The sequence below is a fragment of the Engystomops pustulosus genome, chromosome 1 (assembly GCF_040894005.1).
Source record: "Engystomops pustulosus chromosome 1, aEngPut4.maternal, whole genome shotgun sequence".
NCBI classification, from domain to species: Eukaryota; Metazoa; Chordata; class Amphibia; order Anura; family Leptodactylidae; genus Engystomops; species Engystomops pustulosus.
Window position 1 is genome coordinate 79,734,164 of NC_092411.1, and position 138,182 is coordinate 79,872,345.

Here is a 138,182-nt window from a genome sequence, read left to right on the forward strand (position 1 = left end):
AGCAGTGACAGGGAGATCACTACACCTCCTCTATACACAGCAGTGACAGGGGGATCACTGCACCTCCTCTATACACAGCAGTGACAGGGAGATTACTACACCTCCTCTATACACAGCAGTGACAGGGGGAGCACTACACCTCCTCTATACACAGCAGTGACAGGGGGAGCAGTACATCTCCTCTATACACAGCAGTGACAGGGGGAGCACTACACCTCCTCTATACACAGCAGTGACAGGGAGATCACTACACCTCCTCTATACACAGCAGTGACAGGGGGATCACTACACCTCCTCTATACACAGCAGTGACAGGGGATCACTGCACCTCCTCTATACACAGCAGTGACAGGGGGAGCACTACACCTCCTCTATACACAGCAGTGACAGGGGGATCACTACACCTCCTCTATACACAGCAGTGACAGGGGGATCACTACACCTCCTCTATACACAGCAGTGACAGGGGGATCACTACACCTCCTCTATACACAGCAGTGACAGGGGGAGCACTACACCTCCTCTATACAAGGCAGTGACAGGGGGAGCACTACACCTCCTCTATACACAGCAGTGACAGGGAGATCACTACACCTCCTCTATACACAGCAGTGACAGGGGGATCACTACACCTCCTCTATACACAGCAGTGACAGGGGGAGCACTACACCTCCTCTATACACAGCAGTGACAGGGGGAGCACTACACCTCCTCTATACACAGCAGTGACGGGGGGATCACTACACTTCCTCTATACACAGCAGTGACAGGGGGAGCACTACACCTCCTCTATGCACAGCAGTGACAGGGGGAGCACTACACCTCCTCTATACACAGCAGTGACAGGGAGATCACTACACCTCCTCTATACACAGCAGTGACAGGGGGATCACTACACCTCCTCTATACACAGCAGTGACAGGGGGAGCACTACACCTCCTCTATACACAGCAGTGACAGGGGGAGCACTACATCTCCTCTATACACAGCAGTGACAGGGAGATCACTACACCTCCTCTATACACAGCAGTGACATGTGGATCACTACACCTCCTCTATACACAGCAGTGACAGGGGGAGCACTACAGCTCCTCTATACACAGCAGTGACAGGGGGATCACTACACCTCCTCTATACACAGCAGTGACAGGGGGATCACTACACCTCCTCTATACACAGCAGTGACAGGGGGAGCACTACACCTCCTCTATACACAGCAGTGACAGGGGGAGCACTACATCTCCTCTATACACAGCAGTGACAGGGAGATCACTACACCTCCTCTATACACAGCAGTGACAGGGGGAGCACTACACCTCCTCTATACACAGCAGTGACAGGGGGAGCACTACATCTCCTCTATACACAGCAGTGACAGGGAGATCACTACACCTCCTCTATACACAGCAGTGACAGGGAGATCACTACACCTCCTCTATACACAGCAGTGACAGGGTGATCACTACACCTCCTCTATACACAGCAGTGACAGGGGGAGCACTACACCTCCTCTATACACAGCAGTGACAGGGGGAGCACTACACCTCCTCTATACACAGCAGTGACAGGGGGATCACTACACCTCCTCTATACACAGCAGTGTCGGGGGGAGCACTACACCTCCTCTATACACAGCAGTGACAGGGGGATCACTACACCTCCTCTATACACGGCAGTGACAGGGGGAGCACTACACCTCATCTATACACAGCAGTGACAGGGGGAGCACTACACCTCCTCTATACACAGCAGTGACAGGGGGAGCACTACACCTCCTCTATACAAAGCAGTGACAGGGGGAGCACTACATCTCCTCTATACACAGCAGTGACAGGGGGAGCACTACACCTCCTCTATACACAGCAGTGACAGGGGGAGCACTACAGCTCCTCTATACACAGCAGTGACAGGGGGATCACTACACCTCCTCTATACACAGCAGTGACAGGGGGATCACTACACCTCCTCTATACACAGCAGTGACAGGGGGAGCACTACACCTCCTCTATACACAGCAGTGACAGGGGGAGCACTACATCTCCTCTATACACAGCAGTGACAGGGAGATCACTACACCTCCTCTATACACAGCAGTGACAGGGGGATCACTACACCTCCTCTATACACAGCAGTGACAGGGGGAGCACTACACCTCCTCTATACACAGCAGTGACAGGGGGAGCACTACATCTCCTCTATACACAGCAGTGACAGGGAGATCACTACACCTCCTCTATACACAGCAGTGACAGGGAGATCACTACACCTCCTCTATACACAGCAGTGACAGGGTGATCACTACACCTCCTCTATACACAGCAGTGACAGGGGGAGCACTACACCTCCTCTATACACAGCAGTGACAGGGGGAGCACTACACCTCCTCTATGCACAGCAGTGACAGGGGATCACTACACCTCCTCTATACACAGCAGTGACAGGGGGATCACTACACCTCCTCTATACACAGCAGTGTCGGGGGGAGCACTACACCTCCTCTATACACAGCAGTGACAGGGGGATCACTACACCTCCTCTATACACGGCAGTGACAGGGGGAGCACTACACCTCATCTATACACAGCAGTGACAGGGGGAGCACTACACCTCCTCTATACACAGCAGTGACAGGGGGAGCACTACACCTCCTCTATACACAGCAGTGACAGGGGGAGCACTACACCTCATCTATACACAGCAGTGACAGGGGGAGCACTACACCTCCTCTATACACAGCAGTGACAGGGGGAGCACTACACCTCCTCTATACACAGCAGTGACAGGGGGAGCACTACACCTCCTCTATACAAGGCAGTGACAAGGGGAGCACTACACCTCCTCTATACACAGCAGTGACATGGGGAGCACTACACCTCCTCTATACACAGCAGTGACAGGGGGATCACTACACCTCCTCTATACACAGCAGTGACAGGGGGATCACTACACCTCCTCTATACACAGCAGTGACGGGGGGATCACTACACCTCCTCTATACACAGCAGTGACAGGGGGAGCACTACACCTCCTCTATACACAGCAGTGACAGGGGGATCACTACACCTCCTCTATACACAGCAGTGACAGGGGGAGCACTACACCTCCTCTATACACAGCAGTGACAGGGGGAGCACTGCACCTCCTCTATACACAGCAGTGACAGGGGGATCATTACATCTCCTCTATACACAGCAGTGACAGGGGGAGCACTGCACCTCCTCTATACACAGCAGTCACAGGGGGATCACTACACCTCCTCTATACACAGCAGTGACAGGCCGATCACTACACCTCCTCTATACACAGCAGTGACAGGGAGATCACTACACCTCCTCTATACACAGCAGTGACGGGGATCACTACACCTCCTCTATACACGGCAGTGACAGGGGGAGCACTACACCTCCTCTATACACAGCAGTGACAGGGGGAGCACTACACCTCCTCTATACACAGCAGTGACGGGGATCACTACACCTCCTCTATACACGGCAGTGACAGGGGGATCACTACACCTCCTCTATACACAGCAGTGACGGGGATCACTACACCTCCTCTATACACGGCAGTGACAGGGGGATCACTACACCTCCTCTATACACAGCAGTGACAGGGGGATCACTACACCTCCTCTATACACAGCAGTGACAGGGGGATCACTACACCTCCTCTATACACAGCAGTGACAGGGGGAGCACTACACCTCCTCTATACACAGCAGTGACAGGGGGATCACTACACCTCCTCTATACACAGCAGTGACGGGGATCACTACACCTCCTCTATACACGGCAGTGACAGGGGGAGCACTACACCTCCTCTATACACAGCAGTGACAGGGGGATCACTACACCTCCTCTATACACAGCAGTGACAGGGGGAGCACTACACCTCCTCTATACACAGCAGTGACAGGGGGATCACTACACCTCCTCTATACACTGCAGTGACAGGGGGAGCACTACACCTCCTCTATACACAGCAGTGACAGGGGGAGCACTACACCTCCTCTATACACAGCAGTGACAGGGGGAGCACTACACCTCCTCTATACACAGCAGGGACAGGGGGATCACTACACCTCCTCTATACACAGCAGTGACAGGGGGATCACTACACCTCCTCTATACACAGCAGTGACAGGGGGAGCACTGCACCTCCTCTATACACAGCAGTGACAGGGGGAGCACTACAGCTCCTCTATACACAGCAGTGACAGGGAGATCACTACACCTCCTCTATACACAGCAGTGACAGGGGGATCACTGCACCTCCTCTATACACAGCAGTGACAGGGAGATTACTACACCTCCTCTATACACAGCAGTGACAGGGGGAGCACTACACCTCCTCTATACACAGCAGTGACAGGGGGAGCAGTACATCTCCTCTATACACAGCAGTGACAGGGGGAGCACTACACCTCCTCTATACACAGCAGTGACAGGGAGATCACTACACCTCCTCTATACACAGCAGTGACAGGGGGATCACTACACCTCCTCTATACACAGCAGTGACAGGGGGAGCACTACACCTCCTCTATGCACAGCAGTGACAGGGGGAGCACTACACCTCCTCTATACACAGCAGTGACAGGGAGATCACTACACCTCCTCTATACACAGCAGTGACAGGGGGATCACTACACCTCCTCTATACACAGCAGTGACAGGGGGAGCACTACACCTCCTCTATACACAGCAGTGACAGGGGGAGCACTACACCTCCTCTATACACAGCAGTGACAGGGGGAGCACTACACCTCCTCTATACACAGCAGTGACAGGGGGAGCACTACATCTCCTCTATACACAGCAGTGACAGGGAGATCACTACACCTCCTCTATACACAGCAGTGACATGTGGATCACTACACCTCCTCTATACACAGCAGTGACAGGGGGAGCACTACACCTCTTCTATACACAGCAGTGACAGGGGGATCACTACACCTCCTCTATACACAGCAGTGACAGGGGGAGCACTACACCTCCTCTATACACAGCAGTGACAGGGTGATCACTACACCTCCTCTATACACAGCAGTGACAGGGGGAGCACTACACCTCCTCTATACACAGCAGTGACAGGGGGAGCACTACACCTCCTCTATACAAAGCAGTGACAGGGGGAGCACTACATCTCCTCTATACACAGCAGTGACAGGGGGAGCACTACACCTCCTCTATACACAGCAGTGACAGGGGGAGCACTACAGCTCCTCTATACACAGCAGTGACAGGGGGATCACTACACCTCCTCTATACACAGCAGTGACAGGGGGATCACTACACCTCCTCTATACACAGCAGTGACAGGGGGAGCACTACACCTCCTCTATACACAGCAGTGACAGGGGGAGCACTACATCTCCTCTATACACAGCAGTGACAGGGAGATCACTACACCTCCTCTATACACAGCAGTGACAGGGGGATCACTACACCTCCTCTATACACAGCAGTGACAGGGGGAGCACTACACCTCCTCTATACACAGCAGTGACAGGGGGAGCACTACATCTCCTCTATACACAGCAGTGACAGGGAGATCACTACACCTCCTCTATACACAGCAGTGACAGGGAGATCACTACACCTCCTCTATACACAGCAGTGACAGGGTGATCACTACACCTCCTCTATACACAGCAGTGACAGGGGGAGCACTACACCTCCTCTATACACAGCAGTGACAGGGGGAGCACTACACCTCCTCTATACACAGCAGTGACAGGGGGATCACTACACCTCCTCTATACACAGCAGTGTCGGGGGGAGCACTACACCTCCTCTATACACAGCAGTGACAGGGGGATCACTACACCTCCTCTATACACGGCAGTGACAGGGGGAGCACTACACCTCATCTATACACAGCAGTGACAGGGGGAGCACTACACCTCCTCTATACACAGCAGTGACAGGGGGAGCACTACAGCTCCTCTATACACAGCAGTGACAGGGGGATCACTACACCTCCTCTATACACAGCAGTGACAGGGGGATCACTACACCTCCTCTATACACAGCAGTGACAGGGGGAGCACTACACCTCCTCTATACACAGCAGTGACAGGGGGAGCACTACATCTCCTCTATACACAGCAGTGACAGGGAGATCACTACACCTCCTCTATACACAGCAGTGACAGGGGGATCACTACACCTCCTCTATACACAGCAGTGACAGGGGGAGCACTACACCTCCTCTATACACAGCAGTGACAGGGGGAGCACTACATCTCCTCTATACACAGCAGTGACAGGGAGATCACTACACCTCCTCTATACACAGCAGTGACAGGGGGAGCACTACACCTCCTCTATACACAGCAGTGACAGGGTGATCACTACACCTCCTCTATACACAGCAGTGACAGGGGGAGCACTACACCTCCTCTATACACAGCAGTGACAGGGGGAGCACTACACCTCCTCTATACACAGCAGTGACAGGGGGATCACTACACCTCCTCTATACACAGCAGTGTCGGGGGGAGCACTACACCTCCTCTATACACAGCAGTGACAGGGGGATCACTACACCTCCTCTATACACGGCAGTGACAGGGGGAGCACTACACCTCATCTATACACAGCAGTGACAGGGGGAGCACTACACCTCCTCTATACACAGCAGTGACAGGGGGAGCACTACACCTCCTCTATACACAGCAGTGACAGGGGGAGCACTACACCTCATCTATACACAGCAGTGACAGGGGGAGCACTACACCTCCTCTATACACAGCAGTGACAGGGGGAGCACTACACCTCCTCTATACACAGCAGTGACAGGGGGAGCACTACACCTCCTCTATACACGGCAGTGACAAGGGGAGCACTACACCTCCTCTATACACAGCAGTGACATGGGGAGCACTACACCTCCTCTATACACAGCAGTGACAGGGGGATCACTACACCTCCTCTATACACAGCAGTGACAGGGGGATCACTACACCTCCTCTATACACAGCAGTGACAGGGGGAGCACTACACCTCCTCTATACACAGCAGTGACAGGGGGATCACTACACCTCCTCTATACACAGCAGTGACAGGGGGAGCACTACACCTCCTCTATACACAGCAGTGACAGGGGGAGCACTGCACCTCCTCTATACACAGCAGTGACAGGGGGATCATTACATCTCCTCTATACACAGCAGTGACAGGGGGAGCACTGCACCTCCTCTATACACAGCAGTCACAGGGGGATCACTACACCTCCTCTATACACAGCAGTGACAGGCCGATCACTACACCTCCTATATACACAGCAGTGACGGGGATCACTACACCTCCTCTATACACGGCAGTGACAGGGGGAGCACTACACCTCCTCTATACATAGCAGTGACAGGGGGATCACTACACCTCCTCTATACACAGCAGTGACGGGGATCACTACACCTCCTCTATACACGGCAGTGACAGGGGGATCACTACACCTCCTCTATACACAGCAGTGACAGGGGGATCACTACACCTCCTCTATACACAGCAGTGACAGGGGGATCACTACACCTCCTCTATACACAGCAGTGACGGGGATCACTACACCTCCTCTATACACGGCAGTGACAGGGGGAGCACTACACCTCCTCTATACACAGCAGTGACAGGGGGATCACTACACCTCCTCTATACACAGCAGTGACAGGGGGAGCACTACACCTCCTCTATACACAGCAGTGACAGGGGGATCACTACACCTCCTCTATACACTGCAGTGACAGGGGGAGCACTACACCTCCTCTATACACAGCAGTGACAGGGGGAGCACTACACCTCCTCTATACACAGCAGTGACAGGGGGAGCACTACACCTCCTCTATACACAGCAGGGACAGGGGGAGCACTACACCTCCTCTATACACAGCAGTGACAGGGGGATCACTACACCTCCTCTATACACAGCAGTGACAGGGGGATCACTACACCTCCTCTATACACAGCAGTGACAGGGGGAGCACTACACCTCCTCTATACACGGCAGTGACAGGGGGAGCACTACACCTCCTCTATACACGGCAGTGACAGGGGGAGCACTACACCTCCTCTATACACGGCAGTGACAGGGGGATCACTACACCTCCTCTATACACAGCAGTGACAGGGGGATCACTACATCTCCTCTATACACAGCAGTGACAGGGGGAGCACTACACCTCCTCTATACACAGCAGTGACATGGGGAGCACTACACCTCCTCTATACACAGCAGTGACAGGGGGATCACTACACCTCCTCTATACACAGCAGTGACAGGGGGATCACTACACCTCCTCTATACACAGCAGTGACGGGGGGATCACTACACCTCCTCTATACACAGCAGTGACAGGGGGAGCACTACACCTCCTCTATACACAGCAGTGACAGGGGGATCACTACACCTCCTCTATACACAGCAGTGACAGGGGGAGCACTACACCTCCTCTATACACAGCAGTGACAGGGGGAGCACTGCACCTCCTCTATACACAGCAGTGACAGGGGGATCATTACATCTCCTCTATACACAGCAGTGACAGGGGGAGCACTGCACCTCCTCTATACACAGCAGTCACAGGGGGATCACTACACCTCCTCTATACACAGCAGTGACAGGCCGATCACTACACCTCCTCTATACACAGCAGTGACAGGGGGAGCACTACACCTCCTCTATACACAGCAGTGACAGGGGGATCACTACACCTCCTCTATACACAGCAGTGAGAGGGGGAGCACTACACCTCCTCTATACACAGCAGTGACAGGGGGAGCACTACACCTCCTCTATACACAGCAGTGACAGGGGGAGCACTACACCTCCTCTATACACAGCAGGGACAGGGGGAGCACTACACCTCCTCTATACACAGCAGTGACAGGGGGATCACTACACCTCCTCTATACACAGCAGTGACAGGGGGATCACTACACCTCCTCTATACACAGCAGTGACAGGGGGAGCACTACACCTCCTCTATACACGGCAGTGACAGGGGGAGCACTACACCTCCTCTATACACGGCAGTGACAGGGGGATCACTACACCTCCTCTATACACGGCAGTGACAGGGGGAGCACTACACCTCCTCTATACACAGCAGTGACAGGGGGAGCACTACACCTCCTCTATACACAGCAGTGACAGGGGGAGCACTACACCTCCTCTATACACAGCAGTGACAGGGGGATCACTACACCTCCTCTATACACAGCAGTGACAGGGGGAGCACTACACCTCCTCTATACACAGCAGTGACAGGGTGAGCACTACATCTCCTCTATACACAGCAGTGACAGGGAGATCACTACACCTCCTCTATACACAGCAGTGACAGGGGGAGCACTACACCTCCTCTATACACAGCAGTGACAGGGGGAGCACTACACCTCCTCTATACACAGCAGTGATGGGGGGAGCACTACACCTCCTCTATACACAGCAGTGACAGGGGGATCACTACACCTCCTCTATACACAGCAGTGACAGGGGGAGCACTGCACCTCCTCTATACATAGGAGTGACAGGGGGATCACTACACCTCCTCTATACACAGCAGTGACAGGAGATCACTACACCTCCTCTATACACACCAGTGACAGGGGGAGCACTACACCTCCTCTATACACAGCAGTGACAGGGGGAGCACTACACCTCCTCTATACACAGCAGTGACAGGGGGATCACTACACCTCCTCTATACACAGCAGTGACAGGGGGAGCACTGCACCTCCTCTATACACAGCAGTGACAGGGGGATCACTACACCTCCTCTATACACAGCAGTGACAGGGGGATCACTACACTTCCTCTATACACATCAGTGACAGGGGGATCACTACACCTCCTCTATACACAGCAGTGACAGGGGGAGCACTACACCTCCTCTATACACAGCAGTGACAGGGGGATCACTACACCTCCTCTATACACAGCAGTGACAGGGGGAGCACTGCACCTCCTCTATACATAGGAGTGACAGGGGGATCACTACACCTCCTCTATACACAGCAGTGACAGGAGATCACTACACCTCCTCTATACACACCAGTGACAGGGGGAGCACTACACCTCCTCTATACACAGCAGTGACAGGGGGAGCACTACACCTCCTCTATACACAGCAGTGACAGGGGGATCACTACACCTCCTCTATACACAGCAGTGACAGGGGGAGCACTGCACCTCCTCTATACACAGCAGTGACAGGGGGATCACTACACCTCCTCTATACACAGCAGTGACAGGGGGATCACTACACTTCCTCTATACACATCAGTGACAGGGGGATCACTACACCTCCTCTATACACAGCAGTGACAGGGGGAGCACTACACCTCCTCTATACACAGCAGTGACAGGGGGATCACTACACCTTCTCTATACACAGCAGTGACAGGGGGATCACTACACCTCCTCTAAACACAGCAGGAAACAGTAAGCCCCGCCTTTATGCCTCGATCACATGACCTCTAGTAACACGTGACCAGTGACATCACATTTACTTCTCTTAACTTCAGTGTAGCGTGGAGATGCCATGGCTGACACCTGGAGGGTGAGTGTGGTGTATGTCCTGTGAAGGACACATCACGGATGCTGGTGATATGTGTCTTGCTAATATGTTGGGAGTCCTGAATGTAGATGGGGACAGATCTGTAAGGACACAGAGGGGGTGAATGAGTTGGGTTACTATTGTAGGGACCATTGAGAATTGTGACTGCTGGTGCTGCCTCTCATTCAGCTCTGTGGGACTGTGCTCATAGAAAGCTGCAGCCCCCTATAACATGCATGTGTAGGGCCATGTACCAAGTTTTATTGTAATTCCTTATCCACAAAGTAGGGGATTACAATGTGTTCAGATAACAGTCCTAATGTTCTCATGTAGGTTAAGCAGCCTATCACTCTGGGACTGCTGGAAATACTCAGGTGCTGTGCTCTGCAATTTCCCGCACACTTGCAGTATAGAATGGCAGGACATGTGCTTAGCTTGCTGCTCCATCAATGGTGAGAAAGGGACCTCTGTTGTCACGGTCAGTCAAAGCATTTGTATTCCCGATGAACAAGTTGTTATTCCCTGTCTTTTGAAAAGGGCATAACAATATAAATTACAACCCGCTATGCTGCCAGATCTTCTTAAATAATTATAATAATTCTGTTCTTCATATAGCTCCATAATATTCTGCAGCACTTTCCAGATCAACTGGTCTGTAAACAAATAAAATGACATTACAGAGTAATAACCTGCCCAGATAGGAATGAGAGCTTATAATTCTACATGAGTGTAGGGTTTGCCTTCAAGCATGTTCCTCCTTACCCGGACATATTGCCACATTGGGTGTCATATGGCCGCTCGGCAGCCAATATGGCTATATGTCCATGTCGGGAGGAACGTGCCCGAATGCTGAACCCAAATCTACTCTTTGGGTCTGCACATCTCTTCTTATTGTCTTTTTACACATGAGGTGAAGGTACTCGTTTAATAGTCCACAGACCACAGGTTCTTTATAATGGATAAAATAAATGCCATGAGAGGCCTCGTAAATGTCTGTACAAATGTCTTATAATTCTTGTTCAGGCAACCCTACTCCTCAAATTGTCTGATGCGGTTAAATTTGCATGGAACTGTTCTCTTGCTACCAGGCTACAAGCTACATCCTCTTCCTGTCTCTTCACTGCTGCAGTTTGTAGCCCAATGAAAGGTCATGTGACCAGAGCTCAGTTATTTGGTATGAGCTGCTGATGCTTCAGTCACATGACCTTTCACAGTGGCCGTGCCCATGGCAGTGTGCACTCCTGCACACAATGCCATTGGTAGGATTTTGCTGTCAGTGTGGCAGCCCAATCCTGTACTGTGACAGGGACCAATATTATCAGTCCCCTGTCACAGCAGCGTCTGTATAGAGTGCTCATGCTGATGTAAATAGTATCTTAAAGGGGTTGGCCACTATATGACCAAAATTTCAAGTTATTGTAATAAGGCCCCTAGTGCCATAAATAATGTTATGCTTACCATCATACTGTAGGTTCTGAAACCCACTGAAGTATAGATCTCAGCTTTTCATAATCTGTGCTCTGTCCGTAAAATGGCATCTGCAGGGGAGTCACATGACACTATTGTCTGGGACTGTGCGTGTTCATGATGAGCAGTGAGCGCTTCTGCCCCTGTGGTGAATATATGGAGAGGAGGACATGCCAGCATTTACAGCCGTATGTAGTGAATCTGCAGTAACATGCAGTCAGTGTAGATGCCAGCATGTCCTATCCACCACAGTCTGAATACAGAGAATTGTCCTCTCCATATACGGCTGGGTTTCTGCAAAGCCATAAGTGCTCGTTGTTTAATATAGCAACTACAGATGACTCCACAGAAGACGCCATTTATGTACGGAGCACAGATTATGAAATGCTGAGCGCTATATTTCAGTGGGATTCAAAACCTATGATGGTAAGCATAAAATTATTATTTATGGCACTGGGACATTAGGGGGCCTTATTACAATAACTTGGGACTTATTTTGAAATTTTGCTTATAAACTGGCTAAACCCTTTAATGTGATAGATAGTGATGTAAATAAAAATAATTATTTAAAAAAGTATCAGTATGAGTAAAACAACACTATAGGAGTGAGGGCCCTGCTCGTAAGACCTTACAATCTATGAGTCAATAGGGCTGAACACAGGAGCTTTTATAATGGTCCAGCCATTCTTTATAAGGGACCAAAATAAAAATAATTTAATAAATAAAGCCGCTGCTTGAGCCAGTCATCTGCCGTCATCTTATATACAGATTCCGAGATGAATAGGACTGTAGAGAAGCCTGTAAATTGGTATATAGTGTTTTCAGGATAACAGATGGAAAGATTACACAGGGTCGGTTAGTGGAAAGGGAGTTGAAGTTTCATGCAGTTTACTGAATGTGATAGGCCTGTCTGAACAGATGAGTAATAAGAGCAGTTTGAATCTTTGGTAGTTGATTATTAGTCTGGTAGTTGTAGGTAAAGCATTCCAGAGTATCGGTGCAGCTCTGGAGAAGTCCTGGAGATGTGATTGCAAGGTTTGAATCCTAGATGAATATAATCTAAGATCACTGGCATGAAGAGCATGAGTTGGGAGATAGACTGAGGAGAGAGAGAGCTTTGTGGATCAGGGTGATATGCAAAATAATATTCTGAAAGAAACGGTCAACCTGTGTAGTGACTGGTACAGACTGGAGTCCTCCGTGTAGCGTCAGGTCTGGAAGACAAATCTGGCTGCTGCACTAAGAATGAACTGTAGAGGAGAGAGTTCAGTTAGCGGAAGACCGATTAGTACAGAGTTGTGGCATACGTCCAGCGTGATGCAGAGGAGGATAGGTGACCCCCTCTCCATAGAAATGCACGGTGTTCTGGCCTATAGGACATGTCCTATTTTTTTCCCCGTGTACAGAGCGGTATGATGGCACAAGTGTGGGGCACCGTATTGCTCCGTAAGGCCATTGCCATCCTTGAGGTACATATGTATGGTCGTGTGAATGCGGCCTTACAGTAGTCTAGACGAGAGTGAATTAGAGCGACAAATAACAGTTTAGAGGTTTCAGTTGTTGTAAGAAAAGGGCAGATTCTGGAAATTTGTGAGGTGCATGCGGCAAGAGCGAGCACGTGATTAAATATATTGTGCAAAGGAGAGGTCAGCACAACCCCAAGACAGCGGGCCTGCTGCATCGGGTTATGGTGATACCACAGACAGAAATTAACTGGTCAGGCCTGGATGGGTCAGTAAATGACAGAGATAAAAGAAGTGACAGCAAGAATAAAAAATCCATTCGTACTGGAGGTGGACTTGGTGCACTTTGCTGTATTATTTAACCAGAAGCTTGCTACAGCCTGGACAAATTGCATGGGCTTTGTTAGTTAAAGATCTCTTACAAACCAGTACACCTCTGTACCAAGTCCAGTTACAATTCCAAATGTTTATCTATTTTTCACCGTCCAGCTGCGGCCTACACACACCAAGCTATGGTTACATAGCTATTAAAGAAGACCTGTTGCCAGAATTTTACCCCCAACAACAGCAATAACTGCTGGTAAAGGGTTAAATGTCCTCCACATTCATCATTGCGTGGTGAATTTAGCTTTGGGCACTGTGTGGAAAAGGGCATTTATAGTCGCCAAAAGAGTTTTTTTCACTTGGACCACATTGCGACTGGGTTTGAGTTCAATATAGCAAAGAAAATTGTCCTAAAGGGACATATAAACCCATTTGTCACTTAAAATATAACTTTTAATAATATATTCTAAAAGATGGATATACTTCGTCCAGAATGTGTTTAAAAGTTTACAGAGTGCAGGTGCTAGAGTTTACACTTTAATTGGGTGAGCAAGATTTGTCAAGCGGCATTTGACAACTGTGACTAGCAGGAGATGGGACTGATAGTGTAAACAGTCCTCGGGTGAGGAGGTATCAAGGCCACGACCTCAGTAGAGATCAGTATCCTTTTCTTGGGTCTGTTTCACATTGGGTTGTTTGTGCCCACTTTTGTATTTTATTCCCCTCAGAGTGGCAGTGCCCCACGTTATTCGTACTGGGGCTCCACAGTATTTTGCGGTTCTTGCCAGTGATCTCTATAAGCTAGTCTAGGTTATCCCTACTGCGGCTAAATAGTTATATTTCTGATATGTAGTATTATATTGCTCTGACACCCTGGGTTCCTAGCTATCCACTGCCTCTGAATTAAAAACTACCTAATAGCCCCCCCGACATGTTTCGCCACATGCCATGGCGTCCTCAGGGGGATCGGGGCTATAGTGCGGCACGCCAGATCGTTTGTGTCATTTATAGATTCTCTGTGACGTGATCACTGGGGGCCTGGTCCTATCATCCAATATCCGAAGAGTGACGCCGGTCTCTACCGCCAATCAGGTAGGGGTAAGTCCGTGGCTTAGCCAAACAGTACCTCCCTCCTGTCCCCTGATTGGTTTTCGATCGGGGGTAAGGTGGTTCCCGGTCCAATTAGCGTCTGATGCTTAGGCTCCGGCTGGTTTGGTCTTTCTCCGCCTCCTGGAATGCCTAATGCGCATGTCTATGGACTCTGCCTCCGGTGCGAGTCTCGGTGTCGAATGCGCATGCCCGTAGACTCTAGTGCAAGTCAGGGTTGCTATTGCGCATGTCGGTGGACTTAGTTATTCACTGCGACGGGGAAGCTGATGCGCATGGTATTGGACTAAGCCGGAATCGTAAGTAGGGCTGATGTATATTTTGGACTTGGTTCGGATTACAGACAAGGTTATGTCAACCCCAGTGATTGGAAATAGGATTGGAGGGTGGGTTTGCCCGATCTATATTTGTAATCTGGTGCGCCCTTCGGACGGGGTATATGTATGTATATAATTAATGGAAGCAGTTCTTGTTTGACCAAAATCGCAGACCTTATGCATATAGGATTAGTGCTTATACTTATAGAAATGCTGCATATGTAAAGCCTTCATTGAGGCCCTTAGGGGATAAGGTCCTCAGGCGATAGATCCATTTAGCTTCAAGCTGTAGGAGCCTCCGGTCTAGATCGCCCCTTCTGATCCCAGTCTTTAGACGGTCAATGCCCCAAAATTTAAGTTGTTCCAGATTCCCCTTATGCGTCAATTTCATATGTCTGGTTAAAGTTGTATCTTTGTCGGTTCTCACGGTGCTGAGGTGTGAGGACATCCTCCTCCTCAATTCTTGCACCGTTTTACCGATGTACATCTTGGGGCAGGTACATTGCGCCACATAGATCACTCCTGTCGATTTGCAGTTTATGTAGTGTTTAATATCATATGTGCGCCTACCGTCTGAGTCTGAGAAATTCCTCTTTTTGATCATGTGTTTACAGAGCGAGCAATCCCCGCATGGGTATGACCCTGTAGTTCGGGGCGGTAGCCAAGTGAGATTTAGGGTTCGCTGTTCGGAGTAGTGGCTATGGACCAGTAGGTCCTTCAGATTCTTTCCCCTGCGGTAAGTTATTGAAGGGTATGTGGTTAGCACCGGTTGGATGTCCTCATCTGCGGTCAGCAGAGGACAATATTTTTGAAGGATGTCAGAGACCTGTTTGTTATCCGTCGAAGGTGCCAATGCACCTAATAGACCTCTGTGTTTCCCGATTCTCCCCGTATCCTAGGAGGTTTTCCTGATCCTGTGGGAGGGGACCAGGGACGTCTTCAAACAATTTGTTGAATGCCTCAACAATAATACAATAGGGATGCACTTCACTTCAGAAATTCACCACAAACAAATCTGTTTCCTGGATCTAACCATCCAAAAAGATGAACAAGGCCTCCTACAAACCTCCATCTTCAGGAAAGAAACCTCAACCAACAGCCTGTTAAACTGGCATAGCTGGCATCCAGAACCCCTTAAGAGGGGTATTCCAGTAGGCCAATATCTTCGAGCCAGGAGGAACTGCTCAACAGAAGTGGACTTTGAGAAGGAGTGTGGCGAACTCTACCAACGCTTTATATGTAGAGGATACCCCAAAAAGACCCTGCATAGGGCCTACCAGAAAGCGAAAAGCGAACCGCAAAATACTGTGGAGCCCCAGTATGAATAACGTGGGGCACTGCCACTCTGAGGGGAATAAAATACAAAAGTGGGCACAAACAACCCAATGTGAAACAGACCCAAGAAAAGGATACTGATCCCTACTGAGGTCGTGGCCTTGATACCTCCTCACCCGAGGACTGTTTACACTATCAGTCCCATCTCCTGCTAGTCACAGTTGTCAAATGCCGCTTGACAAATCTTGCTCACCCAATTAAAGTGTAAACTCTAGCACCTGCACTCTGTAAACTTTTAAACACATTCTGGACGGAGTATATCCATCTTTTAGAATATATTATTAAAAGTTATATTTTAAGTGACAAATGGGTTTATATGTCCCTTTAGGACAATTTTCTTTGCTATGAAAAGGGCATTTCACGCACCCCCAGCAGATTTAAGCTGGGATGCCTGTGCCTAACTTTTCAACAATGGTGACTGAGAAAGGGAACCTTTCGTTGAGATCAGGCACAATAAACCTTAAAGTGCTTCTAAAGTCTCCCGCTTAAGACTGGTCAAAACTGCTGCTTTACTCCTTTAAATGGAGCAAGATGATATACAGGCAGTCCCCGGGTTACGTACAAGGTAGGGTCCGGAGGTTTGTTCTTAAGTTGAATTTGTATGTAAGTCAAAACTGTATATTTTATAATTGTAGATCCAGACAAAAAAAATGTTGGCCCCAGTAACAATTGGAGTTAAAACATTTTTTTGCTGTAGTGGGACCAAGGATTATGAATAAAGCTTCATTACAGACACCTTACAGCTGATTATTGCAACCTGGGACTATAGTAAAGCATTCAGAAAGCTTCACCAGAGGTCAGAGGGGTCTGTCTGTAACTATGGGTTGTCTGTAAGTTGGGTGTCCTTAAGTAGGGGACCGCCTGTACTTGGATTGCAACATCACTTCGCTGGCGTTCAATTTTGTTAATGCTTTATTTTTCAAAGCCTCCAAGAGACTGTGATGACTATTGGGATGAATGGAAGTACTGCAAGAGCTTAAAGAACCGCTTCCACTACTACTACACTCATGGTGGAAAACCAGCCTGCCAGCAGTGGAAGGAGGACTACACGGCCTGCAAGGAATGGGAGAAGAAGAGAAGTCTAGCAGCAAAGGTGACTCAAATTCTGTATTGATAAGATATAGAAGATCCATTATTCTTAGATTTACTTGGGCCTTGTTCACATTCTCAAGTAGTGGTGCTATCCTTAAAGATTGATATCGGCTTGACAGGGAAGGAACACCCAGTGTCGCCACCATCCGCTGCCTGAAGTGAATGGATGTGACATCACTAATCTGTAATAACTAATCCCCTATAGACCAATTACATCGCTTCTCTTTTTTACAGGGCCTATCTGTAGCTCAATCCCATTCAGTTGAGCTGTCATAGCAAGTGCTGGGCTTGGTGAGCAGTGGACTTTTCACATAGGGCAGTGGTGGCAAACCTATGGCACAGGTACCAGATGTGGCGCTCAGAACCCTTTCTGTGGGCACCTTGTCTACCACCCTAGCACAGAGATCGACAGACAGGACTCAAGGCCTCCACTTGTAGTCTGAGGTAGCCCAGTACAAGCAGCACTATTATTTATGTGACACATTCTTTTATCTTGATCCACAAATCCCCACGTCCGTGTCTAATTAAGTTCACAGGTTGACTCTGACCGAATATAACCCTGTCACAGACCGGGCTTCTATAAAACAAGAGTTGGCGGCAGACCACCGTGCTGAGAAGGCTCTGTTTCACTGTGGCTATTGAAGGGGGACTTTCAGCTGTGCAAGGTTGCGGGCATGTGTTGTGCCACACCGGAGGTTGTGTGGACGACTTTAACTCACTTCCTGCGCCTCCTGGAACCTGTCCATTACGGGGTCTGAAACTTCACACCATTGTTGCCTGAGACTACAGGAGGAGTTTATGTTCAATCAATTTTATTGAAGATTTACATTTTCCAAAGAAACGTAGGTTAAATTTGAATAATAACAGATACAAAATAAACAGATGACAAAAAGCTATGTCTGCTGTAGTCTCCACCACAAACTCGAGGGAACCTATATTTTATGTTCTAATAGTCGTACATTATAAGTGCTATATGTAAGTTAGAGAAATATTTAGGTTCCTTGCACCGTATGGTTCGTCCGGAGTCATGTTTTGGTGTCTATGGCGACAAGGGACGAGAGTTTGTTTGCTTTCTATTTCCCATGTGGGCTGATCATCAGATAAGTTGTACCCTGTGGTTATCTAATGGAGACCTCTGGCATCATCCCATTGGGGGTAACGCCAGAGAATCTCCACCATGAAGGGTATGCAAGACGATGAGGTACTGACTTGCAAGCGACGGCTCCCCGTAATCTCGGTACAGTATTCAAGACCGCATTCAGGGTGGGAGATCAGACATAGCGTGTTAGTTTTGTGAATAATAAACGTTAAGTTTTATAATATGATATTACATATGTTTTTGTCCGGATATGGGTATCTTTCTCTGCCAATGGCAGTTTAGTGCTTCTTTGAGTAAAACTCCCTGTCGTGACATTTGGTCCACCTTTTTGATAATAAAAATTAACAAGGATCACGTAACAGGGAAGACAGACAAGGGGATTGGGGCGACAAGGAGGGGTGGTAAGGGGAAAAAGGTAGGAAAGAAGTGATGGACGTGGGACAGGGAGTTGTTCCAGGGAACCAGGGCCAACATGGGCCTCCCTCCCCTGCCTCCGCCTCATCCAGGCTCCAGAAGCTCTTTGAATGTCGAGGTGTCCCGGAACACCACCCAAGGCTGCCAGAGTTTGAGGAATTTGACTGAGGAGCTATTGATGTCTGCCATTATCTCTTCCATGCAGAAGATCTGCATCATTTCCTGTAATCAGAGATTGAGGGAGGGCTGGGGGATCGCCACTTTCTGGGGATTACTGAACGGGTTGCTAATAAAACAAATGGAAGTAAACTGCGCTTTATTTTCTTGATCTCCCCTGATAAGATGGAGAGTAAGGCACTTTCTGGTCTGCCCGTGATCTGGACATTTAGATGAGTTTTAGAGATCTCACAGACCTGGTTCCATAATGGGAGGAGTTTACTGCACGACCACCATATATGAAGCATGTTTCCTTTCTCCACGCCACACCTAGTGAGGGGTAGATTGAATGCAGGAGGGCCGGAACCCTATACCATCTTGATAGAATTTTATAGCTGCGTTCTTGCATCGAACTTGCAACTGAGAGCTTGTGTGATAACAGGAAAGCCTTTTCCCAGTCTTCCGCCGACAATGTAACTCCTAGCTTCTAGCCATGAAAGATGGGACGTCTCCGGTCTCGAGGTCAGCTCTTTGAGTGAAGGAATCAGGGTTTCTCCCAAAAGGTCTCTCATACGAAGGTCTTCGTGAGCCGATCGGCCCAGAAAAGTGGATCTAGAGAAGCCGGGTGGGAATTCTGGATCCCTAAATAGGGGTGTCAGTGGGCTGTGTGGTCTAGATAAGATTTTTCGCCTGTTGAGGTAGTCCCATAGTTTCAAGGTCTGCGATAGGAAAGGGGTCTGCGGTTCCAAATCAATTTGTCGGAAGGGCACCCAAGGGAGTAGTCGTAGAGGGATAGTAGATCTATATTGCTCGATCCGGACCCACTGTTTAGAGGTATGGTGATGGTGCCAGTCCAAAAGTCTCACCATTGAGGATGCCTGGTGATAGTCTGAGGTCGGGCAAGCCCACCCCCCCTGCTGTTTTTGGGCGAATGAGAAATCTCCAGCCAATCCTCGGATGGGTTGAACCCCAGACGAAATGAAGCAGAGCTGAGCGGATGGATTTAAAGAAGGAAGCGGGTGGCTGGATCGGTACTCTCTGGAACAGGTAGAGGAACCCGGGGTAAAATATCCATTTTAATCGTATTGATCCGGCCAAACCAGGACAGGTATTTTTTATCATAAGAGGAAATGTCTTTCAGTGTACGTTCCAAGAGTGGAAGGTAGTTCAAAGAGTATAGTTTTGCTGGATCGCTGGGAACCCTTATGCCTAAGTAGGTAATTGCATCTGTGTGCCAGCGGAAGGGGAAGGCGTCCTTAAGGGACGGAGCTTCGGAGGATGGTAGTGAGACGTTCAGTGCTTCCGATTTACCGTAGTTAATTTTAAAATTGCTCAACTGTCCATACCTCTCCAGCTCCGCGATCAGTGAGGAGAATGAGATTCTAGGTTGCTGCACATACAGCAGAATATCGTCTGCAAACAGCGCCGTCTTATACTGTCGTTGGCCTACTTGTATTCCATGTATACTGGGGTTATTCCGGATGGCACACGCCAGATGTTCCATGACGATAATGTATAACAGCGGTGATAAGGGGCACCCCTGGCGTGTTCCATTACGGATTGCAATGGGTGGGGAGAAAAACCCATTAATTCTAACCCTGGCTGTAGGGCTGGTATAGAGAGCGAGGATCTTCCCTTAGAATGACTGACCTATTCCCAGCTGTGTAAGTGCTGCTGACATGAATTCCCAGTGGACCCTATCGAAAGCCTTCTCTGCATCTATTGACAGGAGACGGGAAGGAGCGTTTACGAGCATGCGCTATGAGGAGGAAAGTTTTATTTATATTATCTCTAGCCTCCCTGCCCCTCACGAACCCCACCTGGTCTGTATGGATTACATTAGGGAGATGTGGTGCCAGTCGGTCTGCCAATATTTTGGAGAACAACTTCAGGTCGACATTCAGGAGCGATATAGGCCTGTAGCTTGCAGTGGATAATGGGTCCTTCCCTGGCTTCAAAAGGACGCTAATGTTGGCTTCTAGCGACTGAGGGTGAAAGGCCGTGGTAGGGGTTATGGCGTTAAATAAATCTTGTCATAAGGGGGGCTAGCGTGTCTCTGAAAATTTTATAAAAGGCCGGTGTGAAACCGTCTGGTCGCGGACTTTTCCCAGAGGGGGATTCTTTGATGGCCTCAGATCTCTGTCTCGGAGAATTCTGATTCTAATTCTTCTACCACCTTCGCTTCCAGTCTTGGGAGTGGCGTTTCCGCAATGTAAGCCCAGTTCCTCGGGATGATGATCCGAGGTCTGTCCTTTGATGTTGTATAGCCGGGAGTAGTATGTCCCGAACTCCGCGCTGATTTTGACGGGATTATGAATTATACCTGAAATATATCCCACGAGATACGCGGGATATGGGACGTGTTCTCTCGGGGGTGTAATAAACGGGCCAAAGGTCTCCCACATTTATTGGACTGTTCATAAAGTCTACTCTTAAATCGTAGGTAGTTGACCATGGATTTCTGGTCTAGTAAGGTCCGAATAGCGTCACGGACTAAAACCAATTCTGCCAGGTCTCCCGGGGTTTGACATAGTTTGTGTCTCTTTTCTAGAGAGTTTAATTGTTGGAGCAGGGAGGATAGTTTAGCAGAGTTCTCTCTTTTTAGTCTGACTCCGTGGTCTATAAACCGGCTCCTAATCTCACATTTGAGTGCTTCCCACTTCATCGGGAGCAATGTGGGAGAAAGATCGTGTGTCTGCATGAAGGTAGTCACTGTGTCTTTTATGTCCTGTGAGTAGAGAGCGTCCTTGAGTAGATCGTCGTTGAGGCGCCAAGCCCACTGGCGTGAATGAGCAGGGGGTATTTCCAATGCGAGATAGATCGGGGCATGATCCGATAATATGTTTCCTATTGAAGCGGACGGCTCCCAGGCTAATCCCCTGTGCTGAAGGAGGAAGAAGTCGATGCGACTGTATGAGTTGTGGGCCGGAGAAAAATATGTGAAATCTCTGTCCTTTGGATGGAGTATTCGCTATATGTCCACCAACTGCAGACCCTGTAGATCCCTCTTGAGGGGTACCAGTTGGTGAAATGGGATGTGGCTCTTCCCTGAGGATGTGTCGAACCTGGCGTCTAACGGGAAGTTGAAGTCCCCCCCAACTATTAGCATCCGCTCCGAGAACTCTGAGAGAGTCGATAGTATTCGCCTATATGCCGCTACAGGGGAGTGATTCGGTAGATGTTTGCCCGTGAATCAGGAGTTTAAGGAAGACATATCACCTGCTTCGTCCACTTCCTCGCAAGGACCACATGCGGGAGTGAACGATGAGTAGCGATGGATGCTCCTTTAGAGCGTGACTCCGGATTAGTGCTGTGGCCAGGTCTTGAAGTAACGGTTTCTAAGTAGTGGGATGTGACCGGTTTTTAAGTGCGTCTCCTGAAAAAATAAAATCTTAAGGCTACTTTCACATGGACATATGAAAACGTCCGTATCCGTACCGTTTTTTACGAGTTACATACGGCCACATTCATTTCAATGGACAATACGTCCAACCATTTATATTGCCGTTTTTGACACTGGAGCGTACCGTACCATATACTAGCCATATAAAAATATAGAGCATGTCCTATTTTCTCCCGTATTTCAGTTCCGTATGCCCTAGAAGTCTATGGGGACGTATAAAATACGGGTCACATACGTGCTGCATACGGATGAAAAACGTCACGTATATACGGCCTGGAGAAAAACGTCACGTGAATATGGGACTGGAGAAATCATACGTCTTTGTGAATGTGGCCTAACTCCTAGCTTATGCATGCCGTACAATATTTGAGAACGTTTTTGGGGAGTATTTAGACCCCTGGCGTCCAGGGAACCCAGCTTTATAGACACCATGGCTGGATGGGGACTGACCAGGTGTACTCGTGGAGTAGGGGAGGCAGGTGGGGGGGGGTTACTACCTGAGAGGGGAATAAAGACAAATAGAAAGGAAAGAGGGAGGGGTGAGTAGTGTAGGAAAATAGGGGGAACAAAAACTACACTACTAAAAAGAAAACACGGGAAGTGTAACGGGTTCAAGCACCTAACCCTAGCACGTAGGTGAGGGAATATAGGCCAGCTGAATACGCTCCCTCAGGTGGAACGTGGACCTACTACAAAGGGAGCCCGTGTCTAGGGCCCCTGTACCTAGAGAAAAAGAGGAGTTACTGGAAGATCAACAGCTGGCGTCACCCAGCATTAACTTCTATGCTGTAAAACAACTGCGAACTAATGGAGTATTAGAATGTCCATGGGATAGAGTCTTCTACAAAATGACAAAGGATACATATGGTGAGTTCCCATGCAAGCTGGCCATCGCGGGCCGTGATCTCCGACCTTAAGGATTGTCTAGCTGACGTCTTCTCCTGAGTTGCCCTCCGCGGTCATCCTCTGCCCTCCCACCAGGGGGACGCTGGGGGCGAGGCCAATCCACCGGCCCAGGAGGGGTCGGGAGCCGCGGCCAATCTGGTATTACGGGGGCTAGGACCCCAAGCGCAGCCGCTACCGTAGGAATGTCTTTAGGATGACGGATGATGTAGGTGGTGCCCTCTCGCCTCACTTGGAGACGGAACAGGAAGCCCCATGTGTAGGGGATATTACGTTGCCTTAAGGCTTCCAGGAACGGGCGGAGAGCTTTCCGCTTAAGAAGGGTCAATCGATAGAGGTCAGGCAAAAGTTGTACCGGGGTTTCTTGGAATAGAATCTGATCTGCTGCCCTTGCCTTGTTCATGATGGCTTCTTTCAGTTGGTAGCGGTGTACCCGGCATATGACATCCCGCGGGGGTTCGTTGGGAGAGGGGCGAGGCTGTAGAGCGCGGTGAGCTCGATCAAGCTCCACTGGAGAATCGCCTGGTACTTCCAGGACCGAGTTGAAGAGGAGACGGAGCTCTGAGTGAAGCTGGCTCGATTCTACAGTTTCCGGGAGCCCGCGGATACGGATATTGTTCCTTCTGCCCCTGTTCTCTGCGTCGTCTAGCTGGTCTGTGAGCTGTTGGAGTTGGAAGGAGTGAACGGCAAGGGTCCCTGAGTGGTTGTCAACTTGTGCCTGTATGGTAGCCTGTGTATTTTCCACAGCAGACGTTCTGGCTTGTACTTGGTGGACTTCCTCCCGTAGCACCGTTATCTCAGCACTGTAGGTGCTAGACGAGATACATATCACTCCATATCCTCCTTGGTTGGTATGGCCTTCAAGTGCGCCTTAAGCAAACTCAGCTCCGCGAGGCCCTCCAGGGCTTGGGCGAGTAAAAATGACTGGTGAGCTTCCGGTGCGGCAAACATAGGTATGGGGGAAGTTCCTGGGCCCTCAGGGTTGAAGGCGAGAGGTGGTGTGTTTCTCTCCGGTGTCTGAGAGGCTACAAATACCCTTGGGGATAGGGCCGGAGAATGTAAGATATGGGGTTGAGATGCGACGCTCCATGGCATGAGCGTGTCCGGCTGGTGGAAGTAAGGGAAATTAGGGGAGACCGCGGGGCCATCTTGCATAGCTGGAGGATGGAGAACTATCTGTGAATCTAGGCTAGTTGAAAGCCGGAGAGGGCCACGTGGGTGCGAGAATGACTGAGGCACTTCCAGGGGCCCGGCATCAATGTCCTGGGGAGGGGGGCCGGCATCTATCTTGACCCCCCCGGGGAAGGTCCGCATTGGGGGGGATGGTACCCCCAGGTTGGAGTTGCCCCAAGGCTCCCTTCTTGGGGAGAGGGGGCAGGCGGGCTTGGGATTGGTCCCCTAGAGCCAGAGAGCCGGCTGGGGAGGCAGTCTGATGGACCTCCGCCACCACCTGTATAGTGCGCCCAGGGGTGATCATGGGCTGTGCAGCAACAGAAGGTTCCTGAGGCTGGGTGGTTTTGCTTTCCCCTAGCCCATAGTCAGGGGCTGCGGCTGCAAGCTATGAGGGCTGGCTGACCTGATGCGTCCATTGTCCCTCCATCTGTTCCCTCCTCCGTGCAGCAGGTGGCGGTTTCCGTTGGTGGTGCCGTGGTGTGTCGCGGGGCTGCAGCCGTCTCGGCTTCTCCACTTTCGGCTGCCTCCTTTTCCTTTCCTGTTGGCGCGGAGCGCTCTGGCGCAGGCCGAGCCACATGTTCAGTGGTCATGCCTGAGGACGCACACGGCCGAGCGCCCGCATCGGGAGACGGAGCACTCATGGCAGCAGGCGAGGGGGGCACCGGAACGCTCCGGAGTCCTCCGCGGGTGTCTCCCGTTGCTCCCAAAGATCCGCCGGAGCTTCGGCCCGCAGGGATCGATAGCTCTTGTCTTGCTGCCGTCATCTTTGTCTTCGCGGGAGTCTCCGCTGCCACGGTAAGGAACCGGGATATTCCCCTTGTAGCGGTCCGAGGCAGGGTCAGTGCAGGGATCGGGGGGTTTCCCCTCTTCTTAGGGCCCATAACCGTCGGTAACCGGGTGCTGGGTGACGCTTGTGGTACCATGGGGCCCGTAACGGAGCAGGAGCTAGTGAGCGGCACATCTGCTCGCCTCCATAGGTAAGCCACACCCAATACAGGAGGAGTTTAATGTGTGGACAGCGCTGGATTTTCATTGGAGCTCCTGCTCTGGGTCCTGATACTTCCTGTTCAGGGAACCCTACAGGAAAGCTACAAGGATTATCCAAATTGTCCTCCTTCTATTAATGGTATTGTTCTCCTCAGTTATTTTTCTTAAAATGTGGATCTTGGTTGTATTTTGAGCAGTCTCTCTAAAAGGTACATCATCAATGACATGCACCCCTTTAAGTTGGATAATAGTGCACTTGTCAAGGCAGCCTTCTGGGCAATCACAGTTCCAGCACCAGAGGCATTAGAACACTGCTCCGTGTATGAGTACACTGCTCAACCCCTGCTCAAATGGACTTTTTCCCATTTCCGTTTTTTTTTTGTTTTTTTGGACCCTACCTTAAAAAAATCGATAATTTTCTTTTATTTTTCCGTGAACATATAGTGCTTTCTATATTTTTCTACAAAAAATCCAAATGCGTTGAAATTGACACAAAAACTCATTTGCACTATACAGTCGGTACTGTAAGTATTCTGACCCCTTTAAATTTTTCACTCTTGGTCAAGATCAAAAAAAGTTATTTTATTAAACAGTACAACCATGGGAATGATGCAACAAGTTTTTCACACCTGAATTTGAGGATCAGGTGAACATTGGTTGAAGCCATTTTCAAATCTCTCCAGAGATGCTCAATTTGGGTATATGTCAGGGCTCTTGCTGGACCAGTCAGGAATGGTCACAGAGATGTTATAAAGGCAATGCTTTGTTGTTTGAGCTGTGTGCTTAGGGTCACTGTTTAGTTGAAAGGAGAACCCTCTACCCAGAGCACTCTGGAAAAGGTTTTTGATCCAGGATATCGCTGTACAGTACTTGGCTGCATTCTTCTTTCCTTCAATTGCAACCAGTCATCATCTCTGTGCAGATGAAGAGCACCCCCATAACATGATGCTGCCACCACCATGTGTCACTGTTGATCTTGTATTTGGCAGGTGATAAGCAGTGGCTGGTTTTAGCCACAAATACCGCTTACAATTAACTCCAAAAGATCAATCTTTATTTCATAAGACCAGAGAATCTTATTTCTTATAGTCTAGGAGTCCTTCATGTGTTTTTTTTTTTTTGCAAGCTGTATGTGGCTTCATACGTTTTGCACTTAGGAGAGGTTTCTATCAGCAGACTCTGCCATAAAGCCCCGACTGGTGTAGGGCTGCAGTCATAGTTGACTTTGTGGAACTTCTTCTCATCTCCCTACTGCATCTCTGGAGCTCAGCCACAGTGATCTCTGGGTTATTCTTTAACCTTTCTCAAGACGGCTCTTCTTCCGTTTAAGGTTTATGTAGGCCACTGTGCTGTTAGGAACCTTGAGTGCTGCAGAAATAATTTTGTAACCTTGACCAGATCTGTGCCTTGCCACAATTCTGTCTCTGACCACAATTTCCAAAGGTCCGTGCAACAGTTTTCCGTCAGATGTTCTTTCATGTGCAAACTGTTTGCACATGTATTTAAGAAGTATGTTTCGCCATATATGTTTCACAAACAACCATTTTGTGTCGCGGCTGCACTATTTTTCATGCAACACAAAATTCTGCACTAAAAAGGGAGATCCGTTGCCCAGTTGGACTGCGCGCCACATTTAACATGCAAAGTCCCACAGAACTGTGTCGCACGTCCCATGTTAAAGGTACACACAAAAAAAAAAGTAGTGTACACTGTCAGAGCAGTACAGAGGGTGCCAAATTCATAAAGAATCGGGCCACAAATCATGAATCTGGTGCAGTTTGCAGATTTTAGTAAATCTGGGGCCATGAGAGTGAGTGTCACAGCTAAGTGTGTGAATACTTGTTACCATTTGATCCGTTTTTCTTACACATTAATGAGCAAAAAAAGGACTTGATCTTATCAATTGGCTGCAATGAAACACAGTGAAAAATATATGAATATTTTCCGTACCCACTGTATGTACATGGATGTGCGTGTGTGTGATGTCTTTCCATACTAACAGTGTTCTCCTTCTCTCCAGGAAGCTCTAATAGAGAGTGAGAAGGCAAGGCAAAAAGAGAGGCAGAATAACAACCCAGTGTGGACCATGAGAAAGCGACCTCCTGCAGACTGGCATCTCCCTCTGGACAGGGATAAACCTAAGGAGCAAGAATGAAATTTATCTTATTAAACTAAACTTATTTCAGAGTCTATGTCCAGCATTCCTATCTATCTGGATGGAGTTGTCATTTACTTAATTTATATGTACCTATTTACTGATTTACCTTCTGTTTTTCAAACATGCAAATAAAGATGGACATTTTTTGTACATCCAACATTCCTAAGTAAATGAGCACAGAGAGATAATACTGTGTACTAACAGAGCAGCTTCTCTGCCACTGAGTGTACACCCCTCCATCCTCCGCTTCATTACCTCCTCTCTGACAGTAAGGGAGGATTGTAGTGGCCAGATACTTCGACTAATATCTTGGCAGAAGTTCACATATCAGGTTAGCGGTTATAGGTGTTATTCTATACAACTTCAATTTTGGGAATCAGAAAAATATGAAAGTTCGAAACTACATGTGTATCATGTAATTTCTACTGGTTTACATTACCATTGAAAAGGTGAGGATAGCAGGTTGTAAAATATATATACAACTGGCTGATTACAGAGGGCTCTTTTTACTGGAATAGAGTTGTGCATGCACACTGCCCCTCCACTAACTGCTCTGGACTGTTAAGAATCTGGGCAGGCGCAGGACTGTAAGGCTGGTTTCACCTGAACGTGTGCAGCCCAAATATACGTGCCATATAGCAGTGCGATCTCACAGGCTGCATACAGTGCAGTAGACTGGAGTCCCTGCATTATATAGAAATATAAGGACATTCCTTAACAGCTGTGCTGGAACAGTAATAATTAATACAGCTATTTAATGCAGGAACTACTGTCCACTGCACTGTGTGCAGCCTGTGGGTTAGTGCCACCATACGTGTGTCCCCATGGACATTTCATTAAAGGAGCTGTCAGAGTTCCAAAAATCTAGGAGCCTGGCTGGGGAGGGCTTTTTAAAAAAATAAATATGTGCTTGCCTCCTCAGTCGCTCTTGATGTCCCATGTCGTGGTTTATTTGATCCATGGTATGGAACTAAGGGATCCGGGACTCTAACTCACCATCTGGACCCAAGAGACTAAGACATTTTGGCGCACATTTATTGAAGTGTTTGTGTCAGTTTTCTGTCTGAGTTTGCACCAGAAATAACATGCAAACTGCTTGCACATGTATTTGTGTTGTGGCTTCAGTGTCTGACCATGCACCACATTGACAGAATTGTGTCACATGCTCCGTTATATATATAAAAAAAAACATACATACATCCCGAGCAGTGCAGGGTGCACCAGATACATGGAGATCGCGTGCCAGTATTTAATCTGGTGTACCCTGCACATAAAGTAGTTTGCAATACTTTTGATAAACCTGAGCCTCTCTGTGGCTTAAAGCAACCCTATCACCAAGGTGGTGACAAGTACCAATAGCCTGTTTGAATGCCTTTGTCAGCATTCTGAATCATTTCAGTAGTTTATACAAGTTTAATTCACATTACTTGGCTCCCTGCCAGCAACACATGAAGACTTCCTGGGGAAGGGGCAGCTACAGCCTGTGTCAGTCTCCTCTCCTCCACACTCATGCAGGGAAGGGGATGGTGTGAAGCAGATGAAAACTTCATGAGGAAACAGATCCTGCAGCTGACCTCTACCACCACAAGCTGCTGGCAGGGACTTGTGAATCAAACTATTATAAATTACTGAAATGATTTAGAAGGATGACAAAAGCCTTTTTAAAATCAGCCTAGCACAGACTATTGGAACCTGTCAGCAGCTAAAAATCACATTCCTGGTGACCGTTTAGTTATAAACAGTCCTGCTATGCAATTCTTATAGAACATTTATGATTCTAGAGTTAAAAATAATTGTATTACAGCGTCAGGGACATAACTGATTACAGCGTTCTGTGAAGCAGTACATAATTAGGGCAAGAGGAAAAGTGCTGAGTAAATTATTCTTCAAGCTGAACAACATACAGTAGTCCCCTCATAGTGTAAAATAACACATCTATAGAGAACATCAATATACCATTCATTATTTTATTTTTTTCAAAAACAGAGTGTGCATGACACCAACCTTATGTTAGCTGAAGAGTTTTAATGCACCCATAAGCATAACAGTGATTGTATTTGTATATGTAACATGTACACTTTTAGAATTAAAAATGGCACAAAACCCAATGTTCATTGTTCCATTCTACACATTTACAAAGTGCCAATATCCATGATCAGTCACACATCACATGCCTCTTCATTGTTGGGTGTACACTTTGGTTATATCATTGTACTTCCCATCAGGTGGGTTGTATTTGGAAATAGGGGGAGTGTTACATGGTCCAGGATTTTCCAAAGGCAACATTCCCGTGTCACAGCAGATGGCAGCATTGTAGAGCTCCTCAGACTCCAGACGCAATTCTTGCAGAGCTTTTCTTTGGGATTCTAAAAGACTTGCAATTCCTTCTTGTTCAGCATCGTGTTCTTGCCGCTTACTCAAAGACCATTTTTTAATAAGTAGAGCCCGTCTCTCTTGTTCTTCTTCAGAAAGCTGTGGTGGTTTCCTAATTCTATACATGATAAAAAAAAAAAAAACATAGGAAAAAAAATGTAAATGATTCCATAATTTGTATTTTTATTTCAGCCAGCACGGTCTGGGACCTGCAAACTAAGAGCAACAAATAATCACATAACAAAAGTATTTCTCATAGGTCAAAAATGAACAAGAGTTTTTACAACAGCTCTAAATTATATATTCACAGTAAACTGTAGCTCATAGTAGAAATACTCCAATTGCTTCCATCTTAACAATGTGATCAACAGTAGTAGCCCCAATCCCCTGATGACGCTGGTGTTCCAGCAAAACACGACGGGTGGGGGGGGGGGGGGGGTGTCAGGGGTTCTAGGGATAATATTTTAAGTGTCATGTTGAGAGTCTGGTATAGTGTAATCGCTGCAGAGATTCTCTAATAGGGTTTAGCACAATTTGGAGAACTGAATTGTCTCAAATACTTACCTTATAGATCACTAGCAGTCTCAACAGTAATGTTTCTTGAGTGTGATTTATGAGTTGGTCATTTTTAGTACAATTTAAAAGAAAAAAAGTTATGTTTTAGGCCTGACCCCAAGGCTTTTTTCTGTCTTTAGACAGATTGGAATCGAGCTATAGACTAGCCTTGGCAGTCCTAAAAAGGAAAATCTAATATGTAAATACAGTGAATGCTCAGTGCTGTAATAGAACGGCACTGGAATAGCTGGCCTCTGAAGTTGTGCTTGTAGCTTCACTGAAAGCTCTCATGGTTTATCCCAGAAGTTGCAGGCTGGGCAGCTTCTGGGATAAAGGTAACACTCAGGAATCAGATACTGTACTGATAAACTATGATATTGTTGGAGCCACTAACCCCTTAAGACATGGCCCTTTGTTTTTTTCATTTCCATTTTTCACGTCCCACCTATCTATAACTTTTTTATTTTTAGATGTTAAGAGCTCTGTGAGGGCTTGCTTCCTGCGTAACAAATTGCACCTCATAGTGACGGTATTTAATATTTCATGCCGTGTACTGGGAAGCGGGGAAAAAAATTCCAAATGCAGTGAAAATGGTGAAAAAATGCATTTGTACCATTTTCTCGTGGGCTTGGATTTTACGGCTTTCACTGAGCGCCCCAAATGACATGTCTACTTTATTCTTTGGGTTGGTACAATCACGGGGATATCAAGTATGTATAGGTTTTATAATGTTTTCATTAATTTACAAAAATTAAAACCTCCTGTACAAAAATTTTACTTTTTGATTTTGCCATATTCTGTCGCCAATAACTTTTTCATACTTCGGTGTATTGAGCTGTGGGTGCTGTCATTTTTTGCGACTTTTGATGACGTTTTCAATACTACCATTTGTAGGACTGTACGGCCTTTTGATCCCTTTTTATTGCAGTTTTTATATTTTTGAAATGGCAAAAAAGTTCCATTTTCGACTCTGGGTGCTATTTTCCGTTACAGGGTTAAACGCAGTGAAAAAAACGTTATTATATTTTGATAGATCTGGCATTTTCAGACACAGCAATATCTAATGTGTTTATGATTTTTACTGTTTATTTATATTAATATGACTTCAAGGGAAAGGAGGGCGATTTGAATTTTGAATTTTTTTTTATTTTTAATATTTTTCAGACTTCCTAGGGTACATTAACCCTAGGTTGTCTGATCGATCCTACCAAATACTGCCATACTACAATATCATAACATGTCAGGACATAAAAGCTGCAGAGACTGGCGTGAGACTGCACAAGCAGTGAAGTTGGGTTGGTAATGTGAGTAGTTGTTTTTCATACAGTTTTGATGGCTATAATCTCTTACATTCTAAAATTATTTTTTTTTTTTATTGGTTGGGCAACCTTTTAACAACCCTGCTTTTTAGTGTGCCCACAAGAACCTGGAATTGTACTGGGCCCCTATTTTATTTTATGCATAAACATTAGCACCATTTATCAATGTACCTGCTTTCATCCAAAAACTTTGTTGATCTTGTGAAGTCCTCGATTGGAATAAGTTCTGGAGGGATACGCTCCAGTCTCTTAAGTTTCTTCCTCAAGCGCTCCTTTGCTATTTGCTCCCTTTTGGGATCCACCTTCTTCTTTTTTCTAGGTTCAGCTCTAAAATGGTACAAAAAATGGTGATGGATTCGTCCCTTCCACAACACTAATCATGCTATTTTGACAAACACTGACTAAAGGAATACACATACTGGTTTATCAAGAACACAAAGGGTTGGCCATTCTCTTACCTCATAGGCAGCACAGAGCGAAGGCCCAGCAGAGAAGTTTGCCAGTGACTTTCGCGCCTCCATATCCAAGGTGGGCTGCAGAAGAATTGGTTTGTGTTTATTAGTGTGGTTAAAGGACTTTACAAATTTTAATGTAAGTCATTTATTAAAAAAAAAAAAACAACACAGTACATATAGTGTATTTGGGTCCTTTAAATATAAAACAGTGTATTTTTTTTCTTGTATTTCCTGTAAAAGATTATTGGAAAAAAATGTTTGAAAGAAATCTACCATCAAAATCAAACATTGCCTGTTTTGGAATAAAACCCTTCCTTTTTTTCTTCCATTTGGGACTTGGAGTGCCGCTTCATTTTTAGGACATACATAAATATATACATACACACACATTTTTTAACAAACATAATATCCCACAGATCCTCCACTGCTCCTGTTTTGGTCCCAGGTGTGACAAGCAGGGCTGTAGAGTCGGTAAACCAAACTTCTGACTCCATCTCCTCGGTCTAGCCAAGGGTGCGGTCATACATACCCCTATGACTCCATTTAGAAACAGAATCAAAGTGCACAGGGGCATGCCACAGCCTGTTTGCATATGCGCTTCTATGGAAGTGCATGAGATTGGTAACCAGCACCCAGTGTTTTGTAATGTTTAAATGCAAGGACCGGGTGCCGATTACTGATCGCATGAGTTTCCATAAAAACACATAACGAGTGGGCTGTGTCATACCCCCATGCACTTTGATTCCGTTACTTAAGAGTTACACGTGATCGAACCCTAACTCTGACAGTCCTGTTTTCCTGGTCAATCTAGCAGATTTAAGATGAGTACAGGGATTCTTTGCCAGTGCCTTATTTCTCTGATCCGTAGCAGAGGAGCTTTACTACTCAGCATGTACATAAAGTACAGCCACATTCATCTCATTTACAGGAAAACCACCACCTGGAATCTACTTACCAGAGTATATCTAGGGGCAGATTCCCCATGTAAGTGTGATCCAGAGGGTATCTGAAGAAGGAAGGTTTGCCCTGCTTTGACCATAAAATGTGGCTTTTATTATATGCTAATTAGCCTCAAAAGGCTACTGGGGCATCTCTAGGGCCTCTGCAAGCTTCATGGTCTAAGGCTATGACAGCTTCCAGAGCTCTGCAGAGACTCCCCTAGCGATGTAGGAGAAAGGCAGCGGCATGCACAGTGGCTCCCACTGCGCCTGAATTCCCAAGAAGCTGTGCACTACTGCGCAGAACTCCTGCTGCGCAATGGGAGCCCCTGAGCATATGTGGGCCTGTGCTGCTGGCTTTCTCCTCGATTACATACATGCAAGGGACATCTTTGCAGAGCTTCATTTCAGGGAAGGAGGTAGAGAGAAGAAGCTGCAGTGTGGTGCAGGCAGAAGATAAGCAAAGCAAGAGGAGAATTTTTTGTTTGCTCGTGGGTCTTCAGTATTGTTAATGTCTACTCTCTATTACTATCATTGTCTGCTCTGGGGTCTCCACTATTATTGTGTGCTCTGAACGCAGTATTTGGTTGCTGGGGTGGCATTTTAAGCAGTACTGTGGCTGTTGGGGCATCTAGGGTACTGGTTACTGATGCGGCAGTTGAGCAGTATGACAGTATGATCTTTACCCAATAAATGTTGTTCACCCCCAGTCTAAATCCTTAGATCAGAAATAGAACTGACATTTCAAAAGGAAATTCCATAATTTTGATATTTGTGGAGTCAGAGTTGGTCCATTTATCAAGAATCCACAGCTCTGGTGACCAGTCATTCCCAGTGCACCTAGATGGACCTGGTAGTAGGGAGAAGCAGGCAAACCAGTCACCAATCTCAGGCCACACAAAAAACGCTCTGAATAAAGCGCCGCTTAATGCTCTACGTGGGAGAGGTATATTCCACCATGTGAACTAGCCCCTGGGGTATGCTCTCATGGGCAGAAAAATGGGATGAATATTTTCGCTTTGGAACCCATGGCTTATAACTGGTTTCATTGTGCCAATTGGTGCCATTCAATGAGGGGCACCAATGCGCCTCCAAGTCCTAGTGTATTGCAGGTCCTAGCGCTGCAGTCACAAGAAGCTTCCAGGACAACTTCACCCTCCTAAACACTGGACATGAAAATCCAAGAGAACCACATTATGTGGACAGCACATATTATATAGGAGGTCAGCCAGTGCAGACTAGATGTAGATAAGAAGCTGTTTACACACAGGAGATGGTAACTCACCAGCTGCGGCTGCCCTGTCTGCACACCTGTAATAGCGTGTTACACGCCGCCGCATTCATGCTGCCTGCCTCCAGATCTCTGTCCCGCTCTGACTCTTCTAACCTCAGCTCACACAGCTCTAAAGCGGTGCAACCTCCACAGCGCCCGGCCGGAAACAAGAGCGCGGACACGAGGTTCCTGGGTGCGAGGGGAGGGTCACGTGACGAGATCTGCTTTCTATGGAGTGGAGTAGCCCAGGACACATTTTGAATGGTTTAAACTAGGATGGTGGGAATATTGTTCTGTTTACATAAAGTGGCTTCGCTTCCACCAAGAGTTATCTGACATACCAGTAAACTACTCAAAAAGAAAGAGCAGGAGCGTTATGATAGCCAAAGTGTTCTGCTATATAATGACAATATGGTGGACAGTGTAGTCTCCAACACTCTTTATAACTACAGTAATATGGAGCAGTTAGCGTTGCGTTGCGTTTTTTATGCATTCCACTGGCTTAAGCCTTTATCACATGCTGAGGTTACATTGCGTTTTGGCAAATGCCGTGGAAACGAAATGTAACCTTAGCATGTAATAAAGGCTGAAGCCAGTGGAATGCGTTAAAAACACGATGCACAACACGAGGCAACGCTTCGTGTGAATGCGCCCTAACAGGGCTGCCACTAGGAATTTTTGGGCCCCTGACTGGAAAAATGTGTGAGCCCCGTCCCACCTCTCCCCATGAACATAGCTTCTCATCTTATGTTTGTAAAGTTGTGTGGAAGTTGCATAAATTTAAGAGGGACCCTTGGCTTTAGAGAGATTGGGCCCGTTTGTCTAGTAATAACAGTAACAAAGCTTGCTGCACAGAATCCATAACATAACAATATATATAACATGGGCACCATAGCAAAACCAAACTTACTACATAGATATGTTACCAGAACCAAGCTTACTGCATAAACACAATACCAAAACCACATTACTACATAGACACAGCACTGGAAACAAGCATATTACATAGATGCAATACCAGAACACAGCTTACAACATAGATACATCACTGGAACCAAAATTACAACATATATATGATACCAGAACAAAGATTTCTACATAGATACGGTACCAGAGCAACAACTATTACATAAAGATGGTAGCAGAATTAAGCCTACCACACAGAAACAGAACCAGAATTAAGATAACTACATACCATATATATTCTAGTATAAGCCTAGTTTTCCAGCACAAAAAAATGTGCTGAAAACCCAAACTCGGCTTATACTCGAGTAAAAATAATATAGATTTTACCAGGTTTTTGTGGTAAAATTAGGGGCCTCAGCTTATACTTGGGTCGGCTTATACTCAAGTATATATGGTAGCTTCAGGACCAGAATCAAGCTTAAAGGGATATTTCCATGAAGACAAGTTTCCGGATAACAAAATAACAAATTCTCTAATTCACTGTTACTAACAAAAATACAGCATTTCACAGATATAAACCATACTCGTCTCTATTAGTCCTGGTGTACACAATTTCAGGGTTTGGTTTCGGACCCTGGATCTTCTGACTTTAGGGTTGGCAGCCATCTTGTTCTCCTGTCTGATGCTGAGCTCCTCTCTGCTCTCAGGCTCTAGCCCCCACCCTTGCAATCCAGGAGGAGTTGACACACACACTGACTTCCTGCCAGAAAACATTACTTCACAGAAGAGCTACAAGCTACAGGCAGATAAGTTCTTTATCAGGGGGAGGCACATAAAATCTAACAGTGTGTTGTATCAGAGCATAGATGTAGCCATGTAGCCACCACCCATGAGGCAACTTGAGCATGTTGCTGCATGAGGGAGGGGGCAGCATCTTGGTGTAGTGCTGCTCCCCCTCTCTGCAAAATACTGTCTGGCTGAGGCCCAGAAACACCTGGTCCTGTGCAGCGTGAATTTACATGTACGTGACCAGCTGACGTCATAGTGTGTGTGCTCGTGGGCCAGGAAGAAGACAGAGCAACAGGGAAAAGAAGCTGCAGGTGAGTATATATATATATTTATTTTTGAAGGGGCCCTGCTATGGTCATTACATTAAAGGGGTATGTAGTATAGTAACAAGGGCCCCAGGGTAGCCATTATTTTTACAGTGCGCACACAGTAGTGGATATAATCACAGTGCCCCACAGTAACCCATAGCCACAGTGACCTGCAGTAGCCCATAGTTACAGTGCTCACATAATTTCAAATATAGTGCCCTAAAGTAGCAAATAGTCACAATTTCCTACAGTAGCCCATAGTCACAGTGCCCTCCACAGGGCCCAGTCACAGTGTCCCCTCCAGTGGCCAAGTCATAGTTTCTCCCACAGTAGCCAAGTCACATTGTCCACACAGTAGCCAAGTCAGTTTCCTCCACAGTAACAAAGTCACAATTTTCTCCACAATCGCTAATAGTCACAGTGTCTCCCATCGTAACCAACTCACAGTGTCCCCCACAGTAGCAATAGTCACAGTGACCCACAGTAGCCCATACTCACATAGCCCCAAAGTAGCCAAATCACAATGTCCCCCACAGTAACAAAGTCACAATGTCTCCCACAGTAGCCAACTCACATTGAACTCTTATTTATTTTCACCCCATCATCAATAGTAACACTGCCTCTATAGTTTTGAGAAAAAAAATTCTTAGCTTTTGCTCACTTAAAGTTTAACGTTGGTTCCGGTATCATCAGTTTGTTTTTTTTTTGCTGACCTAAAGACTAATATTGTCGTCAGTGACTTCCTCAGCCATTCAATGTTGACTTCTACTTAATTTCTTATATCAACCTGCACCATAAAGGGGGGCAGTGCAGATTTTAGTACATGGAGGGAGTGTGAAAACCCCAATTTCATTAAAAGGGTTTAAAATAACTTTCTACAAATAATATGTGACATATAAATGTACTATTGCCAAACACTTGTCAGGACAACTACACGTGATCCATGTCTCATTTTCCAGACCAGAAGCGTTCCCTGCCCCACCAGGGAAGAAGATAATCTACTGGTTGGCCTAGACCAGTGGTGGCGAACCTATGGCACGGGTGCCAGAGGTGGCACTCAGAGCCCTTTCTGTGGGCACTCAGACCATCACCAGAGAGGACTCCAGGTATCTTCCTATAGTCCCAAACAGCTCAGTACTTGCTGTGCACAGAGATATTTTAAAGTGACAGCTCTACCTGGGACTACTGGAGGAGTGGGAAGGTGCGGACAGATCTGGATTATCATTGTATCTCCTGCTCCGGCCATGACAATTCTTCCTGTTTATGGGACCCTGGAGGGAAGCTACAATGATCATCCAAATTTCTTCTATTTTCTGCTTTATCGGTGTCCTCAGGGTGCTGGTATGAATGAAAGCTGTGACAGAGATGGGAGTATAAAACATGAATTAAATTTCTGCGTTGACACATTGTGATAAATAAGTCGGACTTGGTTGTAGTTTGGGCACTCGGTCTCTAAAAGGTTCGCCATCACTGGCCTAGACTCTAATACATAGAATTGGTCCCGAATTTTCTAAATGGAGCAATCGATTGACACAATGGGGCAGATTTATCAAGCTGTCTGAAAGTCAGAATATTTCTAATTGCCCATGGCAACCAATCACAGCTCCCCTTTAAAATATTCATGAGCACTGTTTAAATGAAAGCTGAGCTGTGATTGGTTGCCATGGGCCATGATATCCAGAGTCATGGTGGGCTCACACATATACATGAGGACACACACAAAGTAACACAAAGATGGCTAAGGGGACACATGGATGAATACATAGGAAGAGCAACTGGAGATGATGAAACACATAGGGGCTCATTTACTAAGGGTCGCGGACCGCACTATCGTCTGAATATCCGACGATTTCCGACTTGTGCCGCATTTAGAAGGGCTTTTTGTCGCACGGGATGAAATTTTGACGCCACACAAATCAGGGGCGGGTCGTCTTAGTAAATCACGGCAGCTCCGAATCCTCGTCGAACAACGCACCTCGGGGATAGGGACGGGTAAGTTAATGTGCCCCATTGAACACAACCAGAACACAACCTCAAGAAATATTATGTGCAACCTATGCAATTATGCAATTGTATTCTACTGTATATTCTGCAACCTGGATGACTGCAATAAATGAAGTCTTTTCTCATAAGAGACTCCCGGCATCTCTCGAATTTCAGAAGAATATATTACTGGACACCAAAAAGAAGTTTCACATTGAACTTATTGATATAATGCCCCCTTTAAACACAACACCATTTATGACATCACAGAGCCCCATTGTGACATCAATATAATAATTATAACATCACAATACCACATTTTACATAGGGATTTTAGGGATGGAGGGTGGGCCCCCAAGATCATCACCTCTGATAGGCCTATCAAAGCCTTGCTAACTGGCTAACACTAGGGCCTGGTCCTTGTAATGGGTGCCATCTATTAGACAGCACCACATGTCCAGCAATGGCCGCCCCTTTACGAATAACATGTCCAGCATTGGCCTCCCCTTATTAATAACATGTCCAGCAGTGACCTCCCTTCACTAATAACATGTCCCAGAAGCGGCTTCCCTTCACTAATAACATGTCCCAGCAGCGGCCTCCTCTCACCAATTACATGTCCAGCAGTGACCTCCCTTCATAAATAATATGTCCCAGCAGCGGCCTCCCTTCAATAATAACATGTCCCAGAAGTGGCATCCTCTCACTAATAACATGTCCAGCAGCGACCTCCCCTCACTAATAACATGTCCCAGAAGTGATCTCCCTTCACTAATAACATGTCTAGCAGCGTACTCCCTTCACTAATAACATGTCCAGCAGTGGCCTCCCCTTTATTAATAACATGTCCAGCAGCAGCCTCCCCTCACTAATAACATGTCCAGCAGCGGCCTCCCTTCACTAATAACATGTCCCTGCGGCAGCCTCCTCTCACTAATAACATGTCCAGCAGTAACCTCCCTTCACTAATAACATGTCCAGCAGTGACCTCCCTTCACTAATAACATGTCCCAGCTGCGGCCTCCCTTCACTAATAATATGTCCCAGCAGTGGCCTCCTCTAACTAATAATATGTCCAGCAGCGGCCTCCCCTCACTAATAACATGTCCCAGCAGCGGCCCCCTCTCACTAATAACATGTGCAGCAGCACCCTCCCTTCACTAATAAAATGTCCAAGCAGTGATCGCCCCTCACTAATAACATGTACAGCAGCGCCCTCCCCTCACTAATAACATGTCCAGTAAGGGCCTCCCGTCACCAATAAGTATGTCCAGCAGTGGCCTTCCCTCACTTATAACTTGTCGAGCAGTGGCCTCCCCTCACCAATAACATTTCCAGCAGCAGCCTCCCCTCACTAATAAAATGTCCAGCATCGGCCTCCTCTCACCAATAAGATGTCCCAGCAGTTACCTCCCTTCACCAATTACATGTCCAGCAGTGACCTCCCTTCATAAATAACATGTCCCAGCAGCGGCCTCCCTTCAATAATAACATGTCCCAGAAGTGACTTCCCTTCACTAATAACATATCCAACAGCGGACTCCCTTCACTAATAAAATGTCCAGCAGTGGCCTCCCCTTTACTAATAACATGTCCAGCAGCAGCCTCCCCTCACTAATAACATGTCCCTGCAGCAGCCTCTTCTCACTATTAACATATCCAGCAGTAACCTCTCTTCACTAATAACATGTCCAGCAGTGACCTCCCTTCACTAATAACATGTCCAGCAGCAGCCTCCCTTCACTAATAACATGTCCCTGCGGCAGCCTCCTCTCACTAATAACATGTCCAGCAGTAACCTCCCTTCACTAATAACATGTCCAGCAGCGGCCTCCCCTCACTAATAACATGTCCCAGCAGCGGCCTCCCTTCACTAATAATATGTCCCAGCAAGCAGTGGCCTCCTCTCACTAATAATATGTCCAGCAGCGCCCTCCCCTCACTAATAACATGTCCCAGCAGCGGCCTCCCCTCACTAATAACATGTCCCAGCAGCGGCCTCCGCTCACTAATAACATGTACAGCAGCACCCTCCCCTCACAAATAACATGTCCAGTAAGGGCCTCCTGTCACCAATAAGTATGTCCAGCAGTGGCCTACCTTCACTAATAACTTGTCCAGCAGTGGCCTCCCCTCACCAATAACATTTCCAGCAGCAGCCTCCCCTCACTAATAACATGTCCAGCATCGGCCTCTCCTCACTACTAACATCTCCAGCAACGGCCTCCCCTCACTTATAAAATGTCTCAGCAGTGGCCTCCCCTCACTAATAACATGTCCGGCAGCGGCCTCCCCTCACTAATAACATGTCCAGCAGTGGCCTCTCCTCAATAATAACATGTCCAGCAGCGACCTCCCTCACTAATACCATGTCCCAGCAGCAGCCTCCCTTCACAATAACATGTCCCAGCAGCGGCCTCCTCTCACTAATAACATGTCCCAGCAGTGACCTCCTATCACTGATAACATGTACAGCAGTGACCTCCCTTCACTAATAACATGTCCCAGCAGTGTCCTCCCTTCACTAATAACATGTCCAGCAGCAGCCTCCCTTCACTAATAACATGTCCCAGCAGTGACCTCTCCTCACTAATAACATGTCCAGCAGCGGCCTCCCCTTACTAATAACATGTCCCAGCAGCGGCCTCCCCTCACTAATAACATGGGTGCTAATAACAGGCGCTACGGCTTTTGTTACGCCACTAGTGGATCACGTAAAACAGCAAGCTGATGGCTTTTTCACTCCTCAGAAAGTGACAGGCAGTGTGGTGTGCAAAACAAACTAAGGCCCCTTCCACACTTGTGTTGAAGATCACGTCAGAGTTTGATCAGGGTGTGATCAGTGTTTGGTCAGTGAAAACACACATTTTGCATCAGAGTTCAATCAGTTTTCGGTCAGAGTTTGTTCAGTGTCTCAGCGCGTGAAAGGACTCAGGACTGAGCTCTATCTTTTCTATGGCAATTGATGCGTGAAAAACGCATTGCACTTGCAGTGCACTTGCAAGTGTCTCAGAGTGCTATGCGTTTTTGATGCGTCTCCATAGACTTGTATGGTGCGTTTTTCATGTGCGTGACTTGCAAAAGTAGAGCATGCTGAGATTTAAATGCGAGTAAAAAAAAGCGCGCATGTGTGCGTGAAAAAAAATGCAAGTCTGAAAAGACCCATTGATTACAATGGGTCAGAGTGCAATGCGAGTTCTGCGCGTCAAAAGCATGCGTAGAAAACGCGCGTCAAAAGCGCAAGTGTGGAAGGGGCCTAATACCTTCCTTATATAAAAGTTGTTGATTGTAATTTAACTAGTGATTGTTATTTAACTTGCACATGTGTCAGTGGTCCTAAGTGATTTTCTTGCTGACCTATTTGCTTGCAGAAATTAACTTGATCCCAACCGCCCACTGACTAAAGACATCAGTGGTCGCGAGTATAAAGTCTGCAGCAATGTTGCTGCAATTTCTTCTGCTCCCCAGCTAATTGTGAGAACAGGACCTGTTCTTGGGCTGTCATACATAGCCCAAGATCCTAGAGTGAAGGTAGAAGCGGTTTAATACAATTTCTTCCTTCGGCACTATAGAACCAACGAGGGGGAACTGCAGGGGTTAATCAGAAATGATGGGTCTGATCAGACATTTCCTCCCACAGGGGGTCATTTCCCCTTATAACTGTCGCTCTTATAAATCGTTAAAACAAAAAAGTAAAAGAAAAAAAACAGCAGAAATGTCCTTCAGGGGTGTTTTATGGCCTCAAAAACACACAAACACACACAAAATATTAATAAATATTTAAAAATAAACATCAATATTACCCAAAAAAATGTTTAAAAAATCCTGTCTCACTATAAAAAAGATCACCATAGTCGCCCTGTGTGCCTGAGACAAGGGTTTTACGCCTGTTTTTGGATTTTGCACATTCTTTTTGGTGTAAACAGCTTGCACAGGTATTTAAGAAGTGTCCGCGCCGCTATTGTGCAGCTGCACTAGGCATCATGCAACACAAATTAGGGGGCGTTCCGATGCTCAGCCGGATTTAATATGCAAAGTCTGTTGCACGCCCTATGTTAAAGGTGCACCACAAAAAACTTGGTAAACCCTGTCAGGCCAGTGCATAGAAGAGACAGATTCATGATTTCTGGAGCACATTATTAATTAATGAATCTGTTGCACCTAGCATTATATACGAGCAAAGCACTTTTAGTGTAGTTTCCCATATTATTAGTAAATGTGCCCCAATACAAAGTAACGAAAACAAGGGGGCACATTTACTAAGGTAATTGCGCCAGTTTTCTGTTGGAGTTTGACTGTGCACCCTCTGCACACTACACTGCACATAGTAAATGTGCCTCAAGTTGTTTGTTTGGAAAATTTTTGGGGGCTAGCAATGTGGAAAGAAATCTTCAGCATGTCACATTTCCATAGTGTTTTCCGTGTGCAGTTTCATTTTATACATAAGAGTCTATGGATGGATGAAAATATGTATGAAATCTGCACCGTGCAGATCAGTGTAATTGCTTCACAGGCTGTTACAATGTGCACAGTAGGCCTCCCCTTCATCTGCACTTCCTGCTGCTGCTAGATTAAACAGGCAGAGGGAGGGGGCAGAGGTTTTAGTAACCATATTCTGCTCAATGTAAAAGCCTGTGTATCTGCAGCACTGGGTGACTCTGGAAATGCCCACCAGAGCCTTCCAGGCTCATTATCATCATCATTTTAAAAGTTGATTTTAGAAGGAAGAAGGCTATGGATAACTTATGAAGATTATGAAAACCACAGTCATGGTGTCTGGATCTACAGTATGGTCCCTGGTTTATCATGCTACGTTTTGACTTTCTTTTCATCACTGAAAATAAAGCAGACTTTAAACATAAAGATCATCCGGTTTTTTTCCCAGACCCATAGAAGTATATTGTTGCCAGTGAAAAAATTGTTGTCACAGATAAGTGAAAAAGCACCTACAAAAGAATGTTTTAGTAAGCCATCAGTGAAAATCATGGAAGAGAAAGAAAAAAAGATGTGTGAGTAAGCCCTTAGCATCATGGTCATAGTGCAAATTACCATTCCGTGTCTTTAATTGGCATAAACCTTAAAGAGAACCTGTCATCTAGAACAGACATAATAAATCTCTTACCCCTGCCCCACTGTGCCTTTGTTGAAAAGTACACCACAGACATCCCAGCTTAAACCTGCCTCATCTCCCCGTTAAAATGTTTTCTCCCTTTGTAAACGTTGGCCCCTTCCACTACCATGGCTCAACCCACCACGGGGGGTTGAAGACTAGCAGTTTACCTACAGTGTTCACTGCTAAATTCACCAAGTAGATAGAGGGAAAGCATTGTCGTGGACATGTCGTGGACAGTGAGAGGGCTTCCTATTTGCTCAGACTGAGATCTGAAGAGAAACTGAGCTGTCAATCAAAATAAGGAGGCATGGTTCACTTCCAGGCTAGAGAAAGCATGACTCTTCTCTTCAGAAGTTGACTCATATCTACTCATTTGCTTATCTTAAAAATAGCTGTTAGGTATTATTCTGGTGACAGGTCTCCTTTAAAATGCAATTTGCTTGGCTCATCTTACATATATGTGTGCTTAGACCTACTATTCTCCAGATTTACAGTTGGACCCCAGTTTTAGCCCAGATAATATTACAATCACAAGATTTACGGGATGCCCTAGAAAAGAGACATGGCTTACAGTCCCCTTATGAACCTCTAGCTACTACATTTGTAACTAAGATTCCCCCTTTTCTTGGAATGTAGAGATGTTCGATAAACAAAGGAATCAAACATTTAATAGAGTTCATCCTGGGAAACAAATTATAAATTGTTATTGAATCTCATGGTCTGACGCCCTTCGAACACTGCAGGTACACCAAAATTAGATACCTCCTAACTACATGGAAGTCGATGCTAATGAGGGCATCTCCACTATGCTTACGTGAAACACCTGTGTTGGTCTCTGGAGACAAAATCAAAAATATCTTTAAACATGCTAATTTCGTAAGTCCCAAGGGAAAACTGCCAGATGGAGCTCTTAAGTCATCCAACAACAATGCAGTGTTGAATGGTAAGGTAAGATGATGCTGAGGTTCATCTAGATCTCTTGCAAATATATTCAGAGGTTAATAATAATTGCTTTGGGTAATGTGATAATTTAGGCACTGCATGCCACAAACAGTATTATGGCAGTGCCCAACTGTACACACATTCTGTCATAGGGTTTAGGTCTTCATTAATGAACATTTATAAATAAAGTGAAAGCTATTCATTCCCCCAGGAGCTGCCCACATCCACAATCTAATAATCCGGATAATTGACAATGACTGCATGTCACAATTGGAAATCCTATTTACCATAAGGGAGAATGAGGAGAGATAAGAATGGAATGGTTGGGTGGACTAAAGAGCGGTGGAGGACACAGACCTTTATCTATACCCCTTTCCAAACATTTTTTCTGTTTTTGTTTTACTTCGATTTTCTTTATTGTAAAAAGATTACAAATTTGTGGTTATTTAGTTTAGAAAAAAGACGACTGAGGGGAGACCTCATTACAATGCTCAAATACCTGATCGGGCAGTACAAGGATCTCTCCAAAGATCTTTTTATACCTAGGCCTGTGAACAGGACAAGGGGGCATCCTCTACGCCTAGAGGAGAGGCGATTCTACCATCACCATAGAGAAAAGTTCTATTGAGATTATGGTACTTAGTTGTAACTTACATGATGTCCTTGCTGCAATATGAATAAAGACCAATAACCTTTGAAGCAAGAGAGCTGGATCTTTTTGTTTGTTTGAGACTATGGAGCTCTCTGCTGCAGGAGGTTGTTATGGCCGACTCTATGTACATGTTCAAGAGAGGCCTGGATGACTTTCTGGAGAGAAAAAATATCACGGGTTATGGGGAAAAACACTTATTTAATTCTTAAAGGTTGGACTTTCGTCTTTTTCCAGCCTTACATACTATGATTCATTAAATGTTTATTTAAGTTATGTTTGTTATTCTGATCATGATTTGCCTACAATTCTTATGACCAAATATACAGAACACCAACAAAAATATGTTTGACAATAAGCTGACATGATAAACAATTCTTATTTTGGCTAGTTTGGACAGGCTCATTCTATAATCTTTATATAGCACCATAAAATTCTGCAGCGCTTTACAAATCATAGGGGTCATACACAAACAAGCTATGAACATGTAGTAAAACAGAAAAAATGCAGTGCACAGCTTCAAAACATTAGAAATGTCAGTTTTATTTTCCATTCTCCCCAGGTATTATTAAAGTTTAACAATAACATATATACACCGCAACTAGCTCCAATGAAAACTGGCAGGTAAGTGCAGCTTCTACTTGGTCTCATCCATCTCCAGGCTCTTTCTAGAACAGTCGCTGATAGTTTAGTGCTCCTGTGAGGAGGACCGGCAGAGTATTCCGCCATACTCTGCAGGACTGAGTACCACAGGCGGGCGGGATGCTTGTCATCAGCCCGCCACCACTACACTGTATCCTCTCATACAGGGTCACCACATGGACGGCAGTAGCTGTGAGCGGCCTCCTGGGGCTGTGACTGCAGTCAGTGTCTTGGTGTGTCAGTAGTAGCGGCGTCCCTCCCTTTCTGTTCTTAACAAGGAACGCCTGCTTCCAGGTCTCTGTTTCCAGTAGGACATTTTTAAACCTTACTTCCCGCGGGCTTCCGGTCTTGGTGCGGGTGCCGGAGCGGGATGGAGCGGCGCTGAGAGGCGGCTCCGAGAAGCCTGCACAGGGGAAAGCTCCGGTGCTCAATGGGCGGCCGGAGCTGACACCCTGCTCCGGGCACGGCGGGACAATGAAGCTTCTGAAACCCACCTGGGTTAATCACAATGGTGAGGGAGAAGCAGGCGGGAGCGAGTGGCCCCAAGGGGCCACAGAAGTTGGAAGGGGTCGCCGGATAATTCAGAACTTTCAACGTTGTGAATGGGGATGAGCCTGTGCGTGTCTATGGCTGATATTGTAGTGTGTGCATGGCAGTGCCCAGGCAGATACCTGTGTGTGAGGGCGAAGTCAGGGCACAGGATGGCAGCAGTGTGCATTACTAGTGCCCCGCTGTGTGCTGCTGCTGCTGCTGCTGCTGCTGCTGTGGGTGGCATCAGTCCCCTGAGGCTGGTCCTGCAGCACTACAGATGCCCTGTCACCTGTAGAGGATGATGCAACACCTGGCATGGTGGCACTAATGCAGTGAGAGCAGTGCATGGCCTGGCAGCTGGACCAGTGTGTACATTTAATGGGAGGGCACTGCCACTTCACTGCCACAGATGACAGAAATAATCCTTCAATAATATTGTACCAAACCTTCATGTACATTTTAAGCATATATTTTCTATTTATTATTTTAGGGAAACCAATATTTTCCGTGGACATTCATCCCGATGGCACAAAATTTGCTACAGGAGGACAAGGTTTGTTTTGGGGGCATCTGTGGGTTGTGATGTATGTTATTGGCTTCACATTTATGTTTACATAAACATTTGTATCTAATGAATAACATGTAGCATTTGATTGCAACCTGACTTTGCTTACAGCCGTTGTGATGTAGAGGTGGGAAATGATTTCTAAGGACATGGTCACAGGGATTCTCTTATGTTCATTGTTTTCAGTGCAATGGGAGGGGGGGGGGGGCTTTTTAGCTCATCTATAAAAAAAATTATTTTCATAAACTGTAGTAGACATTCACGGGTTCTAATCGGCGATGGTGAAAGTGAAAGAAAATTTAATGGTTAGCTTTAGGCTTTTGACAGATTTTTTCTTCCAAAGTGGCATCTGATTTCTTTCAGCTTTAAAATCAACTGTGTGAACATGTCCTTAGGTATTCAGATAACTATTTTACAACTTTTCCCTCTTACTTTATATAAGGCATCACTGACTAATTTGCAAATTATTGCAAATGTTACATGACTAATAGACCTCGTCATTGGCAAAGTCAAATGTATTATGGGTGTAATCTTCTCTCCATTCATTGTAATTCACTTCACACCATTGGTGATTTGTCTATATTTTTATTTCTAGAATTCCAGAATTTTATGTTTTGAAAAATACTTCCAATATATGTATAATATGAGTATTAGTTAGAGATTTATATGTTGCTTATTGATGTTTACCAAAAAGGCAAAAAATTCCAATTTTGCAAACAAGCTTTTTTTGTTTTAGAACATAAGGGTAAAATGTATGAGCTAAGCTGTAATACATAAAATGTTTTCCAGGCGTTACACAAAACAGATCAGTATTGTTGTCATTTCATAGGGCAAGATTCTGGGAAAGTTGTCATATGGAATATGCCACCTGTTGTTAAGGAAGAAGATGAGAAGAACGAAAGTATTCCCAAGATGCTGTGCCAGATGGACAACCACTTAGGTACCAGACTACACCGCAAATAACTGCTCTGGGGTTTCACACTGCGGAAGAGCAGGCTCTATATGAGCAGTTCGTTGTCCTCTCCGTGATGTCATGGTGGAATTGGATTAATCTTTGCGTACACTTTGTTTCAGCCTGTGTGAACTGCGTGCGATGGTCCAACAATGGAGCATATTTAGCATCCGGAGGAGATGACAAACTCATCATGGTGTGGAAGAAATCTGGGTGAGCTAATGTTTGTCCACATTGTGCCTTCCTGAAAAAGTCTGTACGACTCTTAATCATCATTGATACTGACAAATAGAAAACAATTGGGCACATCTCTTGTGTGCAGTTGCTTTCTGTCTGTTGCCACCAATTGTTAATAATGTTGAGAACAGCGTGCCAGTATATCCAGATTACCTGAATCACATGCGTATTGGTATTTCATCAATCCTGTGGATGGAGCAAAATACAAAATATGTGTATAAGTTCTCTAAATAGTCTCTAAATTAAATTGGAGTAACTGACGGAATTGTAGCTTATTTAAATTTTTGCATTATATATGTGAGGATATATGCTATTTAAACACATTGATTACACATACTAATAGTCTATATCTATCAGTTTTATATAATTTCTGGGGAGATAAACAGTATAGAGGGGTTTCAAATTGTTATGTTTTATGTTTCTCATTGCTTTTATAAAGAAAAGGTGTTGATTTTATGATCAAATCCTATGTGAGGTAATTTATTGGTTGAATGTTATGGTATATCCAAACTTATCCTGAACTACATTGAAAGTTGTTCTGATTTATGCTCCTATTGCAGATACATTGGACCTAGTACAGTTTTTGGATCCAGCAGCAAATTGGCAAATGTAGAGCAATGGCGTTGCCTCTCCATTCTCAGGAATCATTCAGGAGGTAAGTGTCTTGGGGTACTGCTTTTTGTAGTTTTGTGTAAACAAGTGTTTATATGCTTTTAATTGTCTTCATCTTTTAGATGTAATGGATGTCGCCTGGTCTCCACATGATGCATGGCTGGCATCCTGTAGTGTTGATAACACCATTGTGATATGGAATGCCCTCAAATTCCCTGGTAGGTTGGCTTAATAAACTACATTACTGGATGTTGTTATTTTATCAACTATTTTGGTATAGTTCTATTTGCATTTTACATATGCCTTTTATGAAATAACTATGTCTAATTTTGCAGAGATTATAGCCACATTGAGGGGACATTCTGGATTGGTTAAAGGACTGACATGGGACCCTGTTGGAAAGTATATTGCTTCTCAGGCTGATGACCATAGCCTGAAAGTCTGGAGGACCATGGATTGGCAGCTAGAAACCAGTATCACCAAGCCGTTTGATGAGGTACCAGCTATGTAACAATCTCAATGTCACAATATTGTAGAAAGACCCTTGCTTAAAGAAGTCTTGCCCTTTGCTCTAGTGTGGAGGAACTACCCATGTCTTGCGTCTTAGTTGGTCTCCTGATGGACATTACCTTGTATCTGCTCATGCAATGAACAACTCTGGTCCTACGGCACAGATTATTGAACGTGATGGTTGGAAAACAAACATGGACTTTGTGGGTCATCGAAAAGCTGTCACTGTGGTGGTGAGATTACTTTTTCTATTGTATATCTTTTTTGGTTTTATTATTGTATTTTTCAGTATAATGCAATACACGTCACATTATAAAGCCAAGTTGTGGTTTTAAATAATAGATTTAACCCATTAACCCCGAAGGGCACCTGGACGTTATAGTACGTCCCGGTGACTAGATACTTAGCGCACCAGGACGCACTATAATGTCCTGCTTCTGGCACCGGCTCACGAACAGAGCCGGTACCAGAGGTAGCGGCTTTGTAGTACAGCTGACAGCGCGCTGTATCACCCGCAATCGGAACCGGCACCGTTCGCGGGTGTTAACCCCTTGCACATGCATGACCGTGGCGTGTAAGGGTGTTTCTGCTGTGGATCGGATCCCTCTTGCCGCTTACCGGGGGATCTGATCCTCTTCTGGGCAGCCCCGAAGTCTGCCTAGTGCTCCGTGGCTGCCCGATATCCGAGACAGTCAGACCCCTTCCGGGTCTGACTGTAAACTGTCTGAGCATGCGCCTGCATGCTCAGACAGTTTACACTGCTCTACAATGAAGAAGTATTGTAGAGCAGTGTATTGAAATTGAACCAGCGATCAGATCATCGCTGGTTCAAGTTCAGTTATGTATAAGTAAAAAAAAGTGAAAACACAAAAGTTAACACATTAGAATAAATAAATACATTAAAATCGAAGCCCTTAAAATGTCACTTTCCTATAAAAACACTTAATAAAGTATAAAAAACACAAAAAACCGCCACATATTTGGTATTGCTGCGTCCGTAACAATCTATATAATAAAACAGAATCATTACTTGACGTGCACGGTAAACGCCAGGGGGAAAAAACGCAAAAAAAGTTCTGAAAAATAATTTTTAATTAATACCTTTAAAAAAAAATGCTCTAAAATTGATTTAAAAAAATTCCGCACTCTAAAATGAGACCACTAAAAAGAACAACTCTTCTCGCAAAAAATAAGCCCCTAACCAGATTTGTCAGCCGAAAAATAAAAAAGTTCTGCATAAGAAGAGATGGACAAAAAAAACAAAATTTTCTCCAAATTAGTTTTTATTCAGTAAAATTGAATAAAATACACAAAACCCCACATATTTGGTATCACTACGTCCGTGACAATCTGCATAATAAAACAGAATCATTATTGGACCCGCAAAGTGAACCTCGTAAAAAACAACCTCAAAAAACTCTCAGAAAAAAAAAGATGATTTTCAATTAATACCCTTTAAGAAATACTATAAAAAGTTACACACTCTAAAATAAGACCACTAAAAAGAACAATCCTTCTCGCAAAAAATAAGCCCTTAACCAGATTTGTAGGCTGACAAATAAAAAAGTTATGCATATGAAAATCGGTGATGCTAAAATTAACATTTTTTACCAAATTACTTTCTATTCAGTAACAATGGGAAAAAAAAACTATATAAATGAGGTCTTTTCATAATCGTGGTGACCCATAGAATAAAAATAATATACTATTTTTACGGTATGGTAAACGGGCAAAAAAAAACATAAACCTTTTCCTAAAAATTGATGATTTTCATTTCCTCCACCAACGAAGAGTTAATAAAATCTCACCAATTAGCTATAGATGCCCCAAAATTACATTCCAGAAAAGTGCATCTCGTGTGGCAAAAGAAATGAGCCCCTATAAGTCCACATTAAACAACAACAAAAAATTATAGCCTGTACAATGTGACATAGCAAATCTGCTCTGGATGGCGCCTCCTTCCCTTCTATGCCCGGCCGTGCGCCCATACAGCAGGTTACCACCACATATGGGGTATCTGTGTACTCGGGATAAATTGGGTTTCAAACTTTGTGGAGCCTTTTTTCATTTAATCCATTGTAAATGTTTAATTTTCCACTCTAAATGAGTGTATTGTGAAAAAATATTACAATTTGTAGACTGTACCTCCATTTTGTTTTAACCCCTATAAAACACCTAAAGGGTTAACAAACTTCTTAAAAGTGGTTTTCCATACGTTGAGGTGTGTAGTTTCCACAATGGGGTAATTTACGAGTCTCACTATTATTTAGGCCTCTCAGTGTCAATTAGAAGTTGTGCAGGTCCATCTAAATATGGGTTTTGGTGATTTTACAAAAAATGTGAAAAATGATTCCTAAATTCTGAGCCTCAAAACATTCTAGTAAAATATGTGGAATCTTAAAAAACCATGCCAATATAAAGCAGACATTTGGGAAATGTAGGTTATGAATTTATTTGGGTGCTATGACTATCTGCATCAAAAGTAGAGAATTTAGAACGTTGAAATAAAGAATTTTTCCATATTTTTGCCAAATTTAGTTTTTTTTCAACTAGACGCAAAAGATTTCATCCAAATTTTTAAACTAATTTGAAGTACAATGTGTCACGAGAAAACAATCTCAAAATCCCCTGGATATCTCATAGCGTTCCAAAGCTATAACCACTTATAGTGACACAGGGCAGATTTGAAAAATAGGGCCGCATCCTTAAGGCCAAAAGAGGCCGAGTCCCCTAGGGGTTAATACTGAAACAAATCTGTCTAAGCAACAGTACATCTGATATTTGTATTCTGCGCTTGGAAAAATGAAAGCATTGAATGGTTGCAAAAGGCAACAAAACGTATGTTCTCTTCTGACACACGTTCCATTATAGTCTATGGCACTTGTTTCTCAATTTTCAAATTAATCTAATTGATGCCATGCTATTTTTAAGAGTTTATGAAGATAGCTCAGGCTCTGAGCCTTTACTAAACATTGGGGTGTATGCTGTGCTAAGCAGATACCTGCTGTTATTACCATTTAGATGACATTTGAAAAGAAATGTAAAATATTTTAATAAAAATGGGCCCAGGGCTACCACCCACCCGCCTATATTACTATCCACAACTGCCTCATGCAGCTCCACAAACTGAAAACTAGAAAAGCTATGGCCTTTTTAAGGCGGAAAGTGTAAAAATGGTTAATCATACTTCATCCCAGATATGGAAGAAACTGTCAGAAAACTTTTCTAAGAGATGCAGCATAGTATTCCATACTGCTGCTTGTATTGTAGTGTTATGCAAGCGAAATGTCACATTATTACTAATGCTAATTTGTAAAAGAAATATATATTTTGACCTAATAATACATGCAATTCAATCAAAATATTAATCAAGTAGTATCTTTAGCCATTAAAGGAAATCTACAAAAAATGATTAGTAACTAGAAATCAATGTGTAAAATTATGCTAATGAGCCTGAAGGGCTCCTATGGGATTTTACCAGAGCCCCTCCATGCTGCAGCTTCACAGGTTATTACAACTTGCACGGAGCACGCCCTTCCACTCCCATGAAGTTGATTTTTGAAGGAAGGAGGCCTTGCATAACAAATATAAGATTCTGACCACTGTCAGGCACTGGACAGCACAGTGCCTGGATCTATGAGTAAGTTGATGATGGATTTTGATGGTAGATTTCCTGTAAATTAAACCTACTATCGCGGATCTACCTATTAAGGTCGATGCGGTGGCAGGTTCCTGTAATGTATTCTAGTCTACTACGTTTTGTATTAAAACCTTTTGTGCCCCTGATCCACAGAAAACTTTTATCTAAGATATATGCAAATTCTCTTAAAGGACACCTGTCATCAGGTCTCTAACTTATCCTGTCACTACTACCTGTTGGAGCAGCTCACAAGGATCCCATCCAAGCCTTTATCTAGTCATTTCATACATTGATTATTGTAAAATCATCATTTCTTTATTATGTAAATGAGGTTGGTCACATGGTCAGAAGAAGTGATGTCACCCCTGTTACCCCTCCCCTCTCCTCCCCCTGCTCATGTCTGTGTGTAATGTATAGTAAGGCATTGCTGGTGTGTGTGCTGCATCTGCTGACATGCTGCATCCTCCATCCTCCTAATACACATGTGTGAGACACAGACATCAGCTACACACGTACCTGACATGTTCTGCTATAACATGTGTGATACACAGACATCAGCTACACAAGTACCTGACATGTTCTGCTATAACATGGCTGCATCCTGGAGCTGTTGTATCTCTCCTATACACACACAGGCTGCACCATACTACACCATTATACCTCACATCGTTGTAGAGGCTGTCAGTCAAGCACTGGGGGTGTGGTTGTGCCTCCCACTCATGAATAATCTGGACAGCTTGAATATGCTAATGACTCATTGGACATTTCACAGGTCATTTGCATACAGCTTTAGGACCTCATTGCTTAGGTTTACAGGCATGCAGAGGGACAATGAAGAGGCAATGCTCTCTAATGGCAGTTTATGAAAATATATTTAGATTAGGGGGGTTATTTTGCATGACTGGTTCTCTTTAAGGGGCTACAGAATACATTACAGGAATCTGCCACCGGATCTATCTTGGTAGGTAGATCTGTGATGGTAGATTTCCTTTAAATATCTTTACTTCTCTTTAATATCTTTACTGTGAGATTCTTAAGACCTTTCCTAATCAATAGGATCTTTGGGTTCAGTTGCTTGAAACTTTGTGACAGATGTCACATGTTTTTTTAAATTCCCAGTATCAGCACTTTGAACCTTTTAACATTCACTTATTCTAACTATTAAGTAGGCTGTGTATCACCTTTTTAAGCCTGAATGTATTTTAATTTGATAGTGTTAAAATATTGTTACTTTTCTTCAAACAGAAATTTAATCCAAAAATTTTTAAAAAGGAACAAAAAAATGGAAGCTCAAACAAAGCTAGCTGTCCGTACTGCTGCTGTGCAGTAGGAAGCAAGGACCGCTCACTGTCTGTATGGGTAAGGAAATCTATCATTTGCACTTCCCACCACCGAAATCTCTCAAGGAGCATCGAACACCATTTTAGTTATAAAAGCAAGTTGCAAGAATTGTATTAATCTGCAATGTGCAAGGCTGGATTTATGAGCTGCAACTTTTTAAAATGTCTCAAAAAAAAAAAAAAAAGTTGCAGTGTCACTCCAGTTTACCCCTCCTCTTTTATTTAAGAAATAAAAAAACATGATGCTTCTAAAACTTTGACTTTGTGACTTAAAAAAGCCAATTTTACAAGCCAAGCCACTTTGATAAATCTGGTGAAAGCGGCCGGGTGGAGAAGGGATATAGGAGTGAGCACTCCTCACCCCTTCCTTCTCCACAGGAAGCACAATGACCATGCCGGAAAACGGTCCAGATTTCAGACCTGCTCAGTAATTTTTGTAGCACCGCTACCTGGGTCTGTCCACGGTGCAGTGAGACACTGTGTGCTCAATGTGCTGTAACCAGGTGTCATAGAAAATCAGGCCAACTATTTATTTTTTGTTCTGCATTTTGAATCTTTTTCCAGCTTCCTAGTAGCTTGCAGAGAGATGCTGTTACTAGAAAGTGAAAATTGTCTTGCAGTAAACAAGCCGTCATATGGCATATCTGAAAAATAAGTGTTTGGAAGGGGAGGTTGAGGTAAACAGAACTAGGCATCAGTGGAAAGATGTTTACATTTTAAGGTGGATGTTAAAGGAAATCTACCATTGTGAATCTACATATACAAGGGCGGTTCAATAAGTACCCATGTTTGACGACAGAGGGCGTTCCTGAGAGAAGTTGGTGTTATAATCGTATGCTGCCAAATCCACGGCAAAACAAATTGCAGACTGATGGATAGGTTAGTTTGGGTTTGGCAACCATTTGAGTAAGACGTGTTTAGTGATTTTCGCTACGATGGAAAAAGAGCAGTATTGTTCGGTAATTCGCTTTTTGTTTTTGGATGGGAAAAAAATGTGAGGAGATAAAAGTAAAGTTCGATGCTGTTTATGGGGACACTTCACCTTCTATGACCACAGTTAGATATTGGTTCAACAAATTTAAATGTGGGCGAACATCCGTTTTTGATGAGGAGCGACCAGAACGCACGGCAGATGTGGTTACCGAGGAAATAGTTCAAAAAGTCCTCGACATGATACTCGCTGATCAACGAACGAAAGTGCGCAAAGTAGCAGAGGCCGTAGGTGTGTTGACCTGAACGGCAATTAATATTTTACATAATAAGTTGGCGAGGAAAAAATTGTTGGTCCGATGGGTGCCGCGATTGCTAACGGTGGACAACAAGCGGGTGCCCCAGTGTTTGGGGCAATTTAAGCGAGATCCGAAGGACTTTTTTCGTCAAGTTGTCACTGTTGATGAAACCTGGATTCACCATTACACACAAGAACTAAGCAACAATCAAAACAATGGATTTCTCCCGGTGAATCTGCTCCAAAGAAGGCAAAGACAGTCCCATCGGCCGTAAAGGTCTTGGTGGTGATTTTTTTTTTTTGGAATGCGAATGGCGTCATCCACATGGATTTTTTTTAGAAAAAGGAAGAACGATCACTGGAAAATGCTACAGTGAGTTATTGGATCGCTTAGACAAAAAAATTGAAGGAGACACTGCCGCATAAGGTGCTTTTTCACCAGCACATTCATCCGGAGTTGTCGCTGCCAAACTGTATGGATTGCTGTGCCCCCCCCCCCCCCGTGTTTACCCAATCTGGCTCACTGCAACTTTTTCATGTTCCTCAACATGAAGAAATGGCTCGCGTGAAAAAAAATAAAGCTCAAGAGGCGTATTTTGGAGAGTTCGACATCCTATTTTTTGGAGGGGTTAAAAAAATGGCAGGAAGGTTGGGAGAAGTGTATGTTTCTAAAAGGGGACTACCGTATTTTCAGGACTATAAGGCGCACATAAAAGCCTTGGATTTCCTTGGAAATCCAAAGTGCGCCTTATAGTCCGGTGCGCCCTATGTATGGCGCAGGGCAGCGGACCCTACTTACATAGGTCCCCGCTACCGGAGACCGGAGACAGCAGATCTCCAGCGGGAACTGCAGACCACGCGGCACGAACAACTACTGCCGCGTCGGTCTGCAGTTCCCGCTGGAGATCTGCTGTCTCCGGTAGCGGGGACCTATGTAAGTATGGTCCGCTGCCATCCTCCCCCTCACCTTCCCCGCGTTCCGCGTCGCGGCGTCGCATCTCCGGCGTCGCGTGTCGTCCCGTCGGGTCTCCGCTCCGCCCCGGGACCTCCGCCACGCCCCCAACCCTGCGCCTTATAGTCCGATGCGCCTTATATATGGAATTATTACATATATAAGGCGCATCGGACTAATGCGCCTTATATTCCGGTGCGCCTAATGGCCCGGAAAATACAGTATGTTGAAAAAAAAAAAAATATTTTTTGAAAAAAAATGGGGTCTTCATTTCTAACACGGGTACTTATTGAACCGCCCTCGTATATGTAGATCCAATGGGAGTTTCCTCCTGCCTCACCTACTAGCCAATTTTATATAAAAACTTTATTGTAGTTACATGCAACTGGGCGAGGAGTAGCCTAGCTGGGTGTTCCACGTTCCAGTAACCTCTGCAGTGCCACCGGCTTGTACTTCTCTTTGCTGCTTTTTAATTGGCAGTTTTTTGGTATTTTGTGGCTTGCTGTAACCTTTTTAAAGTCTATTGTAAAATACAAACATGGGGGGAGAAAAAGTCCCAATTTTTGCAGACAGCAACAATGCATGGAGCGCTGACTATGATAAATATCCCACATGGGTCATGCGTTAAATGTTTTCTCCTTTATTTTTTTCCATTGATTTGCAGCTCACCTGCCTTAAGAGACCTTTGGTGGTAATTCACGACCTATTTGAAAAGTCTATTATGGACATCTCATGGTAAGTGTGTGAAGCTTTCATTCTATCATTTTTCTGCTATGAATCTGTTATTTCATTTCTTGTGTTATATATATATCACTAATGGAAAAATCCTGTTCTGGTTGGCTTGTAGGACCCTAAATGGACTTGGGATTTTGGTTTGCTCTATGGATGGTTCAGTTGCATACCTTGATTTCTCACAGGAAGAGCTGGGTGACCCATTGAGCGAGGAGGAGAAGGTATTTAAATATACCATGCTACTAATAGCATAATGAACTCATACTTTACCTGTAGTAGTTAAGCTGTAACAAACACATTGCTCTTTTTTTTTTTTTTTTTTTATGTGACTTTCTATATGTAACAATGATCCAGAATCACATCCATCAAAGCACTTACGGGAAAAGTCTTGCCATCACGACTGAGTCCCAGCTACCGAACACCATTATTGAAAATCCTGAAATGCTGAAGTTTCAACAGAGGCAGCATTCACGTCTAGATGCAGATCATGCAACAACTGTACAGAAAGATATTCCAGCACCAAAAGTAGCCAGCATGGTAAATGGAGAGAGCCTGGAGGACATTAGAAAGGTGAGAAGTCCCAGCGCCAACCCCATACAAACCACTGCTTTTCTGAATGGACTGTGAATTCATTATATAATTGGTAACCTCTTTGTAGCATCACTTTCCACTTATCATTCAACTGTGCAGCCCCCAAAACACACTTAAATGACACATGAATGTTAAATTATTAAATGTAACTTTTCCTTTTAAATATCCATAAATATATTTTGGCACAACCCTTTTCCTGTGGATAAGGGATAACCAGCTGAGTGAGGGTCCGTTTACTGTGACCCCCAGCTCCCCAGAGAACATGACTAATGGGTGGAGCTGCAGGAAGAGCACGCTCCCTGACGTTTGTATGTGAATTGTATGGGAATGACGAAAATGGCCTATCGCTATGCTCTGCTACCTCTGTCTGCTCCCATATAAAGTGACTTGGAAGTCACATGTTTTTCCCATCAGTGACAACGTAATCCCCTTTCTCTGGAGAGCTGGGGGTCCCATTGCTCTTTGCCTGTGTATTGCACGTTGTCAGGCCCATCCGAATCTTCTCTGAACTGTCCTAATCTGTTCTACTGTCCAAAATTTAGCTGCGACGCTGACACGCTGTTGAATCTAGACACCTATTTCTAGAAGTTAAATAAGGACCCTACTGTTGTGGAGACCACTCTTTAAATTTTCTTCTTGCTTTACATTTTTAAAGTTATAAATTACATGGAGTGTTGAAATTTCGTTCTCAAATCACATTTTAGGTGCTTTGCAGTTTTTAAATAAATGATAGTTATTTCAATGCTGACTTTTTGTTTTCAATAGAATCTTCTCAAGAAACAAGTAGAGACGAGGACAGCAGATGGGCGGCGGAGGATCACCCCATTGTGCATTGCCCAGCTGGACACTGGGTTTGTATGAATTATTAATTTTTAAAATGCTGTAATGCAATCCAATGGATGTAGTGAAGTTGTGAATCCATGCAGCATTACCATATATTAAATAAAGTGTAAGCAGCACTGCAAAAGGTATTAACCAAGTCCCATCTCAGGTCCTAGATCATAACTTTTGTTTATTTAAATACTTTTAGAGGTGCTTTTTTATACTTTCTATAAATACCGTATATACTCGAGTATAAGCCGAGTTTTTTAGCACAACCTTTGTGCTAAAAATTCAACACTCGGGTATACAAAATAATAAACTTACAACTCACCATTCCGACGGCCCGGACAGCTCCTCTTCATGCCGCAGGTCCGCATCAGCTCCGTGGCCGCGCTTCTTCTGTCTTCATGCCAGCTCGGGGCCGCGACAGCTCAGCGCGCACGGCCCGCCCGACACTCAACTGTGATGTCAGCTGCTGTTGACGTCACAGAGTGTGCCGGGCGGGCCCTGCGCACAGAGCTGTCGCAGCCCTGAGCCGGCATGAAGACAGAAGAGGCGCGGCCACGGAGCTTCCGCGGACCTGCGGCATGAAGATGAAGAGGAGCGGCCACGGAGCTTCCGCGGACCTGCGGCATGAAGATGAAGAGGAGCTGTCCGGGCCGTCGGAATAGTGAGTAGTAAGTTTATTATTTTTTTTTTTTTTTTACCGGCTGGCAGGCTGTATGCACAAAGGGGCTGGCAGGCTGTATGCACAAAGGGGCTGGCAGGCTGTATGCACAAAGGGGCTGGCAGGCTGTATGCACAAAGGGGCTGGCAGGCTGTATGCACAAAGGGGCTGGCAGGCTGTATGCACAAAGGGGCTGGCAGGCTGTATGCACAAAGGGGCTGGCAGGCTGTATACTGGGAGGCTGTGACCAATGCATTTCCCACCCTCGGCTTATACTCGAGTCAATAGGTTTTTCCAGTTTTTGGTGGTAAAACTAGGTACCTCGGCTTGTACTCGAGTATATACGGTATATATTGTTTATAAAATAACATAAAATAATTTAATCCTGGCTATTTGTATTTGCAGGGACTTTTCTACAGCTTTTTTCAATAGTATTCCTATTTCGGGGTCTGTTGCGGGTTCTATGCTGTCATCTCAGAGCAACCAGCTCATATCTCTGGATTCCAACACCAACAGTTCTTTAGGGGATAAATCCACCCGAGAAGCAACCGGAAATGCAAAACCATCAGAGGAACCCGCCAACAAAGAGAGGTAAAAATAATTGAGAAAGTTCATGAAAAAGTTAATACCCAGACATCTTATGGTTTACCATGTGGTTTTAGCTGGCCATCTTGAGAATATGATCACATTTATCCAAAATTTTAATTAACTTTTCAACAAAATTTGCATAAATCATTAGTATAAGTGGATACAAGAAACTTTGTAATATGTATTCTCAGAAGAACCTGCTACCTTCTGCACTTTAGCTCACACCATCATTCCTTATCTCGCTCGCCTCCTCTGTTCATATTCAGCTTTTCAATCAAATTTCCCCTAATTCTGGCCTGCTAGCAAGACTAGCAAATGGTGGTTGGAGGTGGAAACGAAAGTAACTGGAGCGGTCGCCTCCCAGCAGCAGTGAGTGCACAGAAAGGCTGCAGCTACATGGTGCTGGAAAATGGAGACCGCAACTCAAATAATATCCAGATACAGTGTTTTCCCTCATTTACACAGTGTGTTGAAGATGTTAAGGAATCCAAAACTATATTGTTAAAGTTTTAATTCTCAGTTCCCTGCTCTCTAAGGTTGTCAATGAATTTGCACTTGTCTTGAGGTAAGCAGGTAATATTTACAGTCAGCGTTCTAATCCACATAGCTCATTACATTATATATAAAGTCCTGGGAGGCCTGTACAGAACATCTATATATACAGTTGTGGCAACCTGCAGAAAAAAAACATGCTTTTTTTGGGGGGTCTTTGTAAAGATCAGGGCATTTGGTCTGCACTGGATAGATATGTAAAGCAAGGGTAGATGGTGTAGAATGCTTTCAATAAATTATAGTGGATGGTTTACGTAACTGCTTAAATAAGTAAAATCAATTCGTATTATTTTTGGCAACTTATAAAAATGCACAATTATTTTATTGTAAAGGCAGATTTAGGTAATTCTTAGCCATGCAATCCTTTGTCAAACCTCCAAAATGTATTGTCTTAAAATTGCTGCACTGCTTCTATTCGTTTAATAATTGCACTGCAATGTAAATGTGCTTTGGTATTTACCAGGAGAAAGGTTTTATTTACTTCTTTAAGAAGACCTGTCACCAGATTTTTACTACCCTAAGTAACAATACCTGCTGAAAAAGGGTTACAGGTCCTCCCCATATCACCTCAAATTAGCTGCCAGTGAGGCACTGTACCTAAATTAGACTTTTTTCTGATATGCAAATTCAATTTTATGTCTCATGTCTGGTGTTTGCGACTGTTCTCTCTCAGGCTGCAAGTGAACCACACCCCATTATTCTGACTGACAGCTGTGTCTCTTCAAATCACTGCTCTGCCTCCTTGTACTTGGGGAACTTCTGCTAATATTCAGCTACAGACATATATAAAGCTCTATGTACAGATGGGAAATATTGTGTCAATTTGTTTACACAATGGGGCTTATTTACTAAGGGTCGCTGATCCCAATTTCGTTGGATTGTTAGTTGTTTTCGGTGATTGGATAGTTGTTTGCCTGGACAGATATTTTAGCAGGTGTCTCCTTTGGCATTGTGTTGCACGCAATTGTTTTTGGGCAGCTGCGCTGGCTTTAATTCGACGCAAATTGGGGGCGTGCCGTTGGACGAGCCGACTGATTCAGACTGAGTGGCGGTTTAAATTTTCAAAATTTTTGCAAGACAATGCACTTACATGCACGACGAAGAAGAATGTGAACTCCGTTGGACCTGAGCGCGGAAGCGACACATGCAGGATATCGCAGCACACGATCTTAGTGAATCGCAGCAGAGTTCATTATCATCAGACAATGCACTTTTGGTGAACTCTGCGGTTCACTCCGGTCACATGACATGAACTCTGACCAATAAGGAGGGTTAGATTGGAGGGGCTGGATGAGTAAGATTCCGCCCCCCCCCCCCCGCCCCCCGGATGCCAGTTAATATAAGATAAAAGGTGATCTATGGAGATGTAATCAAAACTATTTTTAGCTAAAAGAAAGGCGTCAGTCAGAGCTCTATAGGAACCTGTCAAAGGCTGTATATGTGCAAATGTGGTGATGGGTTCCCTTTTTAAGTTAAAAAATCTTCATTTAAACTGTTTAAAATCTTCTTCATACAAAGTTTGGAGTAATAACCTTAAGTTACTTAAAGAAATTGAGTTTTATTTCCCTATTTACTAAGGATGTGTAGCAAATTTAAAAGCCTACCATTGTTGTGTTAAATGTGCAATTACTACAATTTCTATTCCTCCCTAACCATTTGTTATAGTGGAAATACTGCGACCGTTACACCTTCAACACCCACAAATGTTCCTGCCCAGCCGAAAATTGAGCCCATGAAAGCACTTGATTCTCGATTCACTGAAAGATCAAAAGCCACCTCAGGGACTACTGGAATTTCACATGTAAATCAGATCGCTCCTGATAGGCAAGTATTGTTACCTAAAATCTAATGTACAGAATCCTATATTGATATATAATATTTGTTGCTGAAAAGTTTAATTTGAATTTTTTTTTTCCATACCTGACACAGACCAAAAGATCAGAGCGCAGCAAAAGAAGTAAAGTCTCGGGATTTAGACAGCAGTAGTGACAGTGAAGAAAAAAATCTTGCAAACAAGTCTCTTAGCAAACGAAAAGCTGAATCGGATGCTGACCTTGGAGAAAAAAGAAAAAAGGGAAGACCTCGGAAAGACTCGCGGCTTATGTCTGTTTCTCTCACTGTGCAGGTAACTGTTTTTTTGTTTTTTTTTTTGTTTTGTTTTTTTTCTTCCCCATGCTTTGCTGGGTTTTCCAGGTATTCAGTGGCCATAAGTAAAGGTCTATTGGGAAGCCTCACACTTGGTACAGCCTAATACACATACACTGATGAAGACCTATAGGCCTCATCTACCATGTACTGATAATTGGTAACTTGTAATCATGTTTTTGGTAATACTGATGCTTAACATAACGTGCATTCTTCCTCTTCAACCACATGGATACTAAAGTCTCTTGGCTGCAACATCAAAATCTGAATATTTGAAGTCATGGGACACTTTTTTGGCCTGTGATGTGACCCAATTACATAATTCGTAAAAAAGGAGTCTGTACAAATTTAAAGCAATTGTTAGATTAGTACAAAGACTTATTAAAGGTCTCAGAGGGTTACAACATAACGCAACTAAATCTGGTATCTCTATGATTGTGCTGATCCAAAGAATAAAGGGGATGTGTTTTTTTTAAACCTACAGTGAAAGCCATAAAGGTAACACCTAGCACCGCTTACACATCAATAACTGTGGGGAGGGGGGGGGGGAAGCACTGCCCAAGCTGTCAACTCTGGGAGGAATAGGACCTTCTCTATCTTTTGCGCCCAAGGCAGTTGACTGGGGCCCATAGAACTAAATGGGGACATACTAGTTACAAAATGAAAAGGCTAGAACACTTCCCTAATATACTTTCTTGTGCATGACCGGAAATTAACAAAAAATACTGCGCTGTATGTATAATAATTTTAATTAAATGGCGCCATCATATTCTGCAGCACTGTAAACATCAAGATAATTTGGCACCTGCATTGCCTTCAGTGACATGAAGAGGCTGGGGCTGGCAGAGAACACCTAAGCTTTTGAGGTTTCATTCACACGCTGCTTTTGAATGCAATGCAAGCACCGCGGAGAGGAGCTTCGCCCAATTGCAGTCACTTAGGTCTAAACCCATCTGTGATGAAGGGAAGCTCCTCCCATGTGAATGGCTGCAAGTGAATAATCTGATTTTACAATGATTTATTTTTCATTTTAATCCACTATTCATCTAATCGTCTGTTCCCTTTAATTAAATTATAATTTAGCCAACATTAATTCATTCAGAAATGTATAATTTTGGATGGGATACCTTGGAACTTAATTTGGAACATGGATTGTGTAAACTTCTCCTCAGTCTGTGGTTAGCTCCTGGTTAGTTGAGTTAGCAGGATGGCAGCTCAATAAAGGGATCACTACATGAATTATGGCCTCTCTGTCCCAGAATCCCTGCATCAGGGTTTCTGGAAAGGGATTTGCATCTTCCCTCCTCTCATTCCGGCACCCTGCAGGAGAGGAGGAACAGCAGTGATCGCTATCTCCTGACCCATTCCCCTGTGTAATGTGCCAGCGGAGTGTGAGGACAGAGCACAGCCCATATCCCCCCACATGTAGTAAGAGGCTTCTGTGCAGGACAGGAATAATCTTCTTTCTACAGTGTAGAGTCCAAACTGAATATTTTTTTTTTTATTCATTAAAAGGCAGTTATTTAAACAAAAGCTTTGTTTTTTAAAGTTTTCTCCATTACTTTTTGTTAATATTACCAGTCTCCAGTGGCATCAGCATCTGAGAAGGACTTAACATGTGTGACACCAGGGCTATTGCTTAGACTGCCGATCCCAACAATTCAGAAGTCATTCACCTTGCAGGTAGGTGAATACATTTTGGGCATGAATTGTCTATTAAAGAATATAATAAACTTGAATCTGTTGTCCCACAGGCAGTGGATATCCTCTTTCCTATATGTGGCTATTAACAAAGTTGAAAGAAACTTCAGCGAGCACATGTGACCTCTTCTTTAAAACTATAGGTTCCTTGTTCTCACGATTGCTGTAGGTTTGAGCAGTTGGAGTTACAATGAGACATTAAAGGGAATCTGTCACCAGATTTTCATTAATAAACCTAATGACAGGTTCCCATGGCACTATGCTAACTATTTCCCACACTGGTTTTAGCTAAAAAAAAAAAAAAAGTGCATAGTTCCTATCCCCAGAAATTGTACGTTGTAAGCCTAACAGGGACTCTGCCAGAAGATGCAGTGAGTCCCAAGGTTGTGTGTTATTCATGCAAGTCAGTGTTTTTCTCATTTCATGTCTGTCATTTCCCTCATTCCGCCCACCCTCAGCTGCAGACATCCTCTGCTCTGCTGAAGGGAAAGGATTATGAGGGAGATGCCAGAGACAATACTTGAGTCACGCAGTATCTCACCTGAATAGCACTTACCTGCCTGTTATATGGTGGCACAATCCCACGAGCTGCACATAGTGCAGTGTATGGGAGTCCCTGCATTGCATAGAAAAATAATGCAGAGACGTCCCCTCTGCCGTCCAGACAGCCACGCTGAAACTGTATTAGTTATTACAGTTCTGGAGCGGCTGTTTGGCCGGGAGAGGGGATGTCCCTGCATTATATTTCTATATAATGCAGGGACTCCCATACGCCGCACACTATATACAGCCTTTGGGATCGCGCCACCATATGGCACATAAAAACGGGCTGCAAACGTTCGTGTGTAACCAGCCTAACATAGTATGCATCTTTGTTTGGTAAAACCACTGGTAGATTGGATAGGGGCTTATCTATGTCATGGGTATCCATGCAGCATTATCCAAAGTTAAAATCTATACTATACATAAGCTTTTTTAAAATTTAGTTTCATTTTATATTATGACGCCTAAAATATTTTGCTATGTACTTAAGGTTTTCACAATTTATTTTTTGACTTTAAGATTAGTCAAGAGCCATCAATCTACATTGAAGTAGAGAATGAGGTCCGAATAGTAGGAGGGTCAAAACTAAGCCAGGTCAAGTGTAATCGAGAAGGAAAAGAGTGGAAAACGGTGCTAACAAGTCGCATCCTTGCAGCCGCTGGAAGCAAGTTAGTGTTGTCATTCCCTTGTGCTCCACAGTCTGTTAAAAATTTAGGGAGCATAGATACATTGTAACTGCTTTTTTCTTTTTAGTGAGGTGGTTTGCGTAGCTTGTGAGAAGCGGATGTTATCTATGTTTTCCGGCAGTGGAAGACGAATATTTCCACCTATCATTCTGCCTTCCCAGATCTCTACGTTACAGTGTACAGGCCGTTTTGTTATGGCTCTTATATCATCAGCTGCCCTTTCTGTTTGGTGAGTATTAAGAACGGTGGCATTTGCTTAATGTAGCATACCATATATACACTGCAATAGTAATATGACTCTCCAGGTATATAATTGTGTATTTTTAGCTGCCATAAGTTTTCTTTTGTTTTTAGTTGTTTTTTTTTTTTCCTTTTAACCTTTTTATAGGGATGTCCAGAATCAGAAAGCTGTTGTAAAGAATGAGTCATTGTTGCCCATTTTGGCAGGTAACTACTTTACACTAAATATTGAAGATTATCTATGTATATATTATGAGTTAAATTGCTTGTTGCTGAAATACACTCAATTTATTTTACATATTGATATTTTTAATTTTTTTTTTTTTTTTACAGGAAGTGATCTGGTGGTTTCTCAAACGTTACTTACCCAGAGAGGTGTTCCTATACTCAGCTTGTCTAATGGGAAAGCATATTGCTTTAATCCTGCTCTCTCCACATGGTAAGACTTGTATGTGATTTTACAGATGTCATTTAAGATTAGTCCTTGTGCTATTTTAAGTGATCTTCTGCAAATCCTTATTGTACACATGAGACCTGCCATTTAATATGTGCCCATAATTGTTCACCTTAAAGGGGTTGTTCCATTGTAGCAAGTTAAGCCTTATCCACAGCATAGTGCCTAACTTGCTGATCGGTGGAGGTCTCAGTGAATGGGACCCCACGGATCACAAGAACAAGGGTCCGATGTACCCCCTTCGCACCCCAGGATGACCGGAGCAGCCAGTCGCGTATGCTTGGGCTTCTCTGTTCATCTCTATGGGGCTGGCCGAAATAGCCGAACGGGGAAACCTGGGCATGCGCAGCCTGCTGCTCCGGTCATCTCTGGATGCTACTTGGGTACATCGCCTGAGACCTAACTTCCTACAATGGGACAACCATCTTTAACCATTGTCAAAGATGAGAAAGCAAGTATCGATTTTCACTTTTGTTCATGTTATCCTATAAACACCTCTTTTTCACCACCACCCTTAAAAAAAAATAAAATTATATAATATATATATATATATATATATATATATATATATATATATATATATATATATATACACACACATTATATTCCCCTATTTTTTTTTGGTTTTTAATTCTAGATCAGTAGCATAAGGTGCTATTAGTGTGATTTTAGTTTAATCCTCTTCTGAGATTTGGATTAGCTCCTGGGTAAGGAGTATGTATGCATTATGTATGCCTTGAAACTAATAAATAAAGAATGATACTTTTAATTTTAGTCCAAGCATAACAAAGCTAAACATTTTTTGCATCTGTGCTGGATCTATTTATGTTCATGTTCTCTCAACCCAAAGTATTTATAATACAAATGTGTTTTTAGTTTTTGTGTAAAGTAATATGGGTTTTATTATTTTTGCATTTTACCCCATTTGCTGACTTCTGCACCTGAACAGGAACCTGGTATCTGACAAACATGACTCCTTGGCGCAGTGCGCAGATTACAGGAACTGTTTGACCTCACAGGAAGCAATGATGTGCTCTGGACCACTAGCCATAATCCAAGGACGAGCGTCCAAGTAAGAAACTTTTAATCTATATATTTATATTTTGCCATCCAGCTTCTTTTTGTAGGTTTTCTTGCTTGTACATGTGTACTTTGATCATACTGGAGTTTTTCTTACACCAAGCTCTTGGGGACGGCTGTCCATTGATTTTTGCTCCTCTATTCATTTAGTTTCGAATATGTATACTTTTCTCAGAATATGGTTATAGTCTCCCTCGTATATAATCTTTATGATTTATGCAACAATATCCCCTCAGAGGGATTCTTTTGAATGGTCCACTATCACAGCATTTTCTGTGGGGGTTTTTTTAAAAATAAAATTCTTTGACATTAAACTTTACACAATGAATGACATGGATCAGTTAGAGTAAACTATATCATTTATGTTAGCCCTTTGTGTCACTCTTTCAATTCTGGTTGGTCTCAAACCTTTGATCTGTAGGTTTCTGGTGGGGTTGGGTTTAAGATTAGAGGCTTTACTGCTGGAGCTTGCTTCATGACTATTATATAGCTTTAATCATGGTTTGTATGTTCTATACCTGAATTTTGTATTTACAGTTATACTTTATTTCTTTTAATGTGTTGGGTGCGTTGTTATGGACATGTGTGGTGGTCCTTTCTATTTGTTTATACTGAATTGTGTAACCTAAAAGCACCTTGTGCCATTCATTTTCAAGATGTTGCCCATTTAATTCCATTGTAACAATGCTTATGATGCAAGATGCTTCAACTCTGTACTTTTACCTGGTAGATTATTTAAAATTCCCTTTAGGTCTGCAAAAATGTAAGAAAAAAAAATATTAGTGAACTTGCATAAGTGGACCCGCACTTTATCTTGAGTTGAAAATGTTAAATTTATATATAATATATGTGTATGTGTGTATATATGTGTGTGTTTTTTATTTGTATACTTTTCTATAACAGTCTTATTATTATTATTATTATTATTATTATTATATATATATATATATATATATATATATATATATATATATATATATATTATTTTTTTTTTTTTTTATTTCATCTGCAGTGCAGGCAGACAGGCCGCTCACCTTTTCACAATGCCTCACCAAGTGCAGCAGGAAACAACCATGGCTTACCTTGAGAATCAGATTGCAGGTGCCCTGATACTACAGTCAAGCCAGGAATATAAATACTGGTTGCTTATCTATGCACGTTACTTGGTTAATGAAGGTAAGTTTGTCTGTAAATACCTTGCTACTAATATAGTTAACATAAGTCATTGTGTTTTATATTTAAGCCCCTTCCCGCACCCTAACGTAATAGTACATCCGTACAGGAAGGTACTTCCCGTGAAAACACATACCAATATGTTTAGCTTCGCAGTTGTCAGCTGTATATCACAGCGGGTGCTAATCCCTTACTTGACATGGTCAAAATGACTGCATGTAAGGGACTTCTCCCTAGAGATCGGAACCCCCCTCGCCGTTTACTGGGGGAATTTCCATAAAGTATAAACACAAATAAGCAAAAAGCCCCCACATATTTGGTATCGGCACATCCGAAATAATCTGCATAATAAAAGAATAGTTATTGGAGCACAGTGAACGCTCAGTGTCTGCTAGATTTATCGGAGGGTTCTGAATGGGTTAAACTGATTTTTCCAAAGGACTTTAGTATATTTTGTATTTTTAATATGTATAATTTTAATCCCATCTGTTTTCACATTGCACAGGTTTTGAGCAGAAGCTACGTGAAGTATGTCAGGAACTGCTCGGACCTGTCCATCACTCATCTGACAGCCAATGGGAATCTAAAATATTGGTAAGTTTTTAAGCATTTTGTATATGCAGTAGCAGAGCATTTTTTTCAATAAACAGTAAATTTTACTAAAAGGATTACTAAAAGCGAAGCACTCTACAGTACACTATATAAATGTGTAGGTGCAGGTAAATAAACATAGCTGATAAAAACAGGACTAAAACGAAGCATTACCTGTGTTAGAGATTTTTATCTAGGGCTTAAACCGCCATTCCTTCATGTTGTAAGGTGACTTTCAAATTAACTCTTTTATGGCCAAAATGGCTCCCTGGTACCAGTTCGAGAACAAACCCAAGACATCAGTCTCTTAGTGTATGTAGAAATCTTCCCCAGTTTATTAGCCTCAGCTGCATATATCAAAGACAGAAAAATCAGCATCAAAGGGACATGAACAGAAAACAGACTACTGCAATGCTTTTGGCCATAATGAATTTTACCTGGACATTCTCCAAAAAGGTTAATAAATTATGCACTGTCTTCCTAGGCCTTGTTTCTCTGAAAAATTGCCCTCGTTTTAGCTCTTAAGTCAAAATATGCCCTTCACACAGCAGCTTCAGACAGATAAGAGCTAAAATGAAAACACAGTGAATTTTGAACATTAGCTGTACACAGGTCAAAAGCATCCCCGGCTAAAACTAAAATGTCCACTTCTCCAAAATGTCTTCTGTTTGGTTCTCTTGGTCCGAGATGGCCACTGCAGAGGAATATATCATTAACACCTGGCTCTAGGGAACTCCCACGCATTCATGCTTGTCACTACTATCGCCCAGTTGTATCATGCAGCTGGCTTCTCAGTGACTAGCGCGCATGCTCAAGAGTTCCCAAAAGCTGGGTGACGTCACTGGCTCTCGGGAGCTGTGGAAGGGAGGGAGTGAATGGAATATACAAAACACCGTATTTAGAAACAGCCCGAGCGCCCTGTGTAACATACACTGGAGTGCCCGGCGCTAATTTCTTTAATTTAAATTGTTATTTTAGTCAGAAAACGCAAGCTTTATTGCATTATCAAGAATATATCCTGCATCAGCAGGGACACTGCTAGCAGGAGGTATGCTTGGTTTATATTGGCATTTTCAAAGTGGAAGATTTTTCTTTAATGACGAGACCGATGAAGAAAGCTGTCCAAGTTTGGGTAAACCGTGTTTGAAACGCATTTACTCTTGCTATTGTCAGATAAGCTTGATTAAAGTACATTTAGTTGCAACATCCGGCCTTCCAGACCAGGGGACATAGAAAAGGCAATACAATACTCGTTACTCAGTGGGCCCAACGAGCCCTTGCCGGAGTAACGGGCAGCCGAAAGTAATTCCGTATACAAAGGGGAGATGAGAGTTCTGCCTGGATTGGGTAGGAATTATCTACCTACTGGTCTCCTGTGAACTGTGTATTTTATAGCATGTTGAAGCTGAAGATATGGCCGGTGGAAAAAGTTAGGTAATTCATAGCAACCCTTCAGCTACTGGAGGGCGGAGTGCACCACCACACAGATATAACCCCATGCAAAGCACAAATTGGACTTGCCAACTAGTCCCATTGGGTACCATGGAAAGATCGTGGAAGTCTTGAGTTGTGCCATAAGGGGATCCATACACACATTAAAAAAAATTAAAAATTTGTTTCGACACACAATTGTTATGACACTTGTTTGTGCAGATTGTGGTGTGGAAGTGAACCTTTGCAATGTAGTGACCGCAACAAATGATTTATATTTGTTTCTAATAGTTGCGTCATTGCTGTTGTATTATAGCTAAGATAAATCCTGCAGCCGTTCTGCAGATGGCTTTAACATTTAATAAGATGTGTTTTGGCATTTTTTTAAGATGATAAACTTTGGATTTTATGCAAAATTAGTGTGGGCTCAGAAAACCCTTCAAGTGACAAACGCACTCTTATTTCCATTAAAATGAATTTCGGGTTTTCACAAAAATAGATGTAAAATACCTTGTAGTATTACATGTCGTAATTTGCACATATGCTGTGATACTAAGACATTTTTCACTTTTATTATATTTCCAGGGTTTTAGGAAAAGAAATCTGCTGCAAGAATTGCTCCCACTTATTGGACAAAATCTTCGATTCCAGCGTCTTTTCACTGAATATCGGGAGCAGCTGGACAGTTTAACGGACAAATAATACTTGGTTCACATCCTTAACCTCCTTTTTGCTTGTTCTCCTTTGTGTGCTTGCCTGCTAGTTTGGAAAGATGACCAGCAGGGCAGTGTCCACTGTGAGAAACAAAGGTGCTGTGAGGAGCATGCATGGACATGAAGGATGAGTCAGAAGCCTTTTTTGGCCTGTTGAGCAGCAGCTAGAAGCCCTGTAATTGTTCTATCTTTCATGTTTTGCTGGAAAGCTGAAGATTTCTGTTAACGGTAAAGACTGAATGACAGGATGTTGGCCATTGTTTGCAAGAAAAGCACAGTATGTTACCAAAACACTTGAATTTTGTTGCCCCATCCATATTTAGGGTTGTGTCCCATTGCTTAATCAAGACCTTGCACTATACAAATACAAAGACGATGGTCGCATTGGAGTGGTTTTTTAATGTTTTTTTTTTTTTCCCCAGCCAAATTTAACCTGTTAATATAAGAAGAATGCTGCCCCATTTCAGACTATTTTTATACTAGACTGTACTAACTTGTAATGCACTGTCCACAGGCCAACAATCATCCTACATGTCTGCTGAATGTAGGACGTTCTGATTCTGACTGCTGTGTTTGAATAATCCAACAACTGAACTGTACTCATTCAGTTTTTGATTTTTAAATGTTTGTAAAAAACAGGGTTTTTCCATTCCTTTTCTAACTACCGATTAAAAAACAAACAAAAAAAAGTATCACACTTTTTGTAATTATATTTGGTTCCTAGGGTATGGAAAAAGTATGGTGTAACACAATAATTGCTCTCTATCTAACCCACTGGCCACACAACAGTTCACCTCCCTCATTTTGATAGAGACTTTTCAGAATAAAAAAAAAAAACCTCCCTGATCACAGATATTACCCTCAGGACACGGGAATATTTTAAGTTTTTCAGTAGGGGCTTCTAAATGCTGTAACCTTTTTTTTTTTATTTTTCCGTTGGTATAGCTGAGGAAGTTTTGTTCTGAGTTTTATTTTTTAATACTTTACTTGAGTAACTTTTTTTTTTTTTTTTTAATTCCTTTCTATGGGATGATGAGAACAAAACCGCTATTCTGCCCTCGTTTTTTAAGTTTTAACATTTTCAGCCAATAAACATGTGGAATAAAGAACACATTACGTCACTGCCCAAAATGAACTCGATTAAAATAATAATAATAAGCCTAACCTAATAACAATAAGCTTTTATTGTTGTCTTTCAAAACTTTAAACATCGCCGTATAACACTTTCTGGTATTCAGGCTTGGGATAAGAAAGAGGAAAAAGGTGCTCTTCTGCATGGACTTCTAATCCTCCCCATCCTCCCTGCAGGCATGCTGTGATTTCATGTGATCAGATAAATGCATGGGGTACAGTTTGCTAATGTTAGGCTAAAGGACCTGTGAAGATGTCACCCTGGTCACATGACATTACTGCTGCATGCTGAGAAAGCATGGGAATGAGTTGCTGGATTGAGCCCAATGAGGCCACACCCACCTTGACTTGCTATAGCTATCTCTGGATACCAGGTAAGGCTACATTCACACGATGTATGGCCGCCATACCGTAGTACGGCGGGCATACATCGGCACTGCAGAGAGGAGCAGGGGATGAGATCTGCTCACCCCTGCCCCTCTCCATAGGGAGATACAGCGCACAGCGCCGTAATACGGGAAAAGATAGGACATGTCCTATCTTTTCCCGTGCTACGGAGCGGTACGGTGCCGCACGTGTGCTGCACCGTACCGCTCCCGTACAGGGCCGTGAGCCCATAGGAGTGTATGGGGGACGTATATCGGCCGTATATAAGTCCCCCATACATGTGTGTGAATGTAGCCTAACATTGTAGAGTTGATTATATGGGAATCTGAGGGAAACAAGTTTTAGCTAAAAGAAGGGTGTCCATTAGTTAATATGGCTCTATGGGAACCTGTCACTAGCTATATTTGTGTAGTTAAAAAAGAAAAAAAAGTGACTGGTTCCTTTTAAGGGGCATATACATGACTACATAACTGCAGTCCTGAACAATCACACTTCTATAATGGAGTCAGAAATTTCCTAATGCCTTTGTGGTAGATTAAGTAATAACACTGCTCCTGTACATTTGGTAAACATGAAGTTTAATTTTAATTTAAATAAAATGCAAGTGCTCCATGGGGCATCACCCTTCTAAGCTCTGGCTTTTACAGGTCCCCCGGGACACTTCACCCCGCCTCTATGAACTCTATGTACTCTTCCCCCACTTGCTATGCACGGAAGTCTTGCGGCAGCACACAATTTGAGTTGTGCCGCCGTGAGATTTTGGCACTTGTTCTTTATTTAAATAAAGTTTAGATTTTTACCAAAAGCACAACATCAGAGATTATTATAAAAACATGATCCTTATTCCCAACCTTAAAGGAAATCTGTCATGAGAATTCAGAGCTACAAGCTGCCAGTGACAGAATCATTTTGATGTCCTTTTATATTCTGTGAAGTTTGCTGTATGCATATGACATGTAAGGAGTCACCATGGGGATGGGGTAGTCTACTAGGATGTCCCCTCTTGGCTTAATTGTAGTTCCATAGTCCAGGTATATAATTCCCAGTTTGCAGCTAGAGGGATTACATGATTCTTTCACTGTCCTGTATAAAAGGTTAGTGACAGCTTGTGGGCCTAAAGTCTCATAACAGGTTCCCTTTAAGATGTGCAATGTAATAAACTTGCTTGTCTGATTGCAAAGATCTAGGCGTTTGTTCACCTGACCTATTATCCCCTATATACTGGTTTTAGTAAATAACATATTACCTTTTTATGTTGCTAAGATTATGGGGATATTTAATATGTACAGTTTTTTTTTTTTTTTTTTGGGGGGGGGGTATGTTTTGCAACTTTTGGACAATAAAAACTGTTAAAGAAATTACTTATTTTTGAGCACATTTTTATTTTTTTCAGATGTCTAAAACTATCTGTTAATTTTTTATTTTTACTCCCACTGGGGTCTGTCACAGCACAAACATTTTAACACTTACCTCATTAAACAAATGTGACACCCAAAGTTTGTGTATTCCCCCGCTTTCAGTGGGGAACAAATTCAACTGCAGCGCGGCACAAACATACGCTGAAACATATTATGCAGTGATTTTTGCATTGCAAAGACAAGCAGTTTCCATAGTTTTGACAGTGCCCCAGGAGTGCCGAATGCCTGTGGAGAAAATTGTGCACTATAACATCACCCTTCATCTTGCCAAACGGGTCCATTTCACTAATTTAATATCCACTCTAACAATCCTTAAAGGCTCTTTGATACTCTTCATTCATTATTAACGCCAAAGATTACAAACCTTTGGGCTAAAGATCTGTCCACCTACTTTACCATTTGATTTCATGCATTATGAAGTAAACATACCGTGAGACTGCGGTCGCTACATTGATGCAGGGTCATATCCCTGGTTAATATCTGAGCTGAATGGTTTTGCTGAAAAAAAACAATTATAGAATTCAAGACCTTGGGAAAGCTGGATACTTACATAAACACATTACACACAGAGTTTTCTGAATGAACTGTGCAGAGAAAACTTATCAACCTGAGCTGGATCACTCACACATAGCAGCTGGGGGATGGTGCGGTGATTGATTACTTCTGCCTTTCAGGGAAAACGTAATCATTACATCATTCTCTGGTGCAGTGTATAACTAATTTGAGAGTAAAAGCACTGAGGGTGCGGTCACACGTTGCAGTTAAAACTGCATCGCAATTAGTTTTCGGTTGGTTTTAGGTGGTATTACTCATTTTAACAAGAAAACAACAGGTGAAGGACATTTGCGGAACAGCTTTCTCCTGCAAAATCTAATTCACCCATTCAGTTCATGTCTTTCACCTGTGAAATTGACAAAACTGCACCTAAAACCACCTCAAAACTAATTGCGATGCAGTTTTAACTGCAACGTGTGACTGCACCCTCAGCCAGGCAAATAAGACAAGATATGTGCCTGCATCAGTGTAGCTACAGCATTCTCAAGGTATGTTTGGTTCATAATGGTTCATCAAATCAAATGGAAGTTTTCCTTTAAAGATATTATTTCTTAGCAAATGCAGTAAATTTTATCACAATCCACTAACTCTATGAATCCCCTTCCCTCCACTTCTTCACCCTGTTTACTCTCTCCTTAAAACCAATTACAGAGGAAGAAGTGTCCAGGCTCCTTTTTCCTGCTCGCACTAATGACCCCATCCTCTCACATTAAAGTCACTTCTCACCTTACTTAAATCTTCAATCCCTTCTGGTATCTATTCCTCTTTCTTCAAGCATGCTGCTGTCACCACATTACTAAAGAAAGCTTCCCTGGACCCAACCTAACCCTGATCTTTCTATTTCTGTCAGAGATGTCATCAAAACCCCGAGGCAGCAGGCCCGCCAAGTGTCCATCCAACCCACGCTCTTCAAACCGTCAGTGACCTTAGATTATTCTCTTCCTTAATTCAAACCTCTTGCTCACATCTCCAGGACTTATCCCGAGCTGCAACAATTCTCTGGAATACCCTACCCCGTCTATCAAACTAATACCCAACCTCCAAAGCTTCAAATATGCTCTTAAAACCCAGGCACGCCTATCACACTCGTACAACTTTAACTCTTTATTAACCAATTCTGGGTACTTTCCCTGTCCGTTTTCCGGAAAATTCTTCTCTGTAGTCCCATTGACTTTTTATATAAGATGGCAGCTAATGACTGGTTCACGCAGCAGCTCTTTTATTAAATTATTTTTATTCCATTCCCTTATAAAATATGGCTAGACCATAATATACAAACTTTTAAACCTCTTGTCACCCCCCTCATCGTCATAGACTGTAAGCTCTTGAGAACACGGCCCTCAGTCCTATTATTTCATATGACTCTGTAATGTCTTATTATATTTGTATATGTTCCTCAGAATTTGTAAAGCTCTACAGAATTCAATGGCGCTATATTAATAAAGATTATTATCTCTAAACGTACTGTGGTCCACAGCATTCAATGACATGTCATTGTATTGCTGTGGATTAGGGCTTTTTCACATTCATGATTTTTCACTGAAGCCATCTTGGCTTATAAAAAATTGCAGATTCTTTCTGGCTTCAGTAATTTTTCACCATTCTTTTCAAATGGCTTTTTTTCCACTTGAATTTTTTTCTACTGATCCAATGTTGTCATTGAACACAAAAAGGGAAGATTCTTTTTTTTTTCCCATCGATTAGTGGAAAAAAACTGAAGTGAATTGAAAAGAATGGTTTTGTATTTATGGCTTCAGTTATTTTTCACTGATGTCTTACTGAACCAATCTGTATGTGTCCATAAGGAGTTTTTCACACTGGCATTGTTTTTTAAAGAGACATAGTGATGTGTCCAGCACTCGACCAAATCCACTGGAAGATTTAAAAAACAAAAACTTTTATTCCATAAGTATTTATAAACAGAATGTGTGTTTAAGTGGATCCATTGTCTGGAAAAAAAAAAACAAAGAAAAGTTGAAAACTCTATTTTTCATGGAAGGCAATAGAAATCTCTTGGTCTGCAAAAAAAAAACAAAAAACTGATGACTATTGACTGAGGTCTATGTTTTCACTGATGAGGCTTGTAGTCCAGGTGTTATATTTCGCAACCAATGTTAAACCTTCAAGTGCTTTTTTTTTTTTCCTGTGGACCAAAAACATTAGCAAAACGGTGACAACACAAGCCAGTGTGAATCCACCCAAGACAAAATGACTTCAGTGAAAAATCACTGATGTGAATCTGCCCTTATAAATCTACAATGGAAAGCCATTTTCACTAGGTTTTTTTTTTTTTTTTTTAGAAATGTGTGTTTGGGATTTTCACAAATCCCTTACACTGCTACTGTATTACAGTGCAGATTTACTGCAAGTAAATCCACAAGTAATGCCTTAAATGTGAAGGTACCCTTATATTATTGACACCCTAGCCTCTTCTGAAACAATGTACCACAAGGCCCCATGCACAAGACCATATAAAAAAAAAATGGCCGTATGTATGGCCGGAATAAGGGCCCATGCATTCCAATGGGCAATACAGCCATCCATGTACATGGCCGTATTGTCCACCGTACCCGTCAGTGAGCCACATAAAAATATAGAGCATGTCCTATATGCCACCATATTTCCGTTCTGTATGGCCCTTAGAACCTATAAAACATGGGCTAAGGGTGCAATCACCCGTGCGCTGGGTAGGAGGAGGTGACCCCTCCTCCCTCCATAGAAAACAGCGGCCCGCGACCGCACACTCAGGAAAAGATAGAGTATGGCGCATATTGGTGCCACAATTTTCGCACCGTGCCACTGCCGTGCTGCCATTGTCTTCTATGCGGACGCATATACATCCCCATAGATGTGTGTGCGAATGCACCCCAAATACGTGCTGCATACGGCTGTGCACGGTATACTGCCATATATACATGCAGTATCCAGAACCAGTGGGAGGTGCATTCTGTCAGCCTGCCAATAGGCAGCCATCCATCATCTGCAGGCCACCGTATTTTGTACAGATATGGTGTAACACGTTGCCATACTGCTGCATTACATCCCAGATTTATAGCCAGAATACAGCCGTATATACAGAACAGAAAAGACCATACATTCGTGTGCATGAGGCATACAGTTTACTGCATAAATATCCAACAGTTAAATGCACAGTACACGGTCAACTAGGAACACGTGACTTATAAATAATATTTTAACATTTGTTCTAATACCTGCAATATAATTAAGATAAAAATTCTGTGTTTCTGCATCCTTGGTCGACTTGCTACTGGGAGGAGAATAAACAACTTGTGTAATTGCCTCCAGCTATCAGGAATTCGCTAGACGCCATAATTGCAGCACTTGCAGTGAAGAGGATAATAACTGAGCCTGTCATTATACTAGCTGCACTGAGCCGCGACCAATGCTTTTCAGCACTATCTTTACAGCCATGTTAGTACTCCTTTCTAGACGCGTAGCGGGAGTTCCAAGATGGCTCCGGCTTTGTTTCCGGATCGTAACTTCCGGCGTGTGGTTCTGGTAAGCAGCGACGACCGGAAGTAGTGTGATATTTGTAGGGTTTTGGAGCAGTGGTCCTCTCTGTTGGTGTGTAACTGAGTGAGCCGTGAAGATGGGGAAGAGACAGCACCAGAAAGATAAGATGTGAGTGCTATTACTGTAACAGCGATGATTCCTCTTTTCTCACACTGACAGCACAGAATACATATATGTTTATTATACATGTTGTGAATAGATGATAGTCAGCTACTTTCCTGAATTAAGGTTAGGACTGTGGTTAACCCTTGCAGTAGGTACAAATCACAGCAGCTTTTGGCTCTCTGTTATCTGTTACTTTGTATACATCTGCTACAATGTATTGATATCCCTATGTATACAAATGCAGAATTGTAGTATATAAAAGCAATCCATAATGTAGTGTGTTTACTTTTGTATTCCTCCAGTCACTAAGAAATTGTGTTATGTACCCAGAACTACCATAAAAATATTAAATAAATACTAAGCAAAGCTGCTGTACAAAAAAAATATACCATTAAAGCACCATCAGTGAAAAAAGATTACAGCCAGAATATCAGTAAACATCAAAAGAGGCATCCTCAAATGGGTATTCCATGTTCTGATATTAATGACTTATTTTTAGGATAGATCATTATCAGATTGGTGAGTGCCTGATGTTCAGTCCACCTGCTGATCACAGCAGTGTCTGCACTTAAAGGGATCGTCCAGAATTAGAACAAAAAGTTGATATTTGGCTGGGGGAGTGTATTAAAACAATAAACCTCTTTTACTAGAAAGATCTAGTGAACTTTATCCTACCTTATGAGGCTCTTGTGTTGAAAGCTAGAATGTGCCTGAATAAGTTCAGAAATGTGAGGGGTATCTAGCATGACTCGCTTGCCACAAGTTACTTGGTATCCTTGATGAGAGCACAGTCCTCCACTTAGGACCATCCTATAGTCTAGCACCTTGATTCCGCTGTTGATGTGGTTCCTGCACTGCTCTATTATCCTTTAAGCTTAAGAGGAAATCCAATCACTTGACAGGGTGAATCCCCATCTCAGGGATGGTTCACCTGAATAGGGATGCACCGATACCAACATTTTGAGTGTGATACAATATCTTGAGAAGTATCACAATACGTGATATCAATACAATATTTAAAAAAAAAATGACAAAAAAATGTATTCTCTGAATTCGAGATGTTTTTAGGGTGCAATCAGTTGAGGCATGTACATTGCATTAAGAAACTTAATGCAAACGTCTGTATGCGGGACTGATTGCATAAGCGTTTCCATTGAAATATATGTATTTATGTATTGTAATGGTTGTCCTGGTAATGTTAATATAAACGTTAACATTTATTTTGAATCTTATACATATTTTTTTCAATTTAACTGTATCTTTCCTTAAATTGCAACCAGTCGCCCTGTCCCTGCAGCTGAAACTCACCCCATAGCAAGATTCTGCCACCACCATGTGTCACTATTGGGATTGTATTTGGCAGGTGATGTGCAGTTCCTGGTTTCCTCCACACATAACGCTAGTTATGTTCAGTCTTCCTCTCGTCAGCCAGAGAATCTTATTTTTCATAGTCAAGGATTCCTTCATGTGTTTTGTTTTTTTGTTTTTGCAAACTATATGCAGGCTTTAATCAGCACACTCTGCCATAAAGCCCTGACTGGTTGAGGGCTGCGGTGATTGGCTTTGTGGAAATTTCTCCCATCTCTCTACCGCCTCTCTGGAGTTTGACCACAGGGATTTGGGAGTTCTTTTTTACCTCTCTCGCCAAGGCTTTTCTCCCGCTATTGCTTAGTTTGGTTGGACAGCCAGGTCAAGGAAGAGTTGTGGTTGTCCCAAACTTCGTCTACTTAGCTCTACATTTAAAGGGGTATTCTCGTCTGGGCATTCACATTCAGTCTCACTTATCTTCCATATATAAACATTTCTTCAATTGGATGTTATTAAAAAAAAATGTTCCTGTGTGAAGATAATTTCCTATAAACATAGCCGTGTTGTCCCTTAGAAACGAGATAGCTTCCTCGGTTACGACCACGTCACATTTTGGCAGCGGTGGCCAGACATGCGCTATAGAGTCCTGTCGGACCACCAGGATTCAGCAATCATTACCACAGGACGGCTGTAGGATATGCCGTAGCTCCCGGACATTTCTTATACAAAAACTTTTTGTTTCTTTGTGCAATCCCTCCAGCATACGTGGCCGTATCCGAGGAAGCTATCTCATTTCTAAGGGACAAAATTACTACATTTATGAGAAATTATCTTCACACAGGAACATTTTTTTTAATAACATCTAATTGAAGAAATGTATATATATGGCAGATTTATCAAACTGAATGTGAATGCCCAGACGAGAATACCCCTTTAAGTCAAGATTTGGTTGCCATGAAAAAGTGAAAAATTTAAAGGGTCCTGTTTACTTTCCCTACCCACTATATTGCAGTGGATCATTGTGTGCAAATGCAAAGATTGAAGGACATCTACCACCAAGATGAAATACTGTATGCAAATTGGTCTGAGGTCTCCAGGCTCTGTTAACACCTATGGAGTCTGGAGCTCCTCAGGGTCATTTGCATACATTCCTTCTTCCTGATGGTTGATGTCCTTTAAGCTCTGGCCCTCTTGCCGCAGTAATATTGTGGCATGAAATCCATCAGAAACAGACATGCAGTCCCATCAAACTTACAAGTCTAGTCACCTAAGTTCCTGCCACACATGCAGTCTCGCATAAGATGCATCTCTTGTCACCTCAGCCCTAGACATAAATGCAGTCCCATGTTACAGAAATCTCTTGTCGCTTCAGAACTTACCAGGCATGCAATCCCATCCACCATCTTGCCATTACGGTCTCCTTCACACATGCAGTCCCATTCATCTCAAATCTTTTGTTACCTCAGGGGCCAAACCATCCCTTAAAATTTGAAGGAAATATACCATCAAATCAGGCAGGGTAAACCAGGAACACTTACTCATAAATCCAGGTACTGTAATTTTGGTAATTGTCTTATATTTGTTACCATGGCCTCCTTCCTTCTAAAATCAACCTTTAAATTATGTTACCCTCAAGGGCTACCCTAACCCCTCTGTGACCTGGCTTTACAGACTCAGCAGGAAATGGGTTTTCGATACAGGTTAAAGCACAGAGAGAACCATTTTGTTGTATCGGGACTCTGAGAAAGGCGCTGAGCTGAAATGCGTCAGTCCTACTCTTCCACAATGCTCTTTTAGCAAACTGAAATAAATATGAGTATCACTTTTCTCTGTTGTTAACTCTTAGACCAAATAACCTTAATTTTCAGCACTTCTAACGTTTACAGGGCACCTGTCAGTGAAAATCGACTTAAAGGGAATCTGTCAGCATAAATTGATCTAATAATCTATTATCAGTATTTTGTCAAGCGGTTGTACACCTTCCAGGTCATGTTTCTTTCAAGTGTGGTGGCATCATCTAGAAAATCTACATTGAACTAGGATGTAAAGTAATTGTATAAAGTCAAGGAGGCGGAGATTTTAGCACTGAAGTCAAGCTCTCTCTTCCTCAGAAAGCCCCCATTACTGTAATTCTTGGTCCTGCATCTGAATGTCACTAAGCAGATCTAAGTCAGATGCATCATGTCTATTCCAGAGGAGGAGGTGTTCAGAGCTCCCCACCTTGACTTCAGTGCTAAACTCTCCTCCTCCCAGACTTTTATCAACTAATTTTCAGCTCACTTCAAAGTTGATTTTCTAGATCATTCACAACACTGGACTATGAAAGAAACAAAAAATGGAAGGTATTATGCAGCTTTACAGTATTCTGTTATCAGTTTATTAGGCTAATTGCTAATGGCAGCTTCCCTTTAATCAACCACAATACAGTTTATACTGTTTATACAGTTTATACTGTACTCAATGCTGTAACACATTGAATTTCATCTCTTTGGGAATAATAAAGGATTATATTATCTTAATTGTATAAAGTTATGGAGAAAGGTGGGCTCTGTACTGAAGTCAAGCTGTCCCTCGCTTCAGAAGAACTGGTTTGGAAGTTCCTGAACACAAGGGGATCAAACCGAGCAAAGTAGGCATGCTAAGGCCGGACAAAAGTTTGACTTGAGTGCTAAGCTCTCCGCCATGACTTTATACAAATATTTGTACATCTCCTTTTCTGTTTTTTCTCGATTTTCTGGTTGATGCCACCACCCTGGACTATAAAATAAACATGATCTGGAAGATTTTAAGCCCTTCAGTACTGCACCACGTAAATTTACGGCAGCTTTTACTTTAGATTGCAGAAAGGACGTTTTTTTTCAAGTGATGACTGTAGACAACTTCAAACGTCTATATCTCCTGAACTGTGGCATCTAGCAACACAATTCTGGTGTCAGATCAAACAGTAGAATATCCCCTTTAAAATGTATTTGATATGGGATAGTGTATGGATGCTTCAGAGAACCAGAGATATCCACCTGTTTAATTGCACTAAAAAAGTAGATTTTTTTTGGATATCTTCGGCACCATAATATTGTTGCTAGGTGCGAGGGTTCAGGAGATCTAGGCGTTTGAAGTGTGCCCCCTTCAGACGGTCAGCAGAAGGCAAAATATAGAAGAAGCTGCGGGAGACTTTCATTATTGCAGAAGTACATGCACCCTCTGCATCTGGAGCTTAAACTGGGAAAGGGTGATGGAATAATGCTGTATGTATACTTTTAACAAAGTTTGGTAAAACGTTACAACTTTTAATTGGGAAAAATGACAAAATCTTTAAATTTGTAGTCAATTATTAGCACATTTTAAATAGGTAATTATAAAACTATGGTATCAAGAGTCTCACATGTCTTGGAAAATACTAAGTTACATTTGTTATGATATGTAAAGCTTTTCCAGAGATATCATCATTTAAAGAAGTGCATAGCAGAACTTCAAAAATTTCTCCTGGTCTTTCTGGCAGCAATGACCGTCGGTGCTGAAAGGGTTAAGCTGCTTAAAGGGGAACCTGTCATCGAAAATTGTCCTTATAAAGTATGTTGTCGAGCAGCTGAACACTTTCCAGGTGATGGTGGCATCATCCAGAAAATCAGCTTTGAAGTGAGATGTTAATTAGTTGTATCAGGTCAGGAAGATTGAGATTTCAGCAGTGAAGTGGCGCTTCCCCTGCATCTGAACACCTATTCCCATGAGATTGACATCATGAGTTCAGGAGATCTGGTCATGATGTCCCTGGACGCAGGACCATGATTACTGTGAAGGGGGCGTTCTAAGGCAGGGAAAGCTTGACATCAGTGTTATACTCTCTGCCTGCTTGAATTCATAAAACCATCTCACTTCAAATTTGATTTTCTAGATGATACCACCACACTGAGCCATGAAAGAAATATGACCCAGAAGCTGTTCAGCCTCGTGACAACATACTGGTAGTGGTTTATTAAGCCATTTTCAGATGACAGGTTCCATTTAAAAACATACTGGTGGTGCTTTAATAGGCCAATATCTGCCGACAGGTTGCCTTTAATGTGGAATACTAGTGAGTACCCATGTTTGTTCTAAAAGCTACCGTATATGTGCTTGTAATTAACCCCTTAAAAGAGGGGTTCATTTTCTGAAGGCAAAGATGTTCAAATAGTATCCTAGAAGGGATGGCCCCTGTGCAGCAGTAGACAAGTGTTTGATTGCTGAAACTAAATCTTTAGGAACTGAGGGAGAAGTGTCTTCGTTATGTCATCCTCAAAAGAAATCCTCTTTTTTTTTTTTTTGGTTCTGGACAGATCTTTGCACTTGGTGATGACGTGAACTACTGGATTGGATTGTCTCTTCTTTGCTGATGAATTCTGCTTTTTTTTTATTAGGTACATCACCTGCGCAGAGTACACTAACTTTTACGGAGGAAAGAGAGCAGGTATGATCTATATGGGGAACATTGAAAACAACTTATTGGCATCTTTGCCTAGATTTGATCTTCAACAGATATTGTTGCGATCAATGGGAAATTAATCAGACCAACAGTGAAATATATAATAAATTCATGTAAACATTGCTTTTTTTTTTTTTTTTTCTCAGAAATTCCAAAGTCTAACTTCAGGCGTTTACCATTTGATCACTGCAGGTTTGTGTAATATTTGTTTATTTTAATGATTTTATCTTTATTTACTTTTTTGCCAAGGCAACCATCTGACATCTGGCAAGCATTGTGTGCTGGTTCCATTAACCCATGTAGGACCCTCGCTCAATACTGAGCGGACCTAAAGGGACTCTGTAACAATGTTTTTTGCCTGTAAATTTGTAGGATCTTTTTATGCTGCTAGGTTTCATCTGACCCACTAGCAAAATTTCAATCATTGTTGTTGCTCAAGTCTAGTGCTTGTTGTGCAGGTAGCTTAATCTCTGCATGCTAAATGCTTGCTGCATGTTTGATATAGATCACTACTGTAAGGAACTTGTTTTTATATCATTCTTCATTTGAGAAGTTACAAACAAAATGCGGGACGCGCAGGTCCCTAATACAAAGCCCAAAATAACCTGATGTACATCGATGAGGAACTTCTTTTTATACTTTCAGGATGTTACTGTGTATTAAAGTGTAGATTAAATTATATATAGCTGCTGCAACTTATTTATCCTCATCTTTATCCTTTATCTACATACAGATATTTCTCTCAGATATTTAGTTCTTGTCATAAAAAATTCATTTTGGTGTTCATGTTAATGATTTAAAACCTTGTTTTATAGCTTGTCTCTACAGCCCTTTGAGTATCCGGTATGCACTCCAGATGGAATTGTTTTTGATTTACTGTAAGTATATACATTTATCTGTCGACTGTATTGCGAAGCAGCATGCAGATTCTAAAGGGTTTCTCCGAGCTTTCCTGCATCCTGAAATGCTCTCTGCGTTGAGCTGTTGCACAGCTGTCTCTTTGGGTGGGCTATAATCACGAGTATAGTACAGCACTGCTATTCCACTGGGAAGCAGGGACTCCTTGCATCATATATCTTTACGATCCTCGGAGTTGCAACCTTGACACCATAGTGTCCGTGAAATCAAGCCAGCACACAGTCCATGATTCCCAGAACATCAATGGTTAAATTAGGGCTACATTAACTGTGTTTTATTCATGACGGGACTAACAGCAACTCTAAGAGCAATCCCAATCAGTCTTCATGTAATTGGCACAATATTTCCAATAACTCATTATACTTTTTGTCACTTAGACTCTTTACAATACAATTATATTATACGTTTGTTTCTACCTGAGAACCCATTCATGTCAGGTGCTAGAGTCCCAGACCCTCAATAAGCAGAAAATGAAATACAAATATTACAGTTTAATGATGGGTAATAATCCGAACATAATACCTGACATCTCAATCCAATATGAACGGACCTGGAATTGTACAGAATAGTTATAGTATATACAATGTCCTCAGTTTGGAAACAACTTGAGTACAATATGAGAGTGAAAATACTGCTCAAAAACACAAGCAAATACACTGAAAATACACAAGCTTCAATGCTAGCAGGTATATAATATACAGTTTGCTGTACTGCATGCCATGCAACACGAATGTATCTAAACAATGAAACTTCGACTGTGTATCTTCTGTAATTCTGTAGAATTTGCCTTACAGTGAAAAACAAATTTCCTAATGGATAAAACCCATGTTGCATTGGTTGAAAACGAAAGGTCCATATAAATTCTAAGAGGATCCAGAAGGTGGTCACCATTGTTAAAAAGGTGTACACCAAATCTCTAAGGAGTGCTCTAGTGACCCAACTCTGCTACAGTCCAGTTACATTAGCTCCAGGTACTATAGGGATGAAGTAGATCTCTATTAAACATGCTTGATGCTGGCTCCATAACGGAGAAGAAAGGGGGCTGAATGCCATGGATACATACAATGAAAGTTGTTTAATGACATTGGAGAACTGCTTCATCTGTACTCTATATTGCATCCAGCGTTGACCAGTAGCTGTGTAGCTGGACCTTTGCATCCTACATGTGGATTTAAATTACCCTTGCAATGCCCCCCTGAATTTAGAAATCTTATTTTGTATTGCCTGTTGCACTTTCATACATCAATATTTATATCTCTGATTTTTCTGGAATACATGATTTTTTAAAATCCGCTTTTTTCCTAGGTAACCATTATATAATGTAAATTAATGTAACTTTCTGCCAGGGGTGTTGTTAGTCCATGCTCCATCCAAAGGCTGATCCAGAATGCTCCTGGGGGGTCCATGGCTGTTCACAGCAACCAAAGTCTGATCAATAGCTGGTAGCTCTATATAGAGGATATGCAGAAGAGGGGTCGCAGTTTATCACAGCTGCAGTGAAGATGGCAGAACATCCTATGCTCTGATTATCTTCCCTCCCTACTCCATATTACATCCCGAGTTTCCTGCGCTGTTGAATTTCAAGATGAGGGGAAGAGATGACAGCATGGAGAATAGCAAGTAAAAAGCAGTATCTGTTCCTCTTTCCCTCCTGTACTGAATATTTGTGCAGCAGCTGCACTCCTTTCTTTCCTACTTTCTCTCCCCATGTGCAATTCAGCATAGAAGACTAATATATGTGTAAGTGCATGACTTGTGTGTGCCTGTGAGTGTATATATTTGTGTCTGCCCTATATGCAGCCCCATTGTGGGAAAAAGTTTAGAAGACATATGAATATGTCATAAATAAATCCAGAATAGAAAAACTTTGCCTGTGTGTAGTGATGCTTGGCGATCTGAAGATCAGAGCTCATATTTGCTTAGTGGTTTTCTTTATAACTAGAAAACAATGGCAGATCCATTGACTATACCATATACGCCACACTCTTCCATACATCAAAATTGGCAGAGGAGGCTCCAAAACAAGACTCTGTTGTAGATGCTATGATAGGTGTGTGAGAAATAAATGTTTTTCTAATATATAAATTACATATATGTTTTATAGAAGCATTGTTCCGTGGATAAAAAAGTTTGGAACTAACCCCATCACAGGAGAGGTAAGTGCCTGTACACTTAAGATGATGTAATGCAGCCTGTGTTTTTTTTTTTTTTTTTTACCCATCAGACTTTATCTGTTCTTTTCCTTATAATACTTCCAATGGAATAACTTCCCTGTGTATAATGGGGGAATTTATTAAGGATGGTGCATCGTGCATAAGATTTAATATTCCCCCCGGTCCAGCCCGTGGCATGTCAGGTTTAATAAGAGGTTCTGGACTCGTCACGGGAGATGTATCAATCTGTCTGCAGTCTGTATCAACCGGAAATGCTGTGTGCCACCTTTATTTAGGGTTTATTGAGTTTTCCAAGTTGTCTGAAAAAGGAGTGTGTCCTTGGTAAAAAGGTGATGTGGCCTCGCAGGAAATAGTCTGTGTGCTAGAAAATTAATTTTGGTGCAGCAAACTAGAAGGAGGTGCATAGTACAAAACGCCAGTCTTATAGTGCACCAGATTAATCATCCAGCATCGGACACAATGATTAATCTGACGCAGACGAGAACTGCCTACTCTGGTCTAAAGACTGACGCATTAATGCAACTCCAATTAAATCTGTGGCATCACTTGTGCATCGGAATGCAATCTACACCAAATCAGGCCTAACGTAGATTTTTGCCGTAGACTATATCGGTATCCCAGCACAGATAGTAAATACTACTCTATGGCCGCTTTTCAGAAAAGTAGAGGAAGGAATGAAAAACCCCAGGAATTGAACTGACTTAGAAGGGATGATAATTATGCCAAATTTTTCTTACTTTTCACAGTGCCTATAGTCTACTTCAAAATCTTAATTTGGAGGATTTTTCAGTGCCTTCTCTTTTTCTAAATTATACGATGCCTTAGTACTTATCACGTAACAAAAACAGAACCATCTATGCTAGGAATGCATTGTGCTCTATTTATAACCTAATTATTATTGGTGAATGTGATGAGACTTTCATACCCTTGTGTGGAGAGCCAATGTGGAACCATCCAATTTTAAAAAATAAAGGAACTGCTGTAGGCGGCGATGCTTAACACATTGATCTCCATATAATAGATTATAGAAAGAGTTCACATCCATGCTATGTAATCATCCCAACGTGATATATATGTAAAGAAAGAAAAACTGCAAGAAAAAGTAAGAGTCTGAAACATGGATTGTCATAACAGAACACATGGGAAACCTTAGTTTTACTTTAAATGTTTTAATGCACAATGTGTTGTTGTTATTTGTTGTTTTAGGAATATCAAAACTCAAGCCTTTTTTATCAAGATTTTTTATCTTTAGCAATCTAATATTTATTGAAATTAATAAATAATTTTATAAGGCTGAAGTCTAGGCTACATGCACACTATCATGTGCTCACCCTTCCCATGTCCATTCAAAGTGCTCAGCCATGTCGCAGATCTGGTCATGGATAGGACATGCTCTATATTCTGTGGCGCTGTGACCAGGGCCGGCTCCAGGTGTCAGTGAACAGTGAATATATACACACACACATACATGCATTTACATATATAGTAATTATACTCACACCAGCTGGATGTCACTCGGTCGGGATGTGGTGGCAGGGTCAGGAAGGGGACCGCATAGGAGAGGACGGACATAGGATAGGATTCCGAATCATACTTTGCCCCCGGGCCCGTCCCACTACCTCTCTGCCCAACTCCTATGCAGCCTGCAATCAACGGGGGCTGCTCATTAAATTGTGAACCCGGGCCCCGTAATACGGCTGTTGTAATGCCACATCGTCATGGTGGGCCCCTTTGGAGCTCTGGGGCCCCATCACTTACCCGGGTCAACCGGGTGCTGACGCCGGCCCTGGCTGTGACCAAGCTTAATAGAAGTCAATGGGGGCCATGACAATCTGGTAGTGTGTATGAGGCATTACACTGATCAGCTGTTATGCCCATCCTAAATAGAGAGTGAGGAGGCATAAGCAGCAGGTCCCATGCTGTCTGCACTTGCCAGATGCCATAAAATGGACCAACGCCACAAATATGTAATAAATTATGACATTTCCTTTAAATGTCTGTTATATTCCTGATGTAAGTATTAAGGCCAGGGGCGAACCACGTTTATTGGTCCAAGGACCATATTATCATACTACTCAACTAAGAGGCCTTCTTAGTAAACAGCACCCTAGATGCACCAACAGCGACTGTACAGCACAAAATGCCATCCCATAAATAATAGTGTAGACCCCAGAGCTGTCAACAATAACAATACTTAAGACCCCCCTCTCCTCCCTAATAGACAGATAATACTGGAGTCCTCCCCTCCTAGCAGACAGATAATGCTAGAAACAACGCCATACCCCCCACCCACCCCCGTCTGCAGAGTGTTGACTGCAACTCAGGTCAGCTTGACAGGCTGTATGTGACCTCTACATGCTCAGTAGTGAAGGTCCTCTGCTACAGATCAGAGGAATAATGCACTGGGCAGGAGTTCCTGCATTTATCTCAACACTGCTAGAGGAACCTGGAAAACAGGACTGTGGAGTCCGTCTGTAACCATTTTGGTGGAGTCGAAGTTGGGGAAATTGAGTCTGAGACAGCACAGTACATTTGCATACCTCCCAACATTTGTGAAAGGGAAAGAGGGACAAAATGGCGATCCCCCTAAGCCACACCCCCAATCACTCCCTGGCCACGCCACAAATTTTAGCCATATTATAATAATAAAAATCTCAATTAAAAAAAAAAAATTATCCTCATTGGGATTTGAACTCAGAACCTGCAGTGTCCATGTACAATAATGACACAGTGCCCCAACCAACTGAGCTATAACCTCTGTGTGATTATCTAGGTGTAGAATTTTGGTAACTAAGAACTATGACTACTGTTACACTGTGACACAGATTTAATGCTTTGGTATATAGGGAGGGATCTTCTCAGAGATTATTGTAGTTATTGAGACTATTATTATTATGGAGATTATTATTATTATTATTGAGATGATTATTATTTTTACTATTATTAATAATCGTCTCCATAATAATAAAAATAATAAAATTTATAATAATAATAATAGTCTCAATAATTACAATAATAACCTCTGAGAAGATTCCTCTCTATATATCAGTGCAGTAAGTCTGTGTCACAGTGTAACAGTGGCAGATCACACTTCTTAGTTACCAGAAATCCTCAGCTCTGTATCACTGGGCTTATAGCTCAGTTAGTTAAGGCTCCTGTCTACAGTGCAGAGGGTCCCAGGTTCAAATCTCAGCCTGGGCAAAACTTTATTTAATTTAATTAAATAAAGAGCTTGTATCTGGGGAAGCCCTGGAGACCATATATGGACAGATGGTGATCTGACCTGATGACGTGGTCCCTGCTCTCCGCTAAGCCGACACTTCTCTGAAAAAGATTCCCTGCCCGATGTCTGCTCTGGGGAACCCTAGGAGATGTAGTGACCATATATGGATAGAGATCTGAAGCTGATGACGTGGTCCCTGCTCTCCGGCTAAGCCGACACTTCTCTGAGAAGGATTCCCTCCCGATGTCTGTAGAAGCCATTCTGTACTGTGAGTTCAGGCTTTCAAAGTGTTTACTATTTACTATGTGGGACACAGCGGGACCTGGGGAGAAAATCCGTGACAATCTCATAGCTGCCCGTGAAGCGGGCAGAGGTAAGAAAAACGGGACTTTCCCGGCAAAATCGGGACGGTTGGGAGCTATGCATTTGTGGCCATCATTTACTAACTCGTGAATTGCCCAATTATAATGATCCCTGACCAACCCCTTGAAGGAAATGGAGTGTTGATTAGTCAATTGTCATCAGTTGAGTCCAACTTGGGCATGAGACAACTGTTCATACACAACTAAATGAAATCCTAACCTATGAAGACCACAGCAAGCTTCCTCACATTTACAATATGACTCGCCAAGATAAACCCTGTAATGGAGCAAAGTGCAGTCCTTAATACCATAATCTGAAAACTGCTGTTCACAAACAATAGAGCTATAGAAGCCTCTAGATGTTCATAGACATCCCCAACAGATCTGAGCTCCTACAAAATGTTGAAACAGGGGGACTGAATATATATACTTTTATCATTTTCTTTACCCTCCTCAAATGTCTGATACTTTATGTATTTTATTATTATTTTATATGTAAAAGCAACACAAAGAGCATGGCTGTAAAGTTTTTAAAATGAGGAAAAGTTTTAGAATAGCCAGAGTCTATTTTTGGATTAACTAACCATTGGCAGAAAGTAATCTAATCGTAAAAAAGTAACTGGAGTGCAAAGAATAATATAAATATGAAAACAATTCAGTATGCAGTTCCAGGATTCAACACTAGATGGTGTTAAATGGTCATTGGTATTTGTGTCTGCAGTCCTGGCACTCCACATGTTAACTCCGAGCCCTTTTATAATGGTGCTAAAAGGTGACTCATCACATGACATGTCACAGAAGCCACTATGTTTATGAGGGATGTCTGTGTATGCTGGGCTTGGAGGAGTTGTGGAGACAGTAGGAACTGGATCACTAGGTTAATGATTATACGTTGTTTACAGCCATGCAACGATGCATACAATTGTTAGAAGTGAGCCTGGCTCATGTCATGTTTGTTATGTTACGCTTTTTGCTTTCCTAAGCATTAAAGATATAAAAGGTATTATTTGGTGATCATTACTGGGAAGTAAGAAACTTGGTTTTGAGGGGTTTTACAACAAAATCCTGACTTTAACTGATGTCATCCTTTTATGAAAAGTTAATGGTCAACAAACTTGCCAGTCAAAACAGAAGCGGGCATCATTAACTGTTTGTTTCCTTCCTGTTCTAGGATTCTTACTATCCCTAATTTTTAGTGGGATTCTTAAAGAGTTAACTCCTATTCAGTCACCAAAGCTTCTGGTCTATCAGGCGTTTTGTATTATGAATGTATTAATATCCGCATATAATTACAGATTCTATTCTCACCCACTTCTTGCATATGAATTATGCGTTCCACCCTGACCGTCGGCATGCCTTGAATATCTGGCATTCTGATAGCGTGCATAAGCTTGTCTTGCACATTTCAGACTTTATGGGCAGAGGCAGTAAAGTCTTCATTCATGCCCTACAGGTATTTGGCCTGTGTCACAACCTCTTGATCCGTGTGATCTGTTCAGCAGTCCTCTATGGTTATGCCAGGTGTGATGAATCTATGCAGGGTATCCATTACTCTATGGCGTCGGAATTAAACCATGAGCATTCCCTATGGAGCACTGTGAATAGTATATTTAGTATCTATATTCTCCTTCTGTGTATTAATATATGCCTAAAAGAAGCCTGTCATGAACACACCCTGCAGGGATTGTATATCACCACGGTCCTGGCTTCTTAGAAAGTAGGTCATAGACTCTCCTCCCTGCTATAGTTAACCTGCCTCCTGCCAGGAGGCCAGCTATAATACCAAACTTCAGAGAAACATTTGTTATTGTGTATAATAGTTCACCTATTATACTTTCTATTGCCAGAGTGCATGATGAAACTACAGTATGTAAAAGGGATGGATGCTGTAATAAAAGGGGAGACAGGTTCTAGGTAGACATTACCTGGCTGGCAGCTGAATGAGAGTCCAGGCCAGTGATGGCGAACCTTTTAGAGACCGAGTGCCCAAACTACAACCATGTCCCACTTATTTATCACAAAGTGCAAACACAGAAATTTAATTTGTTATTTATACTCCCTGCTCTGTCACAGCTTTCATTCATATCAGCACCCTGAGGACACCAATTAAGCAAAAGCTAGAAGAAATTTGGATAATCATTGTATCTTCCCTCCAGAGTCCCATAAACAGGAAGAATTGTCTGGACCGGAGCAGGAGATACAATGCTAATGCAGATCTGTCCACACCTTCCCACTCCTCCAGTAGTCCCAGGGAGTCCTGTCACTTTAAAATAGCTCTGTGCACAGCAAGTCCTAGGCTGTTTGGGACTGTAGGAAGATACCAGGAGTCCTCTCTGATAGAAAGGGCTCTCGGTGCCACCTCTGGAACCCGTGCCATAGTTTCGCAACCACTGGTCTAGGCGATAGCCATTGCTTCATGTTTCCTTTATAGCTTGTTTCTATATTGTATCCTTTTTATAGAGCTCATTTTACGTCTTTTCATCTACCTCTATTAGATTGTCACAGATGCTCCGATAAACAGCTAAAGAGTGAAATATGGGGGGTTTGTAGAGGAAATGTCATCTAATGACGTGTTAAAAGATGTATGATGTTATTTCTGAGTATTGCCGCATCATTTATGAGTCTAATGTTATTTATTTTTACAAGTCTACTGTTATTTTATGCAGAAACTTGAAGCAAAGTCCCTTATAAAGCTGAACATTGCTAAGAATCAGGATGGTAAGTCACTTGTCTTAAAGGGGTTAAATAAAGGCACATAATGAACCCTGTGACGAAGGCCCTATATCGTTATCCAAGTGTTATGTTTCTGGGGAGATTCTGATTCTGTTAAATATGCTCATTACGTGACTGTATTCCTGCTAGTCACATATTTACATGAGGGGCTAAATGATTTGCATGTGCTCATATTACAAGATGGAGAATCTATTGGTTATACACATAACCACTTTACTACTACATTATATATACATGTATATACAGTATATCCTGCACCTAAATCCTTCTCCTTTTGAGGGTAACAATGAAAATATTTATAAAGAAATTATATAGTACTATCTTCAGGGGTTAGTAAGCCCCTTTCATACAAGGAGCCTGCTTTCATACAAGGAACACCCCATGTAGATTAACTGAGTCTGCCAGGATTGGCTTGTCTGACTTTGTGTATAGACTTATTGGAAACTGGGGTGAAGAATTTTACTTGATGTGTTATCATCATCATGAGCTGTTGGCCACACACGTGATTGTTAGCAAACTTTTCATAGTACATGATTGATTTCCATGATCTTCTCACCTAGCAGTATCCTGTCAGTCCTGTTTTGGTGTATTGCATTTTCTCATGATACAGTATTATATGTCCAGGCAGTAAAGGCAAAGGTGACGACATTGAGCATTTAAAATAATTCTGTTGCCAGCTTTTTTTACCACTAACCTACCAGCCCCCTCAGATAAGGGATGAAATATCGTTTCTAGCATTCTCTCTTTTATGTGAAATCTCGCCCACTTACCTGTAAAAAAAAAACAAAAAAAACTGGCTAGATGGCAAAATGTCTCTTCACGTACCCTAATCTTGGGCTCTATGATTTTGGTATCATATTAATGATACAGATCTCCTCTTTTATTGATTTATTTATTGATATATATATTATAGGGAGGAGGGGTTTATCAGGGCCTGTACTAATGTACAGTCTTGATAAAGCTCACTTCTACGTTAGACAGGGCCTGTTGTAGAATTGTCTCTCCACTCGGTCAGGGGCTGGATATACTAACAGGCTGAGGGAACATAAAGATAAATATCCCCCATAGTTGGGGATGTGAGCTGTAGATAAAAATCTACTTTCTGCCTTTTATAAACCTGATGTGATTTGTAAAATGAGATTCTTCTATTTAATATGACACCAAAAGCCTGGTTCTAGGTATTATAGAGCCCATGGTATGGGCATCTGAAGTGATGTTCCTCTTCCTGCCTCTCGGTGTGCTTCATTTCAGTCTCTCTTCAGGTCTTCTCGTCTCATTTGCATATGATTTTTTCATAGGTAAATGTGAGAGTTTTAATGGAAAAGAAGGAATACTATGGAATAATAAAATACTAAAAGATTATTTCATACCCTACTAGAGGGTGCTGGTATTTTAGTGGTATGAAAGCTGGTTACAGGTTCCCTTCGATGGTCACAATGTTTTCCACAAGCTTTGCGTAAAGCAGTAGTAGAAATAACTTTGGAATATAGCTAACAAATTATGCTCACTTATCTTACTCTTTTTACCCTTCCCCCATTCATCCTTTAACTGTGCTTCCCTCTAAAATTCTCCTCTAAGATTCTTAGTACTATTATCATAGAAGCCTAAGGAAAGGGGGAAGGCAGCACCTAAGTAGATGAAAAATTTCCTTTCAATCTCACCCTAAGTGCTTTATACACACATGCATACACAGGTAAGTACTAGAGATACTACAGTGCAAATTCTCCTCTACTATCAGTAAGTTTCCTCTCAATTCCGAAGGACAGCAGAGTTTCTCACGTACACATATTGTACTACTGAATTATGCAAAGTTCGTTGAAAGGTTGCTGGTTCAGTTCTCACGCCCATTGACAGGTTACATGAACTGGTAGGCATCCATTTCATGCTGTGATTGTCATAGGAGGTGTTACTTTATGTAGCTGGTTGTCTTCTGACTAACTATTGGACTCGCAAACAAAAATAAGTATTGTCTTCTAATGCATATTACTGTTCTAATTATGCTTATATTTTATAGGGAAATATCACTGCCCTGTCTTGTTCTCCGTATTTACCAATAATTCCCACATTGTCGCTATTGGTAATACCGGAAATGTCTTCTCTTATGATGTAAGTAAAACTTTGTAGACTCCTCCTACACATTGTAATAAAGAAATATTAAACTCTTACATTCATCATTGTAATGTTATGCTTCATACATTTGCTTTACTAGACGTATCAGTTTGCTTATTTGTTCAGCCCTAGCAATAAAATGAAACCTGTCCTTTCCCCACCCAGGCTGTTGAACAATTAAATATTAAACCGAAGAGTTACAAAGACCTACTAACCGATGAACCTTTCACCCGCCAAGACATTATAACTCTACAGGTAGGAACTAGCATCATCCAGTTTGTGGGGCTTTCAGCTGTAATTTGCTACAAGTAAAAAAAGTACAAATGTATCAAATATTGAGGACCCCCCTCCCCAAAATAAAAATATATGACATTCCTCTAATCTAAGCCTGATGATGTTATATATTATGTCACTACTAAAGAAGCAAGATACAAGTAATTGACTTCATAATTAAGTTAGAATCTCAAAGTTATGGCAGTGGTATGTTTTCTGTATATTAAATATGAGTAATCAGTTCTTTGAGAAGTGTTCTCTTTTCCTCACCCACTTCCTTCTGGGCTATAGGTTATAAATTCTAAAGTGTCATAAAAGCACAGAGATAATAGGGCCATGTAATAGCCCTTAAATATCTGTACACCCAGGAATTGCAATTTTCCCCCTTGCGCCATCTTAACGTGGAGGGGGCTGTTTCCTGGGCTGTGCTTTGGCTTTAGCCTGCGCCATTATTTCTACACCACCTTTGCCCTGTCGGATATATCAGGAGATGGATATATGCAGCATGTGTCAGTGGGTGGGGTCCACATCATGTGTGACATACTCCAGCGTATGATAAGTCCCTCCAATTACTATCATTTACTACAATATTTCTAAGCCTTATGGATGCCTTTATTAAATGACTAGTTACCTTGTGAGTTGGAGCTGTGCTACAAAGAGGGGTTTCTCTTATAAAATAAGTCTTTTATCCACTGGACAATGTAGTCTATATTAGAGATGTATATTCCATTAAATATACCTATATAATCATGCAGGATAAGATTCAGCATATTGAAAATATAAATATTGGGGCAAGTAATAAATAAATCTTTCCTATCAATGTTAAAGACCCGTCACGTCTATGTAAGCTGTTGTTGGTTACTCAGTGACTGAGACTTCTATTGACCTTTGATACTGCACCTGCTTTATGTGGATTTATGAAGGGCTCCGGATCATGGGGACACAATGCCACTGTTGGTGATGAGATTTCTAAGAACCATGTACAGGACTGACTATTTGGGTGGGTATTGGAGTTCTTTTTCAGAAAACCATTCATGTGATTGTGTTCAATTCCACACAAGCTAATGCAAAAAAGTTGTTAGCTGGACACATAGGCATTGGTGGACTAAGTCTAGGATTCCAAATTTCTGTATAGTATAGGAAAGGGTGAATTTACTTATTGAAAACTTTCAGCCCGATGAAGATTGTGGTTTGTAATGATCGCTGATATATTATCGGCCTTTGCAAGGTTAATTGCAATAAACAAACTAGAATTGAAGATAAAGAAAGCAGGCATTTGACCAGAATACCCTACAGCTAAATTCATGTAGTTTCCATAAAAGCACATGGGCTACAGACAATCTTGTGATTATAGAAGGACATGTGATGCTAAACCAAGTGAACTCAAAGCTGATATGAAACGCAGTCACTGATACATAGGTTCTTCCAAGCAGATTTATGAATAGGCTGTATATTTCATAGGTCAATATCTGATTCTGATCCAACTGTGAAATTATACTCTTCTCTGGGTTAAATTTGGAATAGTCTCCCCCCTCCATTTTGCATAACCACTAACTATCCCTATAGTTTTAATAACCAACATCTGTTTCTTATTTGTCAGCTTTCCATTGTGCCCTAAATGAAATTGCCTGAAAAACAAAACAAAGCTGCAGAACTTATGTTTCTGATTTTATATTATTTTTTTTTAACCAGGATCCTTCAAAGCTAGAAAAATTTAATGTATCAGATTTCTTCCATGTCAAAAACAACCTCAAAGTCATAGACCCTGGTGAGTTTGGTTATCTGCTGCATTTTGGTTGTATGAATAATAGCACATATCGTCTACATTTCCACCTTTATGCTCCTGCAAAATAAATAAGCTTTCGAAATAAGTTTCCTGTAGGCAGGGGGCACAACTTGTGTAAAGCCCGCCCCCCTTGCTTATAATATCTTTCTCCATATCCTCATTCTCGGATAGAAAATATAATGAGCATAAGTGTAAGGATACATCATTGAAGGAGAGAAAATAAGTACATGCCTTGGCCTAAATAGATTTTGGTCTGTTTTTTTGGGCAGCAAGTTTTAATGGAACCTCTCAGTAAATTTAATTCCCCCTAAATAAACATATATTTAAAAAAAAAAAAAAAAAAAAATGGTATCAGAAAGCAATGTGACCATTCCTGAAATTGTTCCCCCTCTGCATCCACGTCCAATCTGCATCTTCCTCAGTGCTGAGTCCGGCATATTCATAAGAGTCCTCAACAGCTGCACAAACCGCATGAGGATGGGAGGACTAAGAAAGCTGATTTCTCTTAAGTGAGTCACACACAGCCAACATCTTACTCGGCCTCCTCATTCCCCCTTCAGGGAGTCACGGAGTGACTCGGCCAAAGCCTCTCTCAACTCCCTCATTCCTGAGTGAGGGGGAATGAAGGAGCTCAGCCGAGTGGAGAGAAAACATACCCCAGGAAACCCAATGAGTCTCCTGGCAAGGTGGCAGCAACTTTTTAAAATGCGATTTTAGCTAGATCTGAGATGAGTTTTTATTAAAAAAAATTGCATAGGGGAGAGTATGCAGACTTCTGTGGGAACCTGTCATTAGGTTTAATGGTAAAAACCTGATGACAGGTTCCCTTTGAACAGGTCAGTCTTTTAGTTTTCCTATAGGTTAGAAGTAGTATAACGTTATTCAGATATGTTGTATCTACAATGAATCATAATCTTGTAAACCACAGCTCCGTGTATTCCCTGCACTAAACAGCTGATCGGTCTTCGCGCTGTCCCAGGGGTTATTATGCCTGTACCCACCACCACATTTAGTTAATACATTTGACAAGACAATTTGAGAGATCACACAAGGCAAATTGCTGCTAAATTATAAACCTTTTCTGATGTTGAAATTAATACTTTAGAGGAAGAAAAAGCTCGTCAGGATCCATCGTACTACCTGAAAAATGCCAACATGGAAACACGGGAGACACTCAGTGAACTATACAAGGAATTCAAAGGAGATGAAATTCTGGCAGCCACCATGAAAGGTCCAGAGAAGAAGGCAACAGATAAGCTAAATTCGGTGAGAGTGACCTGACACCTAAAACTTTCTTTGTTTATTATGTGTGAACTGCATTAAGTAGTCATGCTATTGTGTGTACATATAACCATATTTTTACTGCTGTTATACAGGCACATTACTCTACGGGTGCCGTGAGTGCATCTTTTACCTCCACTGCAATGACACCTGAGACCACCCATGAGGCTGGTAAGTCTCCATCCATCCTCTGTATTGCCCTCTGGTACTAATCTATTCATCACTTGTGTTTTTTACCTTTTTAGAATCTCCAGTGATCATGTGATGCTGAAGAATATTATTTTATATATTGTTTATGTCGTATTGCTTGTTTGTTTATAGTGTTTTTGATAACTCCTCTTTGTCTGCCTTCTCTCCACATCCTGCAGCTGCCATTGCAGAAGATACCGTACGTTATCAGTACGTCAAAAAAAAGGGTTATGTTCGTCTCCACACCAACAAGGGTGACCTTAATCTGGAGCTGTATTGCGACAAAGTGAGTGGTTAAATGTATAAATAAGGTATTTGGACTGATATATTATTTTATTTAAGTGACCTAGAGACACTGAAAGCTTTGAGGCAGAGCATGGGGATCTGTGCATTGTAATTGTTAATCACTTGGTATGATTCATAGCGTGGGCGAATGTGTCTAGTCTGAGATAACTATCAATATGCTGCTCTTCGCATTTCACATTTTTATGATTGATGTGCTGTTTGCTGAAACGTTAGAGAAAAATGCAACATAATTAAAATGAAAAACCTAACAAGGAGTCTTGCGGGTTTGACTGCTGAATGATAACTGAATGTTTCTCTACCTCCAACTCTGCCTAATATAAGACACTGAAGCTACCATAGCAACACCTTATTCGCTTCCAGATTTTTTTATTTATTTTTTTTCCCCCCACTCTGTTACTGTGGCAACAGGGAACCGGGTGTGTCCAACAAGTTACTAGCTGTGGGGGTGGTGAGTGAGAGAAAACTAATGTGTTAAATATTTAAAGAAGTTGTGACCCATTTTATGTGACCTGAAAAGCACAGGGCTACCAACTGCATTATATTTTTCATACTACACCAGGAAATACGGTAATAATTTAGCCATTTTTGTAAAAAAAAAAATGCTATTTTTCTACAAAGAGGGAAAAAACATTTTAAATTTTTAAAAAGCACCCAAATCAATAATTGTGCATAAAGTTTCCCAAAAGAGGCCAAATTATTGTTGATCTAGTGTAGTTTTTTTGCCTTGTACAAGGTAAGGCATACTAGACTGTCTAAAGATGTGTCAAGTTTTTTCTTCTAGTGACCATGTTGAGATGTGGGTTCTTCTAGCAGTTATAAAAAGTTGCCTGACTTCTGTTTTATAATGGGCTTATATTTATTTGAGCAAAAATTTAAGCAAAACGTAGACCAGAACAAATTGTGGACAATTCAATCAGGTGTTCGAACGCTGTATTTGTGATGCGGATGCGTTTCAAAATGCATTTTGAAACCTAATGCTACATGATCACCACGTGTGAACGCAGCTGAAGGATGTGGTCACAAGTACCACTATCGCTGTGTTATGGTAACCAGACACCAGGTTCTGGGTACCAATCACATGTGTTTCCATAGAAAGGCATACGTCATTGCTCCAAGGCCCGCCCCCGTACCCTAGCGCTGTGTTTGTAATTGCAGCTCTAGCGGTATGTGTGACCGCACCCTTAAGCAGTCGGTCAAAAACCACATGCGTTGAAAAACGCATGCTTTTTTAACTGGTTTGACCAATTATCTTTATTTAAAACTCGTCAAAAACGCATGCGGTTTTTGACGGACTGCTTAAAAACGGGCATATACTGTGGCTTGAGCTAAGCATTATCTGGCATTAATCAAGTGCAGGCTATATAACCCAAGCACACCCAGGTAAGATGCAAGGAATGCTGAGTGGCCAAAGCTGAATCAGTTAGAAGAAATAATACTGCACATAGACAAAGGTGTTGCTGGCCAGCAGGAGAAGAAAAGCAGAGAAAGATATACACACACATCAGACATTTATATCATGTATGAAAGTTTTTTTTACGTTAATGCAGCAGTGTGTTAACATTACGTAAATGCATGCGTTTCATAAACACATTGTCTAATTACATTGCTGTTAACAAATCTCCTCAGCTGTTGCATTGGGTTTGAAAACACATGCGTTAATGCTACGTGTGAATCCAACCTAAGCGATTGAAGGGAATTACTGAGTTAACCAGTTTGTGGCCCTACATTTTTTACTTGTTAGAGGAGCATCTCGGCATCCAACCCACCTCTAATGCTCATATGTCTTCTTTCATTTCATGGACCTTTATGCTTCTCTTGAAACTTATTCTAGAAAGTGAATGTGATTGTTTTAGGTTGCAACAACCAAATAATGTAATGTAAAAGTGTTATCTGTTCCTTAAGTTTTCCTTTTTTTTAACCCTTTATAGACACCAAAAACATGTGAGAATTTTATCAAGCTTTGCAAAAAGAATTACTATGATGGCACCATCTTCCACCGCTCTATTCGGAATTTTGTGGTTTGTAAACCTCTATTATGGTCATTATATTTATTCATAAAGCAGTAAGCACTAGCACCTTCCGTGGCTACCAAGTGGTTTTAGTTTTTGAGACTTAGAAGCTTATTACATAGAGAAGACCCCAGGTTTGATTGCAACAGTCAACAGGTCTAAGGGTGTTTCACTGTTGATCAAATCCTTGCGTTTGAGCATATGGGATGGAGTTGTACTGTACAATGCTTTTTCAAAATGCTGATACATTTTTCCTTTCTTTATAAGCCCCTTATATTCTCTCGTACCATTCTCAGTTTCTTGATTCTTTTATGCATTGGCAATGATTTATTATAAAGCTTTGTCTCTACATTGACAGATACAAGGAGGAGACCCTACAGGCACGGGAACAGGTAAGAGAACAATAGGCCATTTCTGTTTCCTCTCTGTTTCCTTCTGCCATTTTCTATGACTAGGATGGCAACCTCTTTATTTCCCTTAACAGGTGGTGAATCCTGTTGGGGAAAGCCATTCAAGGATGAAATTAAGCCTAACTTAAGTCACACAGGTCGAGGAGTTCTTAGCATGGCAAATACTGGACCAAACAGCAACAAGTCTCAATTGTAAGAGATTGTTTAGGTAGTGAATCAAAAATCTGTTCTTTGGCACAACTGTTATTTGATTTTACAATAATTTTTTTTTTTTGTCCTATAGTTTTATAACGTTCCGCTCCTGTACATATTTGGACAATAAGCACACGGTGTTTGGCCGGTAAGTTCACAAGAAACTACAAGAATTACATCATATTTTATCATGGCTGACATATCTGACTTCTGACTCCTTTAGAGTTGTTGGAGGATTTGATACTCTTACTGCCATGGAAAAGGTTGACACTGATACTAAGACAGACAGGCCAAAGGTAATGCTTTCTTTATGAACAAAACTAAAAAAGTTAATTTGTATAAGATATGTTGTAAATTCTACAACACTGAAACCATATATGTTGCTGCTTTCAGGAGGACATCCGAATAGAGAGTACAGTGGTTTTTGTTGATCCATACGAGGAGGCTGATGCACAGGCGAGTACCATCATAAATTTAAAAGTAGCTGCTCTTATTAATCATAGAGATGGAAGTAAGATCTCTGCATAGTAAAACTGTTGATTATAGTTTAAGTAGGTATTTTGGGGGCTGACGTATATACTTCTCTTTGTTGTCCCTTCTTTAAGCACTAAGACTTGCCTATCGTTGGCCTGAAATACCAGTTCATCCTGTCCGCCCATAACATGCGGCTAATATTTGTCAATAAACTTAGCTGTACTCTGATTTTCTGCCATTGTTATCACTCCCTTTTAATATAGGGAAGATACTCCAGAGCATTCTTGGACAAGGAGGCACACATTCTTCTCTTATTGTTGACAAAATGCATTTTTGAAGACTTTTGCTTAGACAGGATGTTTTGTTTTTGTTGATCTAATGATTTTTATTAAACTTACATTTTTTTCAGTACGAACACAAGTGTAGCAACCAAAATGGTCAAACATCCTGTAATGGTATAATAACTGTATACAGTCCCCATCTCTGCATTCCTAACAAGTAACTCTGCAATTATCTGCATGCGTCCAGCCACTTAGATTGTGTACCGTCACTTTACAAGCGGTCACTGACCCATTATCAATTCTATGATGAAGGGCACTCCAACATAAGCAAAGGTGCAGAGCAGGCAGTACATTCTTGCCCCACTCTTCTTTTTAAGCTTCTATAGGACTTTACTCTTCATGTACTCTCCACATTGGGGTTACTTTTTTCTCACTTTGAGGCAGAAGCTACTTGGGCAGGGCTGGCAATGTATTCTAAATGTTTCACACTTTTCAGGTTGCATTAGAGAGAGAGAAGGCTCAGAAAGAGGAAGAGGAGAAAAAAATGAAAGAACGGCCAGTGCTGCCTAAAAAAGAGCAATCGCAAGAGCCCAAGACCTTCAGGGCAGGGGTGGGAAAGTATATCAACATGACTGCAGTGTAAGTATCCTGTGCTTCATCTTTAATTATATGGATGTTATGTTGTTTTGGTGTTTTCATAAATGATTCTTAAAAAGATAAAAATACTTTACATAACATCCTGTAACTTATGCAAAGTATTATCTTCCTTTCACCTGTGTAATTTGCTGGTCCAAAGTCTATTTACTGACTGTAAGTCTGCCTTTGTGTTAGACTTGGTATCAGTGGATAGAAAATGAATGTTACACTGTCCAGGTGCAGCAAAGAGTAAAACCCACTGCAAAAACACACTCATGTGACTGCTGTGCTGTAGGCAGCTTTTAGGGGCAGAGAGAAAGCACTTCAGGGTGTCCCCGAGGAACTCATCCCTGCAAAGTAGGATCACAGGAATGAAGTGGGTTATGCAATGAAAATAAAATAGTACAGCTCCCAATCAGCTGATCAAGGATGTTACTGACAAGGGAATGCAATATTCTTCCTATTTCATAACCTGTCGGCAGCATTTTCTTTTAAGGCACACAATTAAGAGAACCCATATCCATATTTTACCCTACTAAACCACCAGAACCCTCAAGTAGGGAATGAAATACCCTTTCTAGAATTCCTTTTTATGTTAAATTCTGCCTGTTTACTTATTAAAAAAAAAACTATTCTCCCAAGGCCATGAAAATGAGCTGAAAATTTTCATTTTTTTGCTTGACAAGAGTTAAACTGAGAGACTGACTCTTTAGATGCTTTGCGGATAACTAAATCAATGGTTCTGGAATATATAGGAGGGAATAATTCACATTAGGCTTTCGGTTCTTTGAACTAAAGAACAGGAGATACAGGAATGTAAAAGTCAGAGCTTGAACTGTGAGAAGTAGGTAAAGATCCAGTTTTAGCCTTTGTGATGAAGTGATGCTCCCCCTCTAGCCTCTCAGCCGGAATCATCTTTGCCTGAGAAGAGTCGGCCTGAGGGGCTAGATTAAAGGAGTCATTTGAGATGACAGTATATTGGGCTTTACAGTAGCTATAATCATACTCATGATATCAGAATAAAGATGAGCATCACATCAGGCTTATGATTCTGGGAGCTACAGACCTGGACATACATAAACTTAAAAACATAGTTGGGAAATGGCTGCAGAAAGGATCCTATTCCATACTATGTCTTTATCTCCCTGTATGTCTGGTTCAGTAGCGCACAGAACCAAAAGCCTGATGTAATTGTCATCCTTATCCTGATACCAAGAGCATGTCTCTATGCTTTCCCTCCAGCCTCTGTCTAACTCGTCTAAGACAAAGATGATTCTGGCTGAGAGGCTGGAAAGGGAACATCGGTTTAAATGTCTATATGTTAGAATCTATAGTACCTTGTGCCATGGTTCTGGTATCAGAATACAGACAAGAATGCCATTTAAATCACTTGTGATTCTGTGAGCTCGTTAACTTAGTCTTCTCTTCAATACCATAGCAGAAACATGGTTGTAGCTGCTATAGAGCCCTGAAGTGATACTCCCCCTCCAGCTACTGAGCCTGACTCTTCTGTCAACAGTTTTCAGATTATTTTCATATGAATTTGGGCTGTTTCACACTAGCAGTGATCACCGACTGTGCAGAATCCTGTGTGAGTGTTGACCACAATGATGATGGTGATCTATAACACAAGGAGTTCCTGCTTCCCCACTAAGTAGTGTTGTTGACTAAGTGACTAAGGCTGCATTCACATGAACGTGTGATTTCTCCAGTCCCATATCTCCGTGCTGTATGAGCCCACATATACGTGACATATTTCATCCATATGCAGCACGTATGTAAAATAGGACATGCTCTATATTTTTATACAGTACGGTATGGTGTTAACAACGGCAATATAAATGGTTGGACGTATTGTTCATTGAAATTAATATGGCCGTATGTAACCCATAAAACGATATGGGTAGCATACTGCCGTTTTCATATAGTCGTGTGAATGCAGCCTAAGGCTACATTCACATCGACGTGTGCCCACTGTACCGTAGTACAGCGGGCACACGTCAGCGACGGGGAGAGAAGACGGTGAGCGCTGCTTACCCCGCCCCTCTCTATAGAGGTACACTGTGCATGGCGCCATATTCCAGGAAAAGATGGGTCATGTCCTATGTTTTCATGGGGTACGGAACGGTACGGTGCCACACTTATGCTGCACCATACCGTTCCTGTAGGGCGCCGTGCGCCCATTGCCAGCTGTGGGGGACATATGTACGCCGTATATACTTCCCCCATAGGTGTGTGTGAATGCAGCCTTAGTCTTGTGCCTTGTATAGCTACAACGTTTTTTTGTTTATCTTGTTCTTTGAGTTTCAACTGTGACAATATACTGGGGAAAAGTGTAGCATTGCCATCCCATGGGGCTCTCTCCTTAGATGCTTGATCTGCCAAGCACATATTTTTAATCATGAGATTAGCTCTTGCCAGACTTCTGTGGTGCAACATATCCCCAGGTAAATATAGGTTTGAATGGCTTAAAATCATACCCCCAAGCACAACCTGTTGTCATTTGATTTTAACCGCTTGACGACTGCCTTACGGCTTTATATGTTCTAATTATGCATACCCTCCCTTTTTAATATCTTATTAAAAAAAACGGACACCAGAAGCAAAATCAACAAAGCAGCACTCCATAAAACAAGTTTTTTTTTTTCTTTATTCCACCATGACAAAAAAGCAACCTACCTGCTGCTTCACCCTCCATATTGTTTGGTTATCAAAAAACTGAGATATCCACTGTTGAGTGGTAAAAAAAAAAGGGAATATTTCCTGGTTATGTGTCACCTAGAACACAATTTTGACATATTAAAGGGGGGATACCTGGTGTCGCTGTTCAGGACATATGACCATTTGAAGACAACCTCCAGCCTGTCGGCTGAAGGCAGAATGCAGGAGGAGCTGCAAAAGACACTTTACAAAAGTACATGCACCCTCTGCCTCTGAACCTGGGAAATACTGCTAACAATAATGCACAATTTGCTTTCCCTCCCCAGGAAACGTGCCGCTGAGGCAGACGACAGCGGGCCCTCTACCAGCAAAAAGGAAAGAGTGACTCGTGGCTTTGGAGATTTCAGCTCTTGGTAGAGACTTCAGCACAATTCTAGCTTGACTTTACAGATCTCATATTCACTTTGAGATTTCACATTTGGGAGGCTCTTCTGAGGCATTTTTGTTGTATTACAAGACCAGTTTATTCTCCTCATATTCCAGAATATGTTGATAAGGTGTGAGCCAAACAGTACATACAAACATTTGTAAGTAGTTGTTAACTTCATTTAATGTCGCTTTTTTTTAAAGATTGTTATAAGATTTTCAAGGGTCAAAGGGAGAATTTGTTTGTCTTCTTAGAGGCTCCAATCCATTTCTGCCCTAAATCGGTCTTCTCCTCGGGGTTTGCCCATCACTAAGAAGACTATGATTGCTTACTCTGTATTGGTAATTTTTGTATGTTCTATTTTATTAGACATTAACTTGGGTTCTGTACATAAAATATATTTTCTGGATTTACATACAAAATTTTTGTTCTATTTGTAATAAAACGCTTAAACCTTGGCTTGTGTCTGGTATTGCAGCTCAGTAATATTTAAATGGAGCTGAGTTGCAAAGCCGAACGCATTTCTTATTTTTATATTTGAATGAAAGCAGATCCCTAACAACCCCTATAAGTATTGCACAAAAAAAATGAGGTTGCAAAAATTGTAAATACAATAAAATCTTTTCAAAAAAAGGAATCTATGCTTCTAGTAACTTCTATCTATGTAAAATCAGTATATATAGTTGATTTTGTCGTTGGAAGCATTTATACGTTTTTGACCAATTTTTAGTCTGTGCCACTTCATTGCTGTAGATCTTCACTCTAGAGCCACATCATATCCAATATGACAGTCTAAATCTGTTCAGATAATGTGGTTGGGTTCTGTATGGATGTGAGATTCCCCCCCCCCCCCCTTTGCAGGCAGATAACGTGTACTGTAGTGCTCCTTTAGAGAAGCCTGAATTTTATGATTAATTTGCAGGCCGAAGCTGCGTAAATAGGAAGTCCAGCTCACCTCAAACCATGAAGTAAAATGCGACAAGGTACGGACTGCCCTACTGCACAGGCTGCATCAGATTAGCAAAGGTGGAAAAAGGATTCCATGTCCAGCTTCGTCCAAGATACTTCAAACTTTATTTAAGGCATAATATTTAAAATCCCAAAGTGTTTAAAGGCCAAAGCGTTTCAAACGGTGGACTTGTTCTTAGTCATGGCTACACGAGCCATGTAGCCATGACTAAGAACGGGTCCACCGTTTGAATGCGTTGGCCTTGGTATTTATTTTTGTATTCCTTGTATCGGGAAACGGGGAAAAATTATTTAAATCCAATAGCACCTCCCCTTTATTCTTACAAGGATACCAAATGTATATAATGTTTTCATACAAAAGGTTTTCATTTTTTAACATACATCTTCATTAAGCCATATTCTGACGTTGATAATTTTTTCATACTTTGGCAAATGGAGCTGTGTAAAGTGTCATTTTTTATGAAGGGTGTGATGCAGATGACATACATGACGTTTGTGGGACTGTATGACATTTTCATCAATTTTTATTAACAATTTTTAATTAATTTAATTTTTATTTTAGTTGCAAAAGGACAAAAAGAAGTTGTGTTTTGGCTATTTGGATGCTGTTTTCGCGTGCAGGTTCCACAGCCTGGAATAACCAATTTTATATATTGGTATTGCTTACAGCATTGTTGGTACCAACAAACTGGTTAACATCCGCAAATGTTGCCAGTTCCAATTGTGGGTGTAAATGGTACATATTGCAGCAAACTCCCAGTTTGTGTGGAGCAGGTTCAGCTCGAGAGCGCCCTCTATAAACCCATTGCACCCACTCTAATGTAATATTACGTTGGTTTGCGGCAAGGGTTTAGGAAAACCAAGGCTTAATGGTGTGGAATGCTGGTACCAGTATAATAAACCATAAAGGGATATCCCCACAAAGACAATAAGAATAATACAGCATTTCACAGATATAATTCCAAACTGTCTCTATCAGTCCTGGTGTTTGCAATTTCGGTTGTCTCTGGCTGGGACCGTAAATCTTCTGACTTTGGTCAAATATTTCTCATGAATAGCTTCTCTTTTCTGCACGATGTAGTGCTCTCTGCCTCCTGCCCCTCCCTCCCCTGCATTACAAGACGAGCTCAGACACAAGCACTTCCTGTCGGCAAGAAGCAGTGTGCAGAGACTTGCTCAGCTAGCTATAGACAGATAAGGTCTTTATCTGAGGGAGGCGTTTATCAGAGCTTACCCTGTGTGTGTCATTGTGTTTTATATCTATATTATGTATTTCATTATCTCTGATCTGTCTCTTCTCTCTTTTTCTCTATGTGTCAGATACCAATAGAATCTTTAAAAGCTAAATGAAAGTGTCGATAAACCCTCTACCCTGGTAATCTAAGCACTTTGTCAGCACACATCATTTTATAGGACAGAGGGATCGTGAAGTATCTGGACTCTGGAATTTTACATTGACCATCATTATCAAGTTATAGGAGCTAAAACCGTAATAAAACGGAGTAAAATTGCAAGGGGGTAAAAATCTTTGTGTAAACATCACTAGGGGATTCAAATTTGAGAACTTCCTTTCATGGACAAACCCCTTTAACCAAGAACCTTAAATTATCTTTTTTTCAGATTGCATAGGCCACTATCCCACTCCATAGTGACCTTATCTTAAGCGGTATGTTATACTGGTCAGCTAGGCAAGGCTGAAAACCATGGGATCTCTAGGATAACTAAACACAACCTTTTGCAGATATTTTAAGCACAACAACCACCAAGCTATGTGTTGTTCTGTAGTGGTGACTGTCACACATAAATGCAGCAGAACCTGCACAGTCCTTATACAATGTGTGCTGTGGTCATGTAGCTTAGGATTTTATCTTGTGAACCTTCTGCAGGTGGCACTAGTCGGTAATGTAACCCTAGCTTAAAGCCTGCCCTAAAGCCGAGTATACAAACCTGCAAGTGCTCAAACTGAGTGCAGTTTTTCCCTCATAGGAAACCAGCTTTTGATTTCTTACCAACAAAGTTAATATTTTCCCTGCTCTGCGTCTTGTTTTCCCACTCCGAATGCCTCAGAGACTGGAAGACTACTATGTCGTATTTATTTTAGGTTCTCTTCACCTTACTTGCCCCATTTACTAACTATTCCCGAGAAATACCTCCTTTGACATAACCTCACACACACACATACTTCATCTCATGATGCAAACATGTCAGATTTGATATATGCTTGTAGTTACGGACATCATACTTACTAACATCCAGGCACCGTAACTGTGGTAATCTTCTTATATTTGTTATCCAAGGCATCCCTCCTTCTAAAATCAATTTTAAAAATTATGGTAAGGAACCTGGAGCCGTTACCTGAGCCCTTCCATGCTGTAGCTTCACAGGCCATTCCAGTACATTTCACATCTCTCTGCAGAAGAGGGAGTTTCAGAACATAGTGGAAGAAGGGGGGGGGGGCTGTTCCTGCACACTGTAACAGCCTGTGAAGCCGGAGCATGGATGGGCCTTGGTAACGGCACCAGAGCCCTTGTGGATTATTGGCATAATTTTAAAAGTTGAATTTAAAAAGAAAGAGATGACAAATATAAGGAGATTACCACAGATAATAATTGTTCCAGGTTTATTGTGCTTGATTTTGAGGGCAGATTTCATTTAAGTACTATAATCTTTTGCTTATCAATTTATGTATGAGCCTCTATGCATTTACCTGAAAATAGTCATTCTATAATTGGTTAAATTAACTAACTGCACTTACCCTGTGCGAGTAGCACGTCTATAGACATCATGGCAGTCACACACTTCACACGGCTATATCTTAAACACATTTCTTGTGTTCATATTAACCTCTTCACTACTGCCATACGGTGATATACCTCCTATTTGCACATGCCCCGTGCAGAAATTACATTTACAAACGTCATGATAGTGACCAACTTCAAATGGTGTGATGAAACTTTAATCGGAAATATGACAAAAAAAAAAAAGCAGTTTTTTTTTCTGCCGGAGAGCTATGAAGGGTGTATCAAGAGTGCTCACAAGCTGAGCTCTTTTCATACACAGATGGGCTTTGCGGCATATTGCAGCAAAGGCCCATCGCTAACACCAGCGGTCGATGCTTATACCAATCGCAGGTGTTACCCCTTGTTTGCCAGTGCCGCCGGCATTTAAAAGACGGCGGTGCATAGGCACCTCCATCTTTGTTGAGAAATTAATAAAATATTAAAAATTCAATCACACCCCCCCCCCCCCCTTTCCCTAGAACTGATATAAAACTAAATAAACAGTAAAAATCAGAAACACATTGGGTATCGCTGCGTCCCAAAAACTCTGTGTTCTTAAGGGGTTAAAGAAGTGCAGAGCAGAATGTCAAAAAATGACCTGGAAATTCGGGCATCAATGACCGGTGGGGGTAAAGAGGAGAATCTGGGTTCCATAGCAATATCCACTAAAGTTGGAGTAAAAATGATTGTTAAAATCTATCTATTTCTGGTTCTGTGGCACCTAGAAGCACACTGAGATTTTCTTCTGTAATATGTTACCAGAACTCTGAAGAAGATATTGCTGTTTGAAGTGGTTTCCCCTCCAGCCAGCTGAAGAAGGAATGGAGGGAGCGGAGAGGGGGAGAGCTGACAGTTCTCAGAAGTACCTGCACACTCTGCAGCTGGGGAAGGTTGAAAGAGTGAATTTTAAAATATATATATGTCAAAGGTTTACTCAATGTTACTACAGGCAGTCCCCGGGTTACATACAAGATAGGGTCTGTAGGTTTGTTCTTAAGTTGAGTTTTGTATGTAAGTCGGAACCGTATACTTTATTATTATAACCCCAGTCAAAATTTTTTTGGTCTCTGTGACAATTGGATTTTAAAAATGTTGGATTGTCATAAGAACCAGGAATAACAATAAATCTTAATTACAGACACCACTGATAACTGTTATAGCTGTTTATTGTAGCCTAGGACTAAAGTACAGCAAATTACCAAAATCTAGAGGTCCATTTGTAACTAGGGGTCGTATGTAAGTCAGGTGTTCTTAAGTAGGGGACCGCCTGTACTTCTTTAAAAAAGCTATTCAATGTGGAAAAATGACAAAAACCATTGTTAAATTCATTATTATGATATGTTTCAAAGCTGTCAAATTTAAATGACAGTCTAACAGAACTGCAGAAATTGACCTGGACATTTGGGTACTAATGACCTCTGGTCATGAAAGGGTTAAATCATGTGTTAAGTCCCTAGCAAGCCACATGGCAGCTAGGCATTGTATTTTAGATCCTTCAGGGAGATAGTAATATTGTTGACAGTTCTGGGCACATGGGAACTGCACCCAAAGTCCCATGTTGCATGTGTGAAAACCTCAGGGGAAACGCTGTTTCTCTGACTGTGGGTATTGTAACACTGCACTTGGCAAAACCCAAATCTGCTCACTCTTGCTGTATATTACTTTCAGATCGTTTGAACAAACTAAGGGGCTCCGTGTTCTGCAGTGTACTTTGACAAAACAAGGTTTTGTAGCTATGAACCTCCTCACAAACCTGGTCTATGCCACAAAACCCCACTAAGATCATGACCTATGACCTGCAGTTTATGGGATTGGAGCAAGTCTAGGTAATAGCGTCCTATTTCTGCACACCATGGAGGAGCAGGTTGTCCATGTGCCCTGATTTTCCAGAGACAGCTGCTGGGAACTCGCTTCCTCAGTCCTAAACAACGTGGCGATTCCTATTTAAACCTCCACACGTGTAGACGATTGTTTGATGACTCCTACTTGTGTTACAATGTATTTTTCTTGCAAAGCTGTTAGACCCCGTTTCGATACATAATTGAAGTGTGAAGGGGAGGAGGGTCTCACTACTGCAGAAAGGTTTAGACCTAAACGCATGTGATCAAGAATGAGTGACACGAGTGACACTGATTTAGGACATAACGTATATGCGATCGAGAGAAACGCCTCACGGCTGCTCTTCCATTTTGTTTCTAAACACATCATGTGAACGGCCTTTGTTTTTGTAAACTGTATTAAATGGAACCTGTCATCCCCTTATCCCCCCTGAGTCCACAGAAAGTACCTTTGATGTATAATACACGTTCCCCGAAGGGTTCTTTTTGCATTTATCTACTTGCCAAAGTTTCTCCAAAATCGTGCACTCTTTCCACTCCAAGCATCATGGGTGCCAGCCCTGTCTCCAAACGGCCGCCCGTCATCTCCTACAATGCTGAGATCTTGCGCATGTGCAGTGCACCTGTTAGGGGATGACAGGTTCCCATTAAAGGCACATAGCCATATATCAGAGACATTTGTGCGTGATCTCCTTAACGCGCCTGACTGTTATGCAGGAGATAAAATAGTATTTTCTGGTCATGGCCTTTATTAGTGGCAATTGTATTACTGCATCCATAAACTCCTAGGGATGGTGACATTGTCATTTATCCCGCTCGTAAACTGCAGTTTACTGTAAGTATGGCTGACATCTATGCACGTCATCCCATGAGTCATAACTTGTAATTGCAAGTGTTTGTAGCTCGGCTGACATCTTTGCTTTGCAGCAAGGCACACACTGACATTTATTTATAGGTTATATCAGTTTTCTTGTAAACAGAGATGCTTGTTCTATAAGGTAGAGATTATATGTCTTCTATGTTGTTGGGGGTTCTGCAGATGCAGCACAGCCATCATCGCCCTGCTCCCCCCCCCCCCTTCTTCTCTGACCTGACCTGCAGTAATATCCTACATTCACATGGGGGGGGGAGGAGGGCTCTGAAAAGTGAGTATGAACAGGGGCAGAATAAGTGGCAGCTATTTGTCCTCACTTTTCCCCTAGTGGCCGGGTCTGCAAAGTATAAAGGAGCCCGTGCCTGGCTCCTGCTATCACACATGGCTAGATAGCACTAAAAGCTCTTCTCTTTCACTTGAGACAGGAGAAGGTTACATGACTTTTACGGCCAGTTATCTCTTTAAGGACTAAGCCTATTTTGACTTTAAGGACACAGTCAGATTTTTCAAATCTGATGTGATCGATTTAAATTGTAATAACTTTGGAACACTTTAATGTAGCAAGTTTATTTTGAGAGTTTTTTTGTGACACATTGAACTTCATATTATTTGAAACATTTGAGTGATATATTTTGAATTTATTTATGAAAAATAGCAAAATTCACTGTGCCGTAGGGTGCTGAAGGGGGACGGGTGGGCGGTTGGCCGGTCAGCTGTGCCTGCTGGCTGGTGGGTGGGCGGGCCCAGGAGGTGGCGGGTGGGCGGGCCCAGGAGGTGGCGGGTGGGCGGGTCAGCAGGGAGGTTCAGCAGAGAGGTGGCGGGTTGGTGGTCTGTGTTAAGGAGTAGCTGGGACACAGAGGGAGGGGCTCGGGGGGCATGATCCGGCAGTGCGTCCCTGGTCCACTTATTACGGGGCCCTGGAAAAGCACTGCAGGGACCGTGCATCCCTGGGCCCCTTAACATCACAGGCCCCATAGCAGGCGCTATGGCTGCTACGGCGGTAGTTACGCCACTGGCTCTCAGAAACTACAGGATCTTTGATCCTGTTACCCGGCGTTTTGTCAGCGTGACAGGCGGAAGTTATGATGTTCCACAACGTCATGGTGTCTTCATGCACTGCTACCCATAATCTTGGGTAACGTCATGGTGGCTTGAGAGGTTAATTGGCTAATGGCTAAAAGGATCCTAACTAAATAGTGTATGACCTGTGCAGGGGGAGCAGAGAGCAGCCAGCAGGAACTTCTGCTGCGTGATAGATCAGGTCATGGGCTGCTTCCTAAATCATCTATGCTGCCATTCTGCCGCCTCTGATAAATGCCTCTTGAAACAAGATTTTGGGGCAGGTTTATCTTGAATTGTATGGCAGTTTTCTGGTGCCATATACAGTGCCTACAAGTAGTATTCAACCCCCTGCAGATTTAGCAGGTTTGATAAGAAGCAAATAAGTTAGAGCCTTCAAACTTCAAACAAGAGCAGGATTTATTCACAGATGCATAAATCTTACAAACCAAAAAGTTCTGTTGCTCAGTTAAATTTTAATAAATTTTAAACATAAAAGTATGGGTCAAGTATTATTCAACCCCTCAAACAACCAGAATTCTGTTTGTTTCCCCTAAAGTATTAAGAAGTAGCTCAGGCAGAAAGAACAATGAGCTTCACATGTTTGGATTAATTATCTGTTTTTCCAGCCTTTTCTGACTATTTAAGACCCTCCCCAAACTTGTGAACAGCACTCATACATGGTCAACATGGGAAAGACAAAGGAGCATTCCAAGGCCATTAGAGACAAGATTGTGGAGGGTCACAAGGCTGGCAAGGGGTACAAAATCCTTTCCAAGGAGTTTGGCCTACCTGTCTCCACTGTTGGGAGCATCAGCCGGAAGTGGAAGGCTTATGGAACTACTGTTAGCCTTCCACGGCCTGGACAGTCTTTGAAAGTTTCCTCCCGCGCCGAAGCCAGGCTTGTCCGAAGAGTCAAGGCTAACCAAGGACAACAAGGAAGGAGCTCCGGGAAGATCTCATGGTAGTGGGGACATTGGTTTTAGTCAATACCATAAGTAACGCACTCCACCGCAATGGTCTCCGTTCCAGACGAGCACCTAAGGTACCTTTACTTTCAAAGCGTCATGTCAAGGCTAGTTTACAATTTGTTCATGATCACTTGGAGGACTCTGAGACAGACTGGTTCAAGGTTCTCTGGTGTGATGAGACCAAGATCGAGATCTTTGGTGCCAACCACACACATGACGTTTGGAGACTGGATGGCACTGCATACGACCCCAAGAATACCATCCCTACAGTCAAGCAGGGTGGTGGCAGCATCATGCTGTGGGGCTGCTTCTCAGCCAAGGGGCCTGGCCATCTGGTCCGCATCCATGGGAAGATGGATAGCACGGCCTACTTGGAGATTTTGGCCAAGAACCTCCGCTCCTCCATCACGGATCTTAAGATGCATCGTCATTTCATCTTCCAACAAGACAACGACCCAAAGCACACAGCCAAGAAAACCAAGGCCTGGTTCAAGAGGGAAAAAATCAAGGTGTTGCAGTGGCCTAGTCAGTCTACTGACCTTAAGCCAATTGAAAACTTGTGGAAGGAGCTCAAGATTAAAGTCCACATGAGACACCCAAAGAACCTAGATAACTTGGAGAAGATCTGCATGGAGGAGTGGGCCAAGATAACTCCAGAGACCTGTGCCGGCATGATCAGGTCTTATAAAAGACGATTATTAGCTGTAATTGAAAACAAGGGTTATTCCACTAAATATTAAACCTAGGGGTTGAATAATAATTGACCCACACTTTTATGTTTAAAATGTATTAAAATTTAACTGAGCAACATAACTTTTTGGTTTGTAAGATTTATACATCTGTTAATAAATCCTGCTCTTGTTTGAAGTTTGAAGGCTCTAACTTAATTTCTTCTTATCAAACCTGCTAAATCTGCCGGGGGTTGAATACTACTTGTAGGCACTGTATTCCACGTTACTCCACCTTCACTCCCACTTGGTGAGAAGCTGTCCATGCTGGCCTTCCATATGGAGTTCCTATCCCACACTGGACAGCTAGATTGGGAGCTTACAGATTTTCACACTATAGCTAAGCTACCCTCCCAATGTGAGATATGAAATGATAGTGGTATTCCATTTCTATATACCCAGTTGTAATAGGGTCATGGGTACTCCTGTGATCCATGTCTCCAGTAACAGGCTCACCCGTGCACTTCTGTGTACCCCTCCACGCCAGCAGTCTGACTCACCTCCCCACGATCCAGTGGCGGCTCCTGCGGTCCTGTGCATGCGTTCCCGCCTCTTAGTGCATGCATTCCCGTCTCCTCGAGATGTAATGGGCCAGCGCGTCGCTAATTAGCCCTGGCCACCTGGTAATCTAATAAGTAGCCAGCCTCTTCCCTTAGCCCCGCTGGATCTTTTGCCTCGTGCCTTAGTAAAAAGCTTGTTCCCTATGCCTTGTGATTGTTTGTTGAATTCCCGTTGTGACCCCAGTTCTGTTCCTGTTTACGCTTCTGCTCTGCTTTTGACTCTGATCCTGTGCTGCCTGTCTTGACCTCCTGCCTATCCCCGACCACGACTCTTGCCTTCGCCATCACCGCGGACAGATTTGCGCCTATGAAGCGACATGGTGGTACTACGCTGCAGCAAGTCCAACCTGCTTTGGAGCAGGCCTGGGTGAAAACCAAGTGCCACATAGGCTCCGCTCCCAGGTGTCGGCTTACGTAGATAGGAGGTTCCTACCACTGCTACTAAAAATAACAGAAATTCACAAAGCATACATTCATTAAATATTAACTTTTATTTTTAATTTCAACATAGTTTTATTCAATGAGAAAACAAAAATGTGCCTTACAATTGAACCAGTTGAATATTATAAATATTATAATATTATAAATCCGTTTCAGACTAGAAAACAAAGGGAGGGGGAGTTCCACAGGGGTAGATGTGTATAAAAATGTAATTAGCTTTTATTTTTAACTTAATTAATACAGCTTATATCTTGGTTATCTAAACCATTTTTGTGAGCTTAAACCAGGACAGAGACTAAAGAGAGATAAAGGAATGTACCTTTTGTGTGTTCAACCACACATGGTTTTGGTTCACAATAATAATTGTAAATAGGGCAGCCATCACAGGGAATACTGGGACTTTGTTACTTTGGGGACATTGTTACTGTATTGGCTACAGTAGGTGGGCACCGTTATTATATTGGGTTATAACAGTGATCTCGATAGGAGCAGCAGAACAATACAAAGAAGGCGGTAACATTTTTGTGTTGTTAAATCTGCAATTTGCCTCAATCTTTCTGGTCCTGTATCTATGTCTTATATTTCAAACTGGTCCTATATCTATGCAATAAGCTTGGTTCTGGTGCTGTTTCTATGTAGCAATCTTGGTTCCAGTCTGGTATTCATTTAGTAGTGGTTCCAGTAACAAATCTTTGTAGTAAGTTTGGTTCTGGTAATGTATATATGTAGCTGTGTCCATCTTACCCTTTGTTATTATCAGGTTATTTTCTAAAAATAGATTTAGATGAAAAACATATTTAAACTGCATTGATGAATTCCCTTGATGCCGCTTCTCTGCCCATTCAGGACGCTTAAGTGTAATTATACCACTTATTCATCCTCATCCTGACACTTTCATTCATCATCCATCTTTTTAATGTATTTCTGGATCACCTTTAAATGTCAGGACACAAATGTGTCCTAACAAGTTGTATAAAGCATCTATTTTTACTGTGGAATATTCTCAAAAATTCTGTTACAGTGCAGCATGTAGAAAGGGACTCTGGGATTAACTACACCAGCATTAAACTTGGTTGGACTATGCCCAAGTCAATCTGACACGCACAGTGCTTTTTAGTATTTCATTAAGTGACACAGTTATAAAGTCTAACTTCATGTAACTCGGTTGGAAACAACATCTGAATGTGTGTCATTAGTAGAATATCAAGATGTGTTCAGGATATGATGCAACTCTCAAACCTTTGATAAAAGAGTAAATAAACATTGTGCAACTCTGCAAAATATAGCATTAATAGAGAACTAGTTTTCTGGCATTCAAGCCCTGAAATAACTCCTTGTGAACGACCAGGAGTTGTGATTATTCCCAGCAGCGGAGTGGGCCAGCCAATGTTAAAGCAGTGGAGGCAGGCAGGATAGTGGGGGCTCCCCTTCTACTGCTCACTGGTGGGGGCTCCGGGGCTTGTGCCCCAGGTGCCCTTCCAATAATACAGCCTTGTTAGTTGATATGGGTTTTGTAACTGATGAAGTAAAGCTGTTTCAGTTCCTCGAAAGTGCTAATACAAAGCTATTGGCTCCGTTTTTGGAAGCAAGTAATTGTCACAGTGACTGTGCTGCTGTTTAGCCAGCAGGCAGGGACTTCTTTTATCATAATTTTTCTATAATGCAAGGACTCCCATCCAATGCACTGTGCTCAGTCCTTAGGCTACCTGCACACAAATGTGCCCAACAACTATCTGACTCTATAAGCAAATGGGAGGTGCAGATGCTACTTGTCATTTCAGGAACATAAGACTGGGAGTCAGTTATGTCATGATTAGTGCAAGCCTGAATTCCTCGACCACTGGAGATCCTTGCTTATGCTTATTTTGAGCAAATTCTTATAATCAAAATACTTTCAACATAAATGGTAAATGGGGAACAAAACCTAACAAAGAACATATGATAAGTATTTTCTGAATGCCTTCAGAATTAAGACAAAAGAGGGAGCAGAGGGCAAGGATCTGGAGTTCACTATCCTGTGCTAATAACATGCTTGATCCACTTATCCTACAAGGCTAAGTATAGGCAAACTGTGAGGTCAGGTCTTAGGTATAAGGTAGAATAAGGGCGGCCTATGTGGTAATTGTGACTTTGCATTTAGTGAGTCGCCTCAAAAGGACACCTGGTGCTTGTTCCCAGAGTTTTTAGGTCTAAGGGGGCGGTTACATGTTCCGTTTGCAAAGCGTTTTGAAACGCATGCAACCGTAATGGGTAGGGGCTTGTGCATTTCCTCTGCAAACACAGCAATAAGTAACACAGCACTAAGTAACAAGCACCAAGTGTTTTTCATTGTTTACATGCAAAATATGTGGTGCTCAATACTAATCACATGTGTTTAAGGCCACGCTCACCCGTTCCGTTTATTGTGTTTTCGACACATTGGAAACGCATTAGTTTTTAATGCAGCCGAACACAAGATTGCAAATACGTTTTATAATCCTAATCTGCTCAAAGCAATTGCCTTCTCCACCCTTGAAAAACACATTAAAAGTTGGGACAATGATGAAAAAGTTTAAGGGAACCTGCCACCAGGATCCTCATTTCACTAAAGACAGGGTACAGAAGCCCACTACAGCTGCATTGCAAATATGCCTTTCTTCCTTCTCTAAGCATTTGCATTACAATATCATTGTGTGTTATAACTTACCTTGCACCCTGACAGAATCCTCTGTGTAGTCCCAGGGGTTTGATGCATTTAAAAAAACATGTGACTTGTCTGTGCTGCTGACTGCTCAGCCATCATCCCCCACCTTTGTGCTCCTGTACAGTTTGTTCCTCCAACACTGATGTCATCTTACCAGGCTGTGAGCTCTGTAAAGGAGCAGTAGGGAGGAGCTGTACAAAAAAAAAAGGTGGGGGCCAAGAGCTGAGGAGTCTGCAGCACAGACAAGTCATGTGTTGTTTTGTGAAATGCATCCAAACCAAAGCCGAGCATTTGTGACTACACACAGGATTGTGTCACTGTGCAAGGTAAGTTATAACACATTAAGCATTTGCATTACAAAATATTGTAGAGAAAAAATAAAGGCATATTTGCAGTGCAGCTGTAATGGGCTAGTGTTACCTGTCTTTATTGAAAACGGGGTACCTGGAGACAGGTTCCCTTCAAGGAAAACTGCTTCCTAGCAGTGTTAAAGCGCATCACAAAACGCAACCCGATTAGAAGTTAGTGTTCTTTTTTAAAAACACAAAGCAAAAACAAAAACACAACATAGATACAGAAGGGACGAAAAGACATGCATTTAAATGGAAGCGGAATGGGAGTGTATTTCCCAATGTGTTAAAAATGCTACAAAAAATGCATCGTGTGAGATCGGCCTCTGCCTCGGGAATGTATATGTGATTGGACCAAGCCCCTTCCCAATGCTTTAGAATTGGGATTCAAAAAAGCAATTAAAATACAACCTGTGAACGCTGCCTCGATGACAAATAAAGGAATGGTATGTCACATTAAAAGGCCACATTCACACTACTTTTACATCACATTAAATTATGAGTTTACATTATGTTTACACGATGTTAACATTGCATTTATGATAAACACAAGGTAAACGCAATATTCATGCAATGTATATGCAACATGTGAATGCAGCATCAGGCTGTATGGAGGGGGCTCCGTCATATGCAGCAAACACCCATTAGGGGTGTTAACTGTTTAAGTGATATAACATAATCATATACATGCTAGGTATCACCATGTCCAGAAAAGCTAGATTTATCAAAATATAAAAAGTATTTTTTTGTGAGATGAACTTCATAACTGAAAACAATTTATAAATTGACAGCTTTTCACCATTTCGCTGCACATACAAATTTGAATAAAAAGTGAGCAAAAGGCCATACTAACCCCAAAAAGTATAGCAATACCTTACATAGTTCTGTACATTGTTTAATGGAAAAGTTGTGGGTGTCAGAATGTGGTGAAAAAAACTTGTTTTGTACAAAAGAATTACATTTTTTTAAAGTGTACTAAAACATAATAAATCCTACATAAATTTGGTATTTCCTTGATTGTACTGACCCAAAGAATAAAAGAGATGTGTCATGTGAAGTGCACAGTGAAAGCGTACGAGCCCACGAAAAAATGATGCAAATTCATTTTTCAGCAATTTCACTACATTTAAGTTCAATAAAGCTTTATTATAACATAATATTAACATAGAATATATGAGAAAAACACCATAAGGCGGAACTCAATGTAAGCATGCATCCTGCTCTCCACCGTAGTGCGTACGAACCCTCAAAAGAAAAACTAACATGTAACCCAACTAAATTTAAAATCCACATAGAAACATCATACATCTGCAACATCCCCCACCGGGGCCTAGCCCTTGAGGTGAGGCCTGGAGACAGCCGGGGCCCGCGGTACCGGAGTGGCTGGCGGTTGCGGCCTAAGCACGCTATGGTCACGGTGCTTGGTACGGGGGAACCGGAGGGCTGTCCTACAGCCTGGCAGGTCTCCAGCAGGGTGGTGTTGGCAAGAAAAGATGAGGGAGAGGCTGCTATAGCGGATCTCCCTGGGGCAACCCCTTAATGTCCCGAGTGTGAGTCTCTGGGTGATGGACAGGGTGCCGGTGATGATGGTAGTTGTAGTAGCAGGGACCAGACGGAGACAGAAGTTGAAGAAAACAACTTACAGTTCGTTTATTGCAACCGGCAGGAACTGCAGAAAACGTGTCTTTAACAGGTGGAGTCCTGGAGAGGTATTTGGAGGGAGCCACAGGATGTATTTCACCAGCCTGGATGTATAGAGCAGGCTGGGAGGCAGCTGTGTCCTTAGAGGAGGCTTCAGCTCGGTCCTGGATCTCTTCAGGTATCACCCTTGAAGGTAGGAATGATACCCCTTTTCCTCACTACACTACCTCTAGTCTTAGCTTCCACTTCAGGCAGGGGCTAGGCTCTTCCTGCACTGGTCTGGTATGCTAGAGTCTCTGAGCTGCTGCTCAGCTAACTACTCTCTGCTTACGTCCTGCAGACCCAGAGGGCCTGACTAGGACCGGTCTCTCTCCTGAGAGAGATTTCTCTCTTTCTCCTCTTGGGAGAGACTTCCTTAGAACATTCCTGGCCAGAGGTTTTATTACCTTCCCTTGGTCAGGTGGTGGCTGCTCCTCCAATTACCTCTCAGTGGACAAAGACAGGATGTAACACAGACATTGGTTGACATAATTACATCACAGATTAACATCTGCCTTGCCAGGCAGGATTAACCACTGCAATTTCCCCTTGATCCTATAAGGACCATGTAGTGTAATGTGGTGTTACCTACAGGTGGGACGTATTCGCAAGCACTACCTCGCCATTGCATCGGCGAGGGTGTTGCATACCCCGGGGGCAATTGAAAGAGCCGCCCTCGGCTCGACTACCGATGGTTTGGGCACAGAGGGGGCTAAAGGCACTTCTAGGAAGTGCAGGCTATGTGAGGTGTAGGGACAAACCGCCCATGGTCCTGGAGACAGGCACATGGGTTGGTGTCGGACTAAGACAAAAAGAAACATATAGCTGTATGACAGTTGGTCGCTGACGCCATTAAACCGAACTGTACAGTAGGAAAGGTGTGGTGTCATGTCCTGTAATCCACTCCTTGCACCAAGGCCTGTATATTTGTTTGATCAACGCTTCTTCCCTGGCGGCAATTATATGGTGTCTATCTGCATTGCGTTAGCATATGCGACACAAGTACCTCCTGACTGACAACCTTACCCATGTATGAGTGGCATCCAGGTGCTATCTGTGTAACACCCCCGGTCCCCTTAGGACCCGCAGTTTACGGACTACCCCCATGTGCAAACCTCAGTTTGAGGGATCAGGTAGCGGTCAGTATTTTACATAAAAGACGGTCCGACACAGCCACACTACAACCTGAAAAGCCTATGAAAGGGTTAATGCAGACTACTGGCAGATATGACAGTGTGCAAATATTTGGCAAAATCACATTGGCTTAGGAGCCCAATGGGTACACATCTTATAACATTGCAAACGTTACAGAGGTGGATAGGCTACTCAGGGTAGCACGATAGTAAATGTCTCTTTTCCTACAAAGAAAAGGCATGGAAGTGCAAACATAATGTCCGTACCTAAAAAGGAAGGCATCAAGTGCAATATAATAGTCAATAGACATAGCAACTTTTCCCTGGAGTATCTGGCAAAAGTCTCTCAGAAGGTCTCTAATGACAAAGTCCATCTTCTGGGTACAGCCCTTGATGTGGGGGAAAAGTGCAATGAAGAAGCAAAGGGTCTCCTCTATTTGGAGAGGGACAGAGTCCTTTGAAGAAATCTCTGCTGTGGCAGAGGAAGGGTGCTATCATAGCACATGACAGTGTATAATCTCTTGACTGAGATAAATAAGGGTAAGAGTCTCAGGAAAGTCTCTGGCTCTATAGGGATATGGGGATAAATACACACAATATGTACAAAGGACAAAGTACCTGGAGAGGGCTACAGCCCTTCAGGGATTAGTCAGTATCGCTGGGTTCAGCAAAGACAGGATCCAGCTCCTGCAGGGAATCCTGTGCATCCTCAGCGGGAGTAGGTACCGGCTGGGGACACCCGGTGGCAGCAGTGGGTACTGCAGGTGCAGCAACATCCTCCGGACCTTCAGGGGGAGGAGCGCTGTCGCCCGGGGTGTCGGCTGTTCCAGCCGGGGGCTCAACTGAGCCAGGGACCACAGAGGGGTCCAGGAAAAAATAAACGGAGTCCAGCGGCCGCGCCGCGGCTCCTTCCAGCTCCGGTTCTTCCGGGGCCGGGTCATCACCCCATTGGTAACCGGCAAGGGGAGATGCGGGCCTAGATGGAACCTCCGGACAAGGTTCACTAGCCGGGATGTCCTCACCCACAGAAGAGCCGCGGGACCTGACAATGCTCCCGGCAGGGGAACCGGTGGGGGTGGCGCCCTGTATCATGCCCGGCCCATGGATGGCAATGGGACCCGTACTCACAATTACTGTGGATGGGGCATTCACGTGGGTCACCGCCCGGGGACTTGCAGCCGAGGAGGAAGAGGTGTTCGGAGACTCCGGCCACTCGTCGTCCTCATACCAGTCGTCCTGCGGGAAGTAGCGGTCCTCATCGGAGTCGGGGATCCGGACCACGCCAGCCGCCCAGGGTCCTCGAGGTCCTTCCTGCAGGGAGAACTCGATACACTCTCCCGGCTTGAGGTTGTGCTGGCTCTCCGGCAGATCAGGCCTCTTGACGGACCGGCGGGGTATAAATACTTCCCGTCCGGTGTAGTCCTGGGTGGCGAAGCCATAGCCCTTCCGTTTGTCGAAGAACCGGACCATGCCGGTGGTGCGGTTCTTCTCGACCCAAGCTCCCGCTGTGGATCTGCCGGCCATATACCGCTGGGCCTCCTTCTCTCGGCGTCGCTGTTCCGAGACAGCGTCTCGGAGTCGCCGGCGGGCGGCCTCACCTCGGCCTTGAGGCTGCGGAGGTTTCGGTGCTGGGGCTCGTGGCTCCGGTTCAGGCTCGGATCTCCTTGGACGACAGGTAGGTACCGGAACAGGAGCAGGAACCACCGGAGGGTCAGGAACCACCACAGCGGGGCTAGCAGGCCGCGCAGCAGGAGTAGTAGGCCTCGGAGCAGGTGGAGCGGCAACACTAGGCCCAGGCGTTGGCTCAGCAGGAGTCCGGGCCTCCCCACGTGGCGCCTCCACGTGAACCCGCGGTACCGGGATGGTAGCCGGGATAGGGACGAGGAACCGCCCGGGTGGGATTTGGTATTGCGTCACCGTTTGGTAACATGTCCTGGTGACGAAGGCCCGAGTCAATCCTCGGTGCAGCCGATGTCCAGCGGAGGGTCTTCGGACGGGCTGCGCAGAGACCACCACCATAGTCTCTAAGACCTCATAAAACTCCGGACGCTCCACAGGAGGGAAAGGTGGAGGACCCCACATGGCGTTGTCCTCTCTGTCCAAAGTCCACTCCAGTTCTGGCGCTTCTCTGAGGCAGGGCAGGAAGTCCGCCTCGAGCCAGTGGGAGGAGTCCGAGTCCTTCCCGCCAAGAGCTGTGGCGGGCTCTAATTTTTCCTGCGCCACAGGAGGGGGGGTTCGCGCGCTTCGCGCGTGGGTGGAGCTTGATGCGTCATATGGGTTTCCCGCCAGTGAAGGTTTTGGCGGGCTTGAATTATTTGCTGCGCCACTGTTTCTGAGGTAAAAATCTTCAGACGCGGCAGCGCCGGATGTAGCAGAGCTGGTACAGTTCTTGCCAGGATTAACCTCTGGAGTGTGGGAGCGGCGCTCGACAGCACGTGGCAGCAGTATAACACAGTTCATTCCAGAAACGCACAAGTCCTTAGGCCTAAACCCGGATGGCAGCAGGGTTAGGCAGCACAGTCTTTTTCTTAATAAAGTACAGTCTTTAGTGCCAGGATAAGGCACAGAAGTATAAATCCTGTGATTCGTGACGCCACTTGCAACATCCCCCACCGGGGCCTAGCCCTTGAGGTGAGGCCTGGAGACAGCCGGGGCCCGCGGTACCGGAGTGGCTGGCGGTTGCGGCCTAAGCACGCTATGGTCACGGTGCTTGGTACGGGGGAACCGGAGGGCTGTCCTACAGCCTGGCAGGTCTCCAGCAGGGTGGTGTTGGCAAGAAAAGATGAGGGAGAGGCTGCTATAGCGGATCTCCCTGGGGCAACCCCTTAATGTCCCGAGTGTGAGTCTCTGGGTGATGGACAGGGTGCCGGTGATGATGGTAGTTGTAGTAGCAGGGACCAGACGGAGACAGAAGTTGAAGAAAACAACTTACAGTTCGTTTATTGCAACCGGCAGGAACTGCAGAAAACGTGTCTTTAACAGGTGGAGTCCTGGAGAGGTATTTGGAGGGAGCCACAGGATGTATTTCACCAGCCTGGATGTATAGAGCAGGCTGGGAGGCAGCTGTGTCCTTAGAGGAGGCTTCAGCTCGGTCCTGGATCTCTTCAGGTATCACCCTTGAAGGTAGGAATGATACCCCTTTTCCTCACTACACTACCTCTAGTCTTAGCTTCCACTTCAGGCAGGGGCTAGGCTCTTCCTGCACTGGTCTGGTATGCTAGAGTCTCTGAGCTGCTGCTCAGCTAACTACTCTCTGCTTACGTCCTGCAGACCCAGAGGGCCTGACTAGGACCGGTCTCTCTCCTGAGAGAGATTTCTCTCTTTCTCCTCTTGGGAGAGACTTCCTTAGAACATTCCTGGCCAGAGGTTTTATTACCTTCCCTTGGTCAGGTGGTGGCTGCTCCTCCAATTACCTCTCAGTGCACAAAGACAGGATGTAACACAGACATTGGTTGACATAATTACATCACAGATTAACATCTGCCTTGCCAGGCAGGATTAACCACTGCAATTTCCCCTTGATCCTATAAGGACCATGTAGTGTAATGTGGTGTTACCTACAGGTGGGACGTATTCGCAAGCACTACCTCGCCATTGCATCGGCGAGGGTGTTGCACATCCATACCGACTCACAGGACAGGACACTCAGACAAAAGACAAACAAGGGGGAGGAGAATAGGGGGGTAGAGCATTTCATCAAATGCCAACAGATTATAGTCCACTTATCCAGTGAGCAAACTGTGGGGAATCCATTATGGGGACCTGTGTTAGCCATCGCAGGTGAAATTGGTACCCGGTATCAGGGCGATAATCATCCAGCACCACCAGCTCCTCCATCCTCAGGATGTATGCAGACCACATTGCCCTAGAGGGGGTTGTACTCGACTTCCATAATCTGGGAATGACACGCCTCATTGCCATAACAAAGTGCCTCAAAAGCCCCAATCTGACTTCCTATATGTGCCCGAGAAGAGCAATAGCCGGACTGCATGGGGTGGAGAAAGATGTCAATCTATCATGAAGCGCAAGAACCGCCTTCCACAAATCCTTCACACCAGGAGACTCCCACCAAATGTGGAGCATTGCCCCCTCCTCCACCCCACTTCTCCAGTCACTGAGGGGTAAAACCTGTGTAAAACGGATAGCGTTCTATACCATTGCGACAAAATCTTGTAACTTGCCTTCTGTAACGAACAGGATAACGAAGCTTTATGGGTGAACGCCAAGGATCTTGACCACTAATCCTCCGAGAATACCTGCTGACACTCTCTCTTCCAGGATACCTGAAATCTAGTCTAATTACCCCCATGACATTTCCCGATCAGCAACCCGTATGTCAAGGGTGCCCCTGCGATCCATGTCTTGGATCCACTCTCTCATGGTGTGGGGTGCCATTTCTTTGGAGGGCCCCACAGCACTCTATGTGTCAGCCTGAAAGTCATTAGGGACCAATATGAGATCCTAAGACCCCTTTTGAGCCCATATGCTGGTGTGGTTGGCCATGGGTTCCTCCTTATGCCTTGTATGCCATAAAAACTTTATACAAAAGGCTCAATAATTTGGTTAAGAAGCTGGAATTTTAAGATGCAGATAGGAGTTGTTTGTGTGAAGCAGCTCTTATTGTGGTGTCACCTCTGCTTGAGGTTACCAATCTAATCTGTCCCATTTGTTTACATGATCTCCCCCCTCTCTATGGAACCATGTCCCCTCCTGGCAGTTCAGGGACACTCAGCACTTCCAGCCTCCAGCACTTTCTCCTATTTGTTGTGTCAGGTCACAGGATTGCCTTGCTTAGATGTTTGTGCTCATTCTGCATGAAGCTTTGTTTCTGTGCACTGAAAGTCACCCGTTCAACCAGTCATAAATAAAATGCACACATTGCTCATTTACTAGTAGCATACGCTGCTTATATGAAAACATAGAGGAGAAAAAGATTTATAGTCCCCTACTGACCAGGAAAAGTAAATGTTCAAGGGACAATAAGGTTTTTTTATCAGTATATAAATTAAAAAGAAATATAAAAGGACCTAATACATTTGGACCGTGAAGGACTGGTTGACAATTTATGTGATATCAGAGATGAATGGAGGGTGATCGCACATTGATGGGTCTTACAGATGTAATGCAGAGCATAACCATTGTAAAAACAATACCATTGTGCCAACAGTTTATACATCCAATATAATACTAAACAAAAACAAGACTGAACCAGCCACAAAACATTTATTGAAATAATTGGGACCACTTAATTTAAAGAACCTCCTTCCAAGTTCTTCCACACATTCTCAGGTAGGTTTGGGCATGATGTACACGTGAAGTATGTTGGACGTTCCCAGGTGAGTTTGGCCATCATATACTCACAAAGCATCTTGGAAACCCAAAGAACGTCCCACAGAGCTCATGCAGAAAGGGACCGTTCTAGATTTGATTCGGGCCAGGGGTACTTTGGGTAAATGCAGCTATACACTAAGCGGCCATCTAAACTAATACTTTAACAATTTCACTGATGAACTAGGAAAGGTATATTATACCAGGGACATCAGTGACATTTTGATGAAGGTGGTTCTGCCACACCAAACCCCTACCTTGTCCAACAACTTAACAAAGTCTGCTCGTCTTAGTAACCGATACCTGAATACCCAGACAGTTTATCTCATTAACACAGGGCAGCATGGCACCATTGAATTTATTTAGGTCCTTTCAGCTAAGGACAATGCTGCAGATTTTGTCCATTTGATAGTCCATATATGTCCAGAAATGTCCATATAAATCAAGGACCTCCATAACTGCAAGGAGAGTGGTCTCTGGGTTAATGAGAAACAACAGGTTATCTTCATATAACCCATTTGTGACATACCTTAATCACTGAATAAGTTGGTGTAGTCTTATGAAAGATGCAGATGCTTCTGCTGCAGGGCAAATAGCATGGGAAACAGAGAGCACCCCTGTCATGTCTTCTGTAGTCAAGGAGAAGCCCTCATATTGTGGCCTCCTGTCCTCTCTCCCCCTCACAGTGTGGCCTCATACCCTCCATTTCTTCATATACTGTCCGCCATCCTTCTCATTTTTTGGCTTCCTCTTCCCAGCCTCCCTCATATTGTGGCTTCCTGTCCTTCATCCTCCCTCGGATTATGGCCTCCTCTCCTCCATCCTCCCTCGTATTGTGGCCTTCTCTCCTCCATCCTTCTGAAAATTGTGAAAACCTTTCCTCCAACCTCTCTCATATTGTGGCCCCCTGTCCTCCATCAACCTCATATTGTAGCCCCCTGGAACTAAACAAGAAAAAGAACTAAGTTACTTACCTTTCACTAGTTCCCCAAAGCAGTCCTTCTTTTCTTTTCCCGGGGCTCTGAGATGACTTGGAGGAGGTGGCCGGGGCCACCCAGGAGAGAAGCTACCTCTACCCATCTCTGCTAAAGAGCAGAAACAGATGTGTGGAGGCAGCAGTGGTGATTATGCTTCTGTGTGAAATAGCCCTTACACCTCCTGCACACTAACATTTTCTTGCACTGGTGCTAGCCATTGTTTCTGCAAGACCCTAAGGGCCCGAGGGCCTAAAAGTGTATGAGGGCCGATGTGAACCAGGAGTTGCCCTCTTCCACAGCCATCAGGGCCAGCAGGGTGAAACAAGAAGAGGGAGGCAGCGTGGTAACAAGGTTCCGCCTTCCTGGTGTATGTAATGGGCCCTGGTTGGTGGTACAGAGCAGGCCCGTAATGTTAGCAGATTTAGCCAGGGACTAACATGTGGAAAGAAGAAAAACTTACAGTTCCTATATTTCAGAATGACAGCTGCAGTAACAGGCTGTGCAACTTTTCACATTGGTGGCAAGAGGTGGTGTCCAATGGCTTATTTAGGTGCAAGATAAACTTCAGGATCTGGTGATCAAGATAGAGAAAAGACAAAGTCTGGCCACACTTAGGCCCCTAGTGATGGGTTGATCACGAATGAGCCAGCTCTTTCAGGTGAACGACAAGACAAGACACAGGGTGCTAGTTACCGACTGCATGTGTTTCAACACTCTGCCCCCGGGCCTTTGCGTTGTGTTTGTAAATGCCACATGTGAACGCACCCTTACTGGTTTGACTGGGAAGACACAGTACCTCTTCCCCACACACCCCTCTCCTGAACAATAACTATCGTGATGTTAAGTTTGAGAATTTTCAAAACACAATTTCCATATTATGAAATGAGATGTAAATATAAACATATGCGATGATGATAGACTACAGGACCTAGTCTTACAAATATGAATTCATATGCGGTGTGTATAGAATATCTTAGCTCTCTGCTTGTCATGTAGCTGCCACCCAGTCCCTATAATGTGAGGTAACATTAATACGTAGTGACAGCATCTACTGTATACCTAATGAGCCAGTTATGCCATGTAATAATACTGACTCGGGAGCAGTATGCTTAGTTTTACTTATAGTTGTCAAATGTAGGAGTTGCTGCTCCAAGTTGGACCCCCTCTCGCTGTCCCCATCTCCCCTTCTGCTATGTCTATATCAGATCACTAGCAGCTCGCCTGTTTTGCATCCAGTCTCTCCAGCAGCTGAATCAATTGCACTGACTCACACACTGCTGACATCTTCCTCAGGCTGAGCTGTGACATCAACTTCTTAAAATAGAGCCTGCTGCTGGAAGTGCTCCCAGCCTCCTCTATAGGCCCTCTGTGGTTAGCTGCTCTATAGGTCTCTTATCTACCCTGCGCCTCATACATAAAGCTGGCGTCTCAGCTTTCATTCTGCTCTGTTCAATAGCACTTTATGTTTTCTATCTCCATGTTCATGAGCGTTGCATTCATGCTCCACCCACAGAATCCACTTCCCAGCTAGATATTAACTCACCATTCCCTGAAATCATGAACCACTTCGTGACAGATTTTGCTTTTATTCTGTGAACACACAGTCACGAACAACATGAGGTCATCTTTTAGTGTCATACTTTGTGACAAAAGGGAATCCGTTCCATTCCTTAGTTTCTAGTTTTCTGAAATAAAATGACCATTGTTGCAAATACACTTAATATGCATTCATTTTAATTTGTTTTAAATGGATTTATTTCAAGAAAATCTTCCATAGGCATTACTACTTTTTCATTGTGATATTTTAGAGGTTGTGAAGTTCTCCACGTCTACTTCCTAGCAGCAAAAAGGGCGCTACTAGCCAGATGGCTTCAAGCAACTGTGCTACAGACCTCTGATGTGTTAGCTAGAATGCTTAAATATATTCAAATGGAAGTAAGAAGGAAACACATTCTATGATGGAAACATTTTTTTTTAAATGTCAAAAATGTATTTTAGGTTACCTCTCTGAGGATGCTAGTGATGGGTTGGTGCGCCCTTTCCTCGACTCTGAGTGGTACCTTACTGCAGATATAGTGGGTACTCTAAGCAGTCTTCGGATCCGTAATACAAGGGCTACCACTTGATGGTAACAGTCCACATGAGACTGGATAGATATGAGTTGGCATCTGTGGGAGTGGAAGGGGTGGGATGGGGTTGCAGTTGCATTGTATATTTTAGTTATAATGCTGTGCATCTGCTATGACTTACAATCTATGGCTTTATTTAGGGGCCTGCGTGCCTGCCACTAAATGCAGATATCTTATTTTTGAGTTATAAAAATAATAAAAAATTAAGTTGAAACAAAACTTACAATTGGCAGGTCCTGTGGCCTTTCCTTGTTGTTCCAAGAGAAAGAAGAGAGAGTTGAAATTTCATGCAGTTAGCAAGTGTGATAGGCTCGCCTAAAGTGATGGGTTTTGAAGAGCACTTTTGAAACTTTGGAGGGTGGGTATTAGTCCGATAGTCCGGGAAAGGTCATTCCAGAGAATTGGTGCAGCATGAGAGGTTCAAAGTAAGGTAGAGATTAATATAATATCACTAGCAGATCGAAGAGCAAGGGTAATAGACTGAGATGAGGGAAGAGAGAAAGGAGCTTTGTGGATGAGGGTTATTGTTTTAAACTGAATTCGGAAGAAAACAGGCAACCAGTGCAGTGATGCCAAACTGGAGACATTCGTGTAGTGTTTGTTCTTAAAGACGAGCCTGGCTGCTGCATTAAGTATAGGTTGTATAGGACAGAGTTTAGTGAGTGGACCGATTAGTAGGGAGTTATAGTAGTCTAGATGAGAGTGAGATGAGAGAAACAATTAGCATTTTAGAGGTTTCAATTGTCAGAAATGGGCAGATTCTGGAGATGTTTCTGAGATGCATGCGGCAAGAACTAGCAAGAGATTGAATATAGGGTGCAAAGGAGAGGTCAGAGTCCAGCACAACCCCAAGCAACGGGCCTGCTGTCTCAGTGCTATAGAGATCCCACAGACCGAGATAGAGAGGTCAGGATTGGGTCGGTCAGTAGATGGTCGAAATTTCTGTCTTAGAAAGATTAGAGAGATTGTGGGAAAAAACAAACATTTTTGTGCGGCCGCTGTACATGTGGGCTCTAAAGCCGGCAGACTTGATGAAGTTATCAAATCACCACTTCCTGGTGTGGAGGAAAGGTGAGTATTGGAGTAAACCTAGCCCCGATACTCCTGTCCTGGAGCACCCTGTCAATTGCAAACTTCCCTTCAGGGGACCAGTTATGGACCTGGTTATAGATGACGAGAACATGCACTCGTTACAGTAGAGCGCTGTTTTCTGGAGGTTTTGCAGTGGCACCTTGCTGCAGATATAACAATGATACTTGGAGTCATGTCCGTAGAACAGTGTTTTGTCCGTGAAATCTGGCCACCACATGGTTCGGGAGCATTTTAATGTATTTTTAGTTTAACTTTAATTTATTTTTTGTTGGTAAAGATTTGTGCCAGTCGGACTTCTGACCTAAATAGCAGCACATAAAGATCCCTTTTTGGGTTATTTTAAAGACGATGGTCAGTATTACATCCGTTTATATAAAAATGTCCTTTTTTGGCAATTTAAATGGTTGCATGTACAATATCCCTCCTTCCATGAAGTCGGCGGTAGGTGGTTTCCAGACAGGAAAGAATGGTGCTGGGGACAGATGCTGTTCCCGATGACATGTTCTCTAAGCACATGTGGGATGCAGCTGTTGTGGAAAACATATGTCTCTAACAGTAGGAATGAAACAATGGAAAATAGCTTCTTCAGCTTAACCCAGAGGGAGTCAGTGAGAACACAGGATAATGAATGCTGCAAATAACATGAGCCTGAAACTGAGCCTGAGAGTTAACTGCCCACACCAGAACTGACATCAAATGTCTTCTTTTGATTTATTTCCACATAGAGGTGGTCCCCTACTTAAGAACACCTGACTTACATATGACCCCTAGTTATAAACGGACCTCTGGATATTGGTAATTTACTGTACTTTAGCCCTAGGCTACAATAAATCACTCTAACAGTTATCACAGGTGTCTGTAATGTAATCCTGGTTCTTATGACAACCCAACATTTTAAAAATCGAATTGTCACAGAGACAATATACTGGATAATCAAATCTGCAATACAGTTGCATGGGGCCCCCGTTCTTATTTAAAAAATATATGTACATTTGTATACAATCACACATTTATACACTTGCATACACATTCACATGTACACACATATAGAGCATATACACATACATACAGTGGCTTATACAAATGTACAGCATATATACACACATTCAGTATATATCACAGATATCACATAAATGTTATATACATATTATGCGGTACAATGTGCAGCATAATGTGTAAATAATGGGGCACATCCTGCACTCTTTAGTGGCAGGTTGGATGATGGGACCCCCTGACACTGTGGGCCCCATAGGAGCTGATATGGCTGTTACTACTGTAGTTACACCCCTGCAGGGGATGTAGAAAGTCTAAACAACCTTTTTTGCTATGTCATGTGAAAATCAGACAAAACATATAATTTTGAAGCTACTTTCCCCTTAAATGTCACATATAATGTTTACACTTGGTGGAAAAATTAATACAAAGAAGATAACATGGTTGCCCAAATATGAGCCAAGTCTTTGTTAAACTACTTTTTAAAATTTATGACAGCGTTGAGTCTTTTTTTGGGTCAATATGACACGTCCAGATTTGACAATCTTTTCACACTCTTTCTTGCTACAGTGCTCCAAATCTGTCAGACTGGAAGGACATCTCCTGGGTACTGCCCTTTTCAAGCCTGCCCACAGATTTTCAGCTGGATTCAGTTTTAGGCTCTCCATTCCAGGACTCTGTTACTGTTCATAATATAATCATGATTACAATTTGGAGATGTTGTTCCAAGGGGAAGAAGGAACTTTGTGGATGTGATTGGCTAATTGTAAGCACTTCCCCAATTGTAAGAGTCACTGTCACACTTACGTGACAACATTATTTTAGTTTTGTTAATTATTTTACGCTATCTAAATGTTTTTGGTTTCATTTTGAATGAATTGTACACATTATCGGTCACATTTAAAAGTGAAATTAATAAAAATGATAACTGGTCTGATTTTTTTAAACACGACTAAAAACAGGGGTGTGTAGAGACACTTTGAAACACAAACAGAACGATCTGATTGCTTATTCCTTAGCCTGCTAAATGTAATGTTATGTTAATATAAACTGATCAGTCATTGTACCAACTGTAGTCATATTTCCAGACCACAAATAACAGTTTTGGCTACTAGAACCCTCCCCCACACACACCATGTGACACCGATATCAGTTAGTGCCCTACCTCCTGGGTATCAACAGAGGCACTATCTGGTCACACTATATTGACATTTAGACAATAGGTTAACAACAACGACCTGGTAAAATAAAGCTTTGGTCCATAGAATCTATCTATTCTAACATTATTTTAGGTGCAATCTAAAATGTTGCCAAATTAAGATATCCCATAAAGCATAGCATATAAATCCCTTGTATATCATCTTAGGGGTAGGTTCTTTGTATGGCAGGTGCACAGATATAAAGCTGCTCCAGTGACTGTATCACATAACAATTACAGCGGTCCTGTTATCCCACACACGTCTGACTAACTATAAAGTCTGGGGCCCAGGGGTGGGGGTGTATGCAGGGGGGTCCATTGTTTCATGGGGACTGGTTTCCTGCTATTTAGACTCAGTTGAGCTCAGGAAATGGGATGGCAATGCTTGCAGACAGCAATATGTAATGTCTGACCTAGAATGAAAATATTAACTCCAGCCTTGCTGAACAATTCAGAGGAATATGCTTCATGAAGCCATAACTGGACAGAGAGCACGATGAGGGGCACATACTCCCTTACTCATTAGCTGCATCCAGCATGGCTGTAGGGTTTAGAGGACCACAGGCGCCCTGCCATGAAAACTTTAGAATCAGGGTTATTAGACCTTTTCTTGGCAGCTGAGTTTTATTACTATACTGTACTCAGAGAATATGCCATCATTTTTATTTTTTAGACACATTATACAGTATAGAATGTGTTGTTTGTACAATTTAAATATAGCTATAAATACATTGACTTCCCATTCTCAAGGTCCTTTCAATGTATGAACAACTGTCAATCATACAAGTCGTATACATGTTATTGGGAGGTGGAGGTGCTCACTGTGTGGTGTCACTTTCTAGTGACATTGAATGTTTAAGAAGACACTGTTTCAATGACAATATGACTGGGGGTCCTTGGGACCACCACCAACGAACTCAATTTTCTTGATGTGTCAATATAGAATTTTCCTTCTTTAATGGGAATCTGACAATTAAAATCAAGCATGATAAACCAGGGACAGGGGACGCTTGTCATCTGAGCTAGATTCGCAGTTGGTGTTTTGCAACCTTAACACTAGGTCTTTTCTTTGGCCATGTCTCCAGATCTGTTCCCTAATTTGTACTCTTTGGTACTCAGCACTTGAGCAGTGAGTGGGAAGTGCTGAGGAAGCAGGGGGGAGGGTGAGAGAGCATTAAAGACAGATGACAGAGGGGCTCACATAACCTTTATAATAAAGGAATTATTATTAGATTGAATATTCCTTGTGGTCCCTGATCACAGTTAAAATATATTAGATCTCCTCATTGAATGTGTATACAGTTTTTTTTTTTTTATTAATGACCTACACTGTCAGTAACAGAAAGCTCTATGCATTAAAGCTCTATTTATTAAATTATATTCCATTCCCTTATAAAAATGGCTGGACCATTATACAAGCTCTTTTACCTCTTTGGTCACCCCCCTCATCCTCAGACTGTTAGCTCTTGCGAGCATGGCCCTCACTTTTATTGTTCCATATGACTGTTATTGGTCTATGGTTAATGTCTTAATTTATTTGTATACGTTCCCTATAATCTGTAAAGCGCTATGGAATTTGATGGTGCTATGTAAATAAAGATTATTATTATTTAATGTGTAGTCGTCATACTGGGGGACTGCCGCTCAGCCTTCATTTAAAGGACATCTACCACCAGGATCAAGTACTGTAAACCAAGCACACTTACAGTACATGCTGGTGTGTGCTTACTCTTGCAAGGAGCTGCTCCTCTCTAATACCCTGTGTTTTTTGTTTGTTTTGTTTTAAAGACTTTTAAAATTATGCATAATGTTTAAAGCTTTTTTTTCCTTAATAACAGGGGCATAGGAAGCTTTTAAAAGAGTGGATCCTGCCAGAAGAAGAGCACACCAGTCTGTCAGTGTACTTGGTTTAATAATAATTCCTTTATTTATTTATATAGTTTACAATCCTTCAACCTGGTGGTAGATATCCTTAAAGTGATCTACTAAGAGTATGTCATCAATATTACATTCCCAGAAAACAGATTTAAGAAGACATATTTTGCTATACTGTACTTCCAATACTTTGTGTATTTGTAATTCTACAAGCTGCAATGTATATGGTCATCAATTTACGAAGAAGCTTCATCAAAACTAGGTTCAGAATGAACCCATTGCAATCTATGGATATTGTATTAGACTGTTGGATAGAGCCATATAATGGATTTTTTTCCTATAACCTCCAATTGTATAAAAAAGTACCATGCAGTATATAAATCTTTATATAATCTCATAGTGGGTGTAGTGTTTTATTAGTTCTATCTCAGAAGACTATGAGACTCTTTCTGAGACACTGAAAAGGTCAGTGTAAAAGTAACCCACCAGCTCCCTAATATGTATGTCTGTATAAAGCCTTATCTATTTGTCCCCTATGTGTTGGTTCACAATAATAATGGAAAGTGAGGGGGAGGGTGCGTTATGAGTAAATACAGAGCTGAAAACATTCTTTCCTTATCATATTCAGTTAAACTATAATAACCCATTACAAAACCCCTGTGCTCTTTTATTGCCATGGGAGTGACAGGTATTGATGACTGCGGAGCTTGCATGCAGTGCACTGTGTTTACAAGAACATGCAGTCAAGTCCTTTAGAGATCTGGGTGGTTCTGGTGCTAACTCCTGAATGAAGACAATGCAGATACAGGTTTAACCCTGCTGTAAAAGTAGATTATGATCTAACAAGTACTGGAAATAAGGAAACAAATATACCACTGAACAATCGGCTTGTATTTCAATGTCAAATTCCTGTGGCGCTGGTTATCTGCTCCCAGGCGGAATGTCTGTACAGTACTGCTTGTGCATGTAGGTCAGTGTGCTATCAGTAAACGGAGAATTTTCTCAACAAACAAAACATTAGACCTTTAGAACAATCCTTTGGTCAACAGTTATCCTGTGTCTACGTGCAACCGAAGAGGCAATAGTAGGGCTGATCATTTCCAAAGGTGATTGATTTTCTTGTGTTTGTATTGGATAGTTTTTATTGTCATATCTTGCATTAGTCTTGTAGCCATACATAGCAGTAAATTAAAGGAGTTGTCGGGAGATAACATTTGATGGCCTATCCTTAGGATAGATCATTATTTGGAGATCTATGAAGTGCTTTTAGTTCATCACTTTTCATTTCATCAGTTAATCACTTTGCAGTGGTTGTACCAATGGCTGCCCAGGCCTTTGGCTTCCAAGGGGCCAACTCCCAGGTCTTATATCTAGATCCACCATCAGTGGTAAAAAAAAAAAAAACTATACTCGTCTTCTCCTCTTCCTGGCCGGGCGCATACACTATGACGCAGCAGTGTTACATCACAGTGTATGTGCCGCGCAGGCGGGAAAAGAAGATGGTGCCGAGGTCAGTGCATGACTGACAGCCTGTATAATGATGTGAGGCTGTATAATGCTGTGCTTCCTGGTGCTGGTGGCCACGCCCCCTGCAGCCTGTGTGTGTGTGTTTAGGAGAGATACAGCAGCTCCATGTTACAGCAGAACATGTCAGATTCATGTGTAGCTGATGTCTGTGTCTCTCTCCTGTATATTAGGAGGATGCA

General features: G+C 43.0%; 4 protein-coding genes across 4 annotated transcripts; 3 read left to right on the forward strand and 1 right to left on the reverse strand.

Annotated features, from left to right (window-relative positions):
• The first annotated feature begins 10,411 nt into the window (after positions 1–10,411).
• On the forward strand, positions 10,412–28,106 carry C1H22orf39 (chromosome 1 C22orf39 homolog). Its single transcript, XM_072122444.1, has 3 exons — positions 10,412–10,561; positions 17,497–17,664; positions 27,819–28,106. The coding sequence occupies exons 1-3, from the start codon at positions 10,544–10,546 to the stop codon at positions 27,951–27,953; spliced, it is 321 nt and encodes a 106-aa protein (XP_071978545.1). The 5' UTR covers positions 10,412–10,543; the 3' UTR covers positions 27,954–28,106.
• A 1,803-nt stretch (positions 28,107–29,909) lies between these two features.
• MRPL40 (mitochondrial ribosomal protein L40) lies at positions 29,910–35,081 on the reverse strand. Its single transcript, XM_072144515.1, has 4 exons — positions 34,882–35,081; positions 32,662–32,736; positions 32,375–32,530; positions 29,910–30,447 (listed from the first exon to the last, which is right to left on the reverse strand). The coding sequence occupies exons 1-4, from the start codon at positions 34,938–34,940 to the stop codon at positions 30,135–30,137; spliced, it is 603 nt and encodes a 200-aa protein (XP_072000616.1). The 5' UTR covers positions 34,941–35,081; the 3' UTR covers positions 29,910–30,134.
• Positions 35,082–46,317: 11,236 nt separating this feature from the next.
• HIRA (histone cell cycle regulator) lies at positions 46,318–72,396 on the forward strand. The gene is made up of 25 exons (XM_072144520.1): positions 46,318–46,712; positions 47,223–47,285; positions 48,127–48,237; positions 48,372–48,462; positions 49,047–49,141; positions 49,221–49,316; positions 49,434–49,594; positions 49,674–49,841; positions 54,494–54,607; positions 57,433–57,503; positions 57,616–57,721; positions 57,855–58,070; positions 58,857–58,942; positions 59,986–60,171; positions 62,386–62,544; positions 62,650–62,845; positions 64,447–64,548; positions 65,629–65,777; positions 65,863–66,024; positions 66,184–66,242; positions 66,369–66,474; positions 67,439–67,561; positions 68,582–68,745; positions 69,248–69,336; positions 71,350–72,396. Exons 1-25 carry the CDS (start codon positions 46,676–46,678, stop codon positions 71,464–71,466), a joined length of 3,027 nt encoding a protein of 1,008 aa, XP_072000621.1. The 5' UTR covers positions 46,318–46,675; the 3' UTR covers positions 71,467–72,396.
• Positions 72,397–78,435: 6,039 nt separating this feature from the next.
• PPIL2 (peptidylprolyl isomerase like 2) lies at positions 78,436–107,275 on the forward strand. Its single transcript, XM_072144525.1, has 20 exons — positions 78,436–78,610; positions 84,310–84,359; positions 84,521–84,566; positions 85,190–85,252; positions 87,397–87,448; positions 93,718–93,769; positions 95,799–95,890; positions 96,059–96,148; positions 97,859–97,934; positions 99,058–99,218; positions 99,329–99,404; positions 99,602–99,708; positions 101,657–101,746; positions 102,096–102,129; positions 102,222–102,339; positions 102,431–102,487; positions 102,563–102,635; positions 102,733–102,795; positions 103,591–103,733; positions 106,718–107,275. The coding sequence occupies exons 1-20, from the start codon at positions 78,579–78,581 to the stop codon at positions 106,806–106,808; spliced, it is 1,566 nt and encodes a 521-aa protein (XP_072000626.1). The 5' UTR covers positions 78,436–78,578; the 3' UTR covers positions 106,809–107,275.
• Positions 107,276–138,182: the final 30,907 nt, after the last annotated feature.

Coding starts and splice junctions, on each gene's coding strand:
- HIRA (XM_072144520.1), top strand. CDS start 46,676: ATGAAGCTTCTGAAACCCACCTGGGTTAATCACAATG. Junction 47,286..48,126: donor ATTTGCTACAGGAGGACAAG/GTTTGTTTTGGG, acceptor GTCATTTCATAG/GGCAAGATTCTGGGAAAGTT. Junction 69,337..71,349: donor AATGGGAATCTAAAATATTG/GTAAGTTTTTAA, acceptor TTATATTTCCAG/GGTTTTAGGAAAAGAAATCT.
- PPIL2 (XM_072144525.1), top strand. CDS start 78,579: ATGGGGAAGAGACAGCACCAGAAAGATAAGAT. Junction 97,935..99,057: donor CCTCAAAGTCATAGACCCTG/GTGAGTTTGGTT, acceptor TTAATACTTTAG/AGGAAGAAAAAGCTCGTCAG. Junction 102,340..102,430: donor AACAGCAACAAGTCTCAATT/GTAAGAGATTGT, acceptor TTTGTCCTATAG/TTTTATAACGTTCCGCTCCT.
- C1H22orf39 (XM_072122444.1), top strand. Junction 17,665..27,818: donor AGAGAAGTCTAGCAGCAAAG/GTGACTCAAATT, acceptor CCTTCTCTCCAG/GAAGCTCTAATAGAGAGTGA.
- MRPL40 (XM_072144515.1), bottom strand. CDS start 34,940: ATGAATGCGGCGGCGTGTAACACGCTATTACAGGTGTGCAGACAGGGC. Junction 32,531..32,661: donor CGCTCTGTGCTGCCTATGAG/GTAAGAGAATGG, acceptor GTACCATTTTAG/AGCTGAACCTAGAAAAAAGA. Junction 30,448..32,374: donor AAGTTTTTGGATGAAAGCAG/GTACATTGATAA, acceptor TATCATGTATAG/AATTAGGAAACCACCACAGC.